The 119,764-nt window shown below is 42.3% G+C and overlaps 5 protein-coding genes and 2 long non-coding RNA genes across 15 annotated transcripts in view; 3 read left to right on the top strand and 4 right to left on the bottom strand.

Annotated features, from left to right (window-relative positions):
• The first annotated feature begins 8,905 nt into the window (after window positions 1-8,905).
• Window positions 8,906-25,674, top strand: LOC118390581 (tetratricopeptide repeat protein 39C-like). Of its 2 annotated transcripts, none has more exons than XM_035781281.2 (15): window positions 8,906-9,750; window positions 10,976-11,024; window positions 15,009-15,137; window positions 15,566-15,680; window positions 15,903-16,263; window positions 18,836-19,004; window positions 19,149-19,242; window positions 19,379-19,486; window positions 19,593-19,702; window positions 19,819-19,942; window positions 20,614-20,711; window positions 22,313-22,417; window positions 22,529-22,567; window positions 22,703-22,808; window positions 24,542-25,674. In XM_035781281.2, the coding sequence occupies exons 1-14, from the start codon at window positions 9,614-9,616 to the stop codon at window positions 22,805-22,807; spliced, it is 1,743 nt and encodes a 580-aa protein (XP_035637174.1). In that variant the 5' UTR covers window positions 8,906-9,613; the 3' UTR covers window position 22,808; window positions 24,542-25,674. The 2 variants fall into 2 exon arrangements, with proteins under 2 accessions (XP_035637174.1, XP_035637183.1); XM_035781290.2 differs by adding an exon at window positions 10,538-10,882 and having other exon boundaries at window positions 9,608-9,750; window positions 22,703-25,674.
• Window positions 25,675-25,869: 195 nt separating this feature from the next.
• Window positions 25,870-31,156, top strand: LOC118364494 (uncharacterized). Its single transcript, XM_035789712.2, has 5 exons — window positions 25,870-26,007; window positions 26,170-26,339; window positions 26,442-26,495; window positions 26,710-28,839; window positions 28,977-31,156. The coding sequence occupies exons 2-5, from the start codon at window positions 26,195-26,197 to the stop codon at window positions 29,609-29,611; spliced, it is 2,964 nt and encodes a 987-aa protein (XP_035645605.2). The 5' UTR covers window positions 25,870-26,007; window positions 26,170-26,194; the 3' UTR covers window positions 29,612-31,156.
• Window positions 31,157-39,663: 8,507 nt separating this feature from the next.
• osbpl1a (oxysterol binding protein-like 1A) lies at window positions 39,664-68,566 on the bottom strand. 2 transcript variants are annotated; one of them, XM_035781242.2, is made up of 29 exons: window positions 67,935-68,566; window positions 59,965-60,094; window positions 59,662-59,747; window positions 59,484-59,558; window positions 59,220-59,331; window positions 58,971-59,056; window positions 58,661-58,805; window positions 58,462-58,529; window positions 58,308-58,352; window positions 58,095-58,168; window positions 57,850-57,913; window positions 57,648-57,749; window positions 55,682-55,804; window positions 55,280-55,361; window positions 54,869-54,975; window positions 49,139-49,301; window positions 48,485-48,650; window positions 47,181-47,256; window positions 44,871-45,005; window positions 44,596-44,693; window positions 44,284-44,466; window positions 44,064-44,171; window positions 43,865-43,954; window positions 43,600-43,723; window positions 43,135-43,245; window positions 42,840-42,963; window positions 41,634-41,724; window positions 41,411-41,431; window positions 39,664-41,102 (listed from the first exon to the last, which is right to left on the bottom strand). In XM_035781242.2, exons 2-29 carry the CDS (start codon window positions 60,086-60,088, stop codon window positions 41,000-41,002), a joined length of 2,886 nt encoding a protein of 961 aa, XP_035637135.1. In that variant the 5' UTR covers window positions 60,089-60,094; window positions 67,935-68,566; the 3' UTR covers window positions 39,664-40,999. The 2 variants fall into 2 exon arrangements, with proteins under 2 accessions (XP_035637135.1, XP_035637143.1); XM_035781250.2 differs by lacking the exon at window positions 41,411-41,431.
• A 142-nt stretch (window positions 68,567-68,708) lies between these two features.
• On the top strand, window positions 68,709-76,150 carry LOC118390568 (deoxyhypusine hydroxylase). The gene is made up of 5 exons (XM_035781263.2): window positions 68,709-69,364; window positions 69,704-70,009; window positions 70,129-70,205; window positions 74,760-75,012; window positions 75,421-76,150. Exons 2-5 carry the CDS (start codon window positions 69,736-69,738, stop codon window positions 75,735-75,737), a joined length of 921 nt encoding a protein of 306 aa, XP_035637156.1. The 5' UTR covers window positions 68,709-69,364; window positions 69,704-69,735; the 3' UTR covers window positions 75,738-76,150.
• A 139-nt stretch (window positions 76,151-76,289) lies between these two features.
• Window positions 76,290-79,303, bottom strand: LOC118390577 (uncharacterized). The gene is made up of 3 exons (XR_004826969.2): window positions 79,097-79,303; window positions 76,854-76,952; window positions 76,290-76,680 (listed from the first exon to the last, which is right to left on the bottom strand). It is a non-coding gene; the product is annotated as an uncharacterized LOC118390577 (long non-coding RNA).
• Window positions 79,304-83,535: 4,232 nt separating this feature from the next.
• LOC127906277 (uncharacterized) lies at window positions 83,536-91,482 on the bottom strand. Its single transcript, XR_008060710.1, has 3 exons — window positions 88,996-91,482; window positions 88,684-88,839; window positions 83,536-83,670 (listed from the first exon to the last, which is right to left on the bottom strand). It is a non-coding gene; the product is annotated as an uncharacterized LOC127906277 (long non-coding RNA).
• A 16,144-nt stretch (window positions 91,483-107,626) lies between these two features.
• The window catches only part of nfic (nuclear factor I/C), a 118,660-nt gene continuing 106,522 nt past the window's right edge, over window positions 107,627-119,764 (bottom strand). For all 7 annotated transcript variants that reach the window (XM_052457619.1, XM_052457646.1, XM_052457654.1 and 4 more), the window contains one exon: window positions 107,627-117,879. In XM_052457619.1, coding sequence (XP_052313579.1) covers window positions 117,859-117,879 — 21 coding nt within the window. In that variant the 3' untranslated portion in view covers window positions 107,627-117,858. The remainder of the gene's footprint in view (window positions 117,880-119,764) is intronic.

Genomic DNA, 119,764 nt, shown 5'->3' with positions numbered 1-119,764 from the left:
CTCTTTGCCACCTTCTCCTCCCTCCTGAATCCTCCTCCCTCTCTGCAGATGACTTAGTCAACCATTTTGAAAAGAAGGTCGACGACATCCGATCCTCGTTTGCTAAGTCAAACGACACCGCTGGTTCTGCTCACACTGCCCTACCCTATGCTCTGACCTCTTTCTCCCCTCTCTCTCCAGATGAAATCTCGCGTCTTGTGACGGCCGGCCGCCCAACAACCTGCCCGCTTGACCCTATCCCCTCCTCTCTTCTCCAGACCATTTCCGGAGACCTTCTCCCTTACCTCACCTCGCTCATCAACTCATCCCTGACCGCTGGCTACGTCCCTTCCGTCTTCAAGAGAGCGAGAGTTGCACCCCTTCTGAAAAAAAAAACCTACACTCGATCCCTCCGATGTCAACAACTACAGACCAGTATCCCTTCTTTCTTTTCTCTCCAAAACTCTTGAACGTGCCGTCCTTGGCCAGCTCTCCCGCTATCTCTCTCAGAATGACCTTCTTGATCCAAATCAGTCAGGTTTCAAGACTAGTCATTCAACTGAGACTGCTCTTCTCTGTATCACGGAGGTGCTCCGCACTGCTAAAGCTAACTCTCTCTCCTCTGCTCTCATCCTTCTAGACCTATCGGCTGCCTTCGATACTGTGAACCATCAGATCCTCCTCTCCACCCTCTCCGAGTTGGGCATCTCCGGCACGGCCCACGCTTGGATTGCGTCCTACCTGACAGGTCGCTCCTACCAGGTGGCGTGGCGAGAATCTGTCTCCTCACCACGAGCTCTCACCACTGGTGTCCCCCAGGGCTCTGTTCTAGGCCCTCTCCTATTCTCGCTATACACCAAGTCACTTGGCTCTGTCATAACCTCACATGGTCTCTCCTATCATTGCTATGCAGACACACAATTAATCTTCTCCTTTCCCCTTCTGATGACCAGGTGGTGAATCGCATCTCTGCATGTCTGGCAGACATATCAGTGTGGATGACGGATCACCACCTCAAGCTGAACCTCGGCAAGACGGAGCTGCTCTTCCTCCCGGGGAAGGACTGCCCGTTCCATGATCTCGCCATCACGGTTGACAACTCCATTGTGTCCTCCTCCCAGAGCGCTAAGAACCTTGGCGTGATCCTGGACAACACCCTGTCGTTCTCAACTAACATCAAGGCGGTGGCCCGTTCCTGTAGGTTCATGCTCTACAACATCCGCAGAGTACGACCCTGCCTCACACAGGAAGCGGTGCAGGTCCTAATCCAGGCACTTGTCATCTCCCGTCTGGATTACTGCAACTCGCTGTTGGCTGGGCTCCCTGCCTGTGCCATTAAACCCCTACAACTCATCCAGAACGCCGAAGCCCGTCTGGTGTTCAACCTTCCCAAGTTCTCTCACGTCACCCCGCTCCTCCGCTCTCTCCACTGGCTTCCAGTTGAAGCTCGCATCCGCTACAAGACCATGGTGCTTGCCTACGGAGCTGTGAGGGGAACGGCACCTCAGTACCTCCAGGCTCTGATCAGGCCCTACACCCAAACAAGGGCACTGCGTTCATCCACCTCTGGCCTGCTCGCCTCCCTACCACTGAGGAAGTACAGTTCCCGCTCAGCCCAGTCAAAACTGTTCGCTGCTCTGGCCCCCAATGGTGGAACAAACTCCCTCACGACGCCAGGCCAGCGGAGTCAATCACCACCTTCCGGAGACACCTGAAACCCCACCTCTTTAAGGAATACCTAGGATAGGATAAAGTAATCCTTCTCACCCCCCTTAAAAGATTTAGATGCACTATTGTAAAGTGGCTGTTCCCCTGGATGTCATAAGGTGAATGCACCAATTTGTAAGTCGCTCTGGATAAGAGCGTCTGCTAAATGACTTAAATGAAATGTAAATGTAACTGTTCTGCCTGCGGCTATGGAACCCTGACCTGTTCACTCTGATTACTATTATTTGACCATGCTGGTCATTTATGAACATTTGAAAATCTTGGCAATGTTCTGTTAAAATCTCCCCCCGGCACAGACAAAAGAGGACTGGCCACCCCTCATAGCCTGGTTCCTCTCTTGGTTTCTTCCTAGGTTTTGGCCTTTCTAGGGAGTTTTAGCCACCATGCTTCTACACCTGCATTGCTTGCTGTTTGGGGTTTTAGGCTGAGTTTCTGTACAGCACTTTGATATATCAGCTGATGTAAGAAGGGCTTTATAAATACATTTGATTTTGATTTGATCATTTTCAGGATTCATTCAGGACTATCTGTAATCATGGTAGCATCCATATTAATGTAGAAGTGTTTAGAAACATTTTCTATTCTTATTTACAATTAAAGTGACAAAAAATGACACAAGACATTATTTACCATTAACTTCTATTGGGCACAAAATGATCTGAAACACAACCAAAACAAACAAACAGCAAGTGCATCCAACAAGTTTGTAATCTCAAGCTGGATGTAATCATTGCATGCTAGGAATATGAGACTAAATACTACATTTTTGACTAGTTTAATACACATATAAGTGCATTTGTACCAATACCTTTGGTCCTCTAAAATGGGGGGACTATGTACAGAAAGTGCTATAATTTCAAAACGGTTCACCCGATATGGATGAAAATATCCTCAAATTAAAGCTGACCGTCTGCACTATAACCTAATTACATTGTATCATTTGAAATCCAATGTGCTGTAGTACAGAGCCAAAATGAACAAAACATTTCACTGTCCCAATACTTTCGGAGCTCACTATATGTAATAGAAAGACACTCTCTCTCTGTGCATTAACAATTTACTTCACTAGAGGATACTGCAGTGCTCCCATTACTGTGTTGCTCGCTTTGCGAGGTCATTCACACTCTTTTGGGGTTCAAGGCAATGTTTTCTGAATGTTTTATGAATTGAACATTAACGTGTTTTCAATTACAAAGAGAGTGACTTTGGTGTATTTTATGAATTAACAGGAAAAATATCTTCATCAAGATGAACTGGCACACAAGTCAACCCTAGTGAGGCTAAAATAGAATTGATTTAATCTCAAAACCACGTCTGACATTGATCACTGAACAATACTTGCTGCTGTATATCAAAAACTACAATTGCACAATCTGTTACAATATACTAAAAGTTTAAGTTTAACCAAATGCTTGTTAAAACCAGTAAAAGGAATTCCAAACATTACGCCTGAACAATTTTCTCAATATTATGATAGGACTGCAGACAAAAGGTATGTACTAATGAGTAATAAAATCCAATTGGCATGCCATATAGTCATCATTAAGACTAGGAAGAAGAAGATGATGTTATGGGGTTCTAGACTCTCCTTCTAGGCTGACTGCGGTAGTCTACTGAGGTTAGTTCTGCACAAAGCTAGGACCCCCTGGCTTGGCACACATCATTTATTCATGCAGGGTGCACTAATGTGTGTCTAATGCACGTCTGGACTTAGCTCATACTGAGACCAGGGACTGCAGAGTCCAGACAACTTCTTCTCTCTCCCTCTATCCACTCTGTATCTCAATCTTGCAAATCAAATACAACATAATGAAATGCTAATGTCAATATGCAGGATCCTTTTGACTTGTTTATATTGTCCTCATAGTTGGGGACACACCCTTGTCATATATCTCACTGCTCACCACACCAGCACCTGTCTGCGCTTGCAATCCAGGAAGAAAGGAACAACAAAGAGATGGATACATAATATATATATATTTTTTAAATTAAATACAGTATTTAATTCTAAACCAGGGGTCTCAAACACTTTCTAGCATGAGAGCTATACTACATGACCAAATATATGTGGACACCTGCTCATCGAACATCTCATTCCAAAATCATGGGCATTAAAATGCTATAACAGCCTCCCTCCACTCTCTCCAGTCAAGTTGTTCCACACCAATCTCAACAAGCAATTTCTGTATGGACCTCACTTTCTGCACAGGGGCATTGTCATGCTGAAACAGGAAAGGGCCTTCCACAAACTGTTGCCACAAAGTTGGAAGCACAGAATTGTTTCTAAAGTAATTGTATGCTGTAGAGTTAAGCAATAACCAAATCCACTAAGTTGAAAAGGTGTCCACATACTTTAGTATATATAGTGTACATTAAAAAAATAAAACATGTCGCGAGCAACTGATTTTTTTCTATACTGAGCAAAAATATAAACGCAACATGCAACAAAGATTCTACTGAGTTACAGTTCATATGAGGAAATCAGTCAATTGAAATAAATAAATTAGTTCACACCCTGATCTGTGTCACCTGTTTTTGTGATTGTCTTCGCCCCCCTCTAGGTGCCACCCATCTTCCCCATTATCCCCTGTATATTTATACCTGTGTTCTCTGTTTGTCTGTTGCCAGTTTGTCTGGTTTGTCAAGTCAACCAGCGGTTTTGTGTCTCAGCGCCTGCTTTTCCCAGTCTCTCTTTTTCTCACCCTCCTGGTTTTGACTCTTGTCTGTCCTGACTCTGAGACCGCCTGCCTGACCACTCTTCCTGACCACTATGCCTGCCCCTGAGCCTGCCCCCGAGCCTGTCTGCCTGCCGACCTGTACGTTTGCCCCACCTCTGGATTATTGAACTCTGCCTACCCTGAGCCTGCCTGCCGTCCGGTTCCCTTGCCCCACCTCTGGTTTACCGACCCCTGCCTGCCTTGACCTGTCTATTGCCTGCCCCTTTTTGATTAATATACCATTGTTAATTTGATGTTGTGGATCAGAAAACCAGTCATTATCTGGTGTGACCACCATTTGCCTCATGCAATGTGACAAATCTGCTTCGCACAGAGTTGATCAGGCTGTTGATTGTGGCCTGTGGAATGTTGTCCCACTCAAATCAAATCAAATTGATTTATAAAGCCCTTCTTACATCAGCTGATATCTCAAAGTGATGTACAGAAATCCAGCATAAAACCCCAAACAGCAAGCAATGCAGGTGTAGAAGCACGGTGGCTAGGAAAAACTCCTTAGAAAGGCCAGAACCTAGGAAGAATCCTAGAGAGGAACCAGGCTATGAGGGGTGGCCAGTCCTCTTCTGGCTGTGCTGGGTGGAGATTATAACAGAACACGGTCAAGATGTTCAAATGATCATAGGTGAACAGCAGGGTCAAATAATAATAATCACAAGGGTGCAACAGGTCAGCACCTCAGGAGTAAATGTCAGTTGGCTTTTCATAGCCGATCATTCAGAGTATCTCTACCACTCCTGCTGTCTCTAGAGAGTTGAAAACAGCAGGTATGGGACAGGTAGCACGTCCGGTGAAATGGTCAGGATTCCATAGCTGCAGGCAGAACAGTTGAAACTGGAGCAGCAGCACGGCCAGGTGGACTGGGGACAGCAATGAGTCATCATGTAATGATATTCGTCTGTTGTTCAAGTAAGTCAGACCGAAATGCAGCGTGTAGGTTACTCATGACTTTTAATGAAGCTAATACGGTACATGAAATAACGGAAGAAGAAAACAACAAACGAATGAAACTCATACAGCCTATCTGGTGACTAACACTAAGACAGGTACAATCACCCACGAAATACAACGCGCACTCAGGCTGCCTAAATACGGTTCCCAATCCGAGACAACGAGAATCAGCTGACTCCAATTAGGAATCGCCTCAGGCAGCCAAGCCTAACTAGACACACCCCTAATAATACACACTCCCAATTAATACAAACCCCAATACGAAATACAACATATAAACCCATGTCACACCCTGGCCTACCCAAACATATAACAAAAACACAAGATACAATGACCAAGGCGTGACAGAACCCCCCTAAGGTGCGGACTCGGGACGCACCTCAAGAGCATAGGGAGGGTCCGGGTGGGCGTCTGTCCATGGTGGCGGTTCTGGCTCGGGACGTGGACCCCACTCCATAAATGTCGTAGTTCCTCCCCTTCGCGTCCTAGGATAATCCACCTTCTCCGCCGACCATGGCCTAATAGTCCTCACCCTGATCCCCACATAACTGAGGGCAGCTCGGGACCGAGGGGCAGCTCGGGACCGAGGGGCAGCTCGGGACCGAGGGGCAGCTCGGGACCGAGGGGCAGCTCGGGACCGAGGGGCAGCTCGGGACCGAGGGGCAGCTCGGGACAGAGGGGCAGCTCGGGACAGAGGGGCAGCCCGGGACAGAGGAGCAGCCCGGGGACCGAAGCAGCCCAGTACTGAGGGGAAGCCCGGTACTGAGAGGGAGCCCAGTACAGAGAGGAAGCATAGTACTGAAAGGAAGCTCAGTACTGAGAGGAAGCTCAGGCAGGTAGTAGGCTCCGGTAAATCCAGGTTGTCTGGCCGATCTATAAGATCTAGGTTGACGGGCAGATCTGGAAGAGACTGGTTGTCGGGCAGATCTGGAAGAGACTGGTTGTCGGGCAGATCTGGAAGAGACTGGTTGTCGGGCAGATCTGGAAGAGACTGGTTGTGTGGCAGATCTGGAAGAGACTGGTTGTCTGGCAGATCTGGAAGAGACTGGTTGTCTGGCAGATCTGGAAGAGACTGGTTGTCTGGCAGATCTGGAAGAGACTGGTTGTCTGGCAGATCTGGGAGGACTGGCGGCACTGGCGGCGCTGGGCAGACTGGCGGCACTGGCGGCGCTGGGCAGACTGGCGGTACTGGCGGCGCTGGGCAGACTGGGAGCACTGGCGGCGCTGGGCAGACTGGGAGCACTGGCGGCGCTGGGCAGACTGGGAGCACTAGCGCGGCGCTGGGCAGACTGGGAGCACTGGCGGCGCTGGGCAGACTGGGAGCACTGGCGGCGCTGGGCAGACTGGCGGCACTGGCGGCGCTGGGCAGACTGGGAGCTCTGGCGGCGCTGGGCAGACTGGCACTTCTGGCGGATCCTGGCAGACTGGTGACGCTGGCCGACTGGCGGCGCTGGGCAGACAGGAGACTCCGGCAGCGCAGGAGAGGAGAAAAGCTCTGGCTGCGCTAAACAGGCGAGGCGCACTGGAGGCCTGGTGCGTGGTGCTGGAACTGGTGGTACTGGCGCGAGGACACGCACAGGAAGCCTGGTGCGGGGAGTTGCTACCGGAGGACTGGTGTGTAGAGGTGGCTCTGGATAGACCGGACCGTGCAGGCGCACTGGAGCTCTTGAGCACCGAGCCTGCCCAAGCTTACCTGGCTCGATGCCCACTCTAGCCCGGCCAATAGGAAGGGCTGGTATGTGTCGCAGCTGGCTCTGCACCCGCACTGGAAACACCGTGCGGTGAGCACAGGGAGTATGCGCAGGTTTCCTACCTGGCATAACTATTCTCCCTTTTAGCCCCCCCCCCCAATATTTTTTTGGGGGTGACTTTCCGGTTTCCAACCGCGTCGCCGTGCTGCCTCCTCATACATGCGCCTCTCCGCTTTTGCTGCCTCTATTTCCTCCTTGGGACGGCGATATTCTCCCGGCTGCTCCCAGGGTCCTTGACCGTCTAATTCCTCCTCCCATGTCCAAATCTCCAATTGATGCAGTCTCTCCCATTGCAACTGCTCTTCACGATCAACAGGGAGAGTAGGCTCAGGTCTATTCTCTGACTCAGCCACTCTCTCTCTGCGCTTTCCCCCGTTACCTTCGGTTTTCGCTCTGTATAGCAATGCTTTCCTTCTCGATTCCATACGTGTATAGCCCTCTTCGCATTGCTGTAGGGAATCCCAGGCGGGCTCCTGCACTCGCTCTGGGTCGGCCGCCCACCTGTCGATTTCTTCCCACGTCGTATAATCCCTGCTTCTGCCGTCCATAACGTCCTCCTTTAGATCCTGCCAGTTCACACGCTGCTCGGTCTGTGAATGGTGGGTGATTCTGTAATGATATTCGTCTGTTGTTCGAAGTAAGTCAGACCGAAATGCAGCGTGTAGGTTACTCATGACTTTTAATGAAGCTAATATGGTACATGAAATAACGGAAGAAGAAAACAACAAACGAATGAAACTCATACAGCCTATCTGGTGACTAACACTAAGACAGGTACAATCACCCACGAAATACAACGCACTCAGGCTGCCTAAATACGGTTCCCAATCCGAGACAACGAGAATCAGCTGACTCCAATTAGGAATCGCCTCAGGCAGCCAAGCCTAACTAGACACACCCCTAATAATACACACTCCCAATTAATACAAACCCCAATACGAAATACAACATATAAACCCATGTCACACCCTGGCCTACCCAAACATATAACAAAAACACAAGATACAATGACCAAGGCGTGACACATCAGGCCAGGTAGTCCAGAGGCATGGTCCGAGGGCTCAGGTCCTCCAAGAGAGAGAAAGAGAGAGAGTTAGCGAGAGCATACTTAAATTCAAACATGACACGCCAAATTCTCTAAAACAACATTGGAGGTGGCTTATGGTAGAGAAAGTAACATTAAATTCTCTGGTAATATCTCTGGACATTTCTGCAGTCAGCGTGCCAATTTAATGCCCCCAAAACTTGAGACATCTGTGGAATTATGTTGTGTGACAAAACTGCACATTTTAGAGTTGCCTTTTGGTGTCCCCCGCACATAGTACACCTATGTAATGATCATGCTGTTTAATCAGCTTTCTGATATGCCACACCTGTCAGGTGGATGGATTATCTTGGGAAAGGAAGAAAGGCTCACTAACAGGGATGTAAATACATTTCAGTACAACATTTGAGAGAAAAAATAGATGAGGCCTGGAAGGGGAAAAAACAAATGTAGATTTTTCTCCTGTGAGATACATTCAGCCTCTTGCGAATTGGAGGACAATTATGAAACACAGAGAGATTAAATCTATATTAGTTCATTTTTGGGGGGAAGCCTGGCTTCCCTTGGCATCCATGAATACACGCCACTGTCTCTCAACGCTGAGGATTGTGAGGCGTGTGTAGCCTTTAATCTGATGTGACCACTGGTTGGGTTGGACCATTGGATGTGACAGTTCCCTGCTGTTGTTCTGATGCTCGCGCCTATTGGCTGGCTGTGAGGTGAAAGGTTGTTGCTGTCATCAAATTTGCTCTGAGAAGGGGGGCAGAGCAGGACATAGGAAATGGTACTGATGAGAGGAAATAGCCAGCAGGCAGAGGAAGCTGAGCCAGCACACAGTGCGATGGCAGGTTGCTGATTTACCACAGCAGCCTTCATCTTTGAAACCTCCTACTTGAGATGCGCTATGCTATACGTTATGACGACAATCAGTTTTTCGACTGACGACAATCATTGCGTGGGGCAGACAAAAAAGCTAAACAGCCCTTTCTTCTTGTTATGTAATAGCATAAAACACAGCAAGCAGAGGAGACTTTGACTTTGTGCATTGCAAATATCATGACGACCAGCTAGCACATTGTAAATTACGAGGAAGAACAGCTATGTCTAAATGAATGTATACCTATTTTAATCTGAGAAATAGCATGTAAAGGGTGCATTGTGTGCATTTGCACGAAGCTCGGATGCGCGCCGAGGATTAATTTACCAGTGACCAATTTGAGTCGCCTTCTGAAGAGGTTTATCGCTGCACTGGTGTGATTCCTTCAGAATTTTGGCCGAAAGGAGCGTCTCTCACCTCATTTGTAAGGATATGCCGGAACAGTGTCATCATCAATAACCAATTTGGGATAGTCTACTGGGAAGATTCATTTTGGAATCACATTTTGTTGAATATATTAATTATATCAAGCAGACGATAGGCATAAACAATGGCGGGCCCGGAGCAGTCCCAGCAGGTAGAGCATAAAGCTGAGCCCATAGACGACGCAGAGCTCGCTCTTCAAGGTATCAACATGCTTCTCAACAACGGATTCAAGGAGAGCAACGAGCTTTTCAGAAAATATAGGTGAGATATTCTTCCTGGCCTTCATAATTTCATAAAACGTAGCCTATTATATGATACTATGTAGGTAAAGCAATATGCTGCACCTATCTAATCATGACAGATAACCTTGAATCATTATTAAATATTCACATGGTAGTAGCAAATGTACCCCCCAGCAAATTGAAGTTTGGACAGAAATATTGATAAAACATCAGAGCTCAGCATATTTCCTTTGAGATCGTACCCATCAGAGCCATACAGGCTATTTTATATTTTAGGCTTATACAAGGCTTTGGTATCATTAAAGTATTATAATCTCAGTGGCCAATTGCATCAGTAATTCCCCAAACACACTGTCCAACTAAAGTCCAAAACACAAAGACCGTTTGTTCTCTTTGGTAGAACACACTGGTGCCAAACAGTGCATGACCATGGTTAGGCATAGTTTTATTTGAAATGTTTAGCCTGTTTGCACTTGTGATTGTGATTATGATTATGTATTATTTGCTTTACCCTTTTTTTCCTCTTAAAGCTGCGGATGAATGTTATTGAGTTGGTGTAACATACTGTAATGAAACAGGCAGAGAGCGTACAATATAGGCTAATGAAAGTCTACATTTAAATCCAGTCTTGTCTCTTCAAACTATCCCCCTTCATAGCCCCCCCCCCCTAAACAAGAACTGAAATAGTAGGTTATGTACTACATGCTGGCCCTGACATTCCAAACAGTTGAAGGGGTAATGGTGACTGAGAAATGGAAGGATAGTGCACTGCACTCACAGCAATCCAGCTATGTTTGTGCCAACAGGAGAAACTTCCACTTACTGTGCTAATTTTAGCTCCCTGGATAATGAAGCCTTTCTCCCTCCATGAGTCGCTGATGATGCTGAAACAAAGGACTGAATGTCCCTCTCTGTAAAGCACTATATGGGAAAACATATCTAGTGACTAAGAAGTTCATGGCTATTTTTATACCAATTTGATGAATGATTTTTGATAATCAATTATGATCTTTATCTTTAGTTTGTTTCCTTAGTAACATAACTTTTCCTCTTAGTCGATACTCAACATTCACTGGCTACTATTTCCCCTGCTTTCTTGAATTATGTTTGGTATTAGGCCGAAGTAACTGTCTCTATCGCTCACCCACTTCGTAAGTATTATATTATTTTTGTCGTCTTCTCCATACTTTCCATCCTTAACGTGTCTATCTCTCCCTTCCATTAACTCTGTCTTCTCTCTTCAGGACTCACAGTCCACTGATGAGCTTTGGGGCCAGTTTTGTCAGCTTCCTGGTGAGTTTTCTCAGACTGCATCTTGGCTGCAGTACAGATGTGTTGCCGTGACCCTTTGGTTGTTTTCCTGGAGATGGCTCACATCCTCTACTGACATTCTCTCTCATGATATCACCACAAGCATGCAAGCTAAGAGAGATAGGGCCAATTAAATGACTCATCCTAACAATGTTAGTGTGTGACATTACACCATACAGTGCATTGAGTGAGTTAGATGTGTCAAGACTTGACTCGACCCAATTTGTGAACAGATTACATCATCATGCCCACTATTGTCCATTTCCCCTCATTTTCAACTATTACTATACTGGATGCATCTTCAACTCATCAAAATGATTTAGCTGTGGAGACTATCACTCTCTTTGTAGTGATGTGTTTGACACTCTATTAGTCAGTCGGGGAAAAAAGAGAGAAGGCGACAGATTTTCCGTAAAATGGTCACAAAACAAAATCCCCCTGTCACTGCCCCTCATGTCAGAGTTGGAGCAACTATGAAGGCAGAGATGACTTCATTCTCCTCTGCCCTCCCATGCAACAAAATGCCTGGAAGGATAAAGCATCAGTTAAAGGACCACTGATGCATAGAGGGCCTCATAGTTGCACGAATGAAACATAATTTAAATAATCTGAAAAGCAAACCACATATTTACAAGGGTGGAGGATGCATTCTGTATGTACAGTTGAAGTCGGAAGTTTACATACACTAAGGTTGGAGTCATTAAAACTCGTTTTTCAACCACTCCACAAATTGCTTGTTAACAAACTATAGTTTTGGCACATCGGTTAGGACATCTACTTTGCATGACACAAGTAAGTTTTTCAACAATTGTTTACAAACAGATTATTTCACTTGACTCAATGTATCACAATTCCAGTGGGTCAGAAGTTTACATACACTAAGTTGACTGTGCCTTTAAACAGCTTGGAAAATTCCAGAAAATGATGTCATGGCTTTATAAGCTTCTGATAGGCTAATTGACATAATTTGAGTCAATTGTAGGTGTACCTTTGGATGTATTTCAAGGCCTACCTTCGAACTCAGTGCCTCTTTGCTTGACATCATGGGAAAATCAAGATAAGTCAGCCAAGACCTCAGAAAAAAAGTCTGGTTCATTCTTCGGAGCAATTTCCAAACACCTGAAGGTACCACGTTCATCTGTACAGACAATGGTACTTAAGTATAAACACCATGGGACCACGCAGCCATCATACCGCTCAGGAAAGAGACGCGTTCTGTTTCCTAGAGATGAACGTACTTTGGTGCGAAAAGTGCAAATCAATCCCAGAACAACAGCAAAGGACCTTGTGAAGATGCTGGAGGAAACAGGTACAAAAGTATCTAAATCCAATCAATCAATCAAATGTATTTATAAAGCCCTTCTTACATCAGCTGATGTCACAAAGTGATGTACAGAAACCCAGCCTAAAACCCCAAACAGCAAGCAATGCAGGTGTAGATGCATGGTGGATAGGAAAAACTTCATAGAAAAGCCAGAACCTAGGAAGAAACCTAGAGAGGAACCAGGCTATGAGGGGTGGCCAGTCCTCTTCTGGCTGTGCCTGGTGGAGATTATAACAGAACATGGCTAAGATGTTCAATGTTCATAGATGACCAGCAGGGTCAAATAATAATAATCACAGTGGTTGTTGAGGGTGCAACAGGTCAGCACCTCAGGAGTAAATGTCAGTTGGCTTTTCATAGCCGATCATTGAGAGTATCTCTACCGCTCCTGCTGCCTCTAGAGAGTTGAAAACAGCAGGTTTGGGACAGGTAGCACGTCCGGTGAACATTTCATGGTTCCATAGCCGCAGGCAGAACAGTTGAAACTGGAGCAGCAGCACAGCCAGGTGGACTGGGGACAGCAAGCCAGTAGTTCTGAGGCATGGTCCTAGGACTCAGGTCCTCCGAGAGAGAGAATTAGAGAAAGCACACTTAAATTCACACCGGATAAGACAGGAGAAATACTCCAGATATAACAGACTGACCCTAGCTCCCCGACACATGAAGTACTGCAGCATAAATACTTGAGGCTGAGACAGGAGGGGTCGGGAGACACTGTGGCCCCATCCAACAATAACCCCGGACAGGGCTATACAGGCAGGATATAACCCCACCCACTTTGCCAAAGCACAGCCCCCACACCACTAGAGGGATATCTTCAACCACCAACTTACCATCCTGAGACAAGGCCGAGTATAGCCCACAAAGATCTCCGTCACGGCACAACCCGGGGGGGGGGGGCGCCAACCCGGACAGGAAGATCACGTCAGTGACTCAACCCACTCAAGTAATGCACCCCTCCTACGGACGGCATGGAAGATCACCAGTATTCCAGTGACTCAGCCCCTGTAATAGGGTTAGAGGCAGAGAATCCCAGTGGAGAGAGGGGAGTAAAACAAGTCCTATATCGACATAACCTGAACGGCTGCTATGCAAGGAAGAAGCTTCTGCTCCAAAACCACCATAAAAAAGCCAGACTACAGTTTGCAACTTCACTTGGGGACAAAGATCGTACTTTTTGGAGAAATGTCCTCTGGTCTGATGAAACAAAAATAGAACTGTTTGGCCATAATGACCATCGTTAAGTTTGGAGGAAAAAGGTGGACGCTTGCAAGCCGAAGAACACCATCCCAACCGTGAAGCACGGGGGTGGCAGCATCCTGTTGTGGGGGTGCTTTGCTGCAGGAGGGACTGGTGCACTTCACAAAATAGATGGCATCATGAAGAGGGAAAATTATGTTGATATATTGAAGCAACATCTCAAGATATCATTCAGGAAGTTAAAGCTTGGTCGCAAATGGGTCTTCCAAATGGACAATGACCCCAAGCATACTTCCAAAGCTGTGGCAAAATAGCTTAAGGACAACAAAGTAAAGGTATTGGAGTGGGCAGAACTGAAAAAGCGTGTGCAAGCAATGAGGCCTACAAAGCTGTCTCGGTTACACCAGCTCTGTCAGGAGGAATGGGCCAAAATTCACCCAACTTATTGTGGGAAGCTTTGTGGAAGGCTACCCAGAACATTTAACCCAAGTTAATCAATTTAAAGGCAATGCTACCAAATACTAATTGAGTGTATGCAAACTTCTGACCCACTGGGAATGTGATGAAAGAAAAAAAAGCTGAAATGAATTATTCTCGACTATTATTCTGACATTTCACATTCTTAAAATAAAGTGGTGATCCTAGCTGACCTAAAACAGGGAATTTTTACTAGGATTAAATATCAGGAATTTGTGAAACTGAGTTTAAATATATTTGGCTGAGATGTATGTAAACTTCCGACTTCAACTGTATCTACGAATCAGTAGATCTATTTCATGACTTCCTCTCCGGGATTCTGGAATTGCTTCAGTTACTTATTCAAGTAAATGTTCTCTGACTGACAGTGTGATAAAAGACCACTGAATAAGAGATTGTTGACCAAACAGTGTGGCTCTCACACGTAACACACAGATACAATCCTGAGGTCACCGTGTAACACACAGATACACACAATAGGGTCCCGATGTTTCAAGTTCAAATTTCTAGTTTTATTGTCAGGTGCACAAGTACAGTGAAATGCCTTTCTTGCAAGCTCTTTCCCAACAATGCAGTAATCAAAGTAATCAATATCAGTCATACTATAGAATAAACTAGAACAAAAACACACAAGAAATTAAAATAAGTAGAACACGAGAAAGTAAGTAAGCTATATACATGGTCAGTTCCAGGGTCTGTGCCAATGTCACTGTGTTCCATGTGCTGTGGCCTAGAAAGGGCTCTTTGTACTGAGCCTGCATTGTGAAAGCATTGTTTAACCCCTGTGTTATAACCCTCCTTCAGTCTGATTACACCACACTTGTGGCCAATACACCCCCAATGAAAACTCAATCTGGTCTTATTATTAATTAAATCTGGTCCTTATTGTTTTCATTCATTCCACGAGTGTTTTCAATGTGCCAGCGTTAGCTGAAAAGCTCCAATGTGTTTGGGTGACGTTGCAGAATGCCATGATGACCTTTGAGGAGGAGAAGATGCAGACGGCGTCTGACGACCTGAGAACCACGGAGAAGCTGTGTGAGAGTGACAACGCTGGCGTCATAGAGACAATCAGGAACAAAATCAAGAAGAGCGTGAGTGAACGACTGATTACAGGCAGAGAAGCAGGCAGGCAGGCAGACAGATGTTTCATTTACATGGAGCATTTATGTTTAGGATATCCCAACATTGGTAATGTAGCATGCAAAGTTCTGTCTTGATTTCGGCTGTTAAATAACATAATTGTTGCCAGCTGTTTCAGTATCAATAATCAAAGCCAAAATGGAAACAATATCTTTGTTAACAATCTTCTATATTGAGCGTGATATTGGCAACTATGAGATCATGTCAAACCCACACTAAATGTAATTGGTGTAACTCTCTGAAATAGAATGAAAGGAATAGAATGGAGACCTGTTTATGATCAACACGGGGCTTCTTCATTGCATAGCTGGACTGACTGATGGTTTCGTTGAGAGTTGACCAGATAATGACCAGACTGCTGTGTGTTTCTGTCTGTCAGTTGGAGTCCCAGAGGTCAGGGGTCGTGGTTGTGGACCGCCTGCAGCGACAGATCATTGTGGCCGACTGCCAGGTCTACCTCGCTGTGCTTTCCTTCGTCAAGCAGGAGCTCTCGTGTAATGTATCATTTGTTGAATCCACAATCATTCAATAACAACTGTAATGCAAAATGGATATTAACTAAATTATTTCGGATACATTTTCTATTCTATAATGTGATATGATTAATACCAGTCTACTGATTTTGGAAAACAAGTAAAATAGGAATCATGAGAGTTAACTGGATTTAACTGTCCATCTCCACTGGACTGCCTCTTACATTATCTTCTCCATAACAGCGTACATCAAAGGAGGCTGGATCCTCCGTAAGGCCTGGAAGATGTACAATAAGTGCCACAGTGACATCAGTCAGCTGCAGGAGACCTGTGTGAGGCGCTGTTCCTCCCATGAGGAGGATCTGTCCTCAGACCAGGCCAATCACAACTCCCCAGTGGAGGGCACTGTGACGGAAGAGGCCCTGGACCGGCTCAAGGGCTCCGTCAGCTTTGGCTACGGCCTCTTTCACCTCTGCATCTCTATGGTACCACCACACCTACTCAAGATCATCAACCTGCTGGGTTTCCCTGGTGACCGTCTCCAGGGTTTGTCCTCCCTCATGTATGCCAGTGAGAGTAAGGACATGAAGGCCCCACTAGCTACGTGAGTATGAGTATTACATCACTTCTGAGAGGGAGAGAGCGACTTACTACACTAACTAAAAGCCCAACAACAATTTCAATTTTTTTACTGAGTTACACTTCATATAAGGGAATCAGTCGATTAAAATAAATTCCTTCGGCCCTAATCTATAGATTTCACATCACTGGGAATACAGATAATCATCTGTTGGTCACAGATACCTTAAAAAAAAAGGTAGGGGGGGTGGATCAGAAAACCAGTCAGTATCTGGTGTGAGTGCCATTTGCCTCATCCTGCGTGACACCTCCTTTGCATAGAGCTGGCGTGGTTACACGGGGTCTGCGGTTGTGAGGCCGGTTGGACATACTGCCAAAATCTAAAATTATATTGGAGGCGGCTTATGGTAGAGAAATTAACATTCAATTCTCTGGCAACACCTCTGGTGGACATTACTGCAGTCAGCATGCCAATTGCATGCTCCCTCAAAACTTGAGACATCTGTGGCATTGTGTTGTGTAACAAAACTGCACATTTAAGAGTGGCCTTTTATTGTCCCCAACACAAAGTTCACCTGTGAGTGATCATGCTGTTTAATCAGCTTCTTGATATGCCACACCTGTCAGGTGGATGGATTATCTTGGCAAAGGGGAAATGCTCACAAACAGGGATGTAAACAAATTTGCGCCCAAAATTTGAGAGAAATAAGCTTTTTGTGTGTATGGAACATTTTTGGGATCTTTTATATCAGCTCTTGAAACATGGGACCAACACTTTACATGTTGCATTTATATTTTTGTTCAGTGTAGTAGTTGAAGGGAATGACATTCAAGCAAAGGGAGAAGGAAAGGGATAATGTTATTTTTGTCAGTTCTTTTTACTGCTTGAATTAGCTGATATATGTATGGTGCCTTCAGAAAGTATTCATACCCCTTGACTTATTCCACATTTTGTTGTGTTACAGCCTGAATTCAAACATTTATAAAATACGTTTTTTTCTCTCACCCGACTACACCATAACCCCATAATGACAAAGTGAACACGTGTTTTTTTACAAATTGATTGAAAATAAATACAGAAATATCTAATTTACATAAGTGTTCTTACCCCTGGGACAATACTTTGTAGAAGCACCTTTCTCTAAGAGTCTCTAAGCCCTTTTTTGCGATCCATTGGAAAAACCTCCCTGGTCTTTGTGGTTGAATCTGTGTTTGCAATTCACTACTCGATTGAGTGACCTTGTGTGGGGTACAGAGATACGCTATTCATAAATGATTGAACAACCTATTATGTCATTTGTTCAGCACATTTTTACTCCTGAACTTATTTAGGCTTGCCATAACAAATGTTTTGAATACTTATTGGCTCAAGACAGTTTCTTTGAATTCATTAATTTCTAACATTTTCTACAAATAAAATTCCATTTAGACATTGTGGGGTATTGTGTGTAGATCAGTGACACAATCCCAATGTAATCAATTGAAAAATCAGGCTGTAACACAACATAATGTGGGGGGGGTGAATACTTTCTGAAGGCACTGTAGATATGATGTCATCATTTGAAAGAAAAGCAGAGCACAGGTCTTGATTTAGATTTAGGATGATGCGTTGTTACTCTGCACGATGTGTTTCAGCTCATCTCTTTCCCAGCTCTTGGCAAAGTTCTTGTTCCTGCTGTTTCATACACGGCCATCTGTTTTGTCATAACTCATAGAGTATCACAGTGGCATATTATAATCATAGCGTATTTATTCTGTGTGTAATACAGGGAACCAGGGACAGGTTGTCACGATCGTTGTAATGATGAGACCAAGGCGCAGCGTGAATAGAGTTCCACATGTTTTTAATGAACTGAAATTCACCAAAACAAAACAAAACAACGACCGACCGAACAAACAAACAAACAAAACAAACAAACAAACAAACAAACAAACAAACAAACAAACAAACAAAACGCTATTAGTGTGCACACAGGCACCTAACTGTCGACAAGATCCCACACCAGAAAGTGGGGAAAAAGGGCTGCCTAAATATGATCCTCAATCAGAGACAACGATAAACAGCTGTCTATGATTGGGAACCATATCAGGCCAACATAGACATACAAAAAAAAACTAGACATACAAAAACCTAGATTACTCACCCTAGTCACACCCTGACCTAACCAACATATATAGAAAACAGAGATATCTAAGGTCAGGGCGTGACACAGGTGTTGTAAAATGTAACATTTGAAGTCATAGAGAATTGGGGACATATTGAGTACAATTGCATGCTGTCAGTGGCAGTTGAGTGGTGACTTATGATGACTAGTAGATCTAAGAATAGCAATAATCATTCCCATGCTTATTGGAATGTCTAGTGGTTAAAAATTCCCCTGAAACAAACTACCATTTGCTATTTATGAAATTTGGTGTTTTACCAAATTACTGCAGTGAGATTTTGTTTGATACGGCATCTTTACAAAGCTCTAATTTGACAAGAAAGGAAACCTTGTCAACTATCTAAGAACTTGAATGTACTGTAATCGATATTTATTAAAAACATCTTAAATTGTCATTCAAACAAACCGTTTGCATCTCTCTTCCCTGCCCAGGTTGGCCCTCCTGTGGTACCACACAATAGTGCTGCCCTTTTTTGCACTGGATGGTTCTGACACTCAGGCAGGCCTGGAGGAAGCCAAGGCCATTCTGCAGAGGAAGGCTGTGGTCTACCCCAATTCCTCCCTCTTCATGTTCTTTAAAGGACGTGTTCAGAGGTTAGAGGTGAGCATGGGGTCATCTGAAGGTTAAATAACAGTATGTTGCCGCTTAGTGTTGTACAGAACAGTAAGTGGTTGTAGCTCGTAATTGTGTCAAGTGATGAGTTGTGTGCTCTCTCCATCTCATCTATATCTCATCTATCTCCAGTGCCAAATTAACAGTGCACTGGTGTCCTTCCATGATGCACTAGAGCTGGCATCAGACCAAAGAGAGATCCAGCACGTGTGTCTCTATGAAATCGGTACTTGTTAACCTCACATACATGCATGCCAACTTTCAAATGAGCACCCAGCCATGCAAACACTCATCATGTACTGTTTACAGTCACTGAGAGACAAATCCATCTGTTGTACCTATTTGTCTTGTCTTGATTTCAGGCTGGTGCAGTATGATAGAGATGAACTTTGAGGATGCATTCAGGTCATTTGAGAGGCTGAAGAATGAGTCCCGGTGGTCACAGTGTTACTATGCCTACCTGACTGGAGGTGAGAGAGCCACTGCCCAGGAACATGTGGAGCATTGATCGATCATCATCATTTCATATTTATCTTCTCAAAGTTATCTCACACTCTAAACCCCCCCTTTGTACAGTATGTCAGGGAGCTGCAGGGGACTTGGATGGTGCCAAGTGTGTCTTCAAAGATGTCCAGAAACTGTTCAAGAGGAAGAACAACCAGATTGAGCAGTTTGCCCTCAAGCGGGTGGGTCATTTTCATCTAAGTGTATTTACCATGTCTTTATCCACTCTTTGTGAAACTAATAACCATGAATCCTCTCCCTTTCTCTGCCTTGGCCTCTCTGCCTCACCCTACTGCAGGCGGAGAGACTGAGGAAGATGTCTCCCACCAGAGAGCTGTGCATTCTGGGAGTCATAGAGGTGCTGTACCTGTGGAAGGCTCTGCCCAACTGCTCCTCCTCCAAACTGCAGCTCATGAATCAGGGTAAGGGCTGGAGCCCAACCTTTATCATCCGTCACATGTCATCATATCTAAACAGTAATACAACAGGCATAAGCTTTCTATTACACTGTCAAAAAATATGAAATTCTTAAATGCTTCCTAGAGAGAAGACTGAATCTCTTTACCCTGTTTTCTCCCCAATTTCGTGGTGTCCAATTGGTAGTTAGTCTTGTCTCATCTCTGCAACTTCCGTACGGACTCGGGAGAGGTGAAGGTCGAGAGCCGTGCGTCCTCCGCAACACAACCCAACCAACCAAGCCGCACCGCACTGCTTCTTGACACAATGCCCACCCCAGAAGCCAGCCGCACCAATGTGTCGGAGGAAACACCGTACACCTGGCGACCGTGTCAGCGTGCAGTGCGGCCCACCATTATGCGATGGGACATGGACATCCCTGCCGGCCAAACCCTCCCCTAACCCGGATGACACTGGACCAATTGTGTGCCGCCCCATAGGTCTCCCGGTCGCGACAGAGCCTGGACTCAAGCCCAGAAACTCTAGTGGCACACACTTAGACCACAGCGCCACTCAGGAGGCCTGAATCTCTAGGTTAAGGAGTTTCCTATGACAGAGTGGGGTGCTAACCACTGTACTAACAGATTGTAAAGTATTGTACAATTTCTGTTTAAGACATCGTTCCCTCTCGTTTTAGTGTTACAGAGTGTGGATGACGCATCGTGCAGGGGTCTGAAAAACCTCCTTCTTGGTTCCATTCACAAATGCCATGGAAATAATAAAGATGCTATCCAGGTAATTAGATCATTTGTACCTAAGCACATTATTGTACTATCATTATATTATCATATGCCAGTACAAACAATTAAGCACTTATTAGTTATTCATTATCTAGGTATTTGTGCTGAATTATAGTGAATCATAAAGTATTCAGACCCCTTGACTTTTTCCACATTTTGTTACGTTACAGCCTTATTCTAAAATGGATTAAATAAAAAAATCCTCATCAATCTACATACAATGACAAAGTGAAAAACAGGTGTTTATAAATTGTTGAAAATATCTAAAAAATAAAACACAGTAATGCCTTATATACATAAGTATTCAGACCCTTTGCTATGAGACTCGAAATTGAGCTCGGGTGCATCCTGTTTCCATTGATCATCCTTGAGATGTTTCTACAACTTGATTGGAGTCCACTTGTGGTAAATTCAATTGATTGGATATGATTTGGAAAGGCACACCTGTCTATATAAGGTCCCACAGTTAACAGTTCATGTCAGAGCAAAAACCAAGCCATAAGGTTGAAGAAATTGTCCGTAGAGCTCCGAGACAGGATTGTGTTGAGGCACAACATTGAAGATCCCCAAGAACACAGTGCCTCCATCATTTTTAAATATAAGATGTTTAGAACCACCAATACTCTTAGTTGCCGCCCGGCCAAACTGAGCAATCGGGTACGAAGGGCTTTGATCAGGGCCTGATCGTCACTCTGACAGAACTCCAGAGTTCCTCTGTGGAGATGGGAGAACCTTCCAGAATGACAACCATCTCTGCAGCACTCCACTAATCAGGCCTTTATGGTAGAGTGGCCAGACGGAAGCCACTCCTCAGTAAAAGGCACATGACAGCCCGCTTGGAGTTTGCCAAAATGGCACTTAAAGACTCTCAGACCATGAGAAACAATATTCTCTGGTCTGATGCAACCAAGATTGAACACTTTGGCGTCAATTCCAAGCGTCACTTCTGGAGGAACCCTGGCACCATCCCTATGGTGAAGAATGGTGGTGGCAGAATCATGCTGTGGGGATGTTTTTCAGTGGCAGGGACTGGGAGACTAGTCAGGATCAAGGGAAAGATGAACGGAGAAAAGTACAGAGAGATCATTGATGAAAACCTGCTCCAGGAGTGGCTTCGGTAGAAGTCTCTAAATGTCCTTGAGTGGCCCAGCCAGAGCCTGGACTTGAACCCAATCAAACATCTCTGGAGAGACCTGAAAATGACTGTGCAGTGACGCTCCCCATCCAACCTGACAGAGCTTGTGAAGATCTGCAGAGAAGAATGGGATAAATTCCCCAAATACAGGTGTGCCAAGCTTGTAGTGTCATACCCAAGAAGACTCAAGGCTGTAATTGCTGCCAAAGGTGCTTCAACAAAGTACTGAGTAAAGGGTCTGAATAGTAAATGTGACATTTCAGGTTTTAATTTTTAATACATTTGCAAAAACGTGTTTTTTCTTTGTCATTATGTTGTATTGTGTATAGATTGATGAGGGAGAAAAAACGATTTAATACATTTAATAATAAGGCTGTAATGTAACAATTTGGAAAAAGCCAAGGGGTCTAAATACTTTCTATCTCATTAGATTTTCCTTTGGTCTTTCTCCTCACATCTAGTCGTTCCAGCTGGCAGCCAGAGATGAGTTTGGTCGACAGACCAACTCTTATGTGCAGCCATACTCCTGCTATGAGCTTGGATGTGTCCTGCTTGCCAAGCCAGAGGTGAGGATATCTCAACTCAGACAATATGTGGGTGTTTGTGTTCAACATTTAATTAAGGAACTTAACTCAATAAACAAATGACATTTTGTTTTGCATTGTGTTTCTGTCCAGACGGTGGGAAAAGGGAGAGCTTTTCTGCTTCAGTCAAAGGTACAGTTATCAGATTATATACAAATATGAATAGTTAGCGATTTCCTGTTTGAAATTACTGGTACAAACAGCCTTTGTCTTAACACAGTCCATTCTAATTGTGAGCTCATCATTGTATTCTTTGCTCTGCCACAGGAGGATTATGCAGGCTATGACTTTGAGAACAGACTTCACGTGCGCATCCACTCAGCCATGGCCTCGCTGAAGGAAGTGGTACCTCAAAGACCCGCCGACCACTGATGTAATGATCACTTAGCCTCCAGCTGTGCATTTGATGATACGGGTAGCATGGCTTTTACTATACATTGAAAGCCATTCAAAACCACAGTATGTCAGTCTCATCAGACACATTTTTATTTTCTTACACACACATCCAAGTACAATAAACCAACAATTTCATAGTCAATACCAACAATTTCATAGTCAATACCAATCTAGTGTATTATTATTATTTTTTGCCTTGCAACCCCTCCTTCCATTCTGTGGACCATAGGATACAAGTAACTTCTTGAAGAGGCACACCTTATTCCCATTTCAGGTTTTCTTGACCATAGGTAGTAATAGGTAGTAATAGTACATTTAACAGTAGGAAACATTGTCAACAAACATTTTCATCAATAGATCATTTTTCTGCAATGAGAAAGTGTTATAGTGAAGTCAAAGTGACAACAACCCTAAGAATGATTGAACAAGAACTTAGTGGCCTGCTACCTTGTGGTATTGTATCACGCAGCGTGCCATGGAACGCATACCATTAAGCAGTAAAAACGTTTCATTTTGGAGTTTTTCTGACATTCACATTATAGCTTACAAGTAATATGCACAGCCAAATGTATTGTGACATTTTAGCACAATTTTAGTCCAAACAATGTTATAGATTAACATGATTTATTTTAGTTTCTAAGCAGTGGGCATTGATCTGCACACTATGCATACAATTGCAGGGGTATTAGTAACCCAGGGACCTGAAAGCTTCTTTTCTACAGCTGTGTACTATAAATTATAATGTTTTTTTTTCTGAGATACTTTGGATGACAACACCCTTATCAGGACACAGAACACATGTATATTCATATTTACTCTGGTTTTTAACAAAATGCAACAAGGTCCTATTAACTACAGGCATTGTAATAACCACGATAAGATTTAAGTTATTCAAACTGGACATTCAAGTTTGATATTCTGTCATTTTAGTGTGATCAGGCTTTTCTATCATCAGGCCACACTGATGACGAGTGAACCATTCAAGACAGTCTAAAACTAAATTGAAAGTGCAGGGTATTGTATCACTCTTTTTATAATCACTCTGAGGTGCAATAAAAGGCAAAGCAATAAAAAGCTAAAAGTCTGCTCATTTTACACTAGCTATATCATTAGCTATTTCAAGTCCCACTTTACAAATAAACAAATTATAAAGGCTTAGCACAAGCACTACACAGCACAAATCATTTATTAGCAAATTCATACTATATGAGAGGTGATATAAATTGTCTTTACTTCATACTACATGAAGGGTGATATCAACTCTTTAATTCATACTATACTGAACAAAAATATGAAATGCAATATGTAAAGTGTTGGTCCCATTTTTCACGAGCTGAAATAAAAGATCCCAGAAATGTTCCATACGCACAAAAAGCGTATTTCTCTCAAATGTTGTGAACAAATTTGTTTACATCCCTGTTAGTGAGCATTTCCCCTTTGCCAAGATAAACCATCCATCCACCTGACAGGTGTTGCATATCAAGAAGCTGATTAAACAGCATGCTCATTACACAGGTGAACCTTGTGCTGGGTACAATAAAAGGCCACTCTAAAATGTGCAGCTTTGTCACACAACACAATGCCACAGATGTCTCAAGTATTGAAAGAGTGTGCAATTGGCATGCTGACAGCAGGAATGTCCACCAAAGCTGTTGCCAGATAATTGTATGTTCATTTCTCTTCCATAAGCCGCCTCCAATGTCATTTTAGAGAATTTGGCAGTACATGCAACCGGCCTCACAACCGCAGACCCTGTGTAACCACGCCAGCCCAGGACCACCACATCCGGCTTCTTCACGTGCGGGATCGTCTGAGGAGGGGGATGGGGGGTGCTGAGGAGTATTTGTCTCTGTAATAAAGCCTTAATGTGTGGGGAAAAAAACTAATTCTGAATGGCTGGGCCTGGCTTCCCAGTGGGTGGGCCTATGCCCTCCCAGTCCCACCCATGGCTGTGCCCCTGCCCAATCGTGAAATCCATAGATTAGGGCCTATTGAATTTATTTCAATTGAGTGATTTCCTTCTACTCATTAAAATCTTTGAAATTGTTAAATGTTAAATTAAATTGTTAAATGAACATGCCATACTAATAAAGGCATTTTAATTAATTATATGAAGAGTGCCTTGGTCCTCCTTTCTTTTTGATGACCAATTTACCCCTTTTACCAAAGAGCACCTCCTGTCTACCAAAATGTACTATTGTGTAGCGCTTCCCTTCCTCCTTTCTACTTGTTATTTGTTGCGTTTCTGTTTCTGTTCAGTATACATGAAGGGGGATATAAACGGTCTTTGCATCTGGTGCTTGTCAAATGTGGAATAACTCTTTGCCACCCTTCATATAGCATGGTATATTATGAATGATTTCTAAAATATCTATATAGGCCTTGTGGTAAAGGGCTTGTGAAGGCTTCAACATGCTATGTTTCCTTTAAAGTGGGACTTATTTTTTCATGTTCAAGGTTGTTTTTGAACATTGTTTTATCTACACTAAAGTCAGTCACTGACCTCCCATCTTTTCCTGTGATTGTGTAAAGGGATGAAGATGTGGTGTGATGTATACCTTTTGACTACTGAGTGTGTGACCAGTAAGTGCTGGTATAAAGTAAGTTCACAGCTGTAAGAGAAAAGTGTATTAGAATGACATGTAATAAATAATGAGTTAAATGTCATTATATGTATACCAAAAAACGGGGACATTCCTTTCTTAGAAATGTGTTCTATCCTCTTTGTTGTGGGGTTGTGGAGGATTATGTGGATAGAGATGGTGACATTGTAACAGGAAGTTGTTCCTATGTGGTGTCAGAGCCCTACATACTGTTCAATAAAGTGTTGTCAATTAATTCTGCATTTCGAATGAGCTGTTTCACTTTTATGCTGATAACATCCGTCTTATGGCTTAATTTATGTCCATATGAAAAACTGAACCTTTTCTATAATTAGTTGGCACCATTTGGAGGTGGTGGCGGCAACTTCAGATGAGATGTATTGTGATCTAAAGCTCTGACGACATTCCCACGTGTGGGCGGGCCATTCCCGTTATTATGACGAACTGCATAATTGTATATTTATATGTTTTTTACTGACGTATTACATTGTTACCTCTTGGTAAATTAATGTGACAACATATTTCTTTGCATTTGGAATACGGGAATAGAAAAGAGGACGTTTTTTTCGCAGAGTAAGTTAACCTAGGCCTACTTTTCAGACAAACGCAGACAAACTTGTATAGTTGCATTCAAATGAATTCAAATGAAATATTCTCAGAAGCTGATGTGTTCCTTATATAAAGTAATAGCACGATATATTTGATTAATGTAATTTATATAATATTTCCCTTCAGGACAATTATCTCAACGAGGTGAAAGATGTCCTGCAGATATTCCGCCAAAGTGCCTCCGGGCTTGATGACTCTTTTGGAAGGCCTCAGTCGGTCCGTGGTGAAAAGACGGCCAGAATCCATCTCACAGTTTGCTACATTTTACTTCGCCGAACTCTTGCACTTCAGGACAGGTACACATGTTTGTTGATAATAACTACATTTTTTAAAACAAAATATCATGAAATATGTTGGGAAAACTGAAGTAACATGTTTCATTGCTATGTTGGGCACAGAAAATCCAACTCTTGCCATCAACGACCTTGTGAGAGAATTCAATACAACTAAAGGTAGGCCTAACGAGATAATAGCCCATAATGATAAGGCCATGCCCAAGTACCAAAACAGGTACCTGAAGAGTAGCCTACTGTAATAAAAATGGAAAGTCCATGGCAGCACAAGACATTAATAAATGTGACTATTACAAATCTCCTGGCTTTGTAAGAAATCACAATTCAAAGTCAATCAAATACTGTGACCCTTATATTTATTTTTCTCTTATAGTGCCTAAGTTCCCAAGTCATGGCATTGGAGCTGTGATTGCTCCGCTGGCAGTTCAGAATGAAAGTGCCACAGCAGTGTCTCCTGGTGGTCAATATGTCCAACCATTTGGAATTTACCCTCCAGACAGGATTTTCCAAACTCTTCCCAGTATTCCAGGAGTGGAGGAGCAGGATGCTGAGCAGCCCTGGGTCCACGGCCAGAACATTCTGTACACTGGCACAACGTTGCCTCGTCTATCAGGTTGCAAAGAAGCTGCAGAAGCAACCTCCCTGCCAAGCCAATACCTCAATGACTCTGGCCTCCAGAGAAGTATGCAGGCAGTTACCACTAATGTGTCCCCTCACCCCATCTCAGCAGATCAAGCCGAAGATTTAGTCGTCTTCCGCAGGAAATCCAGGAATGACTGCATGGCGGCTACCTGTGATATCAACTCTGCTGCCCCAGACCGGTGCCGGCAAACCAAGTCAGCTTTCCCCGAGAGGGTTCCACTGAGTGAGATCTATCACATATCCAATGCTGTTCTGATCAGGGCACCTTCTGTACCCTGTGAGTACATGATTGTAGTGCAGTCAGACAAGGTCCTGAAGACCATGGTGTTTCAGAGAGTCTCATCAGTCAGTAAGACAATGAGGAACACTCGAACAGCAGCAGCTTGTGGTGATGATGCCACTGGTGCCCCAGGTAACACCCAGCCTGACTGCACACCATGTTTCACCCCGCCTACAGCCCCATCGCAGGTGGTCAAAGATCAGCCAGACACCCAATTGGTCATGCCCCTAGCGCTGACTGAGGACACTCAGCTTTCTGGTGATGGAAATAAGGATCTCCTAACCCAACCTGGTTGGAATCCTCTTTCACCTGGAGATAATTCTGTTTACAAGCACATGGACATAAATATAGCATTACCTGATCCGAATGCCTACAACCCATACATCAATGAAATGATAGTGGATCAAATGAACTGGGTGAATGAAGATGTTTCAACCATGGTGTCAGATGATATAATAGCCCCTGGTATTATGGGTCCTGTCAACTCAGCACTTCAGGATGGATGTTTCCCCAGTGCAGTACCTGATGTGAACGGGTACAACCCCTACATGAATGAGATGATACTGGATCAAATTAATGGGGTGAACTTTGGTGTTTTATCCAAGGTGTCAGATGAGATGACAGGCGTCAATGTAATGGGCCCACCCATCTCAGCACCACTGGACACAAAGGATACAAGTGTGGTGAACATTCCTGTGTGTCAACCTATTTTAGCTCCACAAGAAGCAAGTGCCCCCAGTTTGGTGTACCCTCCAACTTCAGCACAAGAAACATGTGCCCCCAGTTTGGTGTACCCTCTAACTTCAGCACAAGAAACATGTGCCCCCAGTTTGGTGTACCCTCCAACTTCATCACAAGAAACATGTGCCCCCAGTTTGGTGTACCCTCCAACTTCAGCACAAGAAACATGTGCCCCCAGTTTGGTGTACCCTCCAACTTCATCACAAGAAACATGTGCCCCCAGTTTGGTGTACCCTCCAACTTCAGCACAAAAAACATGTGCCCCCAGTTTGGTGTACCCTCCAACTTCAGCACAAGAAACATGTGCCCCCAGCTTGGTGTATCCTCCAACACCACAGGTAACAGTTGGTGCCACCTTCATGTCACCAAGTGTTTCACCAGCAGGAGAAATAAGTGTTCCTAGTTTGGTGTACCCTCCAATTTCAGCTGGACAGGGGGGTAATATACCCAGTTTGGTGCTCCCGCCTATTTATATTGCTCAACCAATTGGAGCACTCCCATTGCTTAGCACTCCTATTGTGCCACCTGTGGCGGGACCAAGGGCAGTCACTTTACCAAACCCATATGTACCAGCTCCACAAAACACAACAGCCACTCTGCTTTATCCATCAATCTTGGCTCAGGAGGAAACAATACCCCCTTCATTGCCAGTCCCCCAGGCCATTGTTGCCCACCTGCATCAGTGCACTGGTCGGAATGCAGAAGCATTCCATGTGAATGAGGAGAACAGAAGAACACCCTATGTGATTCCATTGGTCTACCAAAGCATTATGGGAGTGCCACAGATGTATGTTCAACCACAACAACATCAGTTTATTCCCAGCTGGTCCAGAGAAGCGCGTAAGTTGAATAACGATTGGTTGTAAAAGGACAATATATTATGCTCATACCTACCCAATGTACCAATTGTAGTTCTTCACCCTCTTTGTGTAGTTATTGTCATTGACCCCCCTAACAAATCTCTATCATCCCTGTAGATTCACAAAGGCTATGTGACCCAGCGCCTACTGGGGCCATGCCAGAGTGCCAGTATGTTACACCTGAAGCATGTGGTAGGAGCTGGAGATGCATTGAGACTATGGCTGGGATGCCAACAGTTGTGGCTTTCCCAGGAGGATCTAGGATTGTGATTGGCTGTGGGCAAGAGCAAGGCTACAACCCTGACCAGGCCAACTTGCCAATGTGCCAGGACTTTGGGCCCTGTTTCAGGACCCATCACATATTTATGGGTGGTGCCAGCTCATTTCAAACCCTCTGCCCAATGAGCGGTGCCTACATGCCAGTTATGCCTACTGCCCCTACCTTCGAACCCACAGACCATCGCTGCTGCCAGGCTGCCCCTGATGTGACTCCTCCACATTATGTAGTGATCAACAGCCCAACTCACAATGTTGCCTCTTACCCTACACCATCACCCATGCAGCCCCAGGGCTTTGCCTCTGCTCCTGTCCACATGTATGGTCCCCGCAGTGAAACTGAGAATGCAGTGTCATCCACCTTCAATGTGAGGACCCATGCAGGCCACCAGCAAGGGAGAGCAGAACACTGCAGAGAGACCAGCAACATGCTAACAGGTGAAAATCCATATGTGCAGAATTATTCTGGTATATGACAATTATTTATATTTTTTTGGGGGGTTAGATCAGCATTAATATTGTGGATAGATGTAATTGTGTGCATCAATTCCAGTCCCCCATATATATGTTTTGTAAATATTCAGTACCAGTCAAAAACTTGGACACACCTACTCATTCCAGGGTTTCTTTATTTTTACTATTTTCTACATTGTATAATAATAGTGAAGACATCAAAACTATGAAATAACACATTTGGAATCATGTAGTAACCAAAAAAAGTGTTAAACAAATTAAAATATTTTTTATGTTGGCGATTCTTCAAAGTAGCCTCCCTTTGCCTTGATGACAGCTTTGCACATTATTGTGCTGTTTTAAGAAGCAAAAAAGTATCTGGAACAGTTGAGTATCTGGAACATCAGAATTTGTGGGTTCGATTACAGGCTCAAAATGGCCAGTAACAAATAACTTTCTTCTGAAACTCGTCAGTCTTTGCTTGTTCTGCGAAATTAAGGCTATTCCATGTGAGAAATTGCCAAGAAACTGAAGATCTCGTACAATGCTATGTACTACTCCCTTCACAGAACGGTTAGGACATCTACTTTGTGCATGACACAAGTAATTTTTCCAACAATTGTTTACAGATAGATTATTTCATTATTCACTGTATCACAATTTCAGTGGGTCAGAAGTTTACTTACACTAAGTTGACTGTGCCTTTTAAAAGCTTGGAAAATTCCTGAAAATTATTTCTGCCCTCTGAATTCATATTCATTATATAAATAGACCTGTTTAATTTTGTCTGGCTTGCCGTTCCAAATCAAATTGAATATTTTTTTTTCTCATATAATAAAAAAAAAAACAAGTTGATAGGTGTAGGCAAGGCCATAAGCAAATAGGTAAACTGGGATATGACTAAAGAGTTAATGAAGGGGATTTTTCACAATTAGACAGGTATTTTCCTTTCAATGGTAGCAAGATCTTATCTGCTTTTGATAACTTTCTATAAAAATGTATTGTAGTGAGAACATTTCCTTTGGGATATGAATGGCAAGTATGTCCACTTCCCCGTCAGACCATTTTATTGGTCAACTCCAAGGTATTGTAAAAGTTGTATTTTTAGTGATCAATATGTAATATAGTACACTTATCATAATTTGGTTGTTGTTCTATCCAGAGCGGTTAGAACAATTATCTAGATCCTCAATGAGGTATATGACAATGTTATTGCTCTGTAATTACTTATGTGTCTTGAAATAAGTGTTGACAGACTGTAATTTTGGCTCTAATTTATTCAGCAAAACTCTGTCTAAATTCCAGGTTAACGACAGCACGCCGGCAGGAATGAACAACTTCTTTCAATTGTTCCTGAAAACTGTCAACATTCCTTAATAAATCCTGAAAAATTCTGTTGCTATGTCATGATCTACAGTTACACCCAAAGTATAGCTGCGGGAAGTAGTTTGGGATATATTTCCATTGTGTTATTGACTGTATGTTTGTTTATTCCATGTGTAACTCTGTGTTGTTATTTGTGTCGCACTGCTTTGCTGTATCGTGGCCAGGTCGCAGTTGTAAATGAGAACTTGTTCTCAACTACCTGGTTAAATAAAGGTGAAATAAAAAATAAATAGGGCATCTGCTGAACATAATCTACTCAAAAATCCATTAATTCACAAACACAATTTTTTGAAGATGGACGATACATCAATGTTCCTGGTAAAAGAAATGACAAAAGTAAAATATTAGCTACCAAGCTAAGCTACAGTGTTATGAATTACTATGGCTAACTGAAAATGATTTCCTTGGCAAGTATTTTTTTTTACTAAAACAAGGGTCATGCAAGCCTAACTGGCTAATTTAGCGAGCTAGATGTATTGAATACATTCAATAAGATAGAAACAGTAGAAGTTAAATATCATTGGGTGAAGACCAATATTCATATCTCCCCTTCAGGGAATGGCCTCTGGATTTTAGTGGCAGCAGGTGTTCTCACCTTCCAACTGAAACCCAAAATGAGCTGCAACTGCTACGCTATATGGAGTGAGAATTGATTATACATTGATTTATACCTAACTAGCTAGCTAGAAATTCTAGTTTTAAATTAGCAAGCTAGAATTATTGTGTTTGTCTCTGGAACTTGAACAGTAGGACACACCTGGTTAGTTTGCTAACGTTAGATAGCAACCCAGCAACCCATACAGTTGAAGTTGGAAGTTTACATAACCTTAGGTTGGAGTCATTAAAACTCGTCTTTCAACCACTCCACAAATTTCTTGTTAAACTATTGTTTTGGCAAGTCGGATAGGACATCTACTTTGTGCATGAGACAAGTAATTGTTCCAACAATTGTTTACAAACAGATAATTTCACTGTATCACAATTCCAGTGGGTCAGAAGTTAACATACACTAAGTTGACTGTGCCTTTAAACAGCTTGGAAAATTCCAGAAAATTATGTCATCGCTTTAAAAGCTACTGATAGGCGAAATTACATAATTTGAGTCAATTGTAGGTGTACCTGTGGATGTATTTCAAGGCCTACCTTCAAACTCAGTGCCTCTTTGCTTGACATCATGGGAAAATCAAAATAAATCAGCCATGACCTCAGAAAAAAAATTGTAGACCTCCACAAGTCTGGTTCATCCTTGAGAGCAATTTACAAATGCCCGAAGGTACCACGTTCATCTGTACAAACACTAGTACGCAAGTATAAAAACCATGAGACCATGCAGCCGTCATATCGCTCAGGAAGGAGACGCGTTCTGTCTCCTAGAGATGAACGTACTGTGGTGTGAAAAGTGCAAATCAATCCCAGAACAGCAAAGGACCTTGTGAAGATACTGGAGGAAACAGGTACAAAATAATCTATATCCACAGTAAATGAGTCCTATATTGACATAACCTGAAAGGCAGCTCAGCAAGGAAGAAGCCACTGCTCCAAAACCACCATAAAAAAAGCCAGACTACGGTTTGCAACTGCACATAGGGACAAAGATCGTAATTTTTGGAGATATATCCTCTGGTCTGATGAAACAAAAATAGAACTGTTTGGCCATACTGACCATCGTTAAGTTTGGAGGAAAAAGGGAGAGGCTTGCAAGCCTAAGAACACCATCCCAACTGTGAAGCACGGGGTTGGCAGCATCATGTTGTGGGGGTGCTTTGCTGCAGGAGGGACTGGTGCACTTCACAAAATACATGTCATCATGAAGAGGGAAAATGATGTGGATATATTGAAGCAACATCTCAAGATCAGTGAGGAAGTTAAAGCTTGGTTGCAAATGGGTCTTCCAAATGGACAATGAACCCAAGCATACTTCCAAAGTTGTGGCAAAATGGCTTAATGGCCTTTAAAGAATTTGTGGGCAGAACTGAAAAAGCGTGTGCGAGCAAGGAGGCATACAAACCTGACCCAGTTACACAAGCTCTGTCAGGAGGAATGAGTCATAATTCACCCAACTTGTTGTGGGAAGCTTGTGGAAAGCTACCCAAAACGTTTGACCCAAGTCAAACAATTTAAAGGCAATTCTACCAAATACTAATTGAGTGTATGTAAACTTCTGACCCACTAAGAATGCGATGAAAGAAATAAAACTGAAATAAATCATTCTCTCTACTATTATTCTGCCATTTCACATTCTTAAAATAAAGTGGTGATCCTAACTGACCTAAGACAGGGAATTTTTACTAGGATTAAATGTAAGGAATTGTGAAAACTGAGTTTATGTAAACTTCCGACTTCAACTGTAGCTAGCTAGCTAAGTTATGCTGTCCATGGTGCTGAATGTCTTACAGAACTGGCATCTTGAGCGTTGTCCATGTCATTGGAAGTTGACTGGCTGACCTTGATCTCTAGCTAACTAACATTAACAAGCTGGCAGCTGTATAGCAGAAGTAGCCATTAGGGCCACAGAGAGATACCCATCTGCAAGAATTATAATCCTGCCTATGGGAAGCCAGCAAATAAGAACACCACAGCCTCGTACTCAGATAGTCCAGCACTCCGCTCAGAGAGACCATCACCTCAACCAGAGCCCAGGCAGCACTCCACCCAGAAAAGCCAGCACTCCGCCCAGAGAGACCATCACTTCACCCAGAGAGACCATTACTACACGTGTATTATATTATTTGTATTAAATAATTGGATGATTTTGGTTGGTTCCATTGAAACATTAATAAAGTACAGTATCTCTCATTTTGGTATTTTGAGTTTCTCTATCTCGACCCCTTGACTTTTCTACATTTTGTTATGTTACAGCCTTATTCTAAAATTGATTTTTTAAAATCCCCATCAATCTACACACAATACCACATAACAACAAAGCAAAAACAGGTTTAGAAATGTTTGATTATTTATTACAAGTAATAAACTGAAATATTACAATTACATAAGTATTCAAACCCTTTACTTAGTATTTTGTTGAAACACCTTTGGCAGTGATTAAAACCAAGAGTCTTAGATATGATGCTACAAGCTTGGCACACCTCTATTTGCAGAGTTTCTCCCATTCTTCTCTGCAGATCCTCTCAAGCTCTGTCAGCTATTCCTTGAATAGCACAGCTATTTTTAGGTCTCTCTAGAGATGTTCAATTGGGTTTAAGTCCGGGCCCTGGATGGGCTACTCAAGGACATTCAGAGACTTGTCCCGAAACCACTCCTGCATTGTATTTGCTGTGGGTAGTTGTCCTGTTGGAAAGGGAACCTTTGCACCAGTCCGAGGTCCTGAGTGCTCTGGAGCAGGTTTTCATTAAGTATCTTTCTGTACTTTGCTCCGTTCAGCTTTCCCTCAACCCTGACTAGTCTCCCAGTACCTGCCGCTGAAAACAACCCCACAGCATGATGCTGCCACCACCATGCTTCACTGTAGGGATGGTGCCAGGTTTCTTCCAGACGTGACGCTTGGCATTCATGCCAAAGAGTTCAATCTTGGTATGATCAGACCAGAGAATCTTATGTATCATGGTCTGAGAGTCTTCAGGTGCCTTTTGGCAAGCTACAAGCTGGCTGTCAGGTGCCTTTAACTGAAGAGTGGCTTCCGTCCTTGCCACTCTACCATAAAAGCCTGACTGGTGGAGTGCTGCAGAGATGGTTGTCCTTCTGTAAGGTTCACCCATCTCCACAGGGGAAGTCTGGCGCTCTGTCAAAGTAACCTTTGGGTTCTTGGTCACCTCTGACCAAGGCACTTCTCCCCCGATTTCTCAGTTTGGCCAAGGCGGCCAGCTCTTGGAAGAGTCTTGGTGGTTCCAAATTTCTTCCATTTAAGAATGATGAGGCCGCCTCCCGAGTGGCGCAGTGGTCCAAGGTACTGCATCGCAGTGCTAGCTGTGCCACTAGAGATTCTGGTTCGAGGCCAGGCTCTGTCGTAGCCTGACACGACTGGGAGACCCATGGGCGGTGCACAATTGGCCCAGTGTTGTCCGGGTTAGGGACGGTTTGGCCTGCAGGGATGTTCTTGACCCATCGTGCTCTAGCGACTCATGTGGTGGGCCGGGCGCAATACACGCTGACACAAGGTTCGCCAGGTCTACGGTGTTTCCTCCGACACATTGGTGCGGCTGGCTTCCGGGTTAAGGAGGTATTGTGTCAAGAAGGCTCTCAACCTTCGCCTCTCCGAGACCGTACGGGAGTTGCAGCGATGAGGCAACACTGTAACTACCAATTGGATACCAAAAATTGGGGAGAAAAGGGAGTAAAAGTAACACTAAAAAATAAAACATTTAAATGGCGGCCAGTGTGTTCTTGGGGAACTTCAAATGCTGCAGAAATGTTTTGTTACCCTTCCCAAGATCTGTGCATCGACACAATCCTGACTCTGAGCTCTACGGACAATTCCTTCAACCTCGTGGCTTGGGTTTTTACTCTGACATGCACTGTCAACTGTGGGACCTTATATAGACAGGTGTGTATTTTTCCAAATCATGTCCAATCAATTGAATTTACCACAGGTGGACTCCAATCAAGTTGTAGAAACATCTCAAGGATGATCAATGGAAACAGGATGCACCTGAGCTCAATTTTGAGTCTCATAGCAAAGGGTCTGAATACTTATGTAAATAAGATCTCTGTTTTTGCTTTGTCATTATGGGGTATTGTGTGTAGATTGATGAAACATTTTTTTTTATCAATTTTTTAAAAAGGCTGTAAAGTAAGAAAATGTTGAAAAGGTCTAGGGATCTGAATACTTTCTGAATGCACTGTAAATATACACATGCATAGTCTTTAAATTACGTAAAAGTATTACAGATATCATGTGTTGGCAGTATTTTTACTTTAGCCGTTTTTTGAAGTATCTGTACTTAACTTTTTAGACAACTTTTACTCCACTACATTCCTAAAGAAAATAATATACTTTTTACTCCATACAATTTCCCCTTCCACCCAAAAGTACAACATTTTGAATGCTTAGCAGGACAGGAAAATGGCCCAAATCACACACTTATCAAGAGAACATCTCTGGCCATCCCTACGGCCTCTGATCTGGAGGACTCACTAAACACAAATGCTTCATTTGGAGTGTAGCCCTGGCTATCAGTAAATCGTGCTGTCTGGTTTGCTTAATATATAGAATTTAAAATAATTTATACATGTACTTTTGATACTTTAGAATGCTTAAAACCAAATACTTTCACTTTTACATGAGTAATTTTCTATTTAGGCATCTTTATTTTTACTCAGGTATAACTATTAGGTACTTTTTCCACCACTGTGTTGGCTATTCATGTCCAATCATAACTGGCATGGGGAGAATGACACATTACACAAATAAAACAGTATTTTTTGTTTTGATTTATTTATTTAACCTTGAACTAGGGAAGTCAGTTAAGAACAAATTCTTATTTACAATGACGGCCTTGTTCAGGGGCAGAATTCCATATTTTCACCTTGTCAGCTCGGGATGCGATCTAGCAACCTTCGGTTACTGGCCCAACACTCTAACCACTAGGTTACCTGCTGCCCCGTAGCCTACTACACAAACAGACTCTGTCAGGCAGTCCAGTTGGTCAACTGCACGGGCAAAGGCCCATCTGGTATGTGGAGAAGTTAACATCCAGCTCAGTGTTTCCCAACCCTGGTCCTCGAGCAGCCCAAACAGTACACATTTTTATTGTAACCCTGTACAAGCACACCTGATTCAACTTATCAACTAATCATCAAGCCCTCAATGAGTTGAATGAAGTGAATTTGTCAAAGGCTACAACGAAACTGTGTACAGTTGGGGGTACACGAGGACCAGGTTTGGAAAACACTGATCCAGCTGACCAGCGCATCCCAAGAAGCTCCTCTGCCATGTACACCCAGCATTACCCACCCTACCAGGGGATGGTCTTCCAGAACAGAGTCATAGTGGGCTCTACAGGCCCCAGAGCACATACCCCGGCAATGGTGTACCGGCCCCACTACAAAGTTGTCAGCCCCAGTGGACAGATGGTCTATCCCCACACGCCAGAACCAGATATGGTCATGGGGCCAGCGTTTATCCCTGTTGCCTCAGTGCAAAGAGCCAGTGTTCCTCCAGACCATATCCTGACAGGCAATGCTCCTACAGATGATGTCCCCTGGCCATGCCATGGATCGGCATGGGACAGTCTACCCAACCAGTGATTTACACTGAACAAAAATATAAACACAACATATAAAAATGTGTCACGTTTCATGAGCTGAAATACAAGATGCACAAATTTGTTTACATCCCTGTTCGTGAGCATTTCTCCTTTGCCAAGATAATCCATCCACCTGACAGGTGTGGCATATCAAAAAGCTGATTAAACAGCATGATCATTACACAGGTGAACTTGTGGTGGGGACAATAAAGGCTACTCTAAAATGTGCAGTTGTCACAACACAATGCCACAGATGTCAAGTTTTGAAGGAGCGTGCAATTGGCACACTGACTGCAGGAATGTCTACCAGAGCTGTTGTCAGATAATTGAATGCTAATTTCTCTACTGTAAGCCGCCTCCAACGTCATTTCAGCCATTGAAGAGGAGTGGAACAACATTCCACAGCCCACAATCATTAGCCTGATCAACTCTATGTGAAGCAGATGTGTCGCTGCATGAGGCAAATTGTGGTCACACCAGATACTGACTAGTTTTCTGATCCATGCCCCTAATTTTAAAAAAGGTATCTGTGACCAAAAGATGCAGATCTGTATTCCCAGTCATGTGAAATCCATAGATGAGTGCCTAATTAATTAATTTATATTGAATGATCTCCTCATATGAACTGTAACTCAGTAAAATCTTTGAAATTGTTGCATGATGAGTTTATATTTTTGTTCACATGCGACTATTTTTTAGCCGAGAGTTTACGTGACAATGTTCTTGAGGAAGAATTGAAAATTATTGGTTTGGTAGGCACATGGCAGGGGCTCTTGAGATTTTAACCAGACATTACCATTGTTTTCAATTACAGACAGGCTCAATAGGATTCCGTCCACAGCCAATAAAGGGGATGAAGCCCTATCCAGACACGTAACGGAGAGCAATTTACAGGTCAACAGCCGCCAAGATAATTATGCACGACCCAAATCTGCCCTCGTGTTAAACCAATGGAGTATTACGCCCGTTCCAATTGACTGGAGACCTAAATCAAGCAGTGTAAAACAGCAGTCCGCGAACACACAAAGCAAAGAAGCCGAAGTCAAACAAGGTGGATCCCCAAACGAGCCCGCCAATATACGCTCAAGGAATACACGATCAAGTGGAGGTTCGGGAAAACTGGACCGTCGGAGACACCGGTCCAGGGGCGGCCAGTAATCCATATGCACTGACAGCAAACTAACTCTAATAATCTAACTAAAGGACCAATAAATAATCGACACACCAGTTAAACCTGTCAAAGAGACAAGAGAGGTAAGTCCACGATCTCAGCAAGGCACAGAACAACGTGAAACAACAGTGACCGAAAAAGCTTCCCCAATTAAACATTCACTGTCTCCGGTAGGTCAAAACACATTATATACTGACCACTAAACGAAGAAGAGTTCCGATCGAGGCATGTGCGCAAGTGCCAGAGCAATCCTCCACCAGGAGCGCAGGCCCGAGACCTTCATTAAATAAACTCACACAACGCTGCAGCACTTGCGCATCCTGATCAAGATATTTGGAGGTAGTAACTTACTTATTGCCATGAAGCATCAATTAAACATCTTTAATAAGAAATATAAATCTGAGCGGGACTTATAAAAGGACATATTAAAACGGGTTAGGGATTTTTTCATCTTAGTTTTTGTCTGTAAGGCTATCAAGATACTCAGCGGCAAAGAGATTAAGAAGTGTCACCAGAAACAAACCACGATGAAGAAGCATGGAGAGGTCAACATATGGCAAGAATCACGGAAAGGTATTATATCGCGCGCCATTCTGTTGCGCTCAGTGAAGCAATCATCAAGAGTGTACCTGCCAGTATCCTATGTCAAGACTACGGTTACCAAAATAATAGAGTAGCACACTATATATATAAACTCCCAAGTCATTTATTGGGTAAATCGCCAGTGTTGGCATCACTGTGCCTTCTTCAGGACTACGGTAACCACCATGGATTACCGACCCACCGTCAGTGCGCATACGACTCCTCGCCTGTTTGTCAACCTCAAATAAATCTGTGTCCCATTGCACTGCAGAGCACCCTGCCTCGTGCCATACCTGTGCATAATGTTGAGGACTCACACTACTGGTCGTTAGAAGAAGCAGACGCACAAATTCTGTGGGGCCTTCGACAGCAACTAACTGCTGGAATGAAAGCAACAACTATCCACCAGGCAGGGATTCCTATGGTCTTAGCAGCTAAGGTCAGCGATGAGATACGTGCCTGTCTATGTACCAATGGATGAAGCCATGATACCTGTCCACTCCGCCGCCTACGTGCCATTCAGCTACATGATGGAACATGAGGACGGAAGGAGGGCTCATAGGCGTCATTGCAGTGCACCCCTCAAAAGGGTCGCTTTATGTAAACCTTGTAGTGGCTCACACCAACGTGGATTTTTATCATCAATTAAAAACGATAAAGCTTTCAATGATAACAAAGCTTTCAACTTTCAATGTTCTCTATGGAACATAGATTGACTTCAAAAACCACCAGAGCCATGCCAAAGGCATTTAATTAACAAAATGAACAAACTTGTTTACATTTAGAAGTTAGTTATTTTATTATACTCATTATTTACCAAGTTAAAGGGTCATGTTAATAATTGGATTGTACTACCTCTGTATACATTCTCAGATAACCTCAAAGTACCAGATACCGTTATCAAGTTTCCCCCCCTATAACCATGAGACAAAGTCTCATAACCATATTACACTAGCCCTATTGTTAAATTACATAACAGTCCATACCTTAGATGATTCTCTATTATGACCCATGTCCTATAGGATCCCTTCACAGTTGAAAAGAGGAATGTAAAAGGACAACGGTTAGAGAATAGACAGGGATAGTCCTCTGTTTAGATAATTGCATAGCTTACTGCTCTGAAAAAATGTAATGGAAAGGAATTGTGCATAAAACATGTAACTACCATAACCTTTAGAGATGTGTTCCCTCAAGTTAATTTTCTCCCGCAATGATTGTCATGAGCAGATCTTGTAGTTATGATCATAATTATCTAAGCAGTGTGGTAACATTCAATAGTAAGCATTGTACCCATATTTTTTTCTTCCTACAATCAATGGAGCAATCGACCAAAATATTAACAATCCACTGTGTTATGTGACTTCACAAATGAATGTGAGCATTGATGGACTCAAAAGTAATGGGAATGAGGATCAGCAACAGTTGAGCTGCGGGATAATACTAAAATATAAGTAAAGAAAGTGTTATAAACTAACAAAAAAATCCCAACCACTGAGAATATGTACATTATGTGAGTGCAGTTCTTTTTTGTAACAAACATTTTATGAAGTTGTTAACACAAAACAGCTGTACATTACATTAAGAGCAACAGATTTAGTATGTGGATACTGTATGTTCCTAAAGGGCCAAGGTTGTAGGCTTGTGCAAATAGAATACTGTATGATAGATCACACCATACACAATCAAAGCACTGCATTGTGAAGTTAAAACAAAACAGTGACTCAAATCATGAACCCCTGTCAACCAAGCTACAATGGAGAGAATACACATGCTAAAAAGTAAATGATCTAAAATGGCTGCATGAAATGTGACCGAATGCTACATTTTTAAGCATGTTTAACAGCTGAACATTTTGTATTACAAAATCATCAATTATTATTGTTATATTCATACACAGTATTTTAATTGTAATAAATTAAGACTTTATTGTATTAATCTCCTATTTGCATATTGGATGTAATTAACTGGTCTAAAAAAATGAATTAGTGGAATGGAATCACATAATAGATAAGGAAGTTGACGTGGATAAGAATAAATCTCACTATTCAAGGAATGTCCATTAGTGTCCATTAATAAATATCAGGTAATAGAGGATAGTTGCGGTCCCAGTAGCCAGTGGAGAACAACCAGTCCTGGTAGCCATTGTGGGGATTCTGACCCTGATGAAACCACCTAGAGATACAGAAGGGATACAGTGAGCATGGGTGGGTCAGGATTTCATTATGTAATTTTATGAATGAGAGTTACTATCTACATTACATTTAGCATTGCATAAGTGAAAAAAACAGTATGTCTAAAAAGATAATCATGCATTGGTTGTGTAATAAATAGTCAGTGGGTGTGTATGCAATTATTTCCAATTTGAGATCAGAACTGATGCATGCACAGTATGTATTAGCACCAGTAGATGGCGCTACCACACAAGTTTGACAGTGCAGAGCACATGTAAGGCACACCATAGAAGAGCAAGCAACTCAAACCTGGGGCCAAGGGCAGGGTTTCTTCACATCAAAGCAAAGGTGCAATACAGAGAACATGACAATGGAAGAGAAAAGTAGGACTTTGCATTAGTATAAAGCAGTAAACCAGATACCAAATGAGAAATTGATTAAATGAAGGGATACCATATTAAAATGATATATTTGTGTACATTGAGAATATAACAAATTCAATTGTCAAAACATGCATTTCTCTCAGTCTTACTTTGTTTTCCACTCGTCATCAGATTTGGAACGGGTTTTGCGTGCAGCTCTCTGTTTCTCTTCTAGCCTCTTTTTCTCCTCACTTGCAAGATCTACAAGGAGAACACAAGGGGTTTTCACGGATCTACCTTAGATCAACTGTGCACTCAGTGCTAAATCTACAGCACCAGGTGTCACAGGAAGGCCAAGAAGATCATCAAGGACCTCAGCCACCCAAGCCACAGCCTGTTCACCCATCTACCATCTAGAAGGTAGAGACAGAACATGTGCATTAAAGCTGGGACAGCTTCCATCTCCAGACCATCATACTGTTAAACAGTCATCACTAGCTGGCCTCTACCCGGTATCCTGCCCTGAACCTTAGAGACTGCTGCCCTATGTACATAGAGTCATTGAACACTGGTCACTTTAATAAATGTTTACATACTGTTTTACCCACTTTATATGTATATACTGTATTCTAGGCATGGCTCATCGTATATAACTACTGCACAACCATTTCATACGATCTATACACAGTATATGTATTGTTGTATACTCTTTTGCGCTGTTGTCGATGTTTGTATCATGTCTGTGCTGCTGCCATGTTGTGTTGCTACTGTGATGCTGTTGTGTTGCTGCCATACTATGTTGTGTTCTTAGGTAATAATAATAATAATATATGCCATTTAGCAGACGCTTTTATCCAAAGCGACTTACAGTCATGTGTGCATACATTCTACGTATGGGTGGTCCCGGGAATCGAACCCACTACCCTGGCGTTACAAACGCCATGCTCTACCAACTGAGCTACAGAAGTATGTAGTGTTGTGGTCTCGTCATGATGTTTGTTTTGTCCTACATTTTTTATCCCATCCCCCATCCCCGCAGGAGGCTTTTTGACCAGTTTATTAGGCCCTAATTATAAATAACCATTTGTTCTTAATTGACTTGCCTAGTTAAATAAAAGGTTAAATCAAATAAAATAAAAATGAAATGTTTTATACATGTATATCCAGACTCTGCTATTGATCGTTCTGATGTCTTAATTTCTTGTATATTTTTTATTTTTATTGTTATTGTACTGTTAGATATAGAGCTGCACTGTTGGAGCTAGAGACATAAGCATTTTACGATAACATCTGCAAATCTTTCTACACGACCAATAAAATGTGACTTGAAACCAAGTGTTTGCGGATGATACACAAGCACGTATCCTGATTCTTACCAATATCTCCGTTCTCCATGGCTCGTATGTCTGGCCTCAGCCTGCAGTCTGTCTTTGGGATGAGCCCCTCCATATCCTTATCCAGCTCATTCAGTTGCATGGCAAACGACGTGAAGCTGTACATCTACAAATACATACACACAAAAAAAACTGTTTCCAGGACTGAATATTTCAATACAAAGCCGTGAAGACTGTAAAATGATGCTTTATGATCTTGAGGTTTCTAAGCCTCTGCATCTTTGTATGCTTGAATACACCATCCATCTAAACAGGAGTGTTTTCTTATGTGTCTAACCTCTATAGAGTTTTCTGGTCTTGGGGCTATCCTCCACAGGAGCTGGCTGCCTGGGATCACCTCTACGGTGTCAGCCTCTGGTAGGGGGATCTCCACCTCCTCACCAGAGCCCTGGACAACAGCACAAATGTATTTAGCTTTATTTAATCAGGGAGTCACCATTGAGACCAGGGTCTCTTTGACGAGGGAGCCCTGCATATACAATTTCATAAAATACATCCAAAAACTAATGCAGGAAAATGAGAGGAGCACTCCACTGAAGCTCTTCTACCTAAAACTGTAAGAGTTATAACACAGTACATGTTTTTTTAATTTTACACTTTCAACATGTTTAACTTGACACCCAGCACATTACATTCTTGGGAGTAACAAAAACCCTCAGGAATGGAGAACTCGAAAGTATGTTTGCCATGTAATGGGGATTACATGAGTTTATGGGGTTTACACACCCGTTTACATACACACCTGTTTACAGCTTTTATTTTCCTCTGCCCTCTTCCCACTTCTCTTATGTGCCTCCAATGCAGCAGAATCCACTATGTACATACACTCTGTCCACTTTCCATAGAGAGAACAGACCTTCTTTTTGCTTTGCCAAAAACACAAATACTGTCAGTTTAAAAACTGCAGACATCACTGACAATATGGCAACATGCTGGAGAAATATGAAAAACAAGAGGTCCTTTGATAGGCTGGCTAAATCAAAGCCGCCACAACATTAAAATCATACCTTTTGTCCAGAATATAGCCTTCAACTTTGTGCAATTCCTTGCCAAAAAGGCCACAGGGTTTGAAATTCAGACAGCATCTTTCTCCAGTTCTGTGAAAAAAATGTAGAAATACCATTCAATAATTTCCCCTTTCATACTTCCTCATTCACACATTGCACTTCCTATCTTAGTCTAAACATGTGAGAGTGTTTCCCTTACTTGTGGTTGAGAACCTCCAAGTTGCCATACTGCTCAATCCACAGCTGCCCCACAATGATGTTGTGGACGCAACATGTAGGGTTTGTCCATGTGTAGGCCTCATTATACCTGGAAGTACAAATAACTCTAAAACAACATGTCTTTGAACAATACATTTTGGCTTCACACAGACATGAGAAAACGTCACAACTATTGTTAGTGCATGAATGAGCATGCTTACCTGGGCAGCTCCAGTGTGATGATGCCTTTGGGTTCAGCCTCCACGCTCTTGCCCCAGAACTTGAGTTTGGGGTAGATGGAGCCGTGGAACACAAAGTCTTTCTTCAGGCCTTCGGCGTGGAACGCACTGACTGGTGGGTGGTGGCTCACCTGCTCTGAGATCAACCTGAACCCCAGGTCTTCTCTGCCAGAGAAAAGGGTGGGGATTGGGAGGGTAAGAGAAGTATCCAATGCTGTAAAATGGCTGGCTCAACACTTCTCATCCTCCAAATAAATCACCAGTCCTAGAGATGTACTCCTCCCTCACTCTTACCTGACCAGTTCGTAGGTCTCTCCCAGTAGCGGGTTGAAAGGTTTTCCAGTTCTCTCCCACTGGGAAGCCACAGCAGAAACAGCAAATGCTGCCACACACTGTCAATGCAAAACAGATTACTTGATGTAGAGAATTTTCATGACTCTTTTTCCCTACATGCAGTATGTGTGTTGTATCTTCCTATGCTTGTCGCTCTCAATTTATGTGTACCAAAAATTTGACAAAAATAAATCAATAATCAAACCCGTGTTCCAGATAATTTCTCTTGTGTGTACCTTCATCCTCTCTATGGAGTCAGAGGAGGCGTTGGCCTGGTGGATGAGGTACGTGTGCTCCATGTACTCTGTCAGACGCTGCAGGAAGCTCAGGGGCTCATTAAAAATCACTGGCATGGTAATCTTAGACAGCTCCTGAGAGAGAGAACAAGAGAAAGAGAGAAAACAGAAGCACAAGTAGTTGTACTACGTGAATCCCATTTTCAAACCATTAAATAAGAAAGTCTCTTGGAATGAGGAATAAGCAGTGATGCAATGCACCATGGAAAAGTCACATAATTCAAACATCCCATAGGCTCATCATAGCATAATAAGCTATAGCGAAACAATCAAATGTAATGGTGTAATTGTAAATACTAGTGTCTACTGTTTTAAAATGCACAAAACCCTACTCAGAGCATCAATTAGTCCATACAGAACCAAAAAAAGCTGAAGCACTGACATTTAATCCGTTACAGTACTGGGCCATGACTAAACATTGAACACGATTAGTTTTCATACTAGGGTTCTGTCTGTCTGTCTGTCTGTCTGTCTGTCTGTCTGTCTGTCTGTCTGTCTGTCTGTCTGTCTGTCTGTCTGTCTGTCTGTCTGTCTGTCTGTCTGTCTGTCTGTCTGTCTGTCTGTCTGTCTGTCTGTCTGTCTGTCTGTCTGTCTGTCTGTCTGTCTGTCTGTCGTGGGGCAAAAACGTATTTAGTTAGCCACCAATTGTGCAAGTTCTCTCACTTAAAAAGATAAAAGAGAGGCCTGTAATTTTCATCATAGGTACACTTCAACTATGACAGACAAAATGTAGGATTTTTTATTTATTTATTTGCAAATTATGGTGGAAAATAAGTATTTGGTCAAAAACAAAAGTTTCAATACTTTGTTATATACCCTTTGTTGGCAATGACAGAGGGCAAACATTTTCTGTAAGTCTTCACAAGGTTCACACACTGTTGCTGGTATTTTGGCCCAATCCTCCATGCAGATCTCCTCTAGAGCAGTGGTGTTCTGGGGCTGTTGCTGGGCAACATGGGCTTTCAACTCCCTCCAAATATTTTCTATGGGGTTGAGATCTGGAGACTGGCTAGGCCACTCCAGGACCTTGAAAATGCTTCTTACGAAGCCACTCCTTCATTGCCCGGGCGGTGTGTTTGGGATCATTGTCATGCTGAAAGACCCAGCCACGTTTCATCTTCAATGCCCTTGCTGATAGAAGGAGGTTCACTCAAAATCTCACGATACATGGCCCCATTCATTCTTTCCTTTACACGGATCAGTCGTCCTGGTCCCAATGCAGAAAAACATCCCCAAAGCATGATGTTTCCACCCCCATGCTTCACAGTGGGTATGGTGTTCTTTGGACGCAACTCAGCATTCTTTGTCCTCCAAACACGACGAGTTGAGTTTTTACCAAAAGGTTCTATTTTGGTTTCATCTGACCATATGACATTCTCCCAATCTTCTTCTGGATCATCCAAATGCTCTCCAGCAAACTTCAGACGGGCCTGGACATGTACTGGCTTAAGCAGGGGGACACGTATAGCACTGCAGGATTTGAGTCCCTGGCAGCGTAGTGTGTTACTGATGGTAGGCTTTGTTACTTTGGTCCCAGCTCTCTGCAGGTCATTCACTAGGTCCCCCCTTGTGGTTCTGGGATTTTTGCTCACCGTTCTTGTGATCATTTTGACCCCACGGGGTGAGATATTGCGTGAAGCCCCAGATTGAGGGAGATTATCAGTGGTCTTGTATGTCATCTATTTCCTAATCATTGCTCCCAGTTGATTTCTTCAAACCAAGCTGCTTACCTATTGCAGATTCAGTCTTCCCAGTCTGGTGCAGGTCTACAATTTTGTTTCTGGTGTCCTTTGCTAGCTCTTTGGTCTTGGCCATAGTAGAGTTGAGTGTGACTGTTTGAGGTTGTGGACAGGTGTCTTTTATACTGATAACAAGTTCAAACAGGTGGCATCAATACAGGTAACGAGTGGAGGACAGAGGAGCCTCTTAAAGAATAATTTACAGGTCTGTGCGAGCCAGAAATATTGCTTGTTTGTAGGTGACCAAATACTTATTTTCCACCATAATTTGCAAATAAATTCATAAAACATCCTAGTGATTTTCTGGATTTTATTTAGTTGATTACCCTCCCCGGCTACTGAACCACATTCCACATCAGGATTATGACATGATCTCAGCGGTAGCCCAAGAAACGACACAGTTGTATAGATGTACGTTACTTACTGAACAAAACATCAGTATAGGCTTGACTGAGCTTAATACAGGGACTATTATGGCCACAATAAAGCAGAATGCCGGTTGGTAGCTCACCATGCCAATGCATTTCCTCAGGATACTCCAGATGCTTAAGTCATTTCTGGAGAACATGGGTGCTGGTAAACTTGTTCTGGAGTGAGGGACATCATACACACACACACACATAAAAGGTAAATGTACAAATGACACAAGTAACACTGTGCGCTCTGTTGACTTTGAATCTACCCTTATGGTACAGTGATCTGCGTTTCATTGGATTAGACGTGTAACAGATGCTATATCACTAACGCAGGAGTCATATCTTATTCAGGACAATATAGTCTGCTGAGTGCAACAAAAGCCTTCAGTTTTGTTTCAGGCACATGTAGAGCGGACTATTGGACTAAGGCCCAGGTCTACAATCAACACCCCTATACAAGGTGTCCAGTAGCCAGCCATGGAAATATCTGCTCCTTGAGACCTTCACTGCTACTCTATTTATGGTTAGAGAGTAATTTGACCGACACATGTACATTCATATGAACACCTACATTCAACATGAATTCTTGCTCACACAAAGACAGCGGAATAAGATAAAAACATGTGGATACTCTAGTTCACACATCCCATTTAGTAAATATGTAATTAATTAACTTCCTAACTGCCAGTCTGGTTGAGTTTGGCTATTTCAACCACCACAGGTTTTATTTTTTTTTTCATGTTTCTTTCTTTGAGACACTGAATGAGACTGAGTGGAAAAAGCAATCAAATTAATGGCCATCCTAAAAACCTGCTCTCCACTCCTATACCCTGATCAGCCTCCAGACTGAAGGGACCAGTGAACATAGGATCCTACAGAGTTCCAATTACTGCATTACATTGTGACCTCAATGTTTAACTGGTCCTACACATTGCTCGGCCTTCTCAATGGAGAGCCTTTCTCCTGCCTGGACGGCTCGCTAAATTATTCACGCTGACTGACTTGGCAGGAACAGGGAAAACCCTCAAAATAACCCATAGATATGATCCTGGCAGTCTAGGAACACGAGTAAACAAGCAGTAAGGTAAAGAACAAGACTTCGCTTCAGGACCTGGAAGAAACTCCACCTCTGTATTTTTTACAGAAAGGGTTTCTCTCAAATGGAAAGACTGGGACAAAATGTTCATTAACAAACAAAAATATGACTTAAAAGTTAAGGTATTGTGCAAAGAGGCAAAGTGACTTTTCTTTCCATGTTCAATCCAAATCGGAAGCTTCTACCTTCCAGTAAAAACAGCTGTTTAATGTAAACAGGACGCCTGTCTGTGTGTGCTTGGATGTAGGGTGGATGGGATAGAAGCTGGGTGGGTAGGAGGGGTGTCAGGGGGGCTCAGCTCACCTGTGCCTCACAATCCCATTGGGTTGGGACTCATCCTGATGGTGATCCTCTCGAGACATGTTGGTGGGGCTGCTGCGCTCGCTGCTGAACAGGACAGAGCCTTCCTCGTCGAATGAATGGCTGGCCACAGTCTCAAAGCCGCTCAGAGAGTGCTCCGATTCAGAGTCTGAGAGGGAAAGGTATAAGCAGGCATGTTGTAAAGACAGGGACTAGAAATATGAGGGACAGTGCTATGAATGACTGCATGTCGCTATCGGCAACTGACACTTTTCCCTGAGCATCCCTAAAGCCCCGAGGGGAGAAACCTCATCTCTGGATCGAGTTGCATTTAAAGTGCCCTGAACCAACAGATGAAGGCATCGGTCAATCGATCATTACAAAAATCATCCTAAACATCATCACAGGCCATCTTGTAAAGCATTTTCAAAGTTGAATACTATATTGTAGGAATGTAGGGATTGCTCAACTGCAACTAAATTGGTGCACACACTACATTCGAACAAGCAAGTCATCTTAGCACAACATGTAAACACAAAAGATCATAAAATACATGAACAGCTAAAGGCATCAAGAAATTAATAAGTGTCAAACAGGTGAGACAAATTCTCTCACTTTAAATCAATCCGATTGTAAATAAAAACACGCCATACTCACCAGACACAGCGTCGTGGAAGTCATCCTCACTGAGCGCGCCCTGTGGAGAAGAGCCTGTGACAACGGACTGCTCAAGTTCGTGGTGCTCTGTTGCCAGAGTCTGTAACGCTTCAGACAGGATCTTATTCTTCTCCACCTCCTGCTCCAATTTCAGACTGCGCACCTGAACCACAGACACAATAATTAATAATCATACAGTATATGTTTGATGGCACATCATGGCCTACAAATATCAACACCGAAAAGCAAGTTACAGTATACAGGGAATAGATATCAGCAGAGATCTCTGTACGGATGAGAGGACCTATATTGTGTAGGTCTGTATACTACAAGATTAGCATACTAACTGATCACTCTTATTACTGTGCTCAGATCAGCAGACAGACATCACAGGGCTAGAGTGAAGCAGTGCTGAGAGGAACAAGACATGTTTGGTTGTAGTGGAGGACAGGTGCCTGAAGCCTGCCATCTCAAATGGCTGTCCAGAGAACATGACCCTCGTGGAACAGAGGAGATCAGATGACCACAATAGGCAAGGAAATGGCCAATTAGACATACTAGTTACTAGATCTTCTGTGAAAATACAATACATAAAAATATACTTTTCTATAACTGTTGATTGTTGAACCCTGGCCCCCGACCACTTCCTGTTGCGTGGCACAAGTTTGTTTAGTTTTGATTGTAGTGAGAGCCGTCAACATGTAGCTAGCTCCCCTTCCTCTCACCTTTTCTGTGTCCTAAATGTGTCATTTGCACTCCGACCTGTGAAAGTTCTCGCTAGCTAGCTTTCGTTACTAAAAGGTAGCGAACACTGAGGTATAAGGGTCAAGTGCGGGGTTTGTTAAAAACAGGACAACGTGCGTGGATCACTGCTATGAAGGTCTGGCTACATTTCACTTCAGGTAACGTAAACGTGTTATTTGATGAGCTAATATGCTAGCTATAAGTTTTCCACTAAGTGTCTGAAGGCCTAGCTAAAGCAGTCTATGCCACCCAAAAATAACTTTGTGCAACAGGAAAATAAATGTGATTGTGGGTTGCTGTAAAATCTCTATCTAGTTAGCCAGTAGCTAGCTAACTCTTGACTAGCTAACATTTGAATAGCTAATTATGTGAGACAATAATAGCTACATCCATGTATTGTTGCTAAGCTACCATAGCTGCGTTCTGTGCAAACAACTGATATAGCTGTAGCTTTTTACCCACAAAGCTGATGGGGTGGCTTGTCAAGTTGACCCAGTAATGGACCTTGCACTAACTAACTAAGTATTATAGAGGACTTGGCTACATTATTTTATAGTATTAGGCTTAACGTTAAGACACTGTAGCTAGCTAGATATATTGATATGCTAGCCCATAATCATAAGCCTAATGTCTCTACTACTACAGTTCAGTTCCATTCCCATGTTCGTGTTGCCCGGGCTGGGGCTTAAACCAGCAACTTTCCAGCTGCTGGTCTACCTCACCAACCTCGGTCTCTCAATCCTGGTCCTGGGGACCCAAAGGGATGCACCTTATTATGTTTGGCTTAACACTACACAGCCAATTCAAATGATTACACATCTGTTTCAAATCATCAACACTAGATATGTTAGTGGTAAGGCAAAAACAAAAATGTGCACCCCTTTGGGCCCCTAGGACCAGGAAACACTGCTCTATGGCTAGACTACTACAGGGGCAATGAAAAGTGTGGTGCCATGACTACAATGATTCAAGCCCAGGATAACAAAAAGAAAAATGGGGATGAAATTGAAATGGCAGCTGGAAGGATCCCTTGTACCATCTCCTGCCATTGTGTCCTTAAACACCCCTTCTTGTCACAAGAAGACTCAAGATCTCTACACCCACACTGCTGTTGTCTCTACTGCAGCACTGTACATGGATGGATTCCTTGTATTGTACTACACTATATTTGGATACTATTTAATTGTGCTATTGCAAATTATTCTGCATCTTCAGAAGAAAAACTTTTAGTTCATTACTATGCCTATTATTACTGAGTATTAATGTGAATTACTTGTTTATTGTGAAAGATTTAGTCTCAAATGATCACAATCACATTTTAACATGTTTACTTTGTCAACAAATGAGAGAGCTGCAATTATACCTTTGAAGATGGGTTAAATGGAATACTAACTGCAATCTCACCACTATCCAGGCCAAGTAGCCCACATCTTCTGAAGTGTCTGTCTGGCTAGCTCCGCCTCCTCCATACACTGACTAGGCTCCATGTAACACCGCTTTTCCATTTTTCTGAGTGGACTTTGTTTACTTTTCTGCTTGTAACGTGCATTTGACATGTGTTCTCTGGGGGAGATAGCTATCCCCCCCGGATGTAGAGTGGGGACAGGCGTTTTAGTTTGTTATTATTAGTTTGTTATTGTTTACATTCCAAAAAAAAGGTCTATACCTAAAATATACCTCATTACTATACAACTTCTCCTTTCCAAAAACTGAATTTCTTGGATCCATTGAAACACTGTGGCTTGGCTGGTACTTCTCTGCATAAAGCCAGATATGAGCCTAAAAATTGAAATACATTTCAAGAGACAGCAAGGATAGAGTTTCTGGTGAGGGCAACTCAAAGTCAAAGGTAGATAGATACACACTCCACAGTGAACTACAGTACAGCTCAACTGTAACCAAGGCTGGAAATTGATGGGAGAGGAAGCAGACTTACAGATAACGTAAGGTAGCATATAGACAAACAGCAAGATGTCTCTGAGGACTTGGTAGAATTCTGTCTTGGCCTCCACTAAGATCCACTGAAACATCTCATTCAATGTCAAAAACTAACAGCCTGAATGTAATGGATTAATTAACAGCAACAGCACAGGCAGTAAGTAACTACTTTAGGACCAATCTGCTCAACAGTTTTATAACGAGAGATTATGCAATAATCAGAGTCACATCATGTGCAACTTCAGTATAATTATAAATAGCATATTCAACATCATATGATAACCAGGAAGCTTATGATATTATTATACCTTGCTTTGGTGAGGGTTCACCAATAAAGAGGGGAAAAAATCCAAACTGAAGTAATGAAACGACAGATTTCATTTACAAAATCATGCAAAATGTCTGTCCAACTGCTAGTCATCGTTAGTCCTTGTAACACTGCAATAACATTGCTGATTCCCAAACACATGTAAAGTTATATATATGGCAGTATCATCCTTGTTATCATACTTAAACAACATTTACAACCAAAAGATGCAGTAGCAGTGAGTCACAGTGAAATAGTCACACTTCAAACCAGGAACCAACAACAATAACACAATCACTGCAAAGCTCACTGAACTCGAGTCGCAAAGAAACTCACAATAAATGTAGCCTCCTCCATATGCTTTGCTGGTAAAGAGTTCCTCCCATAGGATAGGCCTTCAGTGGGATACTGGCATTAGTCTGTGTGCTCACAGAACAGAGCACTATTGAGGAGCCAGCAGCAACGATAACAGTAGCAGAATCACCCATCAGGAGATGCTGTGTTGTAATCACCAGATGATGGTACTGTAGTAGCATATAGCAGCAGTAGTAACAGTTGCCGTCCCAGTAGTTTGAGCTGGAGAGTGACTCTGAGCAATGGCGGATGTAGTTCTGTAGAGAATCACTTTCAGACAGTCATGATCCACCAGAGTGAGTTCAATCCTCCACAAAGCACTCTATTACATTGAAAGTTTAGTCATTTAGCAGACGCTCTATTCCTCTATGAAGTAGGCCTAGTCACACACACCCTCCCTCTCCACTCAAATGATTAGTGATCTCTGTACTGCATATCTTTCCGTCACCATCTGGCAGTGATGACGCATGAACACATGTAGAAATGAGTGACACTCTTCATTCTACCACATCATTAGTCTTAAATTCTTTCCATCTCTTTGTAATCTCTACATATCTGGGCTTTTGGGCAAAAATAAACACTACATTAGGCATTTCCACCTCACATAAACAGTTTGCGAGTCAAAACAGCAGATATAATGTACAGTATGATGTAAATGCATGTGGACACATCAAATTGTGCCTCATTAATAGTTCGCCCTCAGGTCCATGTACAGTACACCATTGTATGGGAGAGCAACACCTTCCAAGGTCATGACTGCTGGTCACTTCATTACTGTAGAGTGTCTCCACAGCCTCCTTCACCCAAGAGCCATCTAGCAAGCACCGCTAGGCTGTAGAGCCCATCTCAAGGGGAAGCTAGGTAGCACCGCTAGGCTGTAGAGTCCATCTCAAGGGGAAGCTAGGTAGCACCGCTAGGCTGTAGAGCCCATCTCAAGGGGAAGCTAGGTAGCACCGCTAGGCTGTAGAGCCCATCTCAAGGGGAAGCTAGGTAGCACCGCTAGGCTGTAGAGCCCATCTCAAGGGGAAGCTAGGTAGCACCGCTAGGCTGTAGAGTCCATCTCAAGGGGAAGCTAGGTAGCACCGCTAGGCTGTAGAGTCCATCTCAAGGGGAAGCTAGGTAGCACCGCTAGGCTGTAGAGCCACATCTGGAAGCCACTGTTATGGAATGAGGCTGGAGCAATGGCTTCTTCTGCTTCACTGCTCATCAATACTGTTTGAACTGTTAGGTTCTAAATAAACAGAATAAAAACTAACAGACGACTAGAAAAAGCTCAAACCAAGTTTATTCACCCAATGGGTCAAACAGCTGAAAAAGACAAATACATGTTTCCACCAGCACAAGTATTAATATCCCCCCTTTAGGTAGAGTCTCCTCCTTTTCAATAAACATGACATATTTGTTGCTAGGCAGGAAATGAAGTATAATATAATAATAATATATGCCATTTAGAGACATGGGTCAATAAATTCTGTTCCTTCGAACCCACTGTGACCTGACCAACTGAGCTAGAAGGACCCCATTCATGGGTAATAAACTCACCTGAAGCCCCATTCCTCACTAATCCACAGCTATCCACCCTTATCAGTGACCGTAACCATGCGATTGCCTTTCCCCTTACTTAGTAGCCCATGGCTCATATCCACCCTTAATTGAATCCACCATATACATTCCTCCTACATTTAACCCTTAACTTCCAGTGTAGCAAGCATTTCAAATTACAACTCAACAGAAAACATTCACCACATGACCCTGTGATAGAAGCCGGAGAGATTGCTCTCTTTGACAGCTCAAATATTACAAGTTCAACTCAAAATGTAGGAGGCCAAAGTCAAAATAATTATTATAGTTCCAATGCATTGCACAGTCACTTATAATTATGTGATCGTTGAGACCTATAATACAACACATCATTCTGAGCTGAAATAGACATTAGCTCTTACTAAAATGCCAATTCAATTGCACATAACCAGCCAATACTTGTTTTTTTCCTGTATTACACCTATCTTTTCTCTACTTTCTCTCCTGCATGTTTAACGAGTCAAAACATCAGATATAATGTACAGTATGATGTAAATGCATGTGGACACATATCAAATTGTGCCTCATTAATAGCCCTAATGTTCTCCATCCCTATTCTGGAGCTCAACTCAGCTTGATTCTCTCTGTGCAAATCAAATGTTTGTAAACCACAGATTCTACTCTCATAGCACTGGGAAATGGGACACTGTGTTTTTGTAAGGCTGTGTATGCAAAATACTTCTGAATCTTTGTCCTCAGAGTGTATCCTCTGTAATCAAGTGACTTTGTGAGCTCTTATCTGTAGTAAAAACGAAGTCCATTGGCAGAGCAACAAAGTTAGTCGACACAGAAGTGAAGTGACGTACCCCATCCTGTCTGGAGAAGAGGCTGAGGCAGTGGTTGAGATTAGAGTAGGTCTCACTGGACAGCTCACACACCTCCTTCATCTTCTGCAGCATCACGGGCGGCAGCTCTGAGGGGACAAACAAGACCACAGGACATTTTAGTGGTGTTCTGAGAGAGCAGTCAAATAGTGTTTAACGGTAACATAAAATGTACCACTAAAGTCTTGTCGGCTGAATTCAGACTATTTTTTTAAAGGGCTATCGTTGCATCCTAGTCTTACACTAAATATGGGTCAATCGGTTTAGGCACGAGCTTCTATTGGAAGTGAAATATAATGAAAAGTGCAATTACATTTGACATTTATGCAATGAATGAGGGTATTGTACTACATGTCTGTGGCAATGGAGTTCCTATGAAAGAAAAGGCTTTACTCTCAGCAAGTCCATCTTCTTTCACCAAGGAGAGGAATGCTCCAACCTCCTTCTCCAGCTTCTGGTGACAAGCTTCAGCTGACTGCCAGGGAGGAGGCGAAAGAAAGAGGGGAAACACATGACAATGATACTTAAAGGCATACTGAAACATTTGTATGTCTCTGCATGCAGTATGAAGGAAGTGTCGCCAGCCAATGCTAAGGTTAGCGCAATGACCGGAAGTCTACAGGTACGCTAGCGTTAACTGTGAATATTAAGGATTTTAAGATTACCCGTTACGTCATTTTAAAAAATTGCAGAAGGAGAATTTACATTTTGACCATGAGGAGGATGGAGATGTGAGGAGAGACAGCAAGAGACAAATAGCAACCATCAGATACAGGTTGTAGACTGGTATTTTACCTGTAATGATTCAGTCAGCTCTCCCACACTCAAGACTTCTTCCTCATCCTCCTCGCTGCCCTGATCCTGAGAGCAGTAGTGTGTACTGTAGGCAGAGTGTTCCTCCATAGCATCCATCCACCTCTGTAGGACAGAACAAACATGCACTCATCTGAGCTGCACGATGGACTTAAGTACACTGTGCTGCTGCATGTTCTGCTCTTAGGCTAATAATTGGGCTCTCACATGACTTATGACAGGGGGAAAATTAGGTTATGAGAATAGCCTAATTTGTTGTCTGCGCGTATGTCAGACTGTTTGTAGGTTTATTCAAATGTAGGCTGTTTTTATTCTAACACAATGTTTTGGTTTGAAAAAAATAAGGAACATTTTTATTTAACTTGTGAAAGCAATGAAAAGCAGTATTGATGATATTTGGGAAGTATTCAGACCCCTTCCCTTTTTCTACATTGTTACGTTACAGCCTTATTCTAAAATGTATTCAATTACTACACACAATACGCCATAATGACAAAGAGAAAGATATTTCTTTGCACATTTATTTAAAAAAATGTACCATACCTCATTTACATAAGTATTCAGACACTTTGCTATGAGACTTAAAATTGAAATCAGGTGCATCCTGTTTCCATTGATCATCCTTGAGATGTTTCTACAAATAGATTGGACATGATTTGGAAAGACACACACCTGTCTATATAAGGTCCCACAGGTGACAGTGCATGTCAGAGCAAAAGCCAAGCCATGAGGTCAAAGGAATTGTATGTAGAGCCCCGGAGACAGGATTGTGTCGAGCCACAGATCTTGGGAAGGGTACCAAAAACATTCTGCAGCATTGAAGCTCCCCAAGAATACAGTGGCCTCCATCATTCTTAAATGGAAGAAGTTTGGAACCACCAAGACTCTTCCTAGAGCTGGCTGCCCCACCAAACTGAGTAATCGGAGAAGTGCCTTGGTCAGGGAGGTGACCAAGAACCCAATGGTCACTCTAGAGCTCCAGAGTTCCTCTGTGGAGATGGGAGAACCTTCCAGAAGGACAACCATCTCTGCAGCACTCCACTAATCAGGCCTTTATGGTAGAGTGGCCAAACAGAAGCCACTCCTCAGTAAAAAAGGCACATGACAGCCCGCTTGGAGTTTGCCAAAAGGTACCGAAAAGATTCAGACCATGAGAAACAAGATTCTCTGGTCTGATAAAACCACATTTTTGGCCTGAACGCCAAGCGTCACATCTGGAAGAAACCTGGCGCCATCCCTACAGTGAAGCATGGTGGTGGCAGCATCTTGCTGTGGAGATGCTTTTCAGCGGCAGGGACTGGACGTCTTGTAAGGATCGAGGGAAAGATGAACGGAACAAAGTACAGAGAGATACTTGATGAAAACCTTCTCCAGAGCACTCAGGACCTCAGTCTGAGGGCAAAGGTTCACCTTCCAACAGGACAATGACCGTAAGTACACAGCCAAGACAACGCAGGAGTGTCTTCAGGACAAGTCTCCGAGTGTCCTTGAATGGCCCAGCCAGAGCCCGGACTTTCTGGAGACCTGAAAATAGCTGTGTACCGATGCTCCCCATCCAACCTGACAGATCTTGAGATCATCTGCAGAGAGGAATGGGAGAAACCCCAAATACAGGTGTGCCAAGCTTGTAGTGTCATACCCAAGAAGACTCAAGGCTGTAATCGTTGCTAAAGGTGCTCCAACAAAGTACTGAGTAAAGGGTCTTAATACTTATGTAAATGTAACATTTCAGTTCTTTTTTTTGCTATATACATTTGATTTTTTTTTCTAAAAATCTGTTTTTGCTTTGTCTTCATAGGATAGTGTGTGTAGATTGATGAAGGGGGAAACTATTTCAGCAATTTTAGAATAAGGCTGTAACGTAACAAAATGTGATAAAAGTCAAGAGGTCTGAATACTTAGATTGCACTGTACAGTAATAATTCAGTAAAACAAACTAATATCTCACTTTTCTTGTTGCCTCAGGGTCATTCTTGGGGGATACTTTGAAATGATGCACACTGTCATCAAAGCACTTGAGCGTGAAAAAGCAGTTGTCTCTAGCTTTGATCTGAAAAATAAATGGTAAAACAGTCATATTCTACCCTAATATTCCAGTAAATACTGTCACCATGTTAAATCTGATGAGAGAACAAACAATCCAGGCCTACCAAACAATGGGCTTGGGTCAGGGGCTTACAGCCTCGTCTTCGGACATTGGCAGCTGCATCCAACCTTAGGAGGCAGAGAGAGAGAGAGAATGAACGAATAGGTGTAAGATTCTAGTGTGGGTCAAGGGTGTCCTTTAGCAGTTGAATCTAACTTAAGATGTAGAAATTATTGTACCAATTATAGAACATCAGGAAGAGGTTCAAATGACCAAGCTTGTGTCTAAGGAAGGAGAGAGAGCACCTACTGTTTAGAGTACCAGGACAGAACCCCATCTTGGAGGACCACCCAGTAGGAACGCCAGCCTAAAAACCGGGAACTCTTGACAGAAGGGTCAGGACAAGTTTGTGTTTATAAGTCATCAATCATGTACATGAAAATGTTATCAAGTGATAATAAGCTTTTCAATGTTGACAACATGACAGTGAAAAATAGTGGATTTATCTGCAAACAACTGTACCTTCCAAAGGGCTCCTTCAAACATCTGGACATGGTGAGTCATACCCTTTGAGAGACAAGTTTAGAGACAACATTTGTAATGGTTGCTTTCTCCAACACCATAATGTGTGGTCAAGTCCGACTTCAATCATTTTCTTACATAACAAAACACTCACTTTATGAATATTGCTTTCCAGAATCTGCTTTATCTCTGTGTTGTTTGCAAGGTCAAACACGGTCTGATCTGTGCACAAGTCAAAGAAAAGGAATCATTATACAGAAAACTATACCAGAACACTGGCACGGATGTTACAATAACCAACATGAAACATCTAAGTATGTAACCTTTCATTTACTGACTGAGCCCATCTTTACCATTTTTGTTCTTGATGTTGGGGCTAGCACCGTTCTTTAGCAGTTTCAGGGCACATAGCTTCTGACCACGGTAGGCAGCGCAGTGCAGTGGGGTGTTACCCAAGAGATCACAGCAGTTCATGTCTGGAGGCTTTTTCCTGTTAAGCTAAAACAAGAGAGTGACAAAGAGAGCCTGTTGGGTAAAAAGACAAAACCAAGAAGGATATGTTTCTTATCATACACTGAGAGAAAAGTTATTATTTCGAAATTGGTAAAGTAACAGATTTTGCGTGGACCCAAACTTTGTATTGAACACGAGTCAAGCGCTCACCAGCTGTGACAGGGTGGAAAGGTCTCCTTCTCTCGCTGCGTCTAAAAGCTCTTCTTCTAGTTTTCGCTCCTCTGTCCTCTCCGCCGCTGAATGGATTGAGAAAGAATTAATGCTGTAATTGACTCAAAGATATGTAACAAACACTGATTCAGGTGCGTCTTTTTGGCCAACATAAAATAAGTTTATAACATATTCAGAATAGTTTGGACATATTACACTGTTATTAATATGTTATGAACATTCACTTACCTCCCAGCATGTTTTTGATATCCCCATTCTGAGTGACATCTTTAGGAATCTGTGCTGTTCCATTGATGACAGTGGCACATGCATCATAGCTTAGCAGCAGCATGACAACCTCCTGAACAATGCATACTTGAGTTACTGGTTGAGTGAATGAATAAACACATGCATGGAATTCAACAGTGAATATCAAAAAGTCAAACATGCATATAAAATTAAAACTAAACTCAAATAAAGACAGACGTCAAAATGTTTTGTACAATTTGGCACCTTTCTTCCGGTGAAGGCAGCTTTGTGCAGTGGTGTGTCTCCTACATTATTGGGCAAATTAACATCTGCTCCTGCCTGCAGGGAATATCCAACACAGGCGCACACATTAATTCTATAAATATATATGTCTTAAACAATCATCCATCTCTTAATTAAAAATAGACGCTTCTTACTGTACCTTGAGTAATTCCTCCACCACTGCTCTGTGTCCAAAATAACAGGCCAGGTGGAGAGGCGTCCATCCCAGGTTAGACTTACTCTTACCTGAGGACAGATTAGACACTCAAATTTCTGCCTAGCATTCCTGTGTAGATAGATAACAGTAAGTGTAACCATCCTGCAGGGTTATGCCCTTGGGCCTACAAGCTAAACCCTTGTAGTATACTGTAGTATAGTATAGTATTAGTATACTGTAGTATACTAATAAAGAGCTTCACTCGTTCAAATAACTGACCAGCAGCAAGCAACTACTTCATGTTACCTTTGCAGTTGATGTTGAGGTTGGCCTCTTCTTTAATCTTGGACATGAGAAGCTTCTGGATGCCTGCAAGATTCCCATTTCTGGCATGACGCAGAAACTGGTCTTCTGGATCCAGATCCTCCATAGATAACTGAAGAAGACAACCACAGCACTGAAAGACTAAGATTTAGGCTACTAATCCTAATATACATTGCACACTCAACCAAACAAATGAAAATCACATCTACTCTAGTACTAATTGAGATCATACAGTAAATGAAACATGTGAGGTGGTCAGTTTCACTTCTGTCAAATGTAGCTTCTCTACAACAGTGCGAGAAATTCATTATCTAGGCTTTTTCAGCAACCAGACAGCAGCACCATACATACAGTACACATTGTTACTCTCAAGATGCAAATAACTTGTGCTTTAATCATGGACAAAAATGTGTCCAGTTCATGTAGACACATGTAGACTACCTAATGCATTGTAAGGCCTATTTGGTTTAAAAGGTAAGGAACATTCCTAAATGAAAGATGTAAGTGGAAATCACCTAAGTGGACAAGGAAACAACACAAATTGAAAAGGTTTCCGTCACCACACTAGCCCTGCAAGAAAAATGGTAAGCATACAGTTTCCTTATCGTACACCACAAATAACATGTCTGGGATGCACCAGGGTGGGATGTGGCTATAAAAATCTTGTTTCATATACTCTGCTGAAATCTGACATACAGTTATTTCTTTATTGAATGAAATAGGAAAGTTGCAGTCGGAGCATGCAAACAGATTTGCCTATGATTCCTATGTGTACATACAGTGGGGTCAAAAATTGACACCCTTGATAAACATGAGAAATAAATGACTGTATAAAATAAATAATTCATATACTGAGCTATATTGTATGTTCAAAACATTTGGGAAATTATAATATTTTATACTAATACAATTGCTCAAAGAATTAGATTTAGTTTAAAAGGTAATATTTTTTTCCCTCAAAAAGGTAGGAGCCAAAATGATTCACAGCCCTGTTTTCAATACCTTTCAATTAGAGGTTGACCGATTATGATTTTTCAACGCCAATACCGATAATTGGAGGACCAAAAAATGCTGATACCGATTCAAGTCGGACAATTTATATAAAATAATGACAATTACAACAATACTGAATGAACACTTATTTTAACTTAATATAATACATCAATAAAATCAATTTAGTCTCATAAATAATGAAACATGTTCAATTTGGTTTAAATAATGCAAAAACAAGTGTTGGAGAAGAAAGTAAAAGTGCAATATGTGCCATGTAAAAAAGATAACGTTTAAAGTTCCTTGCTCAGAACATGAGAACATATGAAAGCAGGTGGTACCTTTTAACACGAGTCTTCAATATTCCCAGGTTAGAAGTTTTAGGTTGTAGTTATAGGACTATTTCTCTCTATACCATTTGTATTTCATATACCTTTGACTATTGGATGTTCTAATAGGTACTTTATTATTGCCAGCCTAATCTCGAGAGTTGATAGGCTTGAATTCATAAACATCGCAATGCTTCAAGCATCGCGAAGAGCTGCTGGCAAATGCAGTAAAGTGCTGTTTGAATGAATGCTTACGTGCCTACCACCGCTCAGTCAGACTGCTCTATCAAATCATAGACTTAATTATAATAACACACAGAAATACGAGCCTTCTGTCATTATTATGTTCAAATCCGGAAACTATCATCATTTAGAAAACAAAACGTTTATTCTTTCAGTGAAATACGGAACCGTTCCATATTTTATCTAACGGGTGGCATCCATAAGTCTAAATATTGCTGTTACATTGCACAACCTTCAATGTTATGTCATAATTACGTACAATTCTGACAAATTAGTTCACAACGAGCCAGGCGGTCCAAACTGCTGCATATACCCTGACTCTGTTGCACAGAACGCAAGAGAAGTGACACAATTTCCCTAGTTAAAAGAAATTCATGTTAGCGGGCAATATTAACTAATATTAAATATATATACACACTTGTGTATTGATTTTAAGAAAGGTGTTGATGTTTATGGTTAGGTACACATTTGTGCAACGACAGCGCTTTTTTTGTGAATGCGCTTGTTAAATCACCCGTTTGGCGAAGTAGGCTGTGATTCAATGATAAGTTAACAGGCACTGTAAAGCAGGACAAGCTAGATGAACTAATAATATCATCAACAATGTGTAGTTAACTAGTGATTATGTTAAGATTGATAGTTCTTTATAAGATTTGGGGTGGCAGGGTAGAGCGTTGGACTAGTAACTGGAAGGTTGCAAGTTCAAACCCCCGAGCTGACAAGGTACAAATCTGTTGTTCTGCCCCTGAACAAGGCAGTTAACCCACTGTTCCTAGACCATCATTGTAAATAAGAATTTGTTCTTAACTGACTTGCCTGGTTAAATAAAAGGTAAAATCAAAAAATAAATATGTTTAATGTTAGCTAGCACCTTACCTTGGTTCCTTGCTGCACTCGCATAACAGGTAGTTAGCCTGCCACGCAGTCTCCTCGTGGAGTGCAATGTAATCGGCCATGATCGGTGTCCAAAAATGCTGATTACCGATTGTTATGATAACTTGAAATCGCCCCTAATTAAATAAATAAAATAAAAATAAATAAAAAAATCGGCCATTCTGATTAAAATCGGTTGCCCTCTACTTTCAATACCTCAACTTAAAAGGATAGCAGCCTTTTTCTAAGATGTTTAATGAGTTGGAGAACAGATTGGGAGGGATCTTATGCCATTCTGCCATAGAGAATCTTCCCATAGTCTTGAGATCCCTTGTCTGCACTTATAGACTGCCCTCTTCAATTCAAAGCAAACGTGTTCAATGGTGTTCAAGTCCGGAATATGAGATGGCCATTAACAATTTCTTTGTGGATTTTGATGAGTGCTTGGGGTTATTGTCTCACTGGAAGATCCACTTGCGGCCAAGTTTCAGCCTCCCGGCAGGGGCAACCTGTTTTGGGTTAACATGTCCTGGTACTGGGTAAAGTTCATGATGCCGTTGACCTGAACAAGGGCCCCTGGACCCGTGTAAGCAAGATAGTCCCATAACATCAAAGATACAGCACCATATTTTACAGTAGTTAGGCTTATGGGGATCTTTTCTGCTTATGCATTTTCATTTCGATGCCAAACCCACCACTGGTGTACGTGGCCAAAGAGCTCTATATTCATGTCTTCTGACCAAAGCACTGGTTCCAATCCAAGTGCCAAGGCCATTCAGCAAACAGCAGGCATTTACATTTGTTGGATGACATGGAAATAGAGCTCATTGGTCAAAAACACCAGTGGTGGATTTGGCGTCGAAATGTGAATGCGTGAGAAGAAAAGAACCCCATACCTACTGTAAAATATGGTGATGGATCTTTGATGTTATGGTGCCACTTTTAAATGGTTAATTGGCCACAAAAATCCACATTTTGCAAGATCCATCTCAGTCTCCGGACATGAAACGCATTGAAAACCTGTGGTTTGAACTGAAGATGGCAGTCCATAAGTACAGACAAGGATATCAAGGATCTGGAAGGATTCTGTATTGAGGAATGGTCTAAGATCCCTCCCAATATATTCTCAAACTCATAAAACATTTTAGAAAAAAGCTCATTGCCATTATCCTCGCAAGGTGAGGAATTGAAAACGGGTGTCAATCATTTTGACCCATACCTTTTATCAAATCAAATCAAAATAAAATCAAATTTTATTTGTCACATACACATGGTTAGCAGATGTTAAATGCGAGTGTAGCGAAATGCTTGTGCTTCTAGTTCCGACAATGCAGTGATAACCAACAAGTAATCTAACTAACAATTCCAAAACTACTATCTTATACACAGCGTAAGGGGATAAGGAACATGTACATAAGGATATATGAATGAGTGATGGTACAGAGCAGCATACAGTAGATGGTATCGAGTACAGTATATACATATGAGATGAGTGTGTAGACAAAGTAAACAAAGTGGCATAGTTAAAGTGGCTAGTGATACATGTGTTACATAAGGATGCAGTCGATGATGTAGAGTACAGTATATACATATGCATATGAGATGAATAATGTAGGGTAAGTAACATTATATAAGGTAGCATTGTTTAAAGTGGCTAGTGATATATTTACATAATTCCCATCAATTCCCATTATTAAAATGGCTGGAGTTGGGTCAGTGTCAATGACAGTGTGTTGGCTGCAGCCACTCACTGTTAGTGGTGGCTGTTTAACAGTCTGATGGCCTTGAGATAGAAGCTGTTTTTCAGTCTCTCGGTCCCAGCTTTGATGCACCTGTACTGACCTCGCCTTCTGGATGATAGCGGGGTAAACAGGCAGTGGTTCGGGTGGTTGATGTCCTTGATGATCTTTATGGCCTTCCTGTAACAACGGGTGGTGTAGGTGTCCTGGAGGGCAGGTAGTTTGCCCCGGTGATGCGTTGTGCAGTCCTCACTACCCTCTGGAGAGCCTTACGGTTGAGGCGGAGCAGTTGCCGTGGCGGTGATACAGCCCGCCAGGATGCTCTCGATTGTGCATCTGTAGAAGTTTGTGAGTGCTTTTGGTGACAAGCCGAATTTCTTCAGCCTCCTGAGGTTGAATAGGCGCTGCTGCGCTTCTTCACGAAGTGTGAGTGGACCAATTCAGTTTGTCTGTGATGTGTATGCCGAGGAACTTAAAACTAGCTACCCTCTCCACTACTGTTCCATCGATGTGGATAGGGGTGTTCCCTCTGCTGTTTCCTGAAGTCCACAATCATCTCCTTAGTTTTGTTGACGTTGAGTGTGAGGTTATTTTCCTGACACCACACTAATTCACCTCCTCCCTGTAGGCCGTCTCGTCGTTGTTGGTAATCAAGCCTACCACTGTTGTGTCGTCCGCAAACTTGATGATTGAGTTGGAGGCGTGCGCGGCCACCCATCGTGGGTGAACAGGGAGTACAGGAGAGGGCTCAGAACGCACCCTTGTGGGGCCCCCGTGTTGAGGATCAGCGGGGAGGAGATGTTGTTGCCTACCCTCACCACCTGGGGGCGGCCCGTCAGGAAGTCCAGTACCCAGTTGCACAGGGCGGGGTCGAGACCCAGGGTCTCGAGCTTGATGACGAGCTTGGAGGGTACTATGGTGTTGAATGCCGAGCTGTAGTCGATGAACAGCATTCTCACATAGGTATTCCTCTTGTCCAGGTGGGTTAGGGCAGTGTGCAGTGTGGTTGAGATTGCATCGTCTGTGGACCTGGTTAAGCAAATTGGAGTGGGTCTAGGGTGTCAGGTAGGGTGGAGGTGATATGGTCCTTGACTAGTCTCTCAAAGCACTTCATGATGACGGAAGTGAGTGCTACGGGCGGTAGTCGTTTAGCTCAGTTACCTTAGCTTTCTTGGGAACAGGAACAATGGTGGCCCTCTTGAAGCATGTGGGAACAGCAGACTGGTATAGGGATTGATTGAATATGTCCGTAAACACACCGGCCAGCTGGTCTGCGCATGCTCTGAGGGCGCGGCTGGGGATGCATTTGCGAGGTTAACACGTTTAAATGTCTTACTCACCTGGCTGCAGTGAAGGAGAGACCGCATGTTTCCGTTGCAGGCCGTGTCAGTGGCACTGTATTGTCCTCAAAGCGGGCAAAAAAGTTATTTAGTCTGCCTGGGAGCAAGACATCCTGGTCCGTGACTGGGCTGGATTTCATCTTGTAGTCCGTGATTGACTGTAGACCCTGCCACATGCCTCTTGTGTCTGAGCCGTTGAATTGAGATTCCACTTTGTCTCTGTATTGACGCTTAGCTTGTTTAATAGCCTTGCGGAGGAATAGCTGCACTGTTTGTATTCAGTCATGTTGCCAGACACCTTGCCCTGATTAAAAGCAGTGGTTCGCGCTTTCAGTTTCACGCGAATGCTGCCATCAATCCACGGTTTCTGGTTAGGGAATGTTTTTATCGTTGCTATGGGAACGACATCTTCGACGCACGTTCTAATGAACTCGCACACCGAATCAGCGTATTCGTCAATATTCCCATCTGACGCAATACGAAACATGTCCCAGTCCACGTGATGGAAGCAGTCTTGGAGTGTAGAGTCAGCTTGGTCTGACCAGCGTTGGACAGACCTCAGCGTGGGAGCCTCTTGTTTTAATTTCTGCCTGTAGGCAGGGATCAGCAAAATGGAGTCGTGGTCAGCTTTTCCGAAAGGGGGCGGGGCAGGGCCTTATATGCGTCGCGGAAGTTAGAGTAACAATGATCCAAGGTTTTACCACCCCTGGTTGCGCAATCGATATGCTGATAAAATTTAGGGAGTCTTGTTTTCAGATTGGCTTTGTTAAAATCCCCAGCTACAATGAATGCAGCCTCCCGGATAAATGTTTTCCAGTTTGCAAAGAGTTAAATAAAGTTCGTTCAGAGCCATCGATGTGTCTGCTTGGGGGATATATACGGCTGTGATTATAATCGAAGAGAATTCTCTTGGAAGATAATGCGGTCTACATTTGATTGTGAGGAATTCTAAATCAGGTGAACAGAAGGATTTGAGTTCCTGTATGTTTCCTTCATCACACCATGTCCCGTTAGTCATGAGGCATACGCCCCCGCCACTCTTCTTACCAGAGAGATGTTTGTTTCTGTCCGCGCGTGCGTGGAGAAACCCGTTGGCTGCACCGCCCTGGATAACATCTTCCCAGTAAGCCATGTTTCCGTAAAGCAAAGAACGTTACAGTCTCTGATGTCCCTCTGAATGCCACCCTTGCTCGGATTTCATCAACCTTGTTGTCGAGAGACTGGACATTGGCAAGAAGAATACTGGGAAGTGGTGCGCGATGTGCCCTTTTTCGGAGTCTGACCAGAACACCGCCGCGTTTCCCTCTTTTTCGTAGTCGTTTCCTTGGGTCGCTGCAAGCGTCCATTCCGTTGTCCTGTTTGTAAGGCAGAACACAGGATCCGCGTCGCGGAAAACATATTCTTGGTCGTACTGATGGTGAGTTGACGCTGATCTTATATTCAGTAGTTCTTCTCGACTGTATGTAATGAAACCTAAGATGACCTGTGGTACTAATGTAAGAAATAACACGTAAAAAAACAAAAAACTGCATAGTTTCCTAGGAACGCGAAGCGGCCATCTCAGTCGGCGCCGGAAGTAGAAGTTTTAGATTTTTTTTAAAGTGTTAAAAAAAATGTCTATGAGCAAGTGTATTAATTAGAATAAAATAATTTTGCATACAATATAATTCAGTATTTTAATGATTTATTTGAGTCATTTTCACTCACCTTCATAAAGGGTGTCAATTTCAGAACCTACTATACAGCAATCATGCTTCTAAGGCTTAGTTTATTTATTTTTTAAACCAACAATGTAAAAATAAAACACATATGATTATTTCTGTCATCCCCTGGTTTTGAGCCATCTCACCACTGGTAAATGTAACATTCTAGAAATGAAAAAGACATTGGCCTATCTTGTGACATCCTTGATGAGAAGCCATTACTTAGCAAAACTAAGTATGTGACTAAGTAGCTGATTTGAAATGTCCTGAAATTATCACAGGTGTTTGATAGACAAAACGCCTAGATGGGTCAATTTGATTGGAGTAGCCAATGGGACGTGTTTGAAATGTTAAGGCTACAACATCATGAGGTTTGCAAGAGGACAAGATATTGGGGGAAATAAACTCCCCACATGAAGACCACATTTTTTTCATCACGTCATACATTGGGCAACCTTAAAAGACAGAGATATATTTGTGAACAAACATTACTGATGATAGGATTAATTCCCTAATTGACATAAATCGTGAATGAGCTTGAAAGGTCAAGGGGTCGTGTTCAGTACGGAGACAACGTTTATGAACGAAGTGACACGTTTTGCCTACTAAATACGACCCAGATAATTGTAGAACATTATTGGCTACTTTAGGACTATTAACACCAACACTGGCCACAAACATGAAGACATGTAATGAAAGACAAACAATTAAAAGAAAAACAAAATATGAACTAACCGTAAAAATCGTTCTGCGGGTGTCCTTCAGCCGGGGGATTGTTTTCGCAGTCTTTGCTGCTCAACTTCTTCAGAAGTAGGCTAGGTTACCATTAGCATGTGATTTTCTAATCCCTCGGTTGGAACTCTTCCTGTTTTGTGCGCTCTCGGGTGAAAGTGTTTCGCAATACGCATAAACTAACTACATCACAAGTCAGATCAGCAGGCCACATAGTTGGGAACTGTATCAAGCATCCTGCATTTCAGCCTTTAATTACAACGACAATTGATAAGTGCCAACTGCGAGCGTGTCACACATCTATGTTTACAGTGATCAGCTGATCTCAGGTATTCACGATGTGCACGCGCACTTGTCCCGGGCAAGTGTTGCATTATCCAAAATGCTCCTCTGATTACATTAATTTGATATTAATACTTCTGTACCCTATGTAAATCATAGACCTATTTCTACTCAAATTATATAGCCTAGTACAATGCATGTGTTATTCTTCTGGGATATACTTACCATATAATGAATTAATTTACTTTCCAACGCTTCAATATTTTCCAATACAAGCTATTAATTAATTATCGACGTGAGTGATTATGGCATTTTACTATAATCATTTGAGTCCTTCCATTTCATATGGTAAACTAAACTGTGCCCCGGAAGCGCAAGGTTGTTGTGTTTCTTGGTCACGCGCAGAGACTGTGTGCAAAGATGATCTATTATTATTACACGATAGTCGAGTGACCGCTCTAACCACAGATTGAACAAAGAGACAGATATTTCACCGGATGTATAAATGTGAAGCATTCACTTCGCCTTTCTACTCACTACTAAAAATTGTAGTGGGAGGAATTCCAGTGGCCGGCAGTGGGAGAAGATTGAACGAGATGCAACTTTTCTTATTGATGAAACATTTGATCTCAGTACAGTTTTATGTTCCCAAAACTAAAATATGTTATGAACAGAGTGGACTGAGTTTTGTAGACTAAGATTTGGCAAGTTTTTTTGTCGCGTTGTTTAGGAGCCAAAGGCGAATTGAGTTTTTTCACACGTGCACTTCCCTAAAGGAAATATGCAAAAATGAAAAACAGGCACATCTCCACAGTAAATTAGTTTTCTTTCGCCCAAAGTTGCCAACATACCACGTGCGTCCGTCACTCAGTGCATCAGTAACAACTATCCATTACGAAACTTATATTCGATCAAATAAACCTCACGTAGCAAATGAGCAATTATATATTTTGTTGACCAAATTCGACACTCATTGACCTTACAAAAACTCCTCACTTTGTGGTCTTCTTTTCGTGGACCGAATTTGGGCAGAGTAAACCCTCTCGGGTCGACTCATCCTCTCTGCTTTGTGCCTGTGGAACGTTCTTGTTTGTCCATGTGGGAAATATGAAGTGCTGTTTGTAGTGAACTGTTACAGACAATTCAGTAAAGTGAGTATGATTAATTATCTTTGAGCTGTTTCGGTGAAGTATTTTACTAAGCGAGATTCGGCTTGTATATGGCATGATATTCATTAGCAAACTTAGCTATAGCTAGCCATGTTATCAAACATCTTTGCTAGCTAACGTTAGCTTGCTGGTTCTGTAACTAAAGCTAGCTAGGCTGCTAGCCTGAAAAGCATAACTGATGTGAACCAGCAATGCAGCTGTCTAGTTTTATACTAGGGAAAAATTGTTTGTTGATTGAATTTCGTATGTGCAATAGCTAACTACATATTCAGTTAATTCATTTAACATCCTCACCGTTTCTGATATTTCCCCCTTTTTCAGATACAGTATTTACAGCCATTATTACTCTCAGAATGGCAAGTGAGCAGGAGGTGGCAGCAGTGGGACTAATTCTGGTCAACCCAAAGCAGGACCTGACAACACGGTTCAGAGCACTCTTCACTCTGCGTAACCTGGGTGGACCAGAGGCAATAGAATGGATCAGTCAGACTTTTGTGGATGACTCTGCTCTGTTGAAACATGAGTTGGCATATTGCCTGGGTCAAATGCAGGATGAGAGAGCCATCCCCACGCTAGAGACTGTTCTGAAAGACACAACACAGGAGCCTATGGTCAGGCATGAAGCAGGTCAGTATGCCAGATCATGAGTCCACTCTCATTCATATACATACTGTATTGATAAACATGTTCACAGAATGTTATAGTGCTTATCTAAAAGGTTCACTTTTTAATTTTTATTTATTTAGGGGAAGCATTAGGAGCTATTGGGAACCTCAAGGTCCTTGACATACTGAAAGAGTACTCTGAGGACCCAGTCATCGAGGTATGTAAAATGAGGCATATTGGATATAAATTAGTAGCAAAGAGATTGTGGAAATCAAACAAAACACACAGCATTTACATATAGTAATATTCATTGAGGGGGAATTCCCTTTATGCACTTCTCTCTCTGTGTATTCTGACCTTGAATTTATGCCTGAGAATATTATGCTATTCACCAGCTATTCATTTGGTGTGGAGATATGCCATATTCTGACCGTAACTTAATTCCACCACCTTTATGCCCAAGGAAACCATGAATAGTCTAGCGACCTACTGGTTCCAAGTGGTAAAAGCATCTACTTATTTTTTTTCCAATAGAAATAACACCGTTCTCCATGCACTGTAATTTACAACTTGATTATAGCTAGGTAAATTAGTAATCTGTTTGGATAAGGGAATTGTAAATATCATGCTTGTTTTACAGTGCATTTACTTTTTCCACATTGTCTTATTTTACAGCCGTATTCTAAAATGGATTTTTTTAAATCCTGGCAACTCTACACACACCCCCATAATGACAAAATTAAAAACAGGTTTAGAAATGTTAGCAAATTTATTACAAGTAAATAAATACGTATTCAGAACATTTGCTATGAGACTCTAAATTGAACTCCCGTTGCATCCTGTTTCCATTGATAATCCTTGATGTTTCTACAATTTGATTTGAGTCCACCTGTGGTAAATTCAATTGATTGGACATGATTTGCAAAGGCACACCCGTCTATATAAGGTCCCACAGTTGAAAGTCCATGTTTGAGTAAAAACTAAGCCATGAGGTCGAAGGAATTGTCCGTGGAGCTCAGACAGGATTGTGCCAGGGCACAGATTTGGAGAAGGGTACCAAAAGGTTTCTGCCACATTGAAGGTCCAAGAACAGTGGCCTCCATCATTCTTAAATGGAAGAAGTTTGGAACCACCAAGACTCTTCCTAGAGCTGGTCGGGAGGTGATTCTGACATGGTCTGGAGGAAACCTGGCACCAGCAGCCCTACGGTGAAGCATGGTGGTGGCAGCATCATGCTGTGGGGTTGTTTTTCAGCAGCAGGGACTGGGAGACTAGTTAGGATTGAGGGAAAGATGAACGGAGCAAAGTAAAGAGGTCCTTGATGAACACCTGTTCCAGAGCGCTCAGGAACTCTGACTGGAGCCCAACCAGAGCCCGGACTTGAACCCTTCTAACATCTCTGGAGAGACCTGATAATAGCTGTGCAGCGACGTTCCGCATCCAACCTTGACAGAGCTTGAGAGGATCTGCAGAGAAGAATGAAGAAGACTCTAGGCTGTAATCACTGCCAAAGGTGCTTCAACAAAGTACTGAGTAAAGGGTCTGAATACTTATGTAAATGTAATGTTTTTATACATTTAGGGGGGGGGGGAACTGTTTTTGCTTTGTCTTTATGGGATATTGTGTGTATATTGGGGGGTGGACAATTTTAATCAATTTTAGAATAAGGCTGTAATGTAACAAAATGTGAAAATAGTCAAGGGGTCTGATCTGAATACTTTCCGAATTCACTGTACAGCTATTTGACCTTAATCACGGAGACAAATGAAACCAGTCATATGGTAGCAAACTGAAGCATGTCAACATATTAACTTTCCTACAAGGTTTATAAAATACTGTGCCATTATGCAGCATTTAAATTGTACGGCTTTTCAACTCGCAAGGATGGGAATTCTCGAATGTCTTAATTATAGGCTGCCCTGACGTTTCCTATCTCTATCATGTTAAATATTACCTACTATCAGTATCATCGTCGGTAGGCCTATTAACCACACATATTCAACTGCCAATTTACTGTTAGTTCCCTTCTGTTTGTATAGCCTACATTATCATTCCATTTGTTTTCATTTACCTTCATTTGAGCCTCTGTAAATGCTGTTACGACCGTGCAGTTGAGGATCGTTATTGACAATAGGCTAATTAAATCGTTATGGAGACCACGCCGTAACAGTTTGAACCCTATTAGAGCATGCAATAGATGAGGGTATAGCCTACTATTGTACACTATTCTCCCTATTGTAATTCTATGTACACTAATCTTCCGGAGACAAATATGCATAGTCACACTGAACAAAAATAAAATGCAACATGCAACAATTTCAAAGATTTTACAGAGTTACTGTTCATATAAGGAAATCAGTCAATTGAAATAATTTCATTGGGCCCTAATCTATGGATTTCACGACTGGAAATACAGATATGCATCTGTTGGTCATGGACACCTTAAAAAAATAAATAATAATAATTGGGGCGTGGATCAGAAAACCAGTCAGTATCTGGTGTGACCACCATTTGCCTCAAGCAGCGCGACATATTCACATAGAGTTGATCAGGCTGTTAATTGTGTTCTATGTAATGTTGACCCACTTCAATGGCTGTGCAAAGTTGTTGGATATTGGTGGGAACATGCTCAATCAGTAACATGTCTGAGTATGCAAGCCATGGAAGAACTGGGGCATTTTCAGCTTCCAGGAATTATGGGGCAGTCCATTATCATGAAGCATGAGATGATGGCGGGGAATGAACGGCACGACAAGGGGCCTTTGGGATCTTGTCACTATCTCTGTGCATTCAAATTGCCATCGATAAAATGCAATTGTGTTCATGGTCCATAGCTTATGCCAGTCTATTCCATAACCCCACAGCCACCATGGGGCACTCTGTTCACAACGTTGACATCAGCAAACCACAAGATGCCATGCACCGTGTCTGCTATCTGCCCGGTACAGTTGAAACCGAGATTCATTTGTGAAGAGCACACTTTTCCAATGTGCCAGTGGCCATCGAAGGTGAGCAGGGCCTAAAATTAACTTTTTGGTCCACCAGCCCCTGTGGCATGTACAGTAGATGAAAAAAATCTACCAGGCACTATGATTTTATTTTACCAGCCAAAATATGTTTGCCATAATTATATTTAAAAAAATACTGATTACCACGCTTTGTTTCTAAAACAAGAAATGTATTAGTAAGAAATGTGGTATTGCTCAATTTCATGTCATTTTTTTGTGACCTCAGTCTTTTAATGAAAATATCAGTCTTTGGCTGCCCCTTTAAGGGCAGTTATGTTATTGTGCTAATGGTGCCACTCCAGTCCTGTCACGTGTGAGAGAGATTTGGGATCTGACTAGGGTGTCTCTTCGCTGTCAGTAGAAGCAGCAAACTCAAACCAATGTTGAAAAACAACTTAGCTTGTGAACAACAATGTTAATAGCCAAGAAATGAGTTCTAACTTTGTCAAATTTCAAGTGAATTAGACCTACTTTTATGCAAAATATGTATCTCATCACTTCACTCAGTGCCCCTGCGCGAGGTGATTTATAGGCTTAGCTGCTAATTGGACAAATAAATACTATGAAACAAAACAGCAGGAATACTTTAAATGGCTACTGCAGCATTCTTTAACTTGCATGTGTGCTTATACATGACTTGACTTAATTCACAAATGTAATGCTTGCACTGTAGAGCCCTGCAAATTGACCACCCGCCAACGTGGCTGGAGAAAGACTTTACCTGTCTATACTGAAATCTACCCACATTTGGCTGGTGGGGGATGTTTATATTATGCCCTGAAGGGGAGCATTTGCCCACTAAAGTTGGTTAAGACGCCAAACTGCATTCAGGTCAAGACCCTGGTGAGGACGACGAGCATGCAGATGAGCTTCCCTGAGACAACGGTTTCTGACAGTTCTTTGGTTGTGCAAACCCACAGTTTAATCAGGTGGCTGGTCTCAGAAGATCCCGCGGGTGAAGGAGCCTGACGTAGAGATCCTGGGCTGGCGTGGTTACACATGGTCTGCGGTTGTGAGGCCGGTTGCACTTACTGCCAAATTCTCTAATACGACAGAGGTCGGGTTATGATAGAGAAATGAACATTCAATTCTCTGGCCACAGCTCTGGTGGATAATTCCTGAAGTCGGCATGCCAATTGCACACTCCCTCATCTTGAGACATCTGTGATGTTGTTACAAAACTGCACATTTTAATGGCCTTTTATTGTCCCCAGCACGATGCACCTGTGTAATGTCATGCTGTTTAATCATCTTCTTTATATGCCACACCTGTCAGGTGGATGGATAGTCTTGGCAAAGGAGAAATTCTCACTAACAGGGATGTTAACAAATTTGTGCACAAAATGAGCGAAATAAGCTTTATGTACAAATGGAATGTTTCTGTGATTGTTTTTTTATTTCAGCTCATGGGACCAACACTTTACATGTTACACTTTCTATTTGAAACCTAATATTCTGAACCTGTACTCAATTATATTCTAGTGAGTCTGACAAAATGAAAACTAAAAGGGATGTCTTAAGATGAATGTAATAAACCCTATTGAATAAACTCAAATAAAATCTGTTGGTTCGCAAGTGGGAGGGTTTTCAGCAGTTGAAAGAAATGTATTCAGAGCGTGCAAGGTAGCCACACCTGCAGAGCGCGTTACGCAACTGAATAAGCTAAGTCTTGAATATTAAATACTGAAGTGCGTAGGAAAGGTGTCAATCGGTCCCTACGGTGCCTGTGTGATGGTCATGACAGTACTCTCGTTCTCCTCCAGGTGGCAGAGACGTGCCAGTTGGCTGTCAGGCGGCTGGAGTGGCTGACATCTGGTGGGGACCAGAACGGAGAGGAGGGCACCGACGGAAACCCTTACTGTTCTGTGGACCCTGCTCCCCCAGCCCAGAGGAAGACTGTCCCTGAGCTGAGGACACAACTCCTGGATGAGAGCCTGCCGCTGTTTGAGCGCTACAGGGCCATGTTCGCCCTCCGCAACCTGGGCACCGAGGAGGCTGTCCTGGCTCTAGGAGATGGTGAGAGAGACTGGCAGTCCTCCTTAGACTATGTTGTCTATGGCAATTGTCAATAAAGGAATGAATTTGTAGCATTGCATGGATTTTATGCAAAATGTGCAGCCACATTCGTATTCACATAAGCACATTTTCTTGTCCTGAATCATTACGTAACCCTCCTATCAGCGTCTCTGAATCATTACGTAACCCTCCTATCAGCGTCTCTGAATCATTACGTAACCCTCCAATGTCGGCGTCTGAATCATTACGTAACCCTCCTATCAGCGTCTGAATCATTACGTAACCCTCCTATCAGCGTCTGAATCATTACGTAACCCTCCAATATCAACGTCTCTGAATCATTACGTAACCCTCCTATCAGCGTCTCTGAAACCACCAACACTCACTCGACCCTTTTATACTTCACAGGTCTTCAGTGTAGCAGTGCCTTGTTCCGCCATGAGATTGGCTACGTCCTGGGTCAGATCCAGCACCCAGCCAGCATCCCCCAGCTGCAGGCAGCTATGGAGCTGGACGGGGAGAATGCCATGGTGAGGCATGAGTGTGCAGAGGCCCTGGGATCCATTGGCAAGGAGGAGTGTATGAAGATCCTGGAGCGCTACAGGAAAGACACAGAGCGCGTGGTGAAGGAGAGCTGTGAGGTAGCCCTGGACATGCTGGAGTATGAGAACGGCACACAGTTTCAGTACGCTGACGGACTACTACGACTGCAGGGGGAACAGTGAGGGCCAAACGGCAAGCATGGACATTGGAAGCTATAGGAGAACTGCTATACAGCACTGTAAGAGCTTTCCGCAGATGTCATAACTCATAATCACTTAGACCCATTTTCATTCATTGAAACGATCTTGACTCTTGCCAGTGATTGTTGGCCTCTGAGACAAGGCAGTGTAATAATGATATTACAGGGCATTCAGCCATGTTTTAGTTTGTTTATTCATTGTTTTCATGGAAGCTACATGAATAAATTGTCAAGATAATGTAATGCTTTTCCCCCTAAGCTCAGTGAACCATTCAGAATGATCTGATAAGCATCTGAAATCCAAACCTGATTTGTCAATCAAGATTGTTAATCCACTGCTCTGTCATTTGCATTTATTTTTAATCTCAAATGAAAATAAAGGCTTAGGTAATAACATTGAGACAATACAACAATGGTGTCGGTTAGCACTTTCATGGCAGTAGCTTGCCTGTGTTCTAGCCCAGTCAGAGGTATTGCATCATGATGGCTAATCCACACAGCCACTCATACTCTGCCATCAGAGACATTAATAATAGGGTCATATGAATTTGGAAATACTCTACAAGTTATTTCCCTTCAGCTTTCTCATTCACACTGAAACACATTGATATCCTCTGTGCTTTGACAAAGATTACAAATGGAATGAAAATGTAGCATTTACACTTTATTTTTTCCATTATTTTACTAGGTAATTTGATTGAGAACACGTTCTAATTTACAGCAACGCCCTGGGAAATGGTTACAGGGGAGAGCGGGATGAATGAGCCAATCATAAACTGGGGATTATTAGGTGACTGTGACGGTTTCAGGGTTAGATTGGGAATTTAGCCACTTAACAGTACAAACATACTCTTTTCATAACCCGGATCAGGGGAAAGACATTGTTCGTGTGATGTACAGTATGTGTGCATCTTCAGTTGTGAGCTCTGCAGAGAGTGGAAAGAAAGGCAGCTGTCAGCTCTGGAGGGATAGAGAATTACCAGCATGCTGAGAGGGAGGGCCACAGCTATAGTAAAATGGGGATGAATGACTCATTCCTGTGCACTAAATGTAGCTAAACACAGCTGTGGAAACAGTGCCCGGCCTTCCCTCAACCTACCAACACCTCAGGCACCATGATGCACCCCATCATGATCGGCATCGTTGTTGTCAACACCTCCATCACCGTCATCTACTGGTCCTTTGTCCTCACAGAGGCCTTCCATAGAAAGAAAGAGGAAGAGGATAACCCTGTCTAAATAACTGACCTTACAGAGTTGTACTGCTCAGAGTAGATAGCTTCTGTGTTTCCTGTTTTGTCTGGGGGAAATGCTCAGTCCTCCACAGCTCCTGCCATTGGAGCACAGTTTTACACATAGGTAATACATTTCTTTGAAACTGACAAACAAATATATTTCTGGATATAATTAACTGTATTTTTAACATTATATGAGGGTTTTTCTGTCTCACGGTTAAGGCTGTGACCTTGTTTTGCCTCAGGAATTTTGGTGTTGAAGCTTATCTCTGGATTGGGTAGAGATTTAATCATACAATGCAGAGTAAAAGAAGCAGACATTTCTTTTTTTCACTTGGTGTGTCATCTTATGGATAACAGATGATTAGTTACTACTGCTCACATAAGGAGAGGAAAATTCACCAAATACAGCCTTAGGTCAGGGAAACAATACAGGGAAATGTATGGACTGCAGCGAAACAGCCAAAGGAATCTTTGTCTGCAGCTCAACCCAGCAAGCTATTTTGCATCTCTGTTTTCCTTGTTCTACAGTGTCAAAATGTGTCATTTGTTCACTCAACATATAATCAATAGGCTATGTATGATGCAGAATAATGTGGAAAGTAACTGTCTGTGCTCATTACACATCATCCAATATGTTTTCAATTATTTCCAATTGTATCCTTCTACTCTGCCAATTATATGATTATCAGTCATTGGCCTATTTATGGAGAATGTCCTACTAAATTGATACATATCTATTTTGACACATCTAAAATACTTTCCATCAAACATGATTTGGTGGAAACCAGGTTTATATGAAATTTGTCAAGAGAAAGGCTGCCATTGACTACTCATGGTCATACTCATTCACAGCCATCATTCTAGACTGACAGGAAACACCCTTGAGGATTAATTAGGTCTAGGTGTCGAAGGTTATGAGGGACACAGACTTATTTAGAGTTAGACACAGAGGAGTGACTCTTGACCCTTCAGTCCAGTTTCACTCAAAGGTCAGGTGGACAACTGGCCCCAGCTTGGCCCCCCCAGTTGAAATGGTCTAGAACCTCCACTGGTTCCTGTGTCTGTTATTTAATTCCATCTCCCCCACCCCATTAAGGGACATGATTTGGAGGGAAGTTGCTCTCCGGAAAGACAGGGCAGTGTCACAGGATGATATTTCTGGGCAAATGAGGAATGCACTGAATGGTGCATTCCTCATTTGAATGGTGGGATGAGCCGGTGAGTAGAGGGGAGCTGAATAAAAGCACTTTAAGCCTCTTTGTCCATAACTGAAGTCAGAACAAATATTTTCCTACCAACTGCTCAACATTACAAATAGCAACATATTCTCTGAAAATCAGACGTCTTTGTCAGTTGACTTCAGGGAAGTTCATTATGGGAATGAAGATATCCTTTGTCACAACATATGTACTGTATGTTCCCCTTATTTGATCTGTAATGTTGAGTGTTTCTGCCTTGAAAAAAAGATACTGCTACCTCCCTTATTCTCTCAGTATGAAGAATATAATGGACATGGGCCGCACAGACCAAGTCTCCATTCAGTTCATTCTTCTTTTCTTTGTAAAATAATCTTTCCACGAGATATTGTTCCATGATGGTGTTTTTCACCAACATGGTAAATTCATTCTCATATACCCCTAATCAACGTCCCCTTTCAACTAATTCAATTTGCGGATGGATTCCTCACAGACCAGAATACTTTGTACCACGGAGCGTCCTGGGGCCCAGACCCAGCCTACTACCAGGTGTGGATCCGCCCCAGGACCTATAACCCCAGGCAGCTCCTACAGGCCGTGGAGAAAGACAATCTCGACTTTGTTTGCCTACTTCGCCTCTTCCCGGGATGCCTTTCACATGCCCTCTCATGTGCTCTATGTCATAGTGGTAGTAGTGTCCTGCTATGCTATCCTAGGACACATAATAATAATAATAATAAATGCCATTTAGCAGACGCTTTTATCCAAAGCGACATGATCAATGACTTGTACCATGACTTGGCAGGTAAAGTGGGATGATCACACGAGAGAGAAACAGACAGGCAGGGAGGCAGGCAGACATCTTTGTAATCTGATTAATCCATCCAGAGTCCTTTCACTGTGACTCACCATTGATCCTCAGCTTTCAGTTCACCTTCACACTCTGTAGGTTCAATCTGAAGCCATGGAACAGGCATGTCAGCTGGATCTGTGGATTAAAAGGGCTCGTTAAGGCTACTTTTCAATCAAAAACACACATGTGAAGGTGTAGTAGTGACTGAGTTTGTTCTTATATTTCTATATGAGAAATGTGTACGTGCCAAACACTAAAACTGTCATTATGTGCACGCAGACTGGGTCTGAGGAAGGTGTGTGTGACTGCAAGGGAGTGGAGAAGGAGGTAGACTGCCGTCGAGGTGAAAAGGTGGATGACCATCAGAGTAGTAGACGTGGGGAAGGGGATCCTTACAATGATCAAATCTCCTAGCATATACAAGCAAAGACAACCTTCTTCTGAAGAAAACAGACCCACAACTTTTTCAGTCAGTTTGGGTCAGAAGAACATTCTGCCTAAGGTCCCCTGATAACAATTCACTGTCCACTCTATTCTGCTCTCTCCTCTGTCCTCAGTTTCTGCCAGGTTGGCTCCCAATCAGATACATCCCGTCTCTGTTACTACCAATCATCTAATCCTGTTTTTATACAAATTAAATGAAACTGCAACCCAATCCATTTTTTTAACAATGTAATTTAAGCATCAGATGCATAAACTAAGAAACTGTATGTACAAAACATTATTCTGTATAATGTCTGTACTGTATAGGAAAACAAGTGTAGACAGTTTGAACAATCCAACTGTGCAGAAACATTCATTTGTGTCAGTGTTCTGAGATTTTCCATTTCCTTTTGGATCCCAGAAGTTGAATCTTTACTATACATTTTCAGCTCACATAACAACATGGGATTGAGCAGAACCTGAACACACCCCTTTTGCGAGTGTAGAAGCTACAGTGGTGATACTTACAATGTGATTTTCTGGATTTTTGTTTTAGATTCCGTCTCTCGCAGTTGAAGTGTACGTATGATAATAATTACAGACCTCTACATGCTTTGTAAGTAGGAAAACCTACAACATCAGCAGTGTATTTAATACTTGTTCTCATCAATGTATATGAGCTGCTGTAACGCTGTAGACGTAAATACATCTGTTTTCTTGAGGTGGCCAAAGAGGATGACCCTCGTTCCAATAAAGGAAGGACTAAACCTGTGTCTGTCTGAATGTGAATATCTGCTTTATCCCCTCATCCCGATCCGCCATTATCATGTGGCGCTAAACTAAGCCAGTCTGACTCAGAGACAGGGCAGGGGAGAATAAGGCCTCAGCCTCAGCAGCTCAGCGATTTAGCAAGGACACACAAGACGTGCTGTCATCACCTACCATTCTGGTCTAGGACCACTATAGTACATAGAGGTGAGCAGCTCTGTAAGAGTAGTCTGGTAGGTCACTACAACATTGGATATCAATATATGGTTCGGCATTAGAAGAGTTTGGTTGATTGGAATTCTTCCATTGCCCAATAAAGGCCAGGATTATTACAGATCTCAGATTAAACGGTGGGTTGACAGAGTGGTCTTGGTAAAAAGATTATTGTCATACATGCTTAACAGTAATACTTGCTGACTAAACATACAAAAATAAAGGAACCATACCCGCTATCTCGCTTTTAGAACTATGGATAAAAGCCCTCTCTGGCGACACAACCACCTCTCTCTCTTTTGGAACTATGGATAAAAGCCCTCTCCGGCGACACAACCACCTCTCTCTCTTTTGGAACTATGGATAAAAGCCCTCTCCAACGACACAACCACCTCTCTCTCTTTTGGAACTATGGATAAAAGCCCTCTCCGTCGACACAACCACCTCTCTCTCTGGCGACACAACCACCTCTCTCTCTTTTGGAACTATGGATAAAAGCCCTCTCCGTCGACACAACCACCTCTCTCTCTGGCGACACAACCACCTCTCTCTCTTTTGGAACTATGGATAAAAGCCCTCTCTGGCGACACAAACACCTCTCTCTCTTTTGGAACTATGGATAAAAGCCCTCTCCGACGACACAACCACCTCTCTCTCTTTTGGAACTATGGATAAAAGCCCTCTCCAACGACACAACCACCTCTCTCTTTTTGGAACTATGGATAAAGTTCTCTCTGGCGACACAACCACCTCTCTCTCTTTTGGAACTATGGATAAAAGCCCTCTCCAACGACACAACCACCTCTCTCTCTTTTTGGAACTATGGATAAAAGTTCTCTCTGGCGACACAACCACCTCTCTCTCTTTGGAACTATGGATAAAAGCCCTCTCCGACGACACAACCACCTCTCTCTCTTTTGGAACTATGGATAAAAGCCCTCTCCGGAACACAACCACCTCTCTCTCTTTTGGAACTATGGATAAAAGCCCTCTCTGGCGACACAACCACCTCTCTCTCTTTTGGAACTATGGATAAAAGCCCTCTCCGGCGACACAACCACCTCTCTCTCTTTTGGAACTATGGATAAAAGCCCTCTCCGTCGACACAACCACCTCTCTCTCTGGCGACACAACCACCTCTCTTGGAACTATGGATAAAAGCTCTCTCTGGCGACACAACCACCTCTCTCTCTTTTGGAACTATGGATAAAAGCCCTCTCCGACGACACAACCACCTCTCTCTCTTTTGGAACTATGGATAAAAGCCCTCTCCAACGACACAACCACCTCTCTCTCTTTTGGAACTATGGATAAAAGTTCTCTCTGGCGACACAACCACCTCTCTCTCTTTTGGAACTATGGATAAAAGCCCTCTCCAACGACACAACCACCTCTCTCTCTTTTGGAACTATGGATAAAAGTTCTCTCTGGCGACACAACCACCTCTCTCTCTTTTGGAACTATGGATAAAAGCCCTCTCCGACGACACAACCACCTCTCTCTCTTTTGGAACTATGGATAAAAGCCCTCTCCGACGACACAACCACCTCTCTCTCTTTTGGAACTATGGATAAAAGCCCTCTCCGGCGACACAACCACCTCTCTCTCTTTTGGAACTATGGATAAAAGCCCTCTCCGCCGACACAACCACCTCTCTCTCTGGCGACACAACCACCTCTCTCTTTTTGGAACTATGGATAAAAGCCCTCTCTGGCGACACCACCTCCTCTCTCTTTTTGGAACTATGGATAAAAGCCCTCTCTGGCGACACAAACACCTCTCTCTCTTTTTGGAACTATGGATAAAAGCCCTCTCTGGCGACACAACCACCTCTCTCTCTTTTGGAACTATGGATAAAAGCCCTCTCCGTCGACACAACCACCTCTCTCTCTGGCGACACAACCACCTCTCTCTCTTTTGGAACTATGGATAAAAGCCCTCTCTGGCGACACAAACACCTCTCTCTCTTTTGGAACTATGGATAAAAGCCCTCTCCGACGACACAACCACCTCTCTCTCTTTTGGAACTATGGATAAAAGCCCTCTCCAACGACACAACCACCTCTCTCTCTTTTGGAACTATGGATAAAAGGTCTCTCTGGCGACACAACCACCTCTCTCTCTTTTGGAACTATGGATAAAAGCCCTCTCCAACGACACAACCACCTCTCTCTCTTTTGGAACTATGGATAAAAGTTCTCTCTGGCGACACAACCACCTCTCTCTCTTTTGGAACTATGGATAAAAGCCCTCTCCGACGACACAACCACCTCTCTCTCTTTTGGAACTATGGATAAAAGCCCTCTCCGACGACACAACCACCTCTCTCTCTTTTGGAACTATGGATAAAAGCCCTCTCTGGCGACACAACCACCTCTCTCTCTTTTGGAACTATGGATAAAAGCCCTCTCCGACGACACAACCACCTCTCTCTCTTTTGGAACTATGGATAAAAGTTCTCTCTGGCGACACAACCACCTCTCTCTCTTTTGGAACTATGGATAAAAGCCCTCTCCAACGACACAACCACCTCTCTCTCTTTTGGAACTATGGATAAAAGTTCTCTCTGGCGACACAACCACCTCTCTCTCTTTTGGAACTATGGATAAAAGCCCTCTCCGACGACACAACCACCTCTCTCTCTTTTGGAACTATGGATAAAAGCCCTCTCCGACGACACAACCACCTCTCTCTCTTTTGGAACTATGGATAAAAGCCCTCTCCAACGACACAACCACCTCTCTCTCTTTTGGAACTATGGATAAAAGTTCTCTCTGGCGACACAACCACCTCTCTCTCTTTTGGAACTATGGATAAAAGCCCTCTCCAACGACACAACCACCTCTCTCTCTTTTGGAACTATGGATAAAAGTTCTCTCTGGCGACACAACCACCTCTCTCTCTTTTGGAACTATGGATAAAAGCCCTCTCCGACGACACAACCACCTCTCTCTCTTTTGGAACTATGGATAAAAGCCCTCTCCGACGACACAACCACCTCTCTCTCTTTTGGAACTATGGATAAAAGCCCTCTCCGTCGACACAACCACCTCTCTCTCTGGCGACACAACCACCTCTCTCTCTTTTGGAACTATGGATAAAAGCCCTCTCCGTCGACACAACCACCTCTCTCTCTGGCGACACAACCACCTCTCTCTCTTTTGGAACTATGGATAAAAGCCCTCTCCGTCGACACAACCACCTCTCTCTCTGGCGACACAACCACCTCTCTCTCTTTTGGAACTATGGATAAAAGCCCTCTCCAACGACACAACCACCTCTCTCTCTTTTGGAACTATGGATAAAAGTTCTCTCTGGCGACACAACCACCTCTCTCTCTTTTGGAACTATGGATAAAAGCCCTCTCCGACGACACAACCACCTCTCTCTCTTTTGGAACTATGGATAAAAGCCCTCTCCGACGACACAACCACCTCTCTCTCTTTTGGAACTATGGATAAAAGCCCTCTCTGGCGACACAACCACCTCTCTCTCTTTTGGAACTATGGATAAAAGCCCTCTCCGGCGACACAACCACCTCTCTCTCTTTTTTTGGAACTATGGATAAAAGCCCTCTCCGTCGACACAACCACCTCTCTCTCTGGCGACACAACCACCTCTCTCTCTTTTGGAACTATGGATAAAAGCCCTCTCTGGCGACACAAACACCTCTCTCTTTTTGGAACTATGGATAAAAGCCCTCTCCGACGACACAACCACCTCTCTCTATGGATAAAAGCCCTCTCCAACGACACAACCACCTCTCTCTCTTTTGGAACTATGGATAAAAGTTCTCTCTGGCGACACAACCACCTCTCTCTCTTTTGGAACTATGGATAAAAGCCCTCTCCAACGACACAACCACCTCTCTCTCTTTTGGAACTATGGATAAAAGTTCTCTCTGGCGACACAACCACCTCTCTCTCTTTTGGAACTATGGATAAAAGCCCTCTCCGACGACACAACCACCTCTCTCTCTTTTGGAACTATGGATAAAAGCCCTCTCCGACGACACAACCACCTCTCTCTCTTTTGGAACTATGGATAAAAGCCCTCTCCGGCACACAACCACCTCTCTCTCTTTTGGAACTATGGATAAAAGCCCTCTCCGCCGACACAACCACCTCTCTCTCTGGCGACACAACCACCTCTCTCTCTTTTGGAACTATGGATAAAAGCCCTCTCTGGCGACACAACCACCTCTCTCTCTTTTGGAACTATGGATAAAAGCCCTCTCTGGCGACACAAACACCTCTCTCTCTTTTGGAACTATGGATAAAAGCCCTCTCTGGCGACACAACCACCTCTCTCTCTTTTGGAACTATGGATAAAAGCCCTCTCCGTCGACACAACCACCTCTCTCTCTGGCGACACAACCACCTCTCTCTCTTTTGGAACTATGGATAAAAGCCCTCTCTGGCGACACAAACACCTCTCTCTCTTTTGGAACTATGGATAAAAGCCCTCTCCGACGACACAACCACCTCTCTCTCTTTTGGAACTATGGATAAAAGCCCTCTCCAACGACACAACCACCTCTCTCTCTTTTGGAACTATGGATAAAAGCCCTCTCTGGCGACACAACCACCTCTCTCTCTTTTGGAACTATGGATAAAAGCCCTCTCCAACGACACAACCACCTCTCTCTCTTTTGGAACTATGGATAAAAGTTCTCTCTGGCGACACAACCACCTCTCTCTCTTTTGGAACTATGGATAAAAGCCCTCTCCGACGACACAACCACCTCTCTCTCTTTTGGAACTATGGATAAAAGCCCTCTCCGACGACACAACCACCTCTCTCTCTTTTGGAACTATGGATAAAAGCCCTCTCTGGCGACACAACCACCTCTCTCTCTTTTGGAACTATGGATAAAAGCCCTCTCCGGCGACACAACCACCTCTCTCTCTTTTGGAACTATGGATAAAAGCCCTCTCCGACACAACCACCTCTCTCTCTTTGGCTATGGACACAACCACCTCTCTCTCTTTTGGAACTATGGATAAAAGCCCTCTCTGGCGACACAACCACCTCTCTCTCTTTTGGAACTATGGATAAAAGCCCTCTCCGGCGACACAACCACCTCTCTCTCTTTTGGAACTATGGATAAAAGCCCTCTCCAACGACACAACCACCTCTCTCTCTTTTGGAACTATGGATAAAAGCCTCTCTGGCGACACAACCACCTCTCTCTCTTTTGGAACTATGGATAAAAGCCCTCTCCGAACGACACAACCACCTCTCTCTCTTTTGGAACTATGGATAAAAGCCCTCTCCGACGACACAACCACCTCTCTCTCTTTTGGAACTATGGATAAAAGCCCTCTCCGTCGACACAACCACCTCTCTCTCTGGCGACACAACCACCTCTCTCTCTTTTGGAACTATGGATAAAAGCCCTCTCCGTCGACACAACCACCTCTCTCTCTGGCGACACAACCACCTCTCTCTCTTTTGGAACTATGGATAAAAGCCCTCTCTGGCGACACAAACACCTCTCTCTCTTTTGGAACTATGGATAAAAGCCCTCTCCGACGACACAACCACCTCTCTCTCTTTTGGAACTATGGATAAAAGCCCTCTCCGGCTCTTTTGAACTATGGATAAAGTTCCACACAACCACCTCTCTCTTTTTTGGAACTATGGATAAAAGCCCTCTCCAACGACACAACCACCTCTCTCTCTTTTGGAACTATGGATAAAAGTTCTCTCTGGCGACACAACCACCTCTCTCTCTTTTGGAACTATGGATAAAAGCCCTCTCCGACGACACAACCACCTCTCTCTCTTTTGGAACTATGGATAAAAGCCCTCTCCGACGACACAACCACCTCTCTCTCTTTTGGAACTATGGATAAAAGCCCTCTCTGGCGACACAACCACCTCTCTCTCTTTTGGAACTATGGATAAAAGCCCTCTCCGGCGACACAACCACCTCTCTCTCTTTTGGAACTATGGATAAAAGCCCTCTCCGTCGACACAACCACCTCTCTCTCTGGCGACACAACCACCTCTCTCTCTTTTGGAACTATGGATAAAAGCCCTCTCTGGCGACACAAACACCTCTCTCTCTTTTGGAACTATGGATAAAAGCCCTCTCCGACGACACAACCACCTCTCTCTCTTTTGGAACTATGGATAAAAGCCCTCTCCAACGACACAACCACCTCTCTCTCTTTTGGAACTATGGATAAAAGTTCTCTCTGGCGACACAACCACCTCTCTCTCTTTTGGAACTATGGATAAAAGCCCTCTCCAACGACACAACCACCTCTCTCTCTTTTGGAACTATGGATAAAAGTTCTCTCTGGCGACACAACCACCTCTCTCTCTTTTGGAACTATGGATAAAAGCCCTCTCCGACGACACAACCACCTCTCTCTCTTTTGGAACTATGGATAAAAGCCCTCTCCGACGACACAACCACCTCTCTCTCTTTTGGAACTATGGATAAAAGCCCTCTCCGGCGACACAACCACCTCTCTCTCTTTTGGAACTATGGATAAAAGCCCTCTCCGCCGACACAACCACCTCTCTCTCTGGCGACACAACCACCTCTCTCTCTTTTGGAACTATGGATAAAAGCCCTCTCTGGCGACACAACCACCTCTCTCTCTTTTGGAACTATGGATAAAAGCCCTCTCTGGCGACACAAACACCTCTCTCTCTTTTGGAACTATGGATAAAAGCCCTCTCTGGCGACACAACCACCTCTCTCTCTTTTGGAACTATGGATAAAAGCCCTCTCCGTCGACACAACCACCTCTCTCTCTGGCGACACAACCACCTCTCTCTCTTTTGGAACTATGGATAAAAGCCCTCTCTGGCGACACAAACACCTCTCTCTCTTTTGGAACTATGGATAAAAGCCCTCTCCGACGACACAACCACCTCTCTCTCTTTTGGAACTATGGATAAAAGCCCTCTCCAACGACACAACCACCTCTCTCTCTTTTGGAACTATGGATAAAAGCCCTCTCCGACGACACAACCACCTCTCTCTCTTTTGGAACTATGGATAAAAGCCCTCTCTGGCGACACAACCACCTCTCTCTCTTTTGGAACTATGGATAAAAGCCCTCTCCGACGACACAACCACCTCTCTCTCTTTTGGAACTATGGATAAAAGTTCTCTCTGGCGACACAACCACCTCTCTCTCTTTTGGAACTATGGATAAAAGCCCTCTCCGACGACACAACCACCTCTCTCTCTTTTGGAACTATGGATAAAAGTTCTCTCTGGCGACACAACCACCTCTCTCTCTTTTGGAACTATGGATAAAAGCCCTCTCCGACGACACAACCACCTCTCTCTCTTTTGGAACTATGGATAAAAGCCCTCTCCGACGACACAACCACCTCTCTCTCTTTTGGAACTATGGATAAAAGCCCTCTCCGACGACACAACCACCTCTCTCTCTTTTGGAACTATGGATAAAAGCCCTCTCCGCCGACACAACCACCTCTCTCTCTGGCGACACAACCACCTCTCTCTCTTTTGGAACTATGGATAAAAGCCCTCTCTGGCGACACAACCACCTCTCTCTCTTTTGGAACTATGGATAAAAGCCCTCTCTGGCGACACAAACACCTCTCTCTCTTTTGGAACTATGGATAAAAGCCCTCTCTGGCGACACAACCACCTCTCTCTCTTTTGGAACTATGGATAAAAGCCCTCTCCGTCGACACAACCACCTCTCTCTCTGGCGACACAACCACCTCTCTCTCTTTTGGAACTATGGATAAAAGCCCTCTCTGGCGACACAAACACCTCTCTCTCTTTTGGAACTATGGATAAAAGCCCTCTCCGACGACACAACCACCTCTCTCTCTTTTGGAACTATGGATAAAAGCCCTCTCCAACGACACAACCACCTCTCTCTCTTTTGGAACTATGGATAAAAGTTCTCTCTGGCGACACAACCACCTCTCTCTCTTTTGGAACTATGGATAAAAGCCCTCTCCAACGACACAACCACCTCTCTCTCTTTTGGAACTATGGATAAAAGTTCTCTCTGGCGACACAACCACCTCTCTCTCTTTTGGAACTATGGATAAAAGCCCTCTCCGACGACACAACCACCTCTCTCTCTTTTGGAACTATGGATAAAAGCCCTCTCCGACGACACAACCACCTCTCTCTCTTTTGGAACTATGGATAAAAGCCCTCTCTGGCGACACAACCACCTCTCTCTCTTTTGGAACTATGGATAAAAGCCCTCTCTGGCGACACAACCACCTCTCTCTCTTTTGGAACTATGGATAAAAGCCCTCTCTGGCGACACAAACACCTCTCTCTCTTTTGGAACTATGGATAAAAGCCCTCTCCGACGACACAACCACCTCTCTCTCTTTTGGAACTATGGATAAAAGCCCTCTCCAACGACACAACCACCTCTCTCTCTTTTGGAACTATGGATAAAAGCCCTCTCTGGCGACACAACCACCTCTCTCTCTTTTGGAACTATGGATAAAAGCCCTCTCCGACGACACAACCACCTCTCTCTCTTTTGGAACTATGGATAAAAGCCCTCTCTGGCGACACAACCACCTCTCTCTCTTTTGGAACTATGGATAAAAGTTCTCTCTGGCGACACAACCACCTCTCTCTCTTTTGGAACTATGGATAAAAGCCCTCTCCGACGACACAACCACCTCTCTCTCTTTTGGAACTATGGATAAAAGCCCTCTCTGGCGACACAACCACCTCTCTCTCTTTTGGAACTATGGATAAAAGCCCTCTCCGGTGACACAACCACCTCTCTCTCTTTTGGAACTATGGATAAAAGCCCTCTCTGGCGACACAACCACCTCTCTCTCTTTTGGAACTATGGATAAAAGCCCTCTCTGGCGACACAACCACCTCTCTCTCTTTTGGAACTATGGATAAAAGCCCTCTCCGACGACACAACCACCTCTCTCTCTTTTGGAACTATGGATAAAAGCCCTCTCTGGCGACACAACCAACTCTATCTCTTTTGGAACTATGGATAAAAGCCCTCTCCGTCGACACAACCACCTCTCTCTCTTTTGGAACTATGGATAAAAGCCCTCTCCGACGACACAACCACCTCTCTCTCTTTTGGAACTATGGATAAAAGCCCTCTCCGACGACACAACCACCTCTCTCTCTTTTGGAACTATGGATAAAAGCCCTCTCCGACGACACAACCACCTCTCTCTCTTTTGGAACTATGGATAAAAGCCCTCTCCGACGACACAACCACCTCTCTCTCTTTTGGAACTATGGATAAAAGTTCTCTCCGCCGACACAACCACCTCTCTCTCTTTTGGAACTATGGATAAAAGCCCTCTCCGACGACACAACCACCTCTCTCTCTTTTGGAACTATGGATAAAAGCCCTCTCCGACGACACAACCACCTCTCTCTCTTTTGGAACTATGGATAAAAGCCCTCTCCAATGACACAACCACCTCTCTCTCTTTTGGAACTATGGATAAAAGCCCTCTCCGACGACACAACCACCTCTCTCTCTTTTGGAACTATGGATAAAAGCCCTCTCCGACGACACAACCACCTCTCTCTCTTTTGGAACTATAGATAAAAGCCCTCTCCGACGACACAACCACCTCTCTCTCTTTTGGAACTATAGATAAAAGCCCTCTCCGACGACACAACCACCTCTCTCTCTTTTGGAACTATGGATAAAAGCCCTCTCCGACGACACAACCACCTCTCTCTCTTTTGGAACTATGGATAAAAGCCCTCTCCGTCGACACAACCACCTCTCTCTCTTTTGGAACTATGGATAAAAGCCCTCTCCGCCGACACAACCACCTCTCTCTCTTTTGGAACTATGGATAAAAGCCCTCTCCGCCGACACAACCACCTCTCTCTCTGGCGACACAACCACCTCTCTCTCTTTTGGAACTATGGATAAAAGCCCTCTCCGGCGACACAACCACCTCCCTCTCTTTTGGAACTATGGATAAAAGCCCTCTCCGACGACACAAGCACCTCTCTCTCTGGCAACACAACCACCTCTCTCTCTTTTGGAACTATGGATAAAAGCCCTCTCCGCCGACACAACCACCTCTCTCTCTGGCGACACAACCACCTCTCTCTCTTTTGGAACTATGGATAAAAGCCCTCTCCGGCGACACAACCACCTCCCTCTCTTTTGGAACTATGGATAAAAGCCCTCTCCGACGACACAAGCACCTCTCTCTCTGGCAACACAACCACCTCTCTCTCTTTTGGAACTATGGATAAAAGCCCTCTCCGGCGACACAACCACCTCTCTCTCTTTTGGAACTATGGATAAAAGCCCTCTCCGACGACACAAGCACCTCTCTCTCTGGCAACACAACCACCTCTCTCTCTTTTGGAACTATGGATAAAAGCCCTCTCCGCCGACACAACCACCTCTCTCTCTGGCGACACAACCACCTCTCTCTCTTTTGGAACTATGGATAAAAGCCCTCTCCTGCGACACAACCACCTCTCTCTCTTTTGGAACTATGGATAAAAGCCCTCTCCGCCGACACAACCACCTCTCTCTCTGGCGACACAACCACCTCTCTCTCTTTTGGAACTATGGATAAAAGCCCTCTCCGGCGACACAACCACCTCTCTCTCTTTTGGAACTATGGATAAAAGCCCTCTCCGCCGACACAACCACCTCTCTCTCTGGCGACACAACCACCTCTCTCTCTTTTGGAACTATGGATAAAAGCCCTCTCCGACGACACAACCACCTCTCTCTCTTTTGGAACTATGGATAAAAGCCCTCTCCAACGACACAACCACCTCTCTCTCTGGCGACACAACCACCTCTCTCTCTTTTGGAACTATGGATAAAAGCCCTCTCCGACGACACAACCACCTCTCTCTCTTTTGGAACTATGGATAAAAGCCCTCTCCGACGACACAACCACCTCTCTCTCTTTTGGAACTATGGATAAAAGCCCTCTCCATCGACACAACCACCTCTCTCTCTTTTGGAACTATGGATAAAAGCCCTCTCCGACGACACAACCACCTCTCTCTCTTTTGGAACTATGGATAAAAGCCCTCTCCGACGACACAACCACCTCTCTCTCTTTTGGAACTATGGATAAAAGCCCTCTCTGGCGACACAACCACCTCTCTCTCTTTTGGAACCTCTGGCCTAATTTCCGCCTTTTGTTTTCCAATCCTAAATCCAGGCTCAGAGAACTGACCTTGACCTGGCCTGTACAGTACGTCACTAAGTACATTAGCTCGCGTGGGTCTCTTTGCAGTCAATGCAATCTGGGACTAGAGCACTCCTGCAGCCATGGCAACCTCATGCTGCGTGGTACCCAGCACAAGGGCTGCAGTGGGATGACATGTAATACATCTAAAATAACAGCTTCTCAGTGGGAGAGAAGATTGATGAGCGAGATCAATTGATGGTTGTTTTCGAAGATTGGAGATTACTGCTGGAAATTAATACAGCCTGCCAAATTAGGAAGCGGTGAAAAAAACCATTGATACTGGTAGGTACACAAGTAGTTCTTATTTAAAAAAATCTTTGATACACATTACCTATAAAGAAATGTAATGTATACATTATACTGAATTGACTGCCAATATACTCAGCATACTACTTCAAGCACGTCTTTGTGTACGGACAGGTAGACCAGACTCCCCTTGAAGAAGAGTGGAGGTAGACTAGAGTGAGGGGACAATGGACCATAACTTGGACTATGGGGAACCACAAGAGGAGGTGTTCTTTGAGAACTACAAGCCTCCCTCTCGGGACGCTATCACCCTGCCCAACTATGTTATCTATCTGTTCCTAGCATCGGTGGTGGCTCTGATCGCCCTGTACGCCATCATCAGGCACCTCATCAAAGAGCTGATTCATGACCTAGCAGGTACAGCTACCACAACACTCCCTCACCACACTGGAGCCAACTGGATGCACAGTTTGTCTTGTGTCAGTCAGCAATGAAATGACGAGAATATTATCAAAATATCACAATCAAATTATTAGAAATTAGCATTCAGTAGCTGACTACAAACATGCTGATAGTCTGGATTTCACTGAATTGAATATCTCTGTTAAAAATAATTTAGCCATATTGTGTTCTCCCCACCTCCCTTTGTAGACTACCTGTTTGGGGTACAGCCTGACGAGGAGGTGGTTAACCCCTGGGAGTGTAAGGACAAGTTCCAGGTGGACTGGTGTCCAGAGACCAATGCTGAGCTGGAGGCTATGGTCAAGGCGGAGGAGATCCACTGCCTGATGGAGGGCAACAAGAACATGCCTGCCATCTGGGTCATCTCAGATGGACGTGAGCCACGGCCCCCGCGCACTGGCCCCAGGGTCGCCTTCGGCAGGATGAGCTAGCTACAAAGGGGCAGGCACACAGACTCTGACTGCTAGAGACAAAGCTGGGTACAGCAATGTGGCAGATGCACTGTGAACTGTAAGCCAAAAGAGATATACTGTGTTGTAATCATGTACTCATTACTGCATTACACAATAATCTCCACATGCAGGCAGCATGTCACGAGCTTCATAAGTGACCAGTCCTTGTTGTATTGTTAGTGTTTAGACTAGGCCTTTAGACCTCCCTTTGACCATATGAAGAGGAATTGCTTTCAGGACTTTCAACTGTGACTATGTTGTTGAACACGTTTATTCCGTATGGTTTCTGATGATTTTAAAACATTTCTCTCAAAAATACTTGTTTTCTTCTTATTGCACATTTATTTTACACAATATTACACATTTGCATGCTATCCAGTAAACAAATGACATGATCGTTACTGAAAGCTGGTTTCAGGAACAAATGAAAAGTCATGAGTTTGGAGAGGACACACCTTTCAGGCAATAAAATCTGCTGGTATCATTGGCAACATGGTGCAATCTGGTTGCTCTCTGTGCTGTATACTGCACTTTGACCTCACAGGACGTTACCAGTCCAGAAGGAGTATCGTGACAGTGAACAGGTTCTACACAACACCAACCTCAGAGGCCTCCTGGGATCAACAAGGATTCATAATGTCTCTCCATAAAACTTTCCTGGTCTGTTCATTACTGGCGGTTTGTGTGAACCAGGCCCAGAGTGGTAAGCCAAACGGTAAGTCCTCATCGATGATCAATCACGCTGGCTAGATATTTATGCAACGCAAGGTGTTTAACAATAGTTATGTCATAATAACATCGCCTTGCACCTCCCCTCTGAGGTCGGCATTATGTTACAGCTGTGAATACTGTTAGTCAGGACTAGCCAGCGATGTCTAACTCTTCGTTCAAATATCTTACATCATCATGATAATATAGTCCACATACTACAACACTATCAATGGTGTGGTATCAATGATCAAATCAGAGTTTTCTGGTGAATACATAACTATTTATTCATTATATAGGAGGCTTACGGCTCACTACATCCAAGGGTGGGACACTGCAGCCTTGGCTTGTTGGTCTGGCTGCTGTAGTGGGATTCCTCTTCATCGTCTTCGTCATCCTTATTGTACAAAGGCTTTTCTTCAAGAAGGAAAAGTAAGTACAACAGAGGTGATAACCTAAATGCACTGCACCTGCATATATTCTGTGTACTTACATGGTATTTAGTGACACATGTTGTAAAGTGGGATGACAAGGGTAAATATCTAAGCAAAAATAATATCCTTAACCTTAGAGATCCTATTAAATTACTATTCTAATTCCTAATTCTATGTCCTAAACATTGTTTTGACCATTCAGTACATCAAATTATTTAGCTTATTGCTGATCTGCTATACTATTGTCTTATCAGTGCAGGCTGCTAGCCATCTGCCAAGGTAATATTCAGTCAGTGACTACAATGACACGTCCACAGAGATGACCAGAGGTGCCTTGTGTAACAGCCACCAGCAACCAGTGGTTTAAAGTAATTTAGTAAAAATACTTTAAAGTACTACTTAAGTCATTTTTTGGTGTATCTGTATTTTACTATTTATATTTGTCAACTTTTACATTTATTTCACTACATTCCTGAATAAAATAATTTACTTTTTACTCTATACATTTTCCCTGACACCCAAAGGTACTCGTTACATTTTGAATGCTTAGCAGGACAGGAAAATGGTCAAATTCAACGCACTTATCAAGATAACATCCCTGGTCATCCCTACTGCCTCAGGCTCGCTAAATATAAATGCTTTGTTTGTAAATATGTCTGAGTGTTGGAGCCCCTGGTTCTCCGTAAATGAAATCAAAAACAAGTAATATGGTGGTTTGGTTTGCTTAATATAAGCAATTTGAAATTATTTATACTTTTTATACTTCTGTAAATTTGAGCAATTACATTTACTTTTGATACTTACGTATATTTAAAACCAAATACTTCTAGACTTTTACTCAAATAGGATTTTACTGGGTGATTTTCACGTGAGGCATTTTTAAAAATAAAATATGACATTTGGGTACTTTTCCACTACTGCCTGACTCTTTACTGATATAATCTTGTCATACTTTAATATTGTGACCTCCTGTTGTCCTTAACTAACTTACCAGGATCTCACATGCAAGTGTATTTTCTTATGAAATGTTCAACTGCTGCAGTCCTAGACAGAAGGCTATCAAACTACACACGCTCATTGTAAAGCCCATGTTTTTGTCTTGCAGAGAGGAAGATGGTGGTTTGTATGAGAACACAGCTGTAGAAATGGAAGCTGGCAAGGCCAGTGAGGTTAAACAAACCAGCCTGTAGAGAGACAACCAAACAAACCATCCAGGGAGGGGACAGGCTCAGACACCAGTTTCCACGCCCGCATTGGGTTTCTTACTTCTCCTGCACATTCATTTCTTTCAACTCTATGATTGCCATATCCTATGTTTGTGCAATTAAACAAATGAAGAAAATATAGATATTGTCCTCAACTTTGCCTGTCTACTGTGCAAACAAGATCATTCTGAACATGGTCTGTTTTATTGTTGGCTAAATTGTTTGATGTGCAGTCACAGTGTTGGCTGTATTATACTGTAATGACTAATGTTGATGGTAACAATAGTGATTTTGTCTCATTGAGTAACCAATGCTTTTACAGTGTCACTGTAACAGAAACTAGTGATTTTACTTATACTACCACTAGATGGAACTGGATTCTCTTTTTCCATTTAGAACTCACTAGACCTACAGTACTACACAAATTGTTAAGGGGAGAGTGGAGTAAGTTGAGCCATAAGGGTAAGTTGAGCCACCCTTGTTTCTAGGAAACCATACACAATTAATAATTTGACCAAACATTTAGGAAGAGGTCATCATGTCACGGAGTCTGTGAAGGAAGAAACTACATGGAAAAAGTGGTAAGAAAATGTACTAAGTACCCAGTACATTATCCAACAAAACAGATTTTTACCAAGTCAAATTAATTTATTGCGTTAGAGGTTTCATGATGTATCTAAACCAAAGCAGATCATTTTAAGATTGTTCTATATCAGTTGGGATCTCTATAAGCTTAACTGTGAGATCCTAAACCTAGCATGAAAGTGCATCCTTGGAGCTGTGTGGGCTAATATAGTCAAAATGTTTGCCATGAGGTAAGTTGAGCCAATGGTTGAGCAAATGGCAAGTTGAGTAAATTCCCAGGCCTAATGCAAGGCATTATCACTGAGGTGACAACAGGCCTAATGCAAGGCATTATCACTGAGGTAACAACAGGCCTAATGCAAGGCATTATCACTGAGGTAACAACAGACCTAATGCAAGGCCTTATCACTGAGGTAACAACAGGCCTAATGCAAGGCATTATCACTGAGGTAACAACAGACCTAATGCAAGGCATTATCACTGAGGTAACAACAGACCTAATGCAAGGCCTTATCACTGAGGTAACAACAGGCCTAATGCAAGGCATTATCACTGAGGTAACAACAGACCTAATGCAAGGCATTATCACTGAGGTAACAACAGACCTAATGCAAGGCCTTATCACTGAGGTAACAACAGGCCTAATGCAAGGCATTATCACTGAGGTAACAACAGACCTAATGCAAGGCATTATCACTGAGGTAACAACAGACCTAATGCAAGGCCTTATCACTGAGGTAACAACAGACCTAATGCAAGGCATTATCACTGAGGTAACAACAGACCTAATGCAAGGCCTTATCACTGAGGTAACAACAGGCCTAATGCAAGGCATTATCACTGAGGTAACAACAGACCTAATGCAAGGCATTATCACTGAGGTAACAACAGGCCTAATGCAAGGCCTTATCACTGAGGTAACAACAGGCCTAATGCAAGGCCTTATCACTGAGGTAACAACAGGCCTAATGCAAGGCCTTATCACTGAGGTAACAACAGGCCTAATGCAAGGCCTTATCACTGAGGTAACAACAGGCCTAATGCAAGGCATTATCACTGAGGTAACAACAGGCCTTTGTGTTGAAGTGATTTGTGTTGAATTGTGTTTGGGAAATAATGATAGAGATGGTTTTAAAAAGGTAGTGGAAATATTTCATTCAGTACATTAATTTGTAGGCGGCTTAATTTGCCTGGGGTAAGTTGTACCAAGAGACCTCTTTTTTTGGACAAGCTGTTTTCAAAATTGTAATGTTTACATGAATTCTGATCATTTTCAGGGATACATGACATCCTGAAATATATGTAGATATCTTTGTTAGAAATAATACAATATTTCCTTTGACAGTCATGCTGAATGTAAAAAATGGCTCACTCTCCCCTAGTCAATTTTAAATTGAGAATAAAAAAAAAGTGTAAATTGTGAAGCTATAGCTGAAATGTATCTAAATACATGTATTACGATCAATGTTATTGATTGGTCATTTGCAAGTATATATTTGTTGTCAGTTGTTGCAATTACATCCCAAAATAGAGAATAGGTAGTGTATATTCAACTGGCAAACCTTAGATTGGTAATACAATGCATTTACATCAAAAATGCTTGCCATAACCCTAACCAAGGCATAACCCTAACCCCTAATTTGGCATGACCTTAATATTAATCTTCGCATTACCCTGACCTCAATGAGGGAAATACCCATCTTTACCTCATTGCTTAGGCAGTACCACAGTACGAGATGGCAATATTGATATCCATGAATGCAAATCACTGGAGGATTTGAAATGAGGTCAATTTAGCCATCCTCTCAAATTGCTGAAGAGAGGATATAAAGTGTAGCTTGCTTTGTAACTTAAAGTGGAACAATCATAGCTACAGTAGGCTGATATGCAAATAAGCTGTTTGCCACACAGGCCTGCAATCCTCTTTGAACTGGACTGTGATTACAGCCAGTAGCAACAGCGCGACTTTACAACATTCGAAAGCATTCGCCAAAAGCCACCTGAATAGATTTCTGCAAATAACATGGGAGTTCTCTTACATTTGAGAACTTCACAGTACTATTGTTCAAACCATGAAACGGTAGGCTCTCTCCCTTAGTTGCCTATGCACAAATCAAGAACAAGATCACCAACTAATGCCAGCTAGAGCTCATCCTTTTGCAGTTTGCCTGCCAATGCAGCCTGTCCCAACCCACGTTTTGACATCTGAATGGGAACTTGCCTGCCCGCCCATTTGATCGACAACTAAGTTCAGCATAGCTATAAGTGACTAGCATAGCGATTCACATTTCTTGCTAGCTAACGTTAACCAAATGACACCTGCATATCTCTCGCTGTAGGCAACGAACAACCATATGAAGGGAAATGTCCGTCACTCACCAACTCCTCCAATGACATGACATCCTGCCAACACCTAGCAAGCTAACGTTAGGCTCCGTGTTTTTAGCTTGCTGTATATAGAATGTTCACATATTAAAACAAAATAGATAAATAATATTTGTCCAGCCTTTGCTGCTATGCTTGTAGATGCGCATAATATGCTGCGACCCTAATACAACAGTATTGAATAAATCAAAATAACAAAAAGGTAGCTATAGGTTGTTGTAACATTTTAAGTTTAAACATGTTTAAAAAAAAGAGCTGTTCGCCATCGATCACCGGTGCAGTTGAATGCAGCATTGCTGTATGGCGCGATCAAAATGTATTGTAGTTGAGGTGTCAACCTAGGCTACTGCTCAAATGTAGTTGAAGTTGAATCCACCGAAGCAAGTGCATCAGGCTGTAATTTCATAAAGTAGATGACTCAATTGTTGACTAATACTTGCTTGTGTGTCCTATTCGGCCTGCGGGCCTTGTGTGACACATGTGCGCTAGCCTATTAGCCAAGTTATGACTGACTTCTTCTGATCATTTCCCTTGGTAGTTTGATTGTACTGACATTCCCAGGCTAGTTACAGTCGTCCGTTAGTGTTCAAAATATTGAGTCATTGAAACTGAGTGGGTGGAGGCAGCAAACTATTGTATAGGTAGGTGTGATTTATAACCTGATAGCAATCTATTTTGGACTACCAACGCATTTATTGGTGAATTATGTTAATCATACATTGAACTGCGTCCATCAATTCTGCCAACAATGCCTTACTGTACGTCATGGAATTTTTTGTCAAATATAACCTATTTTTAAAACCTTTTATAGGGGTTGGAGCATAAACTGGGAATTTGATATTTTTGCTGATATTATGATTTTCTGTTTGTTTCATAACTGCAAAGTAGTTAAAAACCCTGCCAGTTCCACTTTAAAGAGTATTCAGCATATTCAGGCTTTCTGTTCTGGAGTTCAGGGTCTCCCTTTTTGTCCAAAGGGCCACCACAGTGCAGAGGGTATGTATATTGGATCACTGGCACTCTTCTCCCTGGATCCTGAGTATTGTAGGAAGTGACTTGTTTAAATGAGATCTTACATTGGGTGGGCTTGCGTCCAAGTGTGAATCATCAAGAAGCCAGAGTGCCAGAATGGAATGATTAACGGGGCGTTGCATTATATTACAGCTCTGAAATCTACAAGTATATGTATAAATGCAGTGCCCTACAGTATGAGGTCGAATAATCATTTTGAATGGCAGCCCTGACAGCTTAAATGGTTCCAGCACAGCGATGATATATGCTATTTTTTAGCGATATTTCTCATTTTATATTCATCATCAGGTTTCCAACCATCCAAATACCAGAGAATGCTCAGATCTTTGGCATAATAAAACTGATTCACTTGATATCGACGTAAATCAGTGACTCAGTCATGTTGTAAGACAAAAAGTCATTTGAAAGTAGGTGTTTGCGCTGGAGACCAATCCATTGTCTATTTCTCTATTTAAATTGAGCCGGCTGATTTTTAGAGAGGCACATAATCAATGCCTACTCTCTGATTACCCATCCATGGGGTTAACTGCATGTGGTGTGAGTACAGTTTGATGATGTTTTCACCTTCAAATATAAGCAACTTTAGGCAACAAATCCGTTTTATAATTGCAGGATAATCATCATAACAAGACCATCTGCACTCTACAGTGAACCACCTGACCAAAAGTTACTTTAAAACTTGATTGCATGTTAAGATTACAATGTTACAGTCGTTACACTCTCTCACCATTAGGTGTGACTCAATCCCCCTGCTCCAAATATGTAATGACAACAGTCTGTAAAGGTAAGCTTAAAAGTTAGACAATGAGACGTTATTCATAATGCATCTAGATAAAAGACTATAAGACCAAATTTAAAGTAAAGAATGAGCAAAATGGCTCAGAACACAATTTTTTGAGAAAAGCATGGAAAACCTTGAAATTGTTATTCCTGTTTTACTTCAGTATTACATTGATCCCTCTGTGGAGGAAAAAGAGTGACATAAATCCTGACTTTGCCTCCTTCTCCAGACAGCTTGCAGCACTCCAGTGGCCAGAGAGAAGACAGGAAACAGCCTGAAATAGAAGCGCTCACAAATAGACCCTTTTAGAGCCACATATGAGCCAGGAGTCCGTGTCAAACTTTAACTGGGCACGTGGTGGGCTGGTCCTCAACCACAGTGCATGAGGATACAGCAGGGGAAAGCTGTGCAATCCAGAACTTGTGGCAATCTAGAAATTGTCAGCGAAGCAGAGGGGTTACACGTCTGCCCTTATTGAGACCACTACTTCCAACGGACAGAAACAGGGCCAAACCAAACCATTTCAAAAAATGGTCCAAGAGGATCCACTTTGAGCTGAAAATGTCTTCTGCCTAAGACTTTAGTGCTGCTTTTTATGAATCAAGCAAGCTAACATGATCTTTGCTAAATGTTTTCCAGCCTTGACTGGTTTGAGTTCTGAACATTGGCTAGGCCTCCTTGGGACATTAAACAGAGTGGCAGCTTGACAGGTTTCTGCGGGTGGAGCTTTTCAAAGTTAGTTGAATTTCCAATGTGTTATCACTATGCGTTCAACCATCTAAAAGCACAACAATGGAAAAACAATGTTTGATTTTTGGTGTAGTTGTCACCCAAATGTCTGTCACTGTGCTTTCAAACATTAAGAAGCACAGCAAAGTTGAAATGGGAATCCAATGTCAGATATATTGTTTATTTATACAACAGATGGTGTTATCACTGTGCTTTATCTAATAGCAGAACCAAATGACCTGGATTGCAGTTGAAATGACATTAAAAGTACATGGTGCAAGTGATCAATGCCGTTTGAGATTCTATGTAGCAGATTATTACAGGAATTGTGAATATCTTCACAGACCTGCGATGACCTATACATGCTATCTTGAACATGCATCCTTTATATGATTACATAAGAAGATATTTATAGTTACAGTAACCTCAAAATGTGGCCATGGGATGTGTTACTCATTTTAAGGTTAAATGTTACATTAGTTTGTAAAATAGGCTCAATTTATTTAGTGCTATTTAGTGTATTACAAAAGTAATATTGAATTGTGTTTGCTTGACAAGCAACCAAATATAGACATTTAAAGGAGATGTATCTACTGCTTGGATAGTTCCATGTGAGCCACTGGCTTAATCTCATTCTTTAACTTTTATTTTTGGTTGAGTTGGAGACGTAAATCCAACATATAATTTGTGAATTTGTCGACAAGTTAATTGGCTAGTTATTGTATTTCAGAAGTGATATTGAATTGTGTTTGGTTGTCAACGCAACTAAATCTCAACATTTGAAGGAGATGTATCTTCTTCTTAGATAGTTCCAGATGGAGACATGAATCAAACATATCAATTATAAAGTTGTCAACAAACTGGAATTAAAACCAGACTAAGTCAGTGGCACAGATGGAACGATCCAAGCAGAAGATCAAAGTCTGGCATTCTCTGGATTTATTGTACTTTCAAGACAACTGGGACCTCTGAAAAAAACAAGGTTGAATCATGATGACGTTAGTGATCTTCAGGTCGTAGCTTTAGAAAGAGACCCAAGTTCACGACTTACTATTCCGAGTTGGATGACCGTTCAAAACCTTTTTTCCCACTTGGAGCTCGTTTTTTACCGAGTTCCCAGTTGTTTTGAACTCACTGAAGTCAGACTTCCCAGCTTTGAGTTCATTTGTTTTGAGTGAGGCAGAAATCATGCTGGATTGACAGCATGGCCAATGTTGAATGTTTATCATTTTAAGATTGGAAAAGAGACCCTTAAACCCAGACTTGGGACCACACACCCACTCCACTGAAGAGCAGGCTAGGGATAGCTTTGCAATGCTTGCAGTTAGCCACTAATTCCTTCCAAACCACTCACTGTTGAATTTGCGACTTCCAACTTGTGTAATGTTTATGTCCAATGGCCGATGAGCACCGATACATTTTATCTATAATTTCTCTTCATTATTTATTTTCATATGACAAGGATTAAAAAGGATTTTCCAGTAGATTGTCAACTTGATTTATGTTGATGACTGCTAGCTAAGATCTTGAAATCGGTCCAATCAAAGCTATTGTAGATATAATGGGATTTGATGTCATTTTATCTGTGGCCAATGACCTTGAGCCTTCTTGGATGGACACTTCTAATGTAACTCTATGGCAGCACCCAAGGGCCTTGAATTTTTTAGCTCTTCCCTTAGATTTGGCGGTGACGTAGTGTCCCCATGAGTGACAGAACACTGAGATAATCACAGGGCAACTGGAGAACATTACCATCCCCTACTCTCCGTATTTTCCACTGGCTGCCCCACCACCACAGAAAGCACTGAGCTAGGCTGAAACACCTGCATTTTGGAGCAGCCTTACTCAAGAATGCAGAAAAGAGACCATGTTTGTATGCAGCTTTATTAACTCAACAATTATTTTTTACATTGTTTGTAAACTGATATGTGACACGTATTTAAGAAAAACAACATTTTTTAGGGGGGGGGGGGGGGCTCAAAACCCAACCTGCAGATCACAGATCACTGCACCTGTACATAGCTCATCTGTAAATTGCCCATCCAATCTACCTCATCCCCATACTGTATTTATTTATTTATCTTGCTCCTTTGCACCCCAGTATCTCTACTTGCACTTTCATCTTCTGCACATTCTACCATTCCAGTGTTGAATTGTTATATTGTAATTACTTCGCCACCATGGCCTATTTATTGCCTTACCTCTCTTATCCTACCTCATTGCACATGCTGTATATAGATTTTTGCACTGTATTATTGATTGTATGTTTGTTTATTCCATGTGTAACTCTGTGTTGTTGTATGTGTCGAACTGCTTTGCTTTATCTTGGCCAGGTCGCAGTTGCAAATGAGAACTTGTTCTCAACTACCTGGTTAAATAAAAGTGAAAAAAAATAACAAATAATAATAATTCTGTGGTTGAAATTTCACCCTCAAAACAACAGTTTACATTGATTACTTTTTTAAATCCAATTTATTTTACACATAGATTCCACAATACATGGACAAATTATGTTGAAGCAACGTTGAGTCAGCCAGTTTGTACCCAGTGGGTATCTACATATGGGTGAATTTCAACATATTAAAAACTCTGCTTTGACCTCTGAAACAATGAAATAATGACTATCATGAAGCATTTTACAATCCTGAAAAGCTCAATCTAGAGCTATACACTGAACTAGCAGATGTGTATACACTGACATGCAACTGCATGCATGCTATCAACCTTCTAGAAACCTCTGGTACTTTTATAGGTCTCCTAACAATGCTGTCAGAGTCATGTGCATCACAAAGGACTCTGGGACAAGGGGACAAACTTCAAATGAGTCCTCACAACCTTTTGCATGCTCTGCCAGAGTCTTGTTAACAAGCAAGGGTCACTTTTTTAATGCATGCTATCCCTCCAGCAGCCTCCATATAATTTAGTGACCTAATTGCTATCACATAGCAGAGAGGAGAGTCTCAGGGGAACACTGGCCTTTGTTTGGACATCTGGAAGCAGTTGACGCAGTGTTGGTACAAGGCGTTCACATCACATACTGTAAAATGACTTATTAAATTTATAAGCATAGACAAGCAGATTAGAGCAAGGGGGAAGAAAATGACCTTTTCATTATAGTTGACAGTCACACAAAACACAATCCACCGTAATGAATAGAGCCACTGAATAACCTGGTCCAGCTCCAAGGACTTTCTTGAATGGGGTTTTCTGAACAATATAATATATATTCTGTACATTATGTACATTGAAAGTAGGAAGTTTCTACTCCCTTTGCACGGTCACATTTTGTTGCCTGTTTTTCAAGCATATTTAGTGTAAATCAGATCTGTGATTAGGGCTATCAATACCATTCTCCAGTTACTCCAACCAGTGACTATCAAGACGGGACCTATCTTTGGTTGATCTGGCTGTTGCTCCTACACAATTTCCTTTTGCAGTGCATAAAATACCCCTTTTTTGAAGTTGACGTGAAATTGGACATTTTTATAACGTGTGGAAATTTCATGTTTTATACTGCATCGCTCAACTGCGGCATCAACTTCATATTTCCTGGCAGTAGTTGGTGCTTTTGTGGGCTTTGTTTAATCTGAAGCCAGAAGAGCAACACACTCTTCATCCCCTCATATTTAGAATCAGAGGAGAAGTTTTGTCATCCTATCCTGAGAAGGAGACATATAAGCTTTTAGTCTCTTTGTGTATTAAAGAGACTCATACTGTAGATGGCCTCACTTGTTGCAGCAAGCAGTCACTTGACAAAAGTAAAAACTTGGAATGGAATATATTCCAATCCACTATATATTCTCTCTATATATATATTCCAATCCAAATATAAACCTCTGTAGTTTTCATTTTGGAAACCTTCCTGAAGCATCTGCCCCAAGCAGAGTCATCAAATTCTCCAATCACATTGACACCAGGAGATGCTATTTCACTCCAAGGCCATATTTCTATGATTACTAGGATCAGCAGCAGAGAAGCAGCGAGTTCACCCAGAGGGATTTTGCTGTAAAATCTACAGTATAGTGATAATTGAAGTCATAACAGTTAAGAAGCCAAGAACAATTGCAGGAGAGAAGCACCAGGCTGCTGGGTAATTACTTGGTGATCAGGCCGGTGTGACATTTTTTCCCCTCTATCTTTCAGATGGGATGTTAGACGGGTGTCCTGACTCTCTGTGGTCACTACCATGGCACTTATCGCAAGAGTAGAGGTGTTAACCCCGGTGTCCTGGCTAAATTCCCCATCTGGCCCTCATACCATCATGGCCACAGAATCATCCCCAGCTTCCAATTGGCTCATTCATCCTCCCTCCTCTCCCCTGTAACTATTCCCCAGGTCGTTGCTGTAAATGAGAATGGGTTTTCAGTCAATTTACCTGGTAGAATTAAAAAAACTAAAGATGGTCTTAGTAGCAGGCCCTACGTAGCAGAAGGGTCATTAAAATGTTACTTTGTAAGTAATTGTTTTTATGAATCAGTCTTCAACTCTCTCATCTATATGCAGAGCGGGGCCTTTGCAAAAACAACTGACTTGGTCTCTGAGGTATTTGTTTTCTTTGGATCTGTGGACGGTGTAATTTCAGTATGAAACAGCTACAGCTCATGGCTCTGTCTTTATGGGAGTCGCCCCATTAGTCATTAATTCAATGGCTTTGTTTCATAACCCTGCTCACACTTGGCGCCACTTCTGTTCTCCTCCGGTTCTCTTTTATTTTATTGTCTCCCGCATTGATATCTGGAGCAGAGGAAAGATTGCTCGAGCCATTACTCACTATGTTTCCATAAGGACATTGTACTTATATTTATTAAAGCCCCTGTCCTAAATTGCACTCTACATTCTTAAATATCTTTTAAGTAATCGGACTCAGGGTAAGTTCAAATGACTTAGTGGCGTACAAACATCCCCCTGGGCACACAATGGTTGAATCAACGTTGTTTCCATGTAGTTTCAATGAAATGACATTGAAACAACGTGGAACAGTCGTTAAGTTGACGTCTGTGCCCAGTGGGATCCCCTTATGTTTATTTCATTTTGGTCTTTCTGTGGTGTGTATGCAACGTATGTGATACCCCTTCAACTAAAGCGTTTCTGCACTCACTCACCCTTTCACAAATGTGTTGCTGGTATTTTTTATTGTGAATCATTAAAATCTAATAAAACTTGACTTCCTTTCCAAAACTGAAATTGTGTTTTTCCAAGCTTGGTTCCAACAAACTTATATTGAGGGTAATGGCTTGAGGAATGATTAGAGTCAGGTGCGTTAAATCCTGCAGCCAAGTCTAACTGAAAACATACTTTAAACCGCAAGTGTTCAGCTTTCCTTTTTATTCTTCTAGAATTAGAGTTCATTGTCTGCTCTGCTGGCCTCCTGAGGTAAGTGCTGTAGAAGTTGCGAGTGATTTACATGCTATTGTTAGTGTATTTTTTCCAAGGACAGAGATGGACCAATGCTTTGTACTCTTTAATTTGTGTAGGTAAAACAACACAAAACGATGGAGCACTGCTAATCTGTCTATTATACAGCAATGGTGTGAGGTTTCACTTCGCCCCCATCACCAAACTAAGCATAACTAAACAGTATGCCTGCTAACATCTTCACATGGAGCCATTTCAAAGCAGCCAGTGTACAATTCCAGCCAAGGTAAAACCATCAAACTGCCACAACGTTGAGATTCATAAAAAGTCTAGTAGCTGTGATAAGTGACCATACTGATGTAGAATCTTAATTTGAGCCAGTTTGCTACAGCAGGAAAATAATCCCACAGTAACAGGAAATGTGAATTATTTTGTGGATTATAATTAATGGAGATGTTTTGTAGGGGTTGATACATTTTTTCATTAGGGCAAATCAAGTGTGACATTCTAAAGTGAAAATGTAAAACTTTAGAAGCCTTTTAAAATCTTTGATACACTACAGGTTTTCATCTCCTGCAGTGCAGGAACATTTTCAGCAACAAAGGAGTGATTAAATGAAGATCCTACATCTAAACATTACACGAGATTGCACACTTTAAAATGCACTATGACATCAATCTCTGGGAAATTGCAAGGCAAATAAAGGTAACTGACTAATAAGTCATTGATTACAAGTAGAAATCAGATTGAAACTATTTTGGATAAATGAACAGTTGATGACTGAGAAAAACACTGAAAGGTCAGCTAATAAACTTTTCACTCAAATGCAAAAGTAAAATGTTCCCCTGGTTTTGCCTACAGACTGTGTATACAGTATGTGCATTTGGCAGTTACCATTTAATGCATCATTACGTTTCCAAATGAGACATTTACCGTCCAAGAAATGACAGTATTTCCTCTCTGTGTCCAAGACGTTCCAGGAGGTGTGTGGTTATGAGAGGCCCAGGCCAGAGGTGCTATAATTAGCCCATCTTTAGGTCTGGGTAGTGTCTGCTCTGTCAGCCAACCGGCCCTGGCCTCATCTGGGCTTCCCAACCTCAAGGCCAGAGATCACAGACACATCACTGACTCCCTGGAGTTTACTGGCTTCTATTTGAACTCTGTTCACAGTATCTTCACTTCCATACAGCCAGACACCCCCACAGGTCTTCTTCCACTCCCGACCTCCAGCCTGGGAAAGCCTTCCAAAGTGCATTCCTTCCAAGGCAAATGCTTTTGTTGGTTCAAGGACAAGTTTTTATAGCAGAGAATAGATATTGAGGAAGAGCAGACCGTTTCAATTGAGGAATCAAAATGAATGAGATTTCACATTCAACAGACATCCATGAGTTGAGGAAAACTGCGGCTTCAAATGAGTCACTTATTAGTTATTCATCATTGTCAAAATGAATAACATTGCAATTACCCTCAATGATGATATATTGTCAAGATCACTAGAATTAAACAAACAGATATCAAATCAGAATGTTCAAAGAATTACAAGGCAGACATTACCGTACATGTAATTGATATGAACAATGAAAATATAAAGATGACAAGGACATATCACTGAGTTGTAGCATAGCTTGTTTATTATTTTTTATACTTTTTTTGCATAGGGAAACATACTCACTTCCAGTAATGTATTTGCTAACAGCGATGGCTAAATACAATGTTATAATGAAATATTGTCAAAGCTGTAAATTTCTCCCACACCAGTTCAAAAACACATGGTAACTTTAATTTTCCTGTATGAGAGTCATTTCAAATAATTAGCAGAAAACTTTTATTACCGACTTTTGCTGATACTTTTGTACTAAAAGTTTCAAAAAGGACAATAAAATCACAAGCAGTTGAAAGTGATCCGTGTGCTATGAAGCCGTTTCCTGTTCTATTCTACCGGATGTGTCAGAACTAAATGTCCACATGCTCTTTCCTGGTGTGCAGTGTGTATGTCTGTGCAGCAAGCAAGCGATTAATGAATAACTACTATGGTAATATTTGTAAAGAATAATGAGGAAAAACAAAAAACCTTAAAATGTAACACTGCATTAGAATGTTCTCTGAGAATCATCTTTATCTCTTCCCTCCTCCACCCAACCAACTTCATCACACTGAGAAAACAGCACGTTTAAAGATGGCATCAACATACATGTCCAGAACAAGATGAAAGTAATAGAATTGCCAAGAAAGGTTTGGCGCGCCAAGCAGTTGAAGATCATGTGAGGAATTGTATTTTTTTGTAAAAAGAGCCCTCATTAAAATGTGGCCTTGTTCTCTCCTCTATTGTGTGGGTGGGGCTTCCCGGTCCTGACGTCAGTGAATCTGTGATATGGATTATCAATAACATTAACAGATCTTCATAACTGCACTTGTTTTGTATGGCTTTTCACCTCCATAGCCAAAGGCCATTGGCTAGTGGGTGCCCTTCACCTTGGTAGTACTGTAGGACCTCATTGTGACAGTTTGTGTGGAAAGCTATGAGCAGAAGCCAATGTGAGAGTGGGGCTCAGGCACCAAACAGAGTCCCACACAAAGTCAGAATGACCCCCAGCAGCTTTAGAGTACAAAGACTATGTACATCAGAGCTTGAGAAGGGCAATGGCCACAAATAAATGAAATTAGCAGTAAAATGACAGGCACTGCTTGTTTAAATCATTTTTGGTATTCAGTATTCACATCTATGTAAGTTAGCTTTTTTACCTGCTGGTTTGTTGAAAGTAAAATACAGAGACCAAACTTAAAAACAGTTACCTTCATCCACTGGGTGAACATAAGCACATTTCATCACAAAAACTATGTTGTGACACATCTGAGTTGTGGCCTGGTCTCCATTATTCTGTGCTCCATGTCTCTTCACACAGTAACAAGAGGATTATGGAGACGGTTTACTACTCATCTCCTCATTTGCGATTTTTGAGTTTGCTTTAAGAAAACTCCACTAAATGATCATTAAGGGGAATAGGAAAAACTAAATACAATAAAAGTAAAATCCTTGCATTGATCTAACTGAACTGGGCTTCCCATCTACTGATCCCCCAAAACTCTCACAAACATACAAGTCTTGTCATTCTACACTTTGGACTGGTGTACTGCTAGGTATTTTTGTCTCTCTGAAGAAATCATCTTGACACTTAAACAGGACTTGTGACCATTTTAATCAAGTCCCGATTCTAATTGTAGGTAAATAAATATCTGCATGAGTCTGGACAGTGACTGTTGAGTTACTACGAACTTATGAATGAATATCAATAGGTATCAAATTCCCAGGTCTTTACCCTGTCAGGGTACACCAGCCCTTAATTGCATAGGGAGAATTCAGAGTTCCTGCCTAAAATAGTTGCACAGACTATAAACAACATATTTCTAATCTATATACTGTACCAATTGCATAAAGATAAACTAGATCCGTTGAAAAACCGTGAAGGAAAATCATAGGCCAATATAGTAAATCAACTTTTTTCATATTCTAATCTTCAACGTTGTGTTGCCACCATGTGTAAAGACTTCTCTTTTCATAAACTCATACTGGATCAATACCCGTTGCAGTGCGGCTGCAGCTCCCACACACACCTTCCACACCCTCACATCATATCAGTAGCAAGTCCCTGGGTGGAGCAGAGCAGTGCGTCCTTGAGTAAAACTAGAGTAACATTCACAACAACGCAGCGCTGCGCTGCTGAAGAAAGGCACTCGGAGCAGTGTGGGGCCTCACACCTGCACTACCAGAGGAATGTGCTTCATCTGCACACATGCCTTTCCTGACCAAACACTCAGACAAAAACACACACAAACACACTGTGACCACACTTTGTATGGACTGCAACAAAACTAGTGCGACTGTCAGCCCTGCTGTTGTTTGTCTAGGACTGATTCAAATGTCTTTACAAGCCCAAATCCCACAAACCAATTCAACATCTTCAATGGATGTCTAAAAATGTACCACCCGGGTGGATGTTCAAGTGATGTACTCAGTGGGTTCTCTAACGATAAACAATAAAAGTGATGTACTCAGTGGGTTCTCTAACGATAAACAATAAAAGTGATGTACTCAGTGGGTTCTCTAACGATAAACAATAAAAGTGATGTACTCAGTGGGTTCTCTAACGATAAACAATAAAAGTGATGTACTCAGTGGGTTCTCTAACGATAAACAATAAAAGTGATGTACTCAGTGGGTTCTCTAACGATAAACAATAAAAGTGATGTACTCAGTGGGTTCTCTAACGATAAACAATAAAAGTGATGTACTCAGTGGGTTCTCTAACGATAAACAATAAAAGTGATGTACTCAGTGGGTTCTCTAACGATAAACAATAAAAGTGATGTACTCAGTGGGTTCTCTAACGATAAACAATAAAAGTGATGTACTCAGTGGGTTCTCTAACGATAAACAATAAAAGTGATGTACTCAGTGGGTTCTCTAACGATAAACAATAAAAGTGATGTACTCAGTGGGTTCTCTAACGATAAACAATAAAAGTGATGTACTCAGTGGGTTCTCTAACGATAAACAATAAAGGGGGAGAAATACGGTGAATAATATCCGTAGCTTGTTACAAGCAGCTGTTTCCTCAATTTATCTTGCTCTGTCTCTCTCACACACACAGGATTCCTACATCTCAAAGGTTAAGCTTGAGAAATATTTCCAGAGAAGCACATCTTGAGAAGTTTCCTTAAAACATCAATACCAGGTTATTTAGTGCAACCTTCCAAATAGAAGGAAAGTGTTTGAGATCTTGAAGCTTGCACAGCAACAGTGAAAATAAAAAGAAGTGCAGAACTGTTAGATGACTTGTGGAAAAAATGAAAAATAAATGGCAATGGAATTTGCATATCCCCTTGAGGCTTATTGAAGCTTCTGGATCTGTTTAAAATGACAACAAGTGATGCTGAAATGACTGGAGTCCAAGTTTCAGGGTTAGTAAAACCAAATACAGGTACCTTGTTTAAAAAGGCATGCAGCATTGGTGGTGAGCTCATACCAACCATAGCAGAACCCTAAGAAGGAATTCTTATATTTTGTGGCTTGGCCACAAGCTTATAGCAACTAAATCTAAACACAAACATAAACATGTACTTTCTTATACAAAAAAAGGAAAAAAATGGTATGTACATTTTGCCTATTTCATTCTCATTGATATACTGTAAGCATTTATACACAGGATAATGTGTCCAAAATGTAACAATCCTACAATAATCACAATGATAATAATCACTACAAAAATATTAGTAAGGGTTTTGAAATATAATAAGATAATGTTTTACATGCATCAGTATCGAATGCATATTAATGTCTTTCAGAGTAAGTTCAACCATCACCTGTGGCCACTTTAAAAAGTGTTGGGGGGGGGGGGGAACACCTGCTCTGAAAACAAAAGTCTACGTCGCTGTCATAATAATATAATGTATAGCCGAGTTTAGTTACAAAAAGCAAATGAAAAAAGCAGACGGTGTGCTGAAGGACCACTGTGCTGGCTAGACTACCGTGGTGTGCTGAAGGACCACTGTGCTGGCTAGACTACCGTGGCGTCAGACCCATGTCCCTATGTGTCCCAGTCAGACCCAGGCTGGAGGGTAAACTGGACTGGAGAGGTGAGTGTGGAGCAGTGCAAATCTTCACAGAACATGTCATGAGACTCCAGCGTCTGCTGCTACTGTACAGTTAGAACCAGAGGGGAACTTTACATGGGATTCTTTCTCTATTTCCATTAATTGTGTGTGTTTAAAACATCCAAATGTAGTTTTTTGAAAAGCCTAATAAGTCGACATACAATAAGCTTGAGCATTCGCCAGCGCTACCAAACATGAGCACTTTGGCGCCCTCAGTACTACAGCAGTAATTGGACTCCATGCTGAAATCTAGGAGGCGAATGTGATGACTTGATTATGGGCCTTGTGCTCCAACTAGCCCACTGACTGTACTGGGTGTATGGTTAACACGTCAGTTGGCCTTGTCCTCCTTCCATACATGACAGAGCCCAGGGACATAGCCCACACCGTGGGAGTTCTTTGATCAGGAGCAGACGCTTGCCTCACCACATGTCCTGTTTAACAAATATAAATTAGCTTGCTGAATGACGGCAGCATTTTGTTGAGCTTGAGGATCGTATGGATTTGATGGAATGCCTTTGCTACAGCACGCCACTTCAACCTGGGACTGTGGACCGGGACACATAAACCGTCATTGCCAAGATCTTAAGAAGGGCATGCAAACCAGCGTTTCCCAACTCCAGTCCTCGAGTACTCCCAACAGTACACATTTTTGTTGCAGTCCCTGACTAACCTGATTCAACTCATTGAGGGCTTGATGATTAGTTGATAAGTTGAATCAGGGGTGCTTGTCCGGGGATGCAACAAATAGATGTATTGTTGGAGGTGCTGGAGTTAGGAAACACTGATGTAAACAAGACCTCTTTTTCTGCCATTTAACTTGAATTCTCAATAGCTACCAGCATTGCAATATCCATTGCAGAAACAATACTGTACACTGCATAACAAACTTTCACATGGCCTTTTCTGACCCTGCTGAAAAAAATACACAATATCCTCTCTTATTCAATATACTCCCATTACACTACGCAGTAAGAAATGATCAATTATAATCTACCCTCTAATAAAAAAAACTAATGTCTTGGCATCTTTCAGTAATTTGAAGAGCTATTAACAGATTTTCTGTTGTTTTCACTGTCTATACCATGATTCTGACGAGGTCAGTCTATAATTCTGAAGGGCTAATATTCAAAACAACATAAGGTGGATTTGTAGATTCCACACAATGGACCTAAATGTGGAGAACCTAAAAATGTAACTACACACTAAAGATGAAAATAATAATCTACACATGGTACATAAAGCTTAACATTCTATTGTAGCCAGTGTTATGAAACCTTCAATTGTTTTTTTTTGTGTTGTTTTTTTTACATTTTATTTTCATTTTGACAGATTTTTGATCATTTAATTTCAATAACATCCAGGTATTGTGCATATTCCCAGTGAAATAATTTGACCCCTTAACCCGATGGAAAATGCAGTGCGATGCAAAAACTCTAAATCACAAGGTATAAAATTGAGGAGGGGAATTTATCACGTCATTATTGCATCTCACTGCACTAGTTTATTGTGTCACACATTTCTACTCTTCTCCGACAATTCCATCTAGTAGTGCTAAAATACCCCATCCTTTTCTCTCTCTCTCTCTCTCTCTCTCTCTCTCTCTCTTTCTCTCTCTTTCTCTCTCTCTCTCTCTCTCTCTCTCTCTCTCTCTTTCAGTCGTCTGAAGTGAAACCCACATCTAGTGTTTTTGAACACTCCTTTCCCCAATACATCTGAACACTCTCTCTCTCTTTGCTATCGGCCCATTTATGTATGTGCAATCTGAGAACCAGATCTAGCCACACACTCACACGATCTCAATCCCTTTCTCTCTCATACACCCATGAAACACACAAAGAAAAACAAAGATGTGAAGCACTGTGTCCTGCTCATCACTGACACAACATAATAAGACAGTTAGCATTCCATGTAAAGAATTTGTCTCGGAAGCTTCAGCTTTATCCTTAAACAATTCCAAATGAGTAATTTCCCTTGTTTTAGCATATGGATAGATTCATTTTTTTTATTTTTATAGATGTTCTTGTTTGAAGAACTATTAAAGTGCTTGGATTTGCCTATCTGCATATAGGAGACTCGCAGGTTGTAATGTAACAAAATAGTGGGACAAAATGTACCCCATATTCAGTTCTGGTCATTTGGTGCCAAAAATTGTCTACAGAGGCAGAAGTTGCCATGGTGCTGGGGGAAATGTAAGCCCATCTCAGTGCTTTTACAGCTCTGTTCCGTGCTAGGAGCCTGATCACCTACAACACATCCCTCACAGCTCTCTACCCTGACCTCCATCTTGAATTGGAGCACTTGGACATTTTCTCTAATTCTTGCAGCACATTCTTTATCATTGAAGAAGAGCTTTAAAAAGGGGGCAAAATACAACTTAAGCAATCGCTGAGCAGAGGAAACAAGAATTGCATATTTCACATATTACACCAAGCTGGAAGACATAATGAAAGGGAAAGCAACAAGAGTCAATAAAAATGAAGAAATTAACACGATTAAATTGTAGCAAGGTTTCCATGTGATGGAATGACAAATACTAATGTATAATAACCACAGAAAGGGAAAATGGTGAAAATACCCCATCTCGATAAACGCAAACTGTCACTACTTTAATCTACTACTGTATTCATCTCAACTGGATAATGACAAGCAATCAAACATGCAGCAATGTTTTTTTGTCATTTTTGCAGCGTTACCGGTTACACCAAAAAGAGAAATGAATTTACATAATTTGTATCATGTATTATTGTTCTTAACTAAAGGCAAGGCACATAATGTGTTATATAAAATATCGTGCAAAATAGAAGTTAAAAATAGGGAATAAAAATCCAAACAATTAGGTAAAAAGGTAAGAACCCATCAGTATTATTTGCTCTCTGTTCCAAAGATTAGAGGGAAGAGCTATGGGGGGCAGGGGGGTCAGCTTCAGAAGGGTAGTAAGAGTTTCTGCCATGCACCCATGTCAGCATTATGGTGGTCGATAGAGCTGGTATCTCATGATTTTCTTTTGAAAGCACCATGCATGAATATATATCAGTATCATTTCATATGAGCACCTTTTAAAACAAGTCATTGTAGGTATTCTGTTTTTAAATAACAGATGTGAATTGAAAAACTCACCGCAAATTTGATGTTTTCCATTGCAAAGCCGTATTTAAAGGTTAGCTTTTCGTAACCATCGTGTATGGATATTATTCCCTAGATCTGTCTTAATGAGCAATATCTGCATCTGTGTTCTCTCTCTCTCTCTCTACTGAACAAAAATATAAATGCAACATGCAACAATTTCAAATATTTTACTGAGTTGCAGTTCATATGAGGAAATCAGTCAATTGAAATCAATTCATTAGGCCCTAATCTATGGATTTCTCATGATTGGGAATACAGATATGCATCTGTTGCTCACAGATTCCTTAAATAAATGGGCCTCAGAAACTTGTCACAGTATTTCTGTGCATTCAAATTGCCATTGTTAAAATGCAATTGTGTTCGTTGTCCGTAGCTTATGCCTGTCTATACCATAACCCCACCGCCACCATGCGGCACTCAATTCACAACGTTGACATCAGCAAACCACTTGCCCACATGATGCAATAAACGTGGTCTGCGGTCAAGGCTGGTTGGACGTACTGCCAAATCCTCAAAAAACAATGTTGGAGGCGGATTATGGTAGAGAAATTAACATTCAATTCTCTGGCAACAGCTGTGGTGGACATTCCTGCAGTCAGCATGCCAATTGCACACTCCCTCAGCTTCAGACATCTGTGGCATTGTGTTGTGTGATAAAACTGCAAATTTTAGAGTGGCCTTTTATTGTCCCCAGCACAAGTTGCACCTGTGTAATGATCATGCTGTTTAATCAGCTTCTTGATATGCCACACCTGTCAGGTGGATGGATTATCTTGGCAAAGGAGAAATGTGGAATGTAAACATTCCTGCACAACATTTGAGAGAAATAAGCTTTTTGTGCATATGGTACATTTCTGGGACCTTTTATTTCAGCTCATAAACATGGGACCAACACTTTACATGTTGCGTTTACATTTGTGTTCAGTGTGTGTGTGTGTATATAGCTTTGATATGTTGGTTTAATTATGTCATTGCTGATAGCAGAGTTTTATACTTTTCTTAGCTTGTCCCCAGCAGACAACCAATGAGAAACCTGTGCTCAGAAAAACACATGGAAGGTGCATTTGGCTGGAGACAGGTGAGGGCTGTGAGCTCTCCATAACTTCTCCCCCTCTGTGCATCACACCTCTCTCTCACACCACATCTGTTGCCTGTCTAGAGCTCATTGATGTTTGCAGTACTTCAAACAAACCAAAACAATAATACAAAGAAATGTAGAAAGAACTCTTGCTATGTCTTAGGCACTTTTCATGGCTGTATATATGGTTTGGGCTTGGGGAGTCTTAAGTCCTGATGTTTTCAATTTATAAATATGTATCTGCATCCATCCCAACACATGCTGCAACAAAGTCTGTTGTCACAAACATTGCATTAGCAAATGAGACAAGGACAAAACCTGTAAAGAAAGTTCTGACCAAATAGACTGGTGATGGACACTGCTGGTCAGTCAGTTGCCCGTCATCAATGAGCCAGAATCATGCCATGTGCACACATGGATACATGCAGTGCCGTTGGCCTAGCAACCATTAGGTCTGGGGTCAGTGGTGGCACTATCAATGGTTACCTTTACAGACACGCTTCTAATGATCAAATCATTCACATTCTTCTCGACTCATCCAAAGTATGTGATCTGCTTTAAAAAAAGATTCATAAATTGCTTTTAGTTTTTTCGATTATATAAAGACGGCATGAGTAAGATAATAAAAGTGTGACTTAGATACACAGAATGTAGAAAGAGATCCAAAAAGGGTGTGATTTACCTATAAACCTGTCAGGATTCCCTGTACCTCAACACACACAAGGAAACGTCCTCTCGATGAGTATAGAATATCTGAAACACAACAGGGCTGGATTGTTCTGATCCGAATCGATAGCTCAAGAAAGCCAACACTCATAACTCTTGTACCCTGCTACCAAAGCAACACAACATAGTAGTTTCTACAACATAATCCTAAAACACACCTCTGACTTGCAACATGTCATATGATTAGGCCAAGGGATAGCTGCTAATAAGGAAACATTTACATTATAGTAGTGCAATGCCTGTAATGTCCAATGCAATTTAAACTAAATACAGAAAAAAAGAAAGATTCTCCCCTCTACACCCAATACTGTCTCAATAGTGACATTACTATTTTTGTACTCCCTTTGTCACTATGCAGAATAAACCCCTGTTATCTACATTAATACAAACTTTATGCAATATTAACTCAAGAGTGGGGCAAGGATAGGAAGAGGAGGTTTCACTATGCTTGAATCGTATGCAAACACAAACAAATGTCTAAACAAACAGACAACAGTTGACAGGCCCAAGAGGTCGTATCAGTTATTGTGAAAACTAACACACCTGTTACAGTACCTGTCTTTTTACGATGCTCTCTACTGCTCTAAAGACAGATCCTTGTGATTGTGTATGCATATCACTGTGCCTCATGAAGACACGTTTAAACACGACAAAGGGGCTGTGTTAAATGAAATCTTAAAAATACCCCACTCTTTAAACAAAGTAACTGACACAGATACAGGATTGTCAATCAAACTGGATGAAAAGTAGGCTCTTCATGGGTAAAGGGAGGTTATTGACCATGTGTGACCACCTCCCCTAACTACTTTCAAAGAGTTGTTCATTTACCGTCTCCGAAGAAGTGTGGAAAAGTATAATGACTCTGGATCCGGATTCTTCTCTTTCTTGTTGATTGAGAAATGAAAGGATACTTATTTTGCATATATGAGGAAGCAGCACCTGTAGCAGAGGGGGTGTTAAAGAGGAGGGGTACTATCCTGGAGACAGGGTCATGTCTCTGCCCCACCGTTCATTTTGGCTGCACAAACCTTTTCTCTTTCTTGCCTTGGCGTTGCTCTCTCTGCCTCTGTCTTGCATTCCAAAAAGGTGTGTTGAAGCATCTTTTATGTTGATATACATAAATATATATGCACACATATATTTATATATATATACACTTTCCCTCTTGCATCGCATTTGCAATTTTCTTAATTCCACAAAAAGTGTTGAATCTCAAATCCATGTGTCCCTGCCCCTTTCAATGATCCTTGTGTTGTTTAGTTCCCCAGGTACCAGGACTGAAAGAAAGAAAGAAAAATAAGTCACTTTACACATGAATTGCAGAAGTGGTTATATGATAGTCAAAGAAAAATTATATTCTCTCCATTTCCATATTTGACTACAATGCTGATAAACAGCAGATTTTTATGTCTACATCGAGTGCACATGCACCACACCCACCATCCACCACTTATGCTGCTGCCATACTGTTTACTAATATTATTATCATCTCTCCTGCTACCAGTCACTTTGTCCTCATCCCTGACTACATGTACATATCTAGCTCAATACTCCAGTATCCCTGACTACATGTACATATCTAGCTCAATACTCCAGTATCCCTGACTACATGTACATATCTAGCTCAATACTCCAGTATCCCTGACTACATGTACATATCTAGCTCAATACTCCAGTATCCCTGACTACATGTACATATGTCCCTCAATACTCCAGTATCCCTGACTACATGTACATATCTAGCTCAATACTCCAGTATCCCTGACTACATGTACATATGTCCCTCAAAACTCCAGTATCCCTGACTACATGTATATATCTAGCTCAATACTCCAGTATCCCTGACTACATGTACATATCTAGCTCAATACAATAAATACAATAAAAGTATGTTCTGCTTTAACATTTGCCATTAAGAGGTTTCGTAGTACATGTCCGTGTGTTGCATTTGACCTGTATAATTGCACAGTCTGTGTCCGCATGTCAGTGTTGTTCTGGGCCTACGGTACAGTAATATAATAATATATAATATATATATAGTCTGAGATGTGAAGAGCAGTGATTGGGGATAATGCATGACCAGGGGAAACACTGTGGCCAACTCCAGACACAGTGCTTTACTTTCACAGTGTTCTACAATCAGTGTCTTCTCCACTAATGGGCCCCAAAACACTTAACTCCGGTCAGGACGACCAACCAAATAGAGCAATTCAAAATAATACGGAGTAAAAGAGCAGCTACGGCGAGAGATCTCAGCAGGATCCTACCCAAACCTTTAAAAAAAACATCATGAGACGTTGGCTTTCTCCTGCAGACCACTGAAGTCTTTTAAAAACTTGACAGGGCTGAATAAAGAAATCCCACACAGACCTCGGCCCCAACCTCAACATTTTCCACGAGGTTTATGTCATTTTAACAGCCCTTAAACAGACGTCTTTAACTACACCCAATTGTATTGATTTAATAAAGTTAAAAAAGGAAACATCTAGCCTATTCCTTGTTACTTCTCAGAGTAAAATACCATGTGGTCCATGACCCCAGCCTCTAACTCCTGCCTACCCACCAGGCGCACGCATGCACACGCATGCACACGCATGCACACACACACACACACACACACACACACACACACACACACACACACACACACACACACACACACACACACACACACACACACACACACACACACACACACACACACACACACACACTAGTATGCTTATACCATCAATGTAGTGGCGCTTCATCATTCACAGATGCACAAATTTGTACTTACTTAGCACTGTATGCAGGGGGAATGGGGAGTGAGCTATGGACAGACTCTTGGAAAAACGTTGAAATGGGGTTTGGAAACAAACTGCTGAGCAGGGTCAGGAGAAACCAAGCAAAAGCCACATTAAAGAGGCAGTATTGTAATTCAGAGGGGTTGCCTGGCTCATTGGAAAGGCCACAATGGAGGTTGCCAGTCAAAGCAGGGGGCGATGAGGGTCTGTGCCAGGGGTGAACTCAGGAGGGCCCCTTGCTTGTTGAGTCTATGGGGTAGAGCCTACTGTAATGACTGGGGCTGGTGTCTTCACCGTGGGCAAAGGCTAAATGCACATACTGTAGGCTACAGGCGCCATACCTTTAGCCATTGAAAGAAAACTTACTGCAGCCTCT

The sequence above is a fragment of the Oncorhynchus keta genome, chromosome 1 (genome assembly GCF_023373465.1).
Source record: "Oncorhynchus keta strain PuntledgeMale-10-30-2019 chromosome 1, Oket_V2, whole genome shotgun sequence".
NCBI classification, from domain to species: domain Eukaryota; kingdom Metazoa; phylum Chordata; class Actinopteri; order Salmoniformes; family Salmonidae; genus Oncorhynchus; species Oncorhynchus keta.
The sequence above is the reverse complement of the archived record's forward strand: the minus strand, read 5'-3'. Positions and strand labels throughout refer to the sequence as shown.

Excerpts from the sequence above, each read along its gene's own strand:
- LOC118364494 (XM_035789712.2), top strand. The coding sequence starts at position 26,195 with ATGTCCTGCAGATATTCCGCCAAAGTGCCTCCGGGCTTGATGACTCTT. Across the intron at positions 26,340-26,441 it reads ACTCTTGCACTTCAGGACAG|AAAATCCAACTCTTGCCATC; the intron begins GTACACATGTTT and ends TGTTGGGCACAG. Across the intron at positions 26,496-26,709 it reads AGAATTCAATACAACTAAAG|TGCCTAAGTTCCCAAGTCAT; the intron begins GTAGGCCTAACG and ends TTTCTCTTATAG.
- LOC118390568 (XM_035781263.2), top strand. The coding sequence starts at position 69,736 with ATGGCAAGTGAGCAGGAGGTGGCAGCAGTGGGACTAATTCTGGTCAAC. Across the intron at positions 70,010-70,128 it reads TATGGTCAGGCATGAAGCAG|GGGAAGCATTAGGAGCTATT; the intron begins GTCAGTATGCCA and ends TTATTTATTTAG. Across the intron at positions 70,206-74,759 it reads CTGAGGACCCAGTCATCGAG|GTGGCAGAGACGTGCCAGTT; the intron begins GTATGTAAAATG and ends GTTCTCCTCCAG.
- osbpl1a (XM_035781242.2), bottom strand. The coding sequence starts at position 60,088 with ATGGAGGATCTGGATCCAGAAGACCAGTTTCTGCGTCATGCCAGAAAT. Across the intron at positions 55,805-57,647 it reads ACCCTGAGGCAACAAGAAAA|AGGTGGATGGATGCTATGGA; the intron begins GTGAGATATTAG and ends TCTGTCCTACAG. Across the intron at positions 41,103-41,410 it reads AACCCTGCCCTTGGCCCCAG|GTGGTTTCATCAGGGTCAGA; the intron begins GTTTGAGTTGCT and ends CTGTATCTCTAG.
- LOC118390581 (XM_035781281.2), top strand. The coding sequence starts at position 9,614 with ATGGCGGGCCCGGAGCAGTCCCAGCAGGTAGAGCATAAAGCTGAGCCC. Across the intron at positions 19,487-19,592 it reads CTATGCCTACCTGACTGGAG|TATGTCAGGGAGCTGCAGGG; the intron begins GTGAGAGAGCCA and ends CCCTTTGTACAG. Across the intron at positions 20,712-22,312 it reads ATAATAAAGATGCTATCCAG|TCGTTCCAGCTGGCAGCCAG; the intron begins GTAATTAGATCA and ends CCTCACATCTAG.